Genomic DNA, 144,179 nt, shown 5'->3' with positions numbered 1-144,179 from the left:
ATTTCTGTCATATTTTTGTGCCACGGAGAAGGTTGTGTTATTTTATCGAGTGAGTAAGCAGTATACAATGTTGTTGTATCAGTTGAACAGGGTGGGTTTAATGAGTCTGATTGTCTTTGTTGTCTTCCTTTTTATATTTTTGCATATAATGAATAGTGAGACAATAGTTTGTTTCTGGCATTTGCATGTTTGATATGCAGGGTTATTTGCATTTCCATTAATTTCCATCTGTAAATAAAATAAGTTCAACGTAAGTTTTAAAATTCAAGTTGATTATGAGTTTGCTACCAGAAACTGGTTAAATGAATAAAGACAAATGAGCTGACAATAAAATCTTTAACATGGCATTGATTAAGTCCATTTTTTAATATTCAAAAACAGCTATTGGAAACAATAGGTTTATTAGAGTGCCCCCTTTAGGATTGTTCAGGAGACATTGACACAAAAAGTACAAATCTCACCTTTTGCGAACATACATAGCAAAATCTGTCCAATTTTTTCCAAATCATCCATTCCCCTTGCCCATTGATTATGTACTGATAATTCAACTTTAAGCTTTATTCCTTTATTTTCTACTTAATACAAAGGTGTCATTGTACTAAAATCATTGAAAAGTTTAACTTTTACCTTTGCCCTTTCTTTGTACCTTACACTTATTATTCTGTAGCGAGTTACTTGTACCTAAGATGGCACCTTGTGTAGTGACATTATACACTTTTCACTTGCTCCGTACTTCTGAACTTGAGTACACGTGACAACAAAATCAAAATCAAATCAAAAGAAATCTTTGACTTTCAAATTTGACACATTTTGGCAGCAGAAACATTACTGTAGCACAATGTCACACAAACAACTTGATTAATGTTGCAAATTCAAGTCCGTTAATAGCAATATCTTGGTAATGAGTAAAATGTTCCTGTTATTCAGATATTCCAATTAAAGAGGCTTTATAGGCTGTATGGGGAATGAATGGGTATCCAAGCAAAAGTCTTATTTCAGTAGATGACCTTGTCAAAAGGCAAATAAAGTACTCTACATATCAAGAGGAACAAGAGGCTTATAGGAATACAATCGTCACAAAAGTCCTTTCAGATTTAAAGAAGGGTGGATTTGAATAGCACTATTAAAATATACAACCATAAAGTGATAGACTACACAAAATATTCTGTAGTCAGGGCCTTGCAGTCTAAAACTATAGGATGTGATTGCAGAAAACAGATTTGGTGAGGCATTTTCGTGTTCTTTACTAGAAAAAAATACAATCAATCAACAGCTGCTAATGTAGGGAACAGAACACTTTGTGCAGCTATTTTAATGTAAGGAAATTTTAAAACACTCCCCTGCAACTCAGGAAAATGGAGGTCACAGGAATGCTCAAGAATGCCATAGATAAAAGCTTCCAAGACAGCAAAGCCTTAGATTGATTAATCTATTAAGTGGTTCATCTTACCCTTATATGTGTTTCTAATATTTGGCTTGGGGACAGTTTCTAAGAGAAAGATAGATGCTTCACAAATTTAACAGTCTACGTACTGACATGATATTTATTGATTGGCATCAGTGCTAATATAAAACACATGGTGGATCATAGACTCCTGAGGCCTTTAGAAAAACATTTATAGTAGTTTTTCTACTAATGATAACTGATTTAATTTCACTTGATAGACAAAAGATGAATAAGTCAAAAAATACAAAATATATTACATAAATCAGTCAAGTTTAGTAAATGGATCTATTTATTTTTCAGGTGTATTTTCTACATGAATCGACATATTTAAATATTAATGTTTTGCAGTAAAAAAAACTTATATATATCTGAAGTAAACACATATGTATCTTTCAGGCTGAGCCATGCATTGATAATTTGAGGGGGTTAGTTACTTTTCGTTGTAAGTTAGACAACGATATAAATACTGGATACTCACAAAAACAGATACTCCACAGGCCACTGCAGATTGACATAATCTATAACATTAAAGCAGATCTGACATATAAGGGTTTCAGCATTGTTTCCCAGTTTTACATTAACCAGAAATGCAGCTATAGGCCTAGCTTCAATACTGGGAAATGTCAGGCTTGTATCATTTATTTCTAGTTACAACATATTGCAATGGAAAACCTTTCTTTTAAATTGCCATGGTGCATAAAAAGAATCAAATAAAAACATACAGATTCCAATGCAAACATTTAAACCTATGTCTTCAGAATTTGATGGTCCTTCACCAATTTCTCACGTGCAAAATGAATGCCTAGACATTTAATACAATGTTTGAGATATATGCACACATTTCTCACTAGAAATGTGTTGCCTGTCTCATTGATAAGGGCAAAAAGAGATATGAAAGCACAGTTCCACTTACTCCTTCTTTTTCTTCTATCAACTTGTAGATTGGAATTCATGGGAGCCCAAGAATTTAAAAATCTAAAACTTCAAAAATCAAAGGATCTTCACAGTCCAATTTATATGTATATAGTAGCAAACAATAAAACTTTTAAGCTAATGGAAGAATATTTCCTCAAAAATTGTTGCAAGAGAATCCATCCATAAATTCCATAAGGTGTTAGCGCTGAATGTACCTTTAAACCACACTTCTTGTGACAGGCTTAGAATCTGTAACACACTTAATTTATGGATGGGTCTAAGAAGAGCTGCTCATGGAAAGATAATTAGCAATGCCACAACGTCATAAAACTGAGTTGACATCACACAATCTTTTTTAGGTGGAGCTCTGACAGCCAGGAACTCTTCAAAATAAAGACAATACATCAAGTTGAATTAGTTAAGACCACATCCAATATAATTTTCTAACCACTTTACCAATTATTAGGTGCGAGTGTATTTGTAAAGGGATAAAAGTTGCTCCATTTCATAGCAAGTTTGATATGCAATTCTGAAAATTGATAACAGCAACATCCATTGCATTCCCACTTCTCCACATTGTGCCCATTCTGCTCTTCAAAGTCGATTCAAAAACTGAACATCTGTTTACTGATCTTTCAGGAGGCTTCAAGGGGTGGTGATCAGGGCCAATAGTGCACCACTGCCAGAAGGGATGTAGGAGGCAAGATCTTGGGAGTGGGGTGGGGTGGAGTGAGGCAGAGGCATTTGCTATTAAGGACAATGATAGGGTGGGTGGAGGGGACAAGTCAAGGTAAATGGGAAGATTATGCAGAATAGCAGTGGAGGAAGCAAGTGAGTGGATGTGACCTCCATAGAGGAGCATTGATGAGCAAGGTGGACATTATCATAGTGTCATACCAGCACTCACGTAGCAGGGAGGAGACTATGCCAGCTTGGTTCAAGATTGGCACCCAGGCTAAAACAAGCTCCAAAATCTGGAGGAAGGCACAGTATTGTAAGAATTATGTCAGGGTACTTGTCATCTTCCTCTCTTCAAAACCTCACACTCACTCTATCTCTGTTACTGTAAACAGCTCCCAACAAGAATGTTATACCATTCTCACTATAGCACTATCTCACTGCTAGCCACTACGACAAGCTCTTTTTTAAAAATTTCCCAATGTATTTTATTAATAAAAGAATCTTTACATATATACATAGTCACAAATGCAGTTCAGTTCTCTATAGTAGGAGAAAGTGAGGACTTCAGATGCTGGCGATCAGAGCTGAAAAATGTGTTGCTGGAAAAACGCAGCAGGTCAGGCAGCATCCAAGGAGCAGGAGAATCGACGTTTTTGGCATATAGGAATCCTGAAGAAGGGCTTATGCCTGAAACGCCAATTCTCCTGCTCCTTGGATGCTGCCTGACCTGCTGCGCTTTTCCAGCAACACATTTTTCAGCTAGTTCTCTATAGGAGACCATCAAACATTGGAGTTTGACCCTATCCAAACAAACCAAGCTTACTTGAATGAAAGTGTATTTACCTGCATTTAAGGCACAAGAAGGGTCCAATAACCTAATGGACTCCATTTAACTTCAGCAGGAAGACCACAGGCAGTGCAGCTGCACCACGCATGTGCAGCTGTCCCTCAGCACGTAATCCTGGACCTTGGATTGTGCCAGTCTGCAATACTCGGTAGAAGTTAGTTCCATATTAGACATAAGACATAGGACATAGGAGCAGAAATTAGGCAATTGAGCCCATTAAGTCTGCTCTGCCATTTAATCTTGGCTGATGCATTTCACAACCCCATTGTCCCGCTTGCTTCTGTTATCCTTAATCCCCTTGATACTCAAGAACCCATCTAACTCAGCCTTAAATACACTTAATAACCTGGGCTCCACAGCCTTCTGAGGCAGTGAATTCTATAGATTCACCACTCTCTGGCTGAAGTAGTTTCCCCTTCTCTCTGTTCTAAAAGGTCTTCCCTTTACTCTATGGCTATGCCCTCAGGTCCAAGTCTCTCCTACCAATGGAAACGTCATTCCAACATCTACTCTGTCCAGGCTATATAGTATTCAGTATGTTTCAATTAGATCCCTCCTCATCCTTCTAAGCTCCATCAAATATAAACCCAGAGGCTCTCCAATGTTCTTCATTTTTAAGCTTTTCATTCCTGGGACCATTCTTGTGAACCTCCTCTGAACACACGCCAGGGCCAGTACATCCTTCCTGAGATATGGGGCTCAAAACTGCACATTCTGCAGACCAAAGAGCATCTTTCACCGAGTTGATGGTCCTCCAGGAGCAGTTCATGTTTGTCTTGGTTTGCGTCTCCTTCCTTTGTGTCTGTGTTGAATCTCACAGCAAAATAACAGTAATCTGAGCCAGGTATATCTGGGTGAGGGGGCAAGGCAGGGATGCTGTGAGCATTCAGGTAGGCTCGTAGTGAATGAGCATTATGATATCAAGCAAATGACCCCAAGTTACAGCCTGATCCTATCCATAAGCTGGGTGTGTGTTCCTGAAAGCTCAGTGCCTTTGCTGCCACATTACAATGATAGGAGTCAGTGGAGTCCAAGGTGCAGCATTAAAATGTAGAAACGTACTGTAAGTGGATTGGAAATGTGCCATCAGTGTGTTTAGAGCATGGTACATGTTATATGGCAATGTCCAACACGAAGCCCGTGTGCCCAATGCCCTTATAACATGCTCTGAGACATTGGTACCCGGTTTCCAACATTGAGATTGTTCAAAGCAAACAATGAACTGAATCTACTCGGAGCTAGCTCTGATATTCCTGTTGAGTTTTCTCAATGCCATGATGGGTGTTGACCTGTTAGCTAGGCATCACACCATAGCCATGTCACTCAGAGTCCTGTGAGATTCTGCAACGCATTTCCAAGTCCTTCATGCTAGTTTTAACTGGAATGTCTCAACAATGCAGGGAGTTCAGAAAATGCAATCATGCGATGTACCTCGGCCACTTTATGAGTCCAGCAGAATTGTCAATTTTTAAAAGTATCAGAATTTAAATATGAATATATTGAGGAGGATGCAGTTTTCTTTGGAATCTTTGACTCTGGCCATGACAATATCCTGATCAGATGGGTAAAAATGTATTATATTCATAGGTCTCTTGAATCTGTCACCACTAATGAAACAGAACAGAACAGCCCTGAAATTCCACTGGTCATGAGGAGGGACCAGTACAACAGCCAGGGCCAGCAGACCAACCTTCAAAGGTGTTATATCCAGGCAACCAGGGACCAAAGCAGAAAAGAGCGATGATCCAAATCAAATTTATCAGGTGTGCTGTCTTCAATCGACTGATAGGCACACCAGAAGGTGCTTTAGGAATGCCCCAGGAGGTGTATACTACACATAACACTTATTGCATGAGGACTCAGCAACCATAAGGACTTGGAGATAATGCTGTGACAGTTACCTCGACAGTCATTGTGTTCTGAAACATCAGTGACAGTGGTTCATTACAGGACTCCAATGGAGAGGTCTGTTGGATAGCCCAGCCTGTAACTCAAAAGTACGTCTGGGAGTTCACAGATACTCTCACCGTAACTGAGGCTCCTTCTGGAGCCAAAGTGTCCTGCTGAGGGTGTTCTATGAATGGTGCAAGGGTCTACACATGAGAGAGCCAGAAGAACCCAATGGAATCGGCCAACTGTCTTTATCAACAGGGAAGGTTTTCCGGGGCATTCAAGTAGTGGAATGATTGGACAACGAAAGCAGAAATGTCACTTCCACCAGTTTTCCACTCCACAAGACAATGCTGTGGAATGATGCCGACAAAGTGGTAATGTCATTGGATTAATAATCCAGAGTCCCACTCTGGGGGCGTGGGTTCAAATCCCACTTTGGCAGTTGGTGGAATTTGAATTCAACCATTAAAATGTGGAATGTAATGTAATGTGGAATGTAATAATGTTGGTTTAAAAATCATGATCATAATTCAATCATCTGGTTCACTAATGTTCTTTCGGGAACACGACATGCTATCTATCCATCCGATGGACACATACCTCCAGGCCCACAGTAATGTGATTGATCCTCAACAGCCCCTGAAATGCTCTTGGAAGTCACTTAGTATAAAGGTAATTAGGACTGGGCAACAAATGTTAGCCCAGCCAGTGACACCCATATGCCATGAAAGAAAGAAAGGGAAGACCAGCAGTGATATTACTCTCCATATAATATGCCCTTTATACCTGATTTTTAACATAAATTATTAATATTCCAGTGTGACCCTAAATTTCCAGAAGTTATTCTTGCAATGTACTATAGGGCAAATTAGATAGGGAAACATAAGGCACGTCTATTGCCTGGATGTGGTAGAAATGAGTAGCTATTGAGCTTCAAGACTCCTAAGAGTTAAAACACTATTCATTGCAGCTTTGAACAAGGTTCATGGTCAATTTCATCTGTTGCTTTGAGCTTCGATATCCTTGAACTGACTTATGGGATTGCCGGACCATTGGGGTATTTTGCCTCCTTCTCCCACACAATGAAAACAGTTTCAGCAGAGGAGTGGGGTTCTCAGGAGTATACTTCTGTCAGTCATTACAATGAAGGACAGGATGGAGACAATTGAGCCCTTATCTGAGGAAACTTCACCTCAGAAAATAGTGCTGGCCCTCAAAAAACTTACCCTCAAGTAACAAAGGTGCAATTGTAGTGTATTAGGGAAATGAATAAATATAATGATGCAAATCTGACATCAACAATCACATCAAACCAAGATTGAAGCTATGTGCTCGAGAACTGTAACCAGGATTGTGCATATTAGGAAGTAAGTGAAGAGTTTACTCCACTTATGGAGACTGAGGTATAGTCACTCCTAGGTAAGCAATGATCAACAATGGTCAACAGTTATAAGAACAGTTTCTTACTTGCTATTATCAGACTTATGCATGGACCTCTCACATATTAGAGTTGATCTGTCTCTGTACTTTCTCAATAGCTGTAATTCTATATTCTGCATTCTGTTCTCTTACCCTGAGGTACTTATGTAAGGTATGATTTGTCTGGATAACATGTAAAACAATACTTTACACTGTATCTTGGTACATGTGACAATTATAAATTGAATCAAATCAAAATGATATAGATGCAGCAGACACATAATAGGAAAAATTGAGTTGGATAGAACAGTCTCAAAACTGTGGTAATACACTCTCCTAAGCAAAGAACTGACAAGGAAGCTATACAACTAACCATATGACAATCTGAAAATTGTGTCTGTGACTATACAAGTTCACAAAAATAATGGGCTAAAACAGATAAACCATAGCAGAAGGGTAATGTGAACTATCAGTTTACTTCACAGACAAGGATGATGATAAGTTAGCTTTTGTTTCAGATATGAATCAAATTAAATTCAAATCATGAATTGTAATAAGCATCATAATCATTAAGCTAAATAGAAGCATTACAATTCACATACAACCTTGTAATAACATGTGTCTCCAAACTAGATATTAAGTTTACAGATCAACTGATACTTTACGCTGGTTCTCAGTCCCTCGATAATATTGTATTGCTATTTTTAGTCTTGGCCCTGCATACTCATGTTTTGCCTTAATATTTGTTCAGTTATAATTCACTATGATAAATGTTAGGTCAAAAAGTCTTTACTTGTAATAAAATAGCACCTAATGGTCAAGGACAGGGTGCATTACTTCAGAATTAATGTAAAGTTTTGTCTTAGGTTCCATTAAGGATAGTGTTTTACCAGTCCAGGCTGTATATCTCCTCAGAGGCTGAGAGTTCCAAGTGACCATAATAACACAGACTAACAAAATTAATGAGTTAGTGAGATTTTTGCTTCTTGAAAGAATTATTATATTTTATCCAAATAATGCAGATCATATGTTTTTGTCATTTGCAATAGTTTGAACAATCTAGCTACTTTTGCTGATACATGCATATATGTCACTTAGCAATACCTACCTGTTGTCTAATTATGTTTAAATGATTTGTTGGCACTTTTATCAAGTTGCAATAAGTTTGCTCCTAAATTATTTTTTCTATACATTCCAATGTAATATTCTCAAGGAAGTGTGGGGGAGAAAACACATTACATTACCATTACTTATGTAGTTATTATTTATCTCCTTTAACCTGACTAATTCCTCCTCAAGACCTGAAGTACAGGCTCTGTCTCAATGTAGCTAATGTGCTCTAAATAATAATGTTTGATGTTAGCAAGAACATAGACTACATAGAGTACAAAATTAGACTATTATCTAAAGTCTGTAAATTAGTGAAGTTTGAACCAAATAATTATTTAAAGTGTACTAAAAGTAATCCTAATGACTGTGACAACTTGTATTCTAAACTTGAGAATAAAGTTAAATCTGGCTCCTTGCTGCCTTCCATGATTTACAACCTTATAGCAGTAAAATTGTTTTACAGCAGGGTCTGTACAGACTGACTCCTCTCCTACACATTATTTGGAATCTGCATCATATCATTCCTCATGTCGATAGCTCTGTTCATAAACATTTCTTTCTTTTTGTAAAATAAGCATAGAAAATTTTTCACAAGATACTAAAACAATCTTTTTAATATCTGCTGAGGTGTTGTTATCACTGTTCTTTAAGTACTGCAAGCTTTCAAAATGAAAATTCCATTTATTCTGCTCTGTTGAACATTCAAACAACGTAAAATGTTAAGCAGCTTGAAGTGTTATTATATATAATAACTGCCTTCTGCAATAAAAAGCGTTTAACAGTGACTATTTTATAACTGAATATTCATTATGCACATGGAATGTATGCTATGTCATATTTTTAATGTAAAATAAAATGTTCAATAATTTATCATTGCAGGTATTCATAGTAATTGTAGTCATTCATCATTGCAATATTGTACAAACAAACATGATGATAAAAATGATTCATGCAAGAGGTCAATCATAGGGCTTTAAACATGTATCAGTTTGAGTCCTATACCTGCTTCGATCAACACTGAGTTGGTATACCCAAGATAAATTGTCACCTACACATTGTCATAAGTTAAAGCATCTGAACACTGAGTTACACTTGGCAGTGTCACAGTGGCAGGTAATTTCCAAAGTTGACAGCCAACAGCATAATTGACTCTGAATTAAGTTCTAAGGTAACATTTAGAAGATTGAAAATTGAAGGCAATTCAGAAATTACATCATAAAACTTTGCATGCAAACTTTTAAAGTATTGGTCTGAAGTTCCTTTTTTTTAATGAAGAACAATTGTTGTTAGCTGTTCAGTTAAGATAATGGATAAAATAATTTAATCTAAAAGTACTAAAGGGCAGATTTTAGCTCAAGGTTTGAACTGGAGAGGCAACACGTGTACCATCATGAGAAACGGGACCAAATAATTTTAACATCTCGGCCTGGGGTAGGAATTCAAACATCCATGTAGACCATTCAGCCCCTCAAGCCTGTTCTACCATTCAATTGGATTGTGACTGAGTTACATTTAAAGTCAGAAACAAAAAAAGAAATTGCTGGAAAAGAGTGGCAGGTCTGGCAGCATTGCGGAGAGAAATCAGAGTCAACTTTTTGGATTAGTGGTGCTGGAAGAGCACAGCAGTTCAGGCAGCATCCGAGGAGCAGTAAAATCGACGTTTCGGGCAAAAGCCCTTCATCTTTTTGGGTCCAATTGCCCTTTCTCAGAACTCAGGTATTTTGAAGAAGGGTCGCTGGACCTGAAATGTTAATTCTGATTTCTCTCCACAGATGCTGCCAGACATGTTGAGCTTTTCTAGCAATTTCTGTTTGTGTTTCTGATTTCAAACATCCACAGTTCTTTTGGATTTTACATTTAAATCCCCCTATTGCTCGAGGTTGATCAAATCAAATCCAGTTTTGACATTCTCAACTGACCTTGCCTCGATAGTATTTTATGGTGAGAGAATTTTAGATTACAGTTATCCTATATGTGAAATGCTTTTCCTAATGCTACTAGCTGAAAAATGTGTTGCTGGTAAAGCGCAGCAGATCAGGCAGCATCCAAGGAGCAGGGGAATCGACGTTTCGGGCATGAGCCCTTCTTCAGCATGCTGCCTGACCTGCTGCGCTTTTCCAGCGACACCTTTTCAGCTCTGATCTCCAGCATCTGCAGTCCTCACTTTCTCCTAATGCTACTAGCCCAACTGCCCAAACAGCCTTGAAGTAGACTGTTAAACTGCCTTTCAATTGTGTCAGGAATTTGCATCTACTCATCTGCTACAAGCAATTTCTGAGGCAAATTTCATGGTTCGATTAAAGGAGGGTGCAAGAGTCACATTTTTAAAAGGAGATTGTTTCACCAGCTTTACTTTCTTTAAAGAGCTTTAAATGATAACCTGGTTCCTGTGATGTATCTGAATGCGTGTTTTCCTTTCGCATAACTAAAAGTTTTAGTGGATGAAATCAGGGCACAGAGGAAAACAATCCTCCCTGCATGGACAGGTTTATCCTTAAGACCACTATCATGCTGAGCTACAAAAGTATCACGTTTTTCACAATACAATTTCAAGAGCACAATGTACACATTCCTTTTTAATTTGAAATGAACACATGTCTTGCTTTCCTCTCTTAACATAGCACATTAACTCTAACCTCTTCTTATATTACAGCATTTACACTACCATTAACTCTTGTCAACACTCCTTCCTCACTTTGCCTTACCGGCTTTATGTTTATCACCTCCATTTTCATTCCATCTTATAACTTCACCTCACAATCCATCCACTGCGTGCACAAGATTCACTCTCTGTTTACCTTTTCAACAGGAGGACACCTTAGAGATCAGTAGCCCAGGAAGAGAAATGAACTCTGAGTGAGGAAAGGCATTGTCTACTTTTATCATTCTCCTCAGCAAACATGCACCAAGCTTTATAACCTCAAGTTCTCAAAACTGTCTCCTGCAAATGAATAGCATCCTTCTACTATCTTATCTAATGTTCATTTTCTTATTCTTCTGGGTCCTTTGCAGCAGCAAAAGGCAACTGCACAAAATGGCATCTCAGAGGAGGTTGATTCTCCTGTACATGCTCAGTCGTGAAGACAACCTCAAGATACCAGCACACATATATATTGAGTGTGGTGAATATTTTTGGTACAAAGTTACATTGCACTTTGCTCAAAAACCACATGGACTCATGTCAAACTCTGAGCTCAAAAACTGCATGAATTTATGTAAAACTCTGTTATTTCACTTTTTAGATTGGAATCAATCTAAACATCAGATCATCGACAGAGAACACAGGGGGCTAACACCTTCAACACATTGTCTAGCTATCACCATTGTTAACAGCTAACCCGAGAATGCAACTTTAAAAAAAAGGGTTTTGTGATTTACACATGAAAGAAGTGAAACTATCACTGTATTCTAACAGATGAAAGGCTTAACAGACAATCACACTGTATAATTTCAGTTACATCACACTGTAAATTTTTGCTATAAATTCTGTGTTACGATCGAGCCCTCCACAATCACCTGATGAAGGAGCGTCGCTCCGAAAGCGAGTGTGCTTCCAATTAAACCTGTTGGACTATAACCTGGTGTTGTGTGATTTTTAACTTTGTACACCCCAGTCCAACACCGGCATCTCCGAATCATTCCAGACATTGGCACTCTACTTGTGTTTCTTAATGATTGTGTGGAGTGACACATGGTGCAATACACAGAACGGTGAGAAGCTAGAGATGCTTGTATAAAGGACAAGGTTCAAAGAAGATTAAATTGAATTGAATTTATTATCACGTGTACCAAGGCACAGTGAAAAGCTTTGTCTTGCAAGCAATACAAGCAGATCACATAGCAGCATAGATAAGTTAATAATAGGTCACAGCTACTAGGTCTATCAAGGAAGGTAGACATGATGACCTCAAGGACCCAGTCTTGAAAACAGGACTCCCAACATCAGATAGATTGGTGCACAAGGTATTGATACATCTGACAAGAATTCTCATGACTGTGGCTGTAAGGTGTGGAGGATTCCATTTCTCGTTGCCGTCATGTAATTTTGCATTGTGCTGTCAGTGTGATCACATCACAGGAAGCTACAGTCAGTCCTTCACAACAAGGATCAATACTTCTGGGCTGGCTGGAAGCTCACCTATTTGCAGCACAGGCTCTGAGTTACAGGTTAGAGAAGCAGGTGTCTACATTTAAGAAATTTTGATGTACCAAATAGATTGGAGCTTTCAAAAAGTAGCTCACATCCTGCGTTCTGCTGTACCAAGAGGCCACTGGAAATGAGAAGCCCTTGTTCCCTGGAGTTGACAGTGACATAACCCCAAGTCCTCTTCTGCACCCTCCTTAAAGAAAAGCTCTGTGAGTTGGTTATATGGATAGAAAGGAATAAAAGTCAATTACATGTTTTAATTTGGGCTGCAGTGTGGTTCTACAGCAACCTCTAAGTCTCTACAGTCAGATTCTGATAGGCATCAAATTTGCATGAACGGTTTGAATATTCTTTAATGCCAGGCAAAGAAAGTGATGAAAAAAATATCAAGAATAGTTAAACAGATGCTCTGTGTAAGTTCTCAGGGTAGTGGAATAAGCATATTAGTTGAATCATTAGCTGATCCCTCATTATCTCTTGCTGTGCTGTATTGAGGTGAAACATCTTTGGCTTCCTCACCTTTCCCCTCGTAACCTTCATTTGATGTGAGTTATTACTATTGCTGTACAGCCTCCATATACAGTTGTCTGCATGACAAAGTTATGCAGCGTGCAGCACATTACTATAACATAATTGATGAGGGATATAATATAAGGAGCCTCAGGTCCATGCAGACCTACTTCAAAGTTGCATTTAATAATGATTTCCATGGTCTGGTAATTTTATCATATATTACAACACAAAATTAGTGAAAGTAAAGTTCAGCTTTCAAGAAAGTCTCCAGAAGCCATAAGCTGTGATGTATTTTGGATTCTGTAAACAGAGCTTCTCAGTGCATGTGCACACACAAATGCAAAGTTAATGAATGATTACATTTTCAGAACAACTTCAGAATAGTCATCAGTAAATGGGCAATGTAAATGGTGAGTACCTCTAATAGTTAACGAGAAGGCTTTGAAAATATTGATATATGTACATATACCTTGTTAATAACTTTGAATTCACTTACTATTTACCATGTCATTTTCCTTTAATCTATATCAAATATCAATGGTGTACAAACAGATTAAGATGTGAAATATGATTTAATGCTGACTATAGGTATAGCTATTTATGACAAAACCTTGTTAGTCCTTGTTTTCTCTCTCTCTCTCGCTTTCTCTCTCTCTCCCCCTCTCTCTCTCTCTCTCTCTTTCTCTCTAGGTTCAAATCCTGCTATGGTAGATGTCGGAGTTTGAATTTTTTTAAAAATCCGGCGGTAAGAGTCTAATGATTACCTTGACTGTCTTAAAAACCCTTCTGGTTCACTAATGTATTTTAGGGAAGAAAGCTATCACCCTTACCTGGTCTGGCCCACATGTGACTCCAGACCCACAGCAACATGGTTGACTCTTAAACTGCCCTCTGGGTAATAAGGGATGAGCAATAAATGCTGGTCTAGCCAGCGATGTCCTTATCCCATGACTGAATAAAAAAGAAAAAGCTAGGGGCAAGCAATAACTGTTGGCTCAGCCAGTAACACCCATATGAACCATACTATGAGTAAAAAAAAAGAAGTTAAGCAACGAGGCTGCATCAGACAAGGTACCATATAATTATGGTAATAGTTGGTTATGTGATAATGCTGAGAATGGGGAGAAATTAATCTTGCTGTTACATATAAGTTCATTGTCTTCCTGTTCATTGCTTTTAACATATTAAATAAACAATCTCAAATGTATTTATAAATTTGAGTTGTTCTTCTAAGTTTTGCATCATTTGCAAATCTTGACATTGTGTTCTGTTCACCCAAATCAAGGTCATTAAAATAGATTTTAAAATATCAGAATCAATCTTAGAGGAACCTGACTATATAAATGTAAAAGCAAAGTACTGTAAATGTTTGAAATCTAAAATATAAACGGAAGGTGTTGGAGAAACTCAGCAGGTCTAACAGTATCTGTGGAAATGTTTAGAGTACAGTATGAGTTCCACTGTATACCCACTCCTACCTGGAAAACAACTGTTCATCAGTACTTGTTGACTCACATCAGTCAGCAAACTTCATATTTACACTGTCACTGTCCCTTCTATTCTATGAAGCCTCAAATTTCCTGGTAAGTGACAGGTTATGAAACTACCTTTCGAGATCCATGTACACCACATCAATCTCAGATTTCCATCAACCCTCTGTTACCCCAACAAAAATATCAAACATACTATTTAGACATGATTTGCCATTAATAAATCCTTGCTACCTTAATTAATCCATATGTTCCCAACTCACTGTGAATGTTGTTCTTGATTATCAACTCAAAACACTTTCCTATGACTAAGGTGAGACTGACTGGTCTGTAGGTGCTGACTTTATCCTTATATCCTTCACTTGATCAAGGCTGTGACACTCATTCTTCAGCCACTGGCAATGGGCCTTTATCAAAAGAGGAGTAAAAGATTATTGTTTAGATTAGACTGGTGCTGGAAAAGCACAGCAGGTCAGGCAGCATCCGAGGAGCAGGAAAATTGATGTTTCGGGCAAAAGCCCTTCATCGGGAAAGGAGGCAGGGAGCCTCCATCTCCACTCTGGAGGCTCCCTGCCTCCATTCCTGATGACGGGTGTTTGCCCAAAACATCGATTTTCCTGCTCCTCGGATGCTGCCTGCCCTGCTGTGCTTTTCCAGCACCACTCTAATCTAAACTCTGGCTTCCAGCATCTGCAGTCCTCACTTTTGCCTAGTTGATTAAAGGATTATGGCCAGTTCCTCAGTATTTTTTTCTTTGTTCTCTCAGAGGACATGGGCATCGCAGTCAAGGCCAGCAGTTGTTGCAATTTCCACTCTTAGTTTACGCCCCTCTGTTGCTGGTGACTCTTCTATTATGATTTTGGCAACATGTTATTTCTTGGTAACAACAGATACAAAATATTCACTTAGTACTTCAGTCCTGCCCTTTGCCTCCTGTGCAAATCCCCTTTTGAATCCCAAATCCACCCTACTTAACCTTTGAACTTCTTTAGTTGCATTACAGTGCGACAGGCCTTCCTCCAAAATCGCATATTTACTCTAACTTGCTTCTTGTCCTTCTCCAGAGTTAAACTGAATCTTATAATACTATGATCACTAAATGTTCTATGACTGATGCATGATCCCATGAACTACTTCGTTTGCCAGAACTTGAGAATAAATAAACTCTGAAAATGTGTTGCTGGAAAAGCGCAGCAGGTCAGGCAGCATCCAGGGAACAGGAGAATCGACGTTTCGGGCATAAGCCCTTCTTCAGGAAGAAGGGCTTATGCCCGAAACGTCGAATCTCCTGTTCCCTGGATGCTGCCTGACCTGCTGCGCTTTTCCAGCAACACATTTTCAGCTCTGATCTCCAGCATCTGCAGACCTCACTTTCTCCCTGAATAAATAAACTCCCCAAGTATAACTGCTTTATAATACTTGCACTTCTCTATAATTTCCTTGTAGATTTGTTTTCCCATATCTTTCCTACTAGCTGGTGGCCATAGACAATATCTGTTGGTGTATCTCATGCTTCTGAGCAGTATCAAAGTAGATGCTAACATTGACCCATCTGGGACATCCTCTCCCTCCAGTGCTATAATGTTCTCCTGAGTCAATACTGTTGTTTCTCTATCTTTCCTAAACATCTTCTCCCAGGATATTTAGTACCCATTCTTTGCCCTTTAGAGAGGCAAGTCTCTTTTATTTCCACAACATCATACTGTCTCAGGATCTGCAGCTTGATACCTTATTTACTGTACTTCATATGTACACAGTAAACATAATTTCAGCTTAATTGCATTCCAACTTAGTCTGACTTAAACTAATACCTGATTATTTCTTATTCCAGTTTCTCCCAGTTCTTTACACAACTTGTTTTCCATCTCTAATCTTATCTCCTGGCCCTCATCCCTTTGCAAAGTTTAAAACTTTTGCAACTGTATCTGCCAAATCTACCTTCGCTAAAATCACTAGCAAGCCAATATGCAATGATTTTAATCCAAGCTCTGTTCAATCACAAACTATTCATTTGTACAGTAACTATTTCCTTCCAATCCAGTCCAAACATTCCACAAATCTAAAGAACTCTCCAGCTGCACTTGCATCTGCTTTATCCTCCTATTTCTGTATTCACTAGCACGTGGCTGGGAGTGATAGGGTGATCTCTTTGAAATTCTGCCTGCTATTTTCTTTCCGAGCTCTCCAAAAACTGCATGTAGGACCTCACTCCTCTTCCTACCATTTTGTTGGTCCCTATATCAATCATGACCAATGGTTATTCATCCTCACTCCTCAGAATGTGACACAGCCACTCTGTGACATCCTTTATCTTGGCATAAGGGAGATCAAATACATTCTTGGATCCATGTCTGCACCCACAGAAAAGTCTGTCTGCTTCTCTGACAATAGATTCTTCATCACTGTTGTTTTCCCAATCTATCTCCTGCCCCCCTGTACAGCCAAGTAGACATAATGTCACGGCTATAGACTTGGACCTAGGCTGTGCTCCCAGAACCATCATTCTCACCATATTTAGAACTAGTGGCGGAATCTTCCCAGCCCCTGATTGGTGTGGGTCATGGCGAGAAATTTGAGAAAACTCTAGTGAGCAGCTTCTCACCATCAAGAACAGTATGTCCCATTTTCCAGTCAAGTATTGAATGGCGAGATGAGATTCTCAGGAGTGACCAACGAGAGGCCTATTAGTATTCATTATCACCCCCCATTATGGTCTAATCTTAAATCATCAATATTAAGTTTTCCATTCAGTGGATAGAAGCTTGAAGTCAACAATTCCCAGCATGAAAGTGAGTGTGGTAGCCAAGTGATTCCAGCTCACAACTTACTCCTTCAGACCTTCATCTCTGTGGGCGGCACGGTGGCACAATGGTTAGCACTGCTGCTTCACAGCGCCAGAGACTCGGGTTCAATTCCCACCTCAGGCAACTGTCTGTGTGGAGTTTGCACATTCTCCCGTGTCTGCGTTGGTTTCCTCTGGGTGCTCCGGTTTCCTCCCACAGTCCAAAAATGTGCAGGTTAGGTGAATTGGCCATGCTAAATTGCCCATAGTGTTAGGTGAAGGGGTAAATGTAGGGGAATGGGTCTGAGTAGGTTGCTCTTTGGAGGGTCGGGGTGGACTTGTTGGGCCAAAAGGCCTGTTTCCATACTGTAATTAATCTAATCTAATGTTGGCCACTAAGAACCAACATAGGACTGATTAGGGCTAGTCAACTTGGGATGGTTTTGTGCTTGGGAAATCATGTCTCACAAACTTGATTGAGTTTTTTGAGGAAGTAACAAAAAGGATTGATGAGGGCAGAGCAGTAGATGTGATCTATATGGACTTCAGTAAGGCGTTCGACAAGGTTCCCCATGGGAGACTGATTAGATCTCACAGAATACAGGGAGAACTAGCCATTTGGATACAGAACTGGCTCAAAGGTAGAAGACAGAGAGTGGTGGTGGAGGGTTGTTTTTCAGACTGGAGGCCAGTGACCAGTGGAGTGCCACAAGGATCGGTGCTGGGTTCTCTATTTTTTTGTCATTTACATAAATGATTTGGATGCGAGCATAAGAGGTATAGTTAGTAAGTTTGCAGATGACACCAAAATTGGAGGTGTAGCGGACAGCGAAGAGAGTTACCTCAGATTACAGCAGGATCTGGACCAGATGGACCAATGGGCTGAGAAGTGGCAGATGGAGTTTAATTCAGATAAATGTGAGGTGCTGCACTTTGGGAAAGCAAATCTTAGCAGGACTTATACACTTAATGGTAAGGTCCTAGGGAGTGTTGCTGAACAAAGAGACCTTGGAGTGCAGGTTCATAGCTCCTTGAAAGTGGATTCGCAGGTAGATAGGATAGTGAAGAAGGCGTTTGGTATGCTTTCCTTTATTGGTCAGAGTATTGAGTACAGGAGTTGGGAGGTCATGTTGCGGCTGTACAGGACATTGGTTAGGCCACTGTTGGAATATTGCGTGCAATTCTGGTCTCCTTCCTATCGGAAAAATGCTGTGAAACTTGAAAGGGTTCAGATATGATATACAAGGATGTTGCCAGGGTTGGAGGATTTGAGCTATAGGGAGAGGCTGAATAGGCTGGGGCTGTTTTCCGTGGAGTGTCGGAGGCTGAGGGGTGACCTTATAGAGGTTTAGAAAATTATGAGGGGCATGGATAGGGTAAATAGGCAAAGTCTTTTCCCTGGGGTCGGGGAGTCCAGAACTAGGCATAGGTTTAGGGTGAGAGGGGAAAGATATAAAAGAGACATAAGGGGCAACTATTTCATGCAGAGGGTGGTACGTGTATGGAATGAGCTGCCAGAGGAAGTGGTGGAGGCTGGTAATTGCAACGTTTAAGAGGCATTTGGATGGGTATATGAACAGGAAGGGTTTGGAGGGATATGGGCCGGGTGCTGGCATGTGGGACTAGATTGGGTTGGGATATCTGGTCGGCATGGAGGGCTTGTTTCCAGGGTGTAAATCTCTATGACTCTATGAATCTATCTCAGTCACACTCCATGGGCAGTGACCACACGCATCTCATGTTCATATCCATTGGCATCCAACACGTATCCGACTCACGAAAACCTCCAATCCACCATGTACTGTTCTACACTTCAATGGTACAATTTGCTCTGTGCCAACCTTCTTATTGTAATTCTGCTGCAAGGACACATTGCATATTGCATTAGGCACCTATCTCAGAGACTAGAGCAGAGTGCAACTTACGGATATTCATTTTCCCTCATAGACATGTTGCTGTATGGCACCATACTACATCAGTCTCATACCTGCCACATTTAACAGCATACCCAACAAATACACTGCGTGTACAGTCCATGTCTCAATCTAAGGACAGTAGTCCTCAGTAAAGCCAAGGGAGATACTCTTCAGGCTAGGGTCCCAACACAGTAAGTCAAGATCATTGTCCAATAACAGGCTTGGATTTGGGAACAACCAATCGGTACTAAATATCGACATCTCACCTTTCTGTCTTATTGTGGGCTCTTTAGTCTTAGAGTAAGTCAGATGGAGAGGGAAAATGAGATGAAAATTTCTGGCAGAGCTATTTGTGCATGTGGGAGTAGGTAAGGCTCAGGTTCAGGGAAAACATACAAACATACGAATTAGGAGCATGAGTAGGTCTTCTGACTCATCTAAAGTCAGGAAGATCGTGGCTGATCTGATTATGACCTTAATTCCACATTCTTGCCTGATAACATTTGACTTCTTCGTTAACCAAGAATTTATCTACTTCTGCCATAAAACAAGTTCAAGGAATCTGTCTTCAGCGATCTTTAGGATAGAGTTCCAAAGACTCACAAACCTTTTAGTGAAATAATCTCACCTCAGCTCAACCATGTATTTTTAAGACTATGTTTCCCCTGGTTTTAATCCCTCCCATAACAGAAAGCATCATTTTGGCAACCAACCGGTCAAATAACCTAGGTCTTATGTGTCTCAAGAAGACCACCTCCTATTCCTCTATATTGCATTGGATACATGCTCAACCTGGAGAAAGTGAGGACTGCAGATGCTGGAGATCAGAGTTGAAGTGTGGTGCTGAAAAAGCACAGCAGATCAGGCAGCACTCAAGGAGCAGGAGAATTGATGTTTCGAACATTAGACCTTCATCAGGAATGCTCAACCTGTCCAGCCTCAACTCGTAAGATAACCACTCCATCTGAGCATCAGTCCTCTAAGCTGTTTCTAATTTATTTATATATTTTCTTAAGTAAGATCAAAACTGTTCAGAACTAGAAGCAGCAAAGAAAAGGTGGTGTTTATGGTGATTGAGGATGAGGAGGAGTTACTGAGTGATTAGGTGGAGAGGGAGCCCAGGGACAGACCAAAGGACAGGTAGATGAAAGTTCTGAAGCAGGGTCACTGCACTCAAAAGGTTAATTCTGTTTTCTCCCCACAGATGCTGTCAGACTTGCTGAGTTCCTCTAGCAATTTTTGCTTTTGTTTGAAACAGACAAAGGGATTGTTGATAATGAACCTGGGAAGAAGAGAAGCTAGATAGCTGATGACAGGGACATGAAGTAGTTGAAATGGGGTTGGCTGTTCTGAAAGCAACCCATTTCATAACAGGGCTAGGATTGAGGAGATAGGTAACAGACAAGGAACGGGATGTTTATGCTCTGAAATTGCTAAACTCAATATTCAACAGCTCTGAGTTATCTTAGAGGAACGGAACAATCCTACAAAAATCTGGGAAGTGCTAGTAAGTCAGCAACGTATGAGAGTTAGTTTAGGCAAAAGTCACATTACTCAATAAATCATTTTGTCATGGCATAACAAGGGAAATGAATGTGAGTTTTCAGAGACTGACTTATCAAAGTAGATAATGGAGCTGGTGATTACGTCAACACCTATTGAAGCATTCCAAAAATACCTCTTGTTAAAAAAGAAAGGTCACAGCAGATTGCAGAAAATATGAAACATTCTAGCTGGACAAAAATCTTTGCTGCAGCAGACAGCATAGATACCGCACCCAGGAGACAAAAAGCCAGCAAGCAATGTGCAAGGTGTGGTCAATTGCACCCACCACAAAGCCATCTTGCATTCCAAGGTCAATGCAAAGTTGTATGCTTGCATGTCATTCCCAAGTGGACTGGTTCACCTACACATGAAAGCTGGTCAGATGCATAACCAACCAGAAACTGGCACAGCAGAATGGCAAGAGCAGTAAAAAATGTGCCGGAGACCTGTGTAAGTGTAAGCCCATTCACAAAGTTCATAACAATGCAGAACTGAGTCAAGATCCAGAGCAAAACAACTTACAACCTAAGGATGAATAGGTTTTCCATATTGTGAATGTAATTGCCTGGATGAAGTCAACCAACTGAATCTTTGCCGGATTAATCAAAGAAAACTGGCAAACATAAACTCCAAATTAAAGGAGCTTGTGTAAGTATCCTATCAGTTTGAATTCAGAAAGACATAGAAATATAGGAACAGAATAGGTCATTTGACCCTTGAGTCAGCTCTCTCATTCAATTTGATCATGGTGAATCATCAAGCTTAATACCCTAATCCCGGACTCCCCCCATATCCTTTGAACCCTTTAGCTGCAACGGTTGTATCTACTTCCTTCTTGAAAACAATGATGTTTTTGCCTCAACCATTTTCTGTTTCCTGTACTCACGTCCTCTCGCTATCAAGGTCAACATACAGTTTACCTTCTTTACTGTCTGCTGTACCTGCACGCTTACTTTCAGCAACTGGTGCCTGATGACAACCAGGTCTGTTTGGACATTCCCTACTCTCAATTTATGGTCATTCAAATAATAATCCGCCTTCCTATTATTGCTACCAAAGTGTATAACTTCACATGCATCCACATTATACTGCATCTCCCATGCATTTGCCCATTCATTCAGCCTGTCCAAATCACAATGGAACATCTCTGCATCCTCTTCACAACTCACCATTCCAACCAGCTTTGTGTCATCTTCAAATTTTGAGATGTTGCATTTTATTCCATCATTTAAATAATTAATATATTTTGTGAATATCTAGTGTCCTAGTACCAATCCCTGTGGCAGTGCACTTCTCACTGCCTGCCATTCAGAAAAAGATTAATTTATTCTTCCTCTTTGTTTCCTGTCTGCAAACCAATTTTCTATCCATCTCAATAAATTATCCCCAAACCCATGTACTTTAACTTTACACCTTAAACTCTTATGTGGGACTTTGTTGAAAGCCGTCTGAGAGTCCAAATAGATGACATTGACTGGGTCCTCTTGATCAACTCCACTAGACATGTCCTCAAAGGATTCCAGTAGGTTTGTCAAATGTGATTTCTCTTTTGTAAATCCATGCTGACAGTGTCTGACTCTGGCACTGTTTTCTAAGTGCTCAGCTATAAATCCTTGCTAATGGACTCTAGCAACTTCCCCACTATGATGCCAGACTCATTGTCTATAATTCCCTGTGTTCTCTCTACCTACCTTTTTAATTAGTCAGGTTACATTATCTAACCTCTAATGTGTGGGAACTGTTCCAAAGTCTACAGCATATTGGAAGGTGACTACCAATGCATCCATTATTTCAAAAGCCACTTCCTCAAGTACTCTGGGATGTAGATTATCAGGCCCTGTCGATTTATCAGCCTTCAATCCCATCAATTTCTCCAATACCATTTCTCTATTAATATGAATTTAGTCTGTCAGCCATTCCCTTTGTTGCCCACTATCAATTTCCCAGTTTCTGGCAGTCATATAGTTTTCATTGATCTTTTTGTCTTTACATACCATGAAACATAATGCCACCAGTTCCTATGCTCCCCACAAACTTACGCTCATACTCTATTTTCTCCTTCATAATCAATCCTTTGGTCCTCAGTTGGTGACTTCTAAACCGATCCCAATCCTCAAGTGGAGTAATTTTCTTTGCCAATTTATATGCTTCTTTTTGCATCTAATACCATTCTAATGTCTCTCGTGAGCCATGGTTTGGGCATTGTTCTCTTTGCACTCTTGCGCCAGACAGAAATAAGTAAAATTTTTAGTTCACCTATTTGCTCTTTGTATGTTTGCCAGTGCCTATCCACTGTGATTCCTTTCAATAATATTTCCCAAACTATTACAGTCAACTTACACTTCATACCATTGTAGATTTTCTTATTAAGATTCGGGGCTGTAGTCTCAGAACCAACTACCTCACCCTCCACCTTAATGAAGAATTCTATCATATTATGGTTCCTCATTACAAAGGAATCTCTCACAACCACGTTATCGATTATTCCTAAAAAAAAACGCTCGGATGCTAGAAATCTGAAACTAAAACAAAAATTGCTGGATAAACTTAGCTGATCAGGCAGCATCTTTGGAGAGAAAGCAGAGTCAATATTTTAGACCTAGTGCCAGTTCTTCAAAGCTGATTGTATTTGGGAAAAGGTGATATTTTTGCTGAAGACAGGAGGTAGGCGTTGGGAGAGGACATCATGAGAGTAAACAATAGATGGAGATGAAGCCTAGAAAGAGAGAAAAAAACAACACTTGGGCAGACAAAGGAATGAACAGTAGTGAGCCAGAAAGGAAAATAAAGTTGCTAATGGGGACCAGAGTAGATGAAAATGGGTTATGACAATTTGATGGGTGTGTCGGAATGGGGAAAGTACATGGAAGAAGGTGGTCAGGCCCTAAAACTATTGAGGTTGATATTGAGTCCTGAAGACTGCAGGGTCCTCAAGCGGAAATGAGATGTTGTTCTTCCAGCTTACACTGAGCAAACTTACCAATTATTCCTTTCTCATTGCATAATATCCAGTCTAACATGGCTTGTTCTCTAGTTGATAACTCAATACATTGATCTAGAAAACTATCTCGTATAGACTCTAGTAATTCTTCCTCTACAGTATTACAACTCATTTCATTTACCTGATCTATACACAGATTAAAATCATCCATAGTTACAGATGTTCCTTTACTGAATACATCTCTGATTTAAAGCACTACTGAATGCTGTTTGGTTGTTTATATATCACCCCCCCCCCCCCCCCCCCCCCCACCTCCCCCAACCACCCCATAATGTTTTTTGGCCCTTCATGTTTCTCAATTCTATCCACATGGACTGAACATTATCTGAAAATCATTGGAATTCAATGTTTCAAACAATTGTTACAAACCCTCCCCACACCCTACCCAATCTCAGCCCTTCCAGCTCCCCAAACACCATCCATGCACCCTGATCAAGCCAGATTTCACTCTGGGGTGCGACATTTCCAGTAATGACATGGGCCTATTCAGCCTCTCCCTATAGCTCAAATCCTCCAATCCTGACAATATCCTTGTAAATCTTCTCTGAACCTTTACAAGTTTAACAATATTTTTCCTATAGCAGGAAACCCAGAATTGAACTCAGTATTCCAAAAGTAGCCTAACCAATGTCCTGGACATACTTCTATTCCCCATGTTCCCTATGCTCCCCCTTGCCCACCCCCTGCCAGCCACAGCTGCTAAGGGTCTATACTGCTCTCTTGTTTTCTCATCCATTGGTTATTCAGGACTTATCCAAATATCTGCATGCACCTCTTGATCTAAATCACCATTCAAAACTAAAACCTGACTCCCATTTCAAGCTTTATTACCCCTTTCACTCTTCGCTGGCATTCATTCCACTGATGTAGAATTAACCAGACCTGGTGCACTCAGTACAGCAATACAGATACTTCCCATTTCTCTCTGCAACTACATGTCTATTGGTAGATGGTAACCCCTACCCCTTAATATTATCAAGCGCCGCACAACGTTACCACTGCTGGCACAACTTCTCAACTTGTGATGGAGATTCAGGCTACTGTGGTACATGGTGCACTTTATTCTTCTCGCTTATTAAAAGGCACTCCTTCGTCATGTGAACTCCTTTGCCGTATGATGCATACATTGTTGACTAACACCTGTTTAGCAAAGATTATCTTCAGGCTGTTTAATACAACAGGCGCATTGTTTGCAAAATCCAGGCATGCAATGAAACCCTGAGAAATATGTTCCACCAGAGATGGCAACCCAAACTAAAGTTAAGCATTTATATATCAGGCCATCTCAGGAGAGCCTAACAGTTTCAACAGTGCGAGATTGATAGCACTGATTTTGAATTGTTTTGTGAACTGCACAAAGTGCTAAAAATCTAAAAAGCCTCATATCTACAACAATTGCAACCACATAACAGACCAACAACCAACATGAAGCAATCAGATGTAAGAGGAAATACGAACAAAAGCCAAACAGGACTTTTGGAAGGTCTTTATTTTTATTTATGCATGTAAGATCGTTACCATTCATTAAGATCTTATATGGACACTACATTGTCCATATAAGCACTGATTCTAAATGAACAATCATTTTGCAAGAATGATGACTGATTTACATAGTGACAAGTGGTCAAGGGCAAATCCAGAATTCAATGCAAACTGTCAGCTTTCGGTTTACAACAATAGTACTTAATCGATTTTTCACTCTACCTTCGCTCCATTTTTTTTTGAAAAGCAATTAAGAAGGACAAACATTTAGTGGAATTAAACTTATGACAGATATTCATGATGTTTGCTGAACAGAGACTATAATAAAGTGGCTCTGAAAAATTGATTTCTTACTTCAATGTGCCTGTTTATGCATGCCTCACGTTAGGACTGTGTACAGGCCAAAGTTCATTTTTTACCATCAATGCAGTATGGTAAACACCTCTATACTTGTGCCCTTTGCTCCTCAACAAATCACTCACCGTTGCACAATTTATGACCAGAATGTTTCAGCTGAAAAACTTCTACAGACGTGTCCATGATATTTGTTCCTGGATTTATTTACAAGATAATCTAATGATATCTACTCGTTTGTCCTTAACATTCTCAGAGTGAAGGAAATTAAGTGGATGAAAGAAGAGTTCCAGAATATACATTTGGAAACATTGGCAAGTGTTTAGTGTCCTTGATGCAGGTCCCAATGGGGGAACCCAAAATTATCCAAATCTCCACTAATGGCTGGAACAGCTGGAATGGTTACACTTATGCAGTCAAAAAACCTTAATCATTGCAATACAGAAAATACTTATATGAATGCATTTTGATTCAATATTAATTTCTAATGAAATGAAGTATTAATCAGTCTAGGGTAATGTGGTGATGATTTCTTCAATGAGCAATGACTAGAAAAGGTGTATGCATGTACAATGGATGATTGTACACAGAAGAAATCTGTTATTTTCCAGCCTGAAATTTGTGCTTCATATTTTTCAGGGAGATGAATCTTATATCAGCAGGTTAGGCAAACACTCACCCCTCTTGTTCTGAAGGCCTTTTGTTCCTATCAAAAAGCATACAATGTGATTATGTCTTTTTTTTGGGAAATACCACATCACTTAAGTATCAATGCATTGCATTCATGTAGGAATGTCTTGATAAGTATCTTCCCAAAGTGTATTTTATTCTTTGAAAAATAACTTTGAAGAACAAAATGTGTAGTCAGATATATAATCAGTTCTAATTGTATTGCATACTAAGTAATGCATTTCATAGCAATTAGTCAAAGCAGCTGTTCAAAAGCATTTTACATTCATGAGATTTCTTTGAGGTTTTGGACAGACCTGAATGTGGCAGTAATGTGAAACTGTATCTTGTCTGTGTTCATTAATAACTCCCTTAAAAAGTAAAATCAAACACAGGCTCTAACAAGAGAGAAATCAGAGAGAGAGGATCAGCATGGGTCTTTGGGTCTAGCAGCTTCTACAACTGCCTGAGAAAAACTGAGCTGGGAGCACTGGCCACTTTCTTTTCATTGTGCAAGTGTTTTTTTTTAACTGTAAAGTATTTTGCCTGAGGCAGTATCTGTTAGCTATAATCAAATTGGTCCTAAAACCCTTCAAACATAGACTTTTCAAAGTCTGTGGGTTTACAACCTCTCTGATAAAAAATACCCAAGGACATCATAACCTGGGTAAAGGAGCAGCATCGTCACACAATGCATTGCTCACTGGAGACACCTCACCAGCTCTCCTGCTTCTGTAGGCCCACAAGCTGGTTTCATCCACTTTGTCACATTTGGTTCCTCCCTCTTTGCCACAATGCAGGAAAATTTGACCCACAAGGAAATCTTCAAGGCTTTTTGGAAGTTTATTGAGTAAGAAGATCACGAAGGAAAGAGAATAAAGAGGCAACGTGTACATGGAACCTGTTGACACAGGTGAGATCTGAACTGAATACTTCTCATCTGGAGAAAGGCATTGTAGCTTGGGATTTCAGTTGGGATGGTGAGGTTCTAAAACAAGGAGAAGATATTCAATTCTTTAGTGGGCTTAAAGGTGCATAAATCCTCATGGCCTGATGAGGTTGTCCCAGGTTGCTGTGGAGACAAGGAAAGAGATTGCTGGGCCTGTCAGAGATATTTAATCCATTGCTGGCCATAGGGGAAATGCCAGATAACTGCAGGATAGCGAATGTGGTTCCTTTATTCAAGACAGGCAGCAAGGATAAGCCAGATAATTATGGACCAGTTAGTCTGATGTCAGTGGTAGAGAAATTATTGAAAACATTTCTGAGGGACAGACTTAATTAACATGGAAAGGCAGGGATTGATCAGGGATTGTCAGTGCAGATTTGTTAAAGGGCAATGCTGTCTGACTAATTTAAATGTGTTTTTTTGAAAAGGTGACTAAAAACATCAATGAGGATAGTGCAGTTGATGTCTTTGACAGGGTACCATACTGAAGGCTGGTCCAAAACATAAGAGCCATGGCATCCAAGGCAAGTTGGCAAACTGGATCCAAAATTGGCTTACACTTAGGAGCAAAGGGTGATGGTGGATGGATAATTTTGTGATTGGAAGTCTGTGGTTGCTTGTGTTCCACATGGATCAGTGCTGGGACCCTTGCTGTTTGTTATGTACATTAACAACTTGAATGTGAATGTGTATGATATAATTAGTAAGTTTGAAGATGACACGAAAATTGGTAGTGCTATTGATAGTGAGGAGGATAGTCTTTGGCTCCAGTCTGATACTGATGAGTTGATAAATTTGGCAGAGCAATATTAGATGTAAATTAATCCTGATAGCACGAGCTGATGCATTTTGGGAGGTTGAGTCAGGGAAGGCTAAGCACAATGAATGGTCGGTCCCTAGGGAGCACTGAGGAATCTTGATGTACAAGACCATAGGTCCCTGAAGGTGTCAGCAACAGTAGACCCGGACGGTGAAGAAGGTATGCAGGATGTCTGCCTTCATTAGCCAGGGCATAGTATATAGCAACAAGGAAATCTTTTCACAACTTCATAAAGCATTGGTTAAGCGCCAGATTGAATACAGTGTGTGGTTCTGATTGCCACGCTATCAGCAAGACATAATTGCACTGGAGACAGTGCAAAGGAGTTTCACAGGATTTTGCTTCAGATGAAAAGTCTCAGTTATGAGGAGAGACTGGACAGGCTGGATTGTTTCTTTTGGAGCCAAGGGAGGCAGGGATGGGGAGCAGGGTTGGGGGGGGGGGTGGGGGGGGGGGGGGGGTGGTGGGGGCGGTTGCAGATCTGATTGAGATATACAAAAATTATGAGACATAGAAAGAATAGATCTTGAAAAGCTTTTCCCCAGGGCAGATGAGTCGAAGACCAAAGGGTATAAGTTTAAGGTAAGGTGAAGTTACAGCACTTCAGGTGCAGATCCATGTTCCTTTTAAATGAGTTGAGAGCTATCACTTCAATCATTAAACTGGGCAGTGAATTCCAGACACCTACCACTCTCTGGGTGGAAAAGCTTTTCTTATGTGCCCTTTAATCTTTTGAACAATCTCTTTAAATCTGTGTCACTATTAATTGAACTTTTCAATAGCAAAACAGACTTATGCCGTCCACTCTAACCATGTCCTTCATTATTTTGTACACCTCAATTAATCCACCCCTTAGTTTCCTCTGTTCTAAGGAAAACAACTCTACCCTGTCTAATATTTTCTCATAGCTGCAATTTTCAAGCCTCTGTATTTTCTCTCGAGGAACTGTGCTCTTTCTGTAAAATGGTGGCCAGAATTATACACAAAAATCCAGGTGTGGATGGATCAATGTCCTATATAATTCCAGCATTACATCCATGCTTTTGTAGTTGCTACCTCACTCAAAAAAGGAAAACATCCACCTGCCATCTTTTTCACCTTACCTATCTGTTCTCTGCCAGCTTCAGGGACTTGTACATGCATTCCAGGGTCTCTCACTTCCACTATTCCTCTCAATATCCTCCTCATTTATTGGGTTTCTTTCTTTCTTTAACCTCTCCAGAAGTATTACTTCAACTTTAATGGATTGAATTCCATTTGCTACTGTTCCACCCATTTCAATCAAGCCAATGATATCTTCCTGTTGTCAACAGCCATCCTTTTCACTACAAATACCCAGCCAACTTGTGTGTTATCTACAAATTTCCCACATTTCAGTCCAAATCATTAATATACAGTACACTGCAAACAGAACGGGGGGAGGGGAACCCAACAAAGAGCCCTGTGGAATGCAACTAAAAACCACTTTCCATTTGCAAAAGCCTCTGTTGATCATTAGAAAGTGATCCAACTCAACACAGTCCTAGCATCCCATTGACTTTTTTAACAGTCAACCGTGTGGGACTTTGTCAAAAACTTTAAAGAAATCCATGTGGACAAAATCAACTTACTAACCTCATGAATCTTCCTGGTTACTTTCTCAAAAGCTTCAATTAAGTTGGTAAGGCACTATTCTGGTCACATAAGGCATGCTGACTATCGCTTATGAAACCATGCCTCTCCAAGTAAGATTAATCCTATCTCTCAATATTGATTCCAGCGCTTTGTCTACAATCAAGATCACATCGACTGACCTTTCTTATTTGGTCTATTCCTTGCACCTTTTTCTTTTGATTAATGATACAATGTTCGCAGACCTCCAATCCTTTGATGCATCTCCTGTGTCGAGTGAGGATTGAAAATGATCCTCATAGCATCCAATATTTCTTCCCTGGTTTCATTTAACAGCCTGGGATACAAATCATCCAGCCATGGTGATTTAACCATCTTCAAAATAGTCAGTCCCTCCAGTACTTCCCTTCCTTTTTATCCAATATTTCACACTCGTCATCTTTAACCAGAACGTCTGCAACATCACTCCTCTCCTTTATACTCATTAAAAACCTGTCCACAGTTTCTACATCCATGCACAAGTTGCAATGTACACTCCTGACAGGCCCTACCCTTCCCTTAGTCATCCTTTTAGTCTTAATATACCGATTGTAAAAATCCTTAGGATTTTCCTCGATTTTACTGCGATGAATGGCCAGGGACATCTTTAATTCACACCTGAGTTCTCTTTCAGTAATTTGCTACAAATGACAGTGAGGCCTGCAAATGTGGGATTGAATCATTCTCCACTACATTCTTTGTGGATCATTAACTGCTGCTTCTCCCTTTTAAAGATTCTGTGGCAGGAATGGAGGTTGCTGCCCTGGACTCACTAAAAAATAGACAATTGCTGTCTTCTTTTATGTGGTCTTGAGATGTCAAGGGCTCAAGGACTCCGTATATGATTATCGCCAAGTCAGATCTATGAGCATATAATCTATGGGGAATGTCAGAATAATAACATGATTTTATATCCATCACAAAGAAACTTCATTGTTTGCTCCTAAACAGCATGGTTTTCTCAAAACCTGATAAGGAGTTCTGCAATATGTACCCTTATTTAAATGTATCATATACAACCAAGTTTGATGATACATTGTTTGACCGAGAGGGTAGTTGGAGAGATGAGGGGGAAGAATATGAGGGGGGAGAATTGTGTCCAGGAGCCAACATGGTAGTACCCCATTTTCTGAAATTAATGTGGCGAGGATGGAGGCAAGATGGTGCTGAAGAATAGCAACATTTGCTCCAGCAGTGGTAGTGCAGTGAAGGGGACTTGTGCCTGGCCACCTAACCCATGTCCCATGGCCGGGCACTTAACAAGGACTGTAAAGTTGAACACTTTTCTTTATTTTTCTTTCTTTATATGCTATGTTTTGGTTTACGTTTTCTGTGTTTTAAGATGGCGTCAGAGAGTGGCAACACTATACAACCCTTTTTTGCTGTATTTTGTAAAAAACACATATGACAGTAATTAAATCAATTCAATGCCTTTTTACACTTACAGTTTAGTGTATGAATGTGGCAGCTGTGAAGCATGAGCTTCTGATGTTTGCTATCAAAAATGGTTGTGAAATTAAAAGCTCAGGTGATGTTTTTAAGTACACTTGTCTGATTACATTTGTTTAGCTGACATTACAATGAAACAATTGTCATGAATAATGTAACCGTCATTATTGCTTGAGACCATAATTTATAAAGTACATTCTTTGGACATTGAATGACTTGCCAATAAAAATGAAGCCAAATGGGTGGCAATACTTAATCAGTGGAGTCATGATTATTGCGGTTGTCCCGTAACAAATCAAATTCCAAAGAATTTACTCCACGCCTGAAGAAAGAAAACCTTATGCACTGTCACTTTGGTCACAATGTCAGCTATTTTGTGCCATAATTGAGCAGTTGATTTCTGATCCAACTTGACAAGATTCTAACATTGTGTTCTTGAGGGTAATTTGCCCGCTCTGCTTGGTACACAATATAAATCTCACCATCCTTCTATTCTTTTATGTCTCTGTGGTACCAATCATTTTTCAGTTTCCCCATGATACAATTGAGCATTTTAATGCAACCACTAAGTCCCAATGTTACCTTCAGAGTCCATGGCTTTGTTAATCATCATGCTCTTGTTGGTCCTACACATTCCCACATAGAGGCTAAAGTTACTAACCTGAGGAAAGCCCCAATCTTCAACAGCTCCCGATTCTGTCCTATACTCTAACAGATCCCACACTTTTAATTTGAATTGCTCTTTTCACTGTAGTTATTGCCTCAGCAACATAATGCAACGTAGCCCATCCCCAGTTGCCCTCTTTACTGACTCTTATGGACCATTGTTGAGAACATTCCTGAGACTGACTTGGCAGGACAGCACCAACTGAGCATGCCACACCCTCCCAGCACTGGATCTACTGGACTGATGATGACTGGGTACCAAGACACCGGAAGGACCAATCACCCTACTGTGGCCAATTCTCTGGGCCTGCATTGGCCAAGGCCTTGAGTGGGTGTGACCACACCCTCTAACTGACTAATATCTTTTCCTGACCCCCACCTAAGAACAGCTCCCCTTTGACTTTCAGACCAAATGACCACTTACTTGAAGCACATGCAATATGTTTGCCATGTAAGCTACTGCCACATGCTGCAGATTGATGTTGATGTGACACAATGCCACACATTGATATGCCCACTTCCTTGACTGTTCAGTGCTCTCCAATGAGACAATCTTCCTACATCTCTCTCTGCATAAAAAATCACGGAGACTGAATAATGAAATCACTGTGCACTGAAAGCAATGCAAGACACTGAACCTGACAGACTCTAAGCAAATGCAAAGTGAATGAGTGCGAAGACAGCAAGGCAAAAGCCAGAAATGTATCCCATTTAAACACATGAGATGTCCGTGTCCCACACACAAAGCAACCTAGCAAAAGTATGCAATTGTAGGTATCCATGGACTCCAGAGTAAAGTATTGAAGGGCTGAGGTGATGTGAAAGTTGAGCAAAGAGCAGGCATGATTATGTGTAGAGGTTGGTGGTTTGCAAATGAGTCAAAAAGTGCGGTGCTGGAAAAGCACAGCCGGTAAGACAGCATCCGAGAAGCAGGAGAATTCGAGCATAAGGAAGAGCTTATGCTTGTAACGTTGACTCTCCTGCTTCTCAGACGCTGCCTGACTGGCTGTGCTTTTCCAGCACCACACCTTTTGACTCTAATCTTCAGCATGTGCAGTCCTCATTTTCTCTTGGTGGTTTGCTAATGTCAACTTGCGTGGACGAAGGCTTGAGGAGGATGGCAGCCATGAAGCATGCATTGACGTTGTTGTGAATAACTAGCTGGATAATGTCAGGGACATGCCATTGGTGAGTTTATAGCCAGCAGGCACCCAGTCTGATCTAGGCTATTTAATGAGATGTAAATGCATAGAAATAAAGTAGTCACCAGTCAATAGCAAGATTCTGAAGTTGTCATTTAACTCTTATGGGAAAAATAAGGAAACGTTGTCCCGATATCCAGATTCTGAGTTTTTTATTCTTGACATTTGTTCCTAACGTTATCACCACTGCCTATATCACAGTAAGAAGGGTAAACTCTCACCCATAACTTTCAAATGCTAAACCTAATACCAAAGAGGTTGGACTAGTATCAGTTATCATTGTGACTTGTTTGAATTTGTGCAAGATACTTTCAAATTCAAACAAAAAAACTCTTCTTTATGAGATAAAGATACACATATATAAAAGTAAAAGGATGTAGTGAGACTTAACCATTAATAGTATACAATTGTACTTCACTGGATTAGTAGTGCTGGAAGAGCACAGCAGTTCAGGCAGCATCCAAGGAGCAGCAAAATCGACGTTTCGGGCAAAAGCCCTTCATCAGGAATAAAGGCAGAGAGCCTGAAGCTCTGGAGAGATATGTGAGGAGGGTGCGGTTGGGGGTGGGGAGAAAGTAGCATAGAGTACAATAGGTGAGTGGGGGAGGGGATGAAGGTGATAGGTCAGGGAGGAGAGGGTGGAGTGGATAGGTGGAAAAGGAGATAGGCAGGTAGGACAAGTCCGGACAAGTCATGGGGACAGTGCTGAGCTGGAAGTTTGGAACTAGGGTGAGGTGGGGGAAGGGGAAATGACGAAACTGTTGAAGTCCACATTGATGCCCTGGGGTTGAAGTGTTCCGAGGCGGAAGATGAGGCGTTCTTCCTCCAGGCGTCTGGTGGTGAGGGAGCGGTGGTGAAGGAGGCCCAGGACCTCCATGTCCTCGGCAGAGTGGGAGGGGGAGTTGAAATGTTGGGCCACAGGACAGTGTGGTTGATTGGTGAGGTGTCCCGGAGATGTTCCCTAAAGCGCTCTGCTAGGAGGTGCCCAGTCTCCCCAATGTAGAGGAGACCGCATCGGGAGCAACGGATACAATAAATGATATTAGTGGATGTGCAGGTAAAACTTTGATGGATGTGGAAGGCTCCTTTAGGGCCTTGGATTGAGGTGAGGGAGGAGGTGTGGGTGCAGGTTTTACAGTTCCTGCAGTGGCAGAGGAAGGTGCCAGGATGGGAGGGTGGGTTGTAGGGAGGCGTGGACCTGACCAGGTAGTCACGGAGGGAACGGTCTTTGCGGAAGGCGGAAAGAGGTGGGGAGGGAAATATATCCCTGGTGGTGGGGTCTGTTTGGAGGTGGCGGAAATATCAGTGGATGATTTGGTTTATGCGAAGGTTGATAGGGTGGAAGGTGAGCACCAGGGGCGTTCTGTCCTTGTTACGGTTGGAGGGGTGGGGTCTGAGGGCGGAGGTGCGGGATGTGGACGAGATGTGTTGGAGGGCATCTTTAACCACGTGGGAAGGAAAATTGCGGTCTCTAAAGAAGGAGGACATCTGGTGTGTTCTGTGGTGGAACTGGTCCTCCTGGGAGCAGATATGGCCGAGGCAGAGGAATTGGGAATACGGGATGGCATTTTTGCAAAAGGTAGGGTGGGAAGAGGCGTAATCCAGGTAGCTGTGGGAATCGGTGGGTTTGTAAAAAATGTCAGTGTCAAGTCAGTCATCGTTAATGGAGATGGAGAGGTCCAGGAAGGGGAGGGAGGTGCCAGAGATGGTCCAGGTAAATTTAAGGTCAGGGTGGAATGTGTTGGTAAAGTTGATGAATTGCTCAACCCCCTCGCGGGAACATGAGGTGGCGCCAATGCAGTCATCAATGTAGCGGAGGAAGAGGTGGCGAGTGGTGTCGGTGTAATTACGGAAGATCAACTGCTCTACGTAGCCGACAAAGAGACAGGCATGTCTGGGGCCCATACCTTCATCCCCTCCCCCACTCACCTATTGTAGTCTATGCTACTTTCTCCCCACCCCCACCCCCCTCTAGCTTATCTCTCCACGCTTCAGGCTCTCTGCCTTTATTCCTGATGAAGGGCTTTTGCCCGAAACGTCGATTTCGCTGCTCCTTGGATGCTGCCTGAACTGCTGTGCTCTTCCAGCACCACTAATCCAGAATCTGGTTTCCAGCATCTGCAGTCATTGTTTTTACCTAATTGTACTTCATTGTCTATTCTAAATTTGGATTTCACTGAAAATTGTAACTGGTAAAACAGTGGTGAAGTATAAAGTAAAGCACCAATGATATTTTCGAAAAAGGACACCTTTTAATCTGTCTTCAAGAAACAAATAACAATACAAGCAATGACATACACCTTTAAAAATGCATGGACTGGTCTAAACACCAGTTTGTCACTTTTTATACACTTTGCATCATCAGAGCCAAAAAATCCTCAGACAATTGTTTCAGAAAAATATTTACATTTCATCACATAGGTAGTAAAGTTTGCATTTCATTTCGTCTTGCATATATTTAGCCTATAGCCAGGCAATATTTTTGTGTTTTTTTTTTACAAAACTTACAAAATGTAATGCAATAACGAATTTACCTGAGAGGAAATTTGTTCTTAACATAATGTTTCTTTTCCCAAACTACCAAAAGGCTATACGGATGATTCTTAAAACATAGAAAATGAATAAAGTATCTTGTTACAGATACGGACTTAGCTATCATCTTTAAATTACGCAAGTACCATTAACTTAGAAGGTTTACATTCATTGCTAGAAGAAGGTTGTTTAATTTTGAACCATTTTGATTTAATACTGATTGCTGCAATGCTATTTGCATTTTGTTTTGTACAATGAAGTTGTTAAATGTGGAAGAATACATCCGCTTGTTACCCTGTCTCTAAAACATTGACCAGTATAAAGCCAATGACTGCAATGGGAACTTTCAGAATTTGTATTTTCTTAACTAATGGCCGTTGTCAGTGTGTCATTTCAAACATAATTTGATTCCTTCAGAATATTTGTAGGAACAAACTCAACCAGTAATGTGGGAGGCTCATTTCCATTTCTCATGTCGGTGAAGATTAAGTAATGTCAGACTACACTTGACTATAGTGTTGAACATGCCTCAGCTGTTTCTTTGGATGCGTTTCAGCAACTGGATCATATGCATTCTGAAAGTACTCATTACAGCTTTTTGTTAAATAAAACTAAACAAATCCAAAATAAACAGGCAGCTTTACTGACTGCTGGAGGATGTGCCTTTCCTTGGAGATACGGGAGAAATTATGTTCAGGGATGTGCTGTTATCTGACTCCATGGAGCTGTTCATCATCAGTCCACATTGGCTGCTGGAAAGGTTGGTAGTCCTGCAAAGTTGGAGTCAGAAGACAGAAATGAGTAAGAGAAATTCTGGCAAATTGCCTCTTCAATCAAATCTTGTAAAAGCTAGAAATATTTTATTCACTTTGCCATTTTTACTGCTCGTGATTATTTTTTTCTGCTTTAACTGGCAAAACATCTGAACATTTGAGGAGAGGATAATTTTAAAATGTATACACACACAAGGGAGGGTTTTCATTGCCATCAGAACCATACTGCCCTACCAATCCTATCCTATGAATCATAAAACTTAGATATAGATCTTAGATTTACTCCTGCAAAGCCTGACTTTTATTGTATAAACTTAATTACACTGCTTTCTGGGCTGTTTCTTTCTCTTTGGTCTGACATTGCTGAAAACAGACTAGCCAATAAAGATTAGTGAAAGCACTAGATTACACCAAAGTTCCATGGTCTGCCATCATGTGATAAATAATCAGACAAGCATCTTTGGTTTCAAATAGAAGTACAAAATCATTTATTGAGGGACAGGGCTTATAATGTTCAATTAAAGCTTTATTTATTTTTAATGACTAATGTGTGTGAGTATGCTGAAAGTATGTTGTGTCATTTAATTAGCATTAAATGTAAACAGTAAAATTATCAGAAACATTTTTTTCAGTTCTTCTCAGGTGAAAAGAAAGGGGTGGCATGGTGGCTCAGTGGTTAGCATTGCTGCCTCACAGCACCAGGGTCCCAGGTTCAATTCCACCTTTAGGTGACTGTCTGTGTGGAGTTTGCACATTCTCCCTGTGTCTGGTTTCCTCTGGGTACTCCAGTTTCCTCCCACAATCCAGAGTTTTGCAGGTCAGGTGAATTGGCTATGCCAAATTGCCCATAGTATTCGGTGCATTTGTCAGAGGGAAATGGGTCTGGGTAGGTTACTCTTCAGAGGCTAAAGGGCCTGTTTTCACACTGTAGGGAATCTAATCAAATCACCTCAGTAGCAGTAAGCTTTCATACAAGTCACAAATTTAGCTGAATGTGAAATTAATTAAAAAGGAGAAAGTCTTAACCTTTCTCAAGCTTTTAGTGAAGGAAAATCATGCAAGTTTTCAGCAGAGAAATAATCTAAACTTTGCCCTTGCTAAACAGCATGAATAAAGGAAACAGAAATTGTTTTGTTCTAATAGAGTTAGATCTTTTTTTTTAAAGTTTGTTCATGGGATGTGGACATCACTGGCTGGCATCCTTAATTGTCCAAAGGGCAGTTCAGGGTCAACTGCATTGCTGTGGATCTGGAGTCACATGTAGGCAGACCAAGTACGGATGGCAAATTTCATTCCAGAAAGCATATTAGTAAACCAGATGGGTAGTGGTAATGACAAATGATAGTGGTTACATGGTCATCATTAGGCTAGTTTATTATTCCAGATTTATATTGGGTTAGATTCAGATTTCACCATCTACCATGATGGAATCAAACTCATGGCCCCACCCTGTTTCTTTTGGATCACTAGCCCGATTACCATTACAACATAACCTCCCCTTAACGTGATTTATTTCTGTATATTTCTACAGCTCAATCATTTCTCAAAGTTTTCAGAGCTTCCTGGTCATGTTATAAAACCACACAGTTGACTTCTTATCCTTGCTACTATAAAGAAACAGAAGAACAAAAGATCACAAGGTAAATATGAGTGATGGAGCCATTCATCAAGGAACCTTGAATAATCTATTGTCTGCTAATCCCAACATCCAACTGTCTCTTAAATTATTCCAAGACTCACCTTCCAGCCCTCTTTGACTTATCAGTAAAAAAGAACATAATATATCTTGTGTTTTTGGGTCAGGATAGTGAACAGTTTTAGCATAACTTCGGTCAATTTATACTCAACCAATTTAGCAACGTATTCTATTCTACTGATTTTCTGGTTGCTACTGATATTGACTGGACATATAATAAATGAAGTAAGTTGCCAGGATGAACTGAAATAAGATCGGATGTGGCTTGTAGGGGGAGCAAAAAACAAAGATTTATTGGGCTGTAAATTCTATGAAATACTTAAAATCATTTCTGTCAAAATCACTTCTCCAAATTTACCTGGCATTTTGACACCATTTATGCCCCCATGCTATTTTTGTTTCCATGTACTGTAACTTCCAATACAGAGGAACCTTGATTCTCCAAAGGCCACGAGCGGGGAGTATTTCATTCAGTTAATCGAATGCCAGATAATCGAGGTTCCTCTGTAAATGTTACAGCTGTTGCTCACTTGATTGAAAAGTTCACTTGGCTAGACAGCTAGAGTATGGAGCAGAATAAAGTCAACATTGTGGATTGAATCTCTAAATTGGCTGTGATAGTTCACTTTGCCCCATGGTTGTGGAGTTCTTACCTTCAACCTAAATACAGCCAATTGTCTTTTTGTAATGAAGCAAGATGCTTGTGGTCATCTGGGGACAATGGCTCCTTACTTACCCATTAAATCTAACCTGAAACTTTTCTGCCCATTTACAGACTTATATCCTTCCCATTTTCAAGGCATTTGACTGCCTTATCAGTTTACCATGTTCTCCAAATTAGACCGGTTTGCAGGGGCTATTTGAGTCAAACGGATTGATATAAATTTGAAATGGTGTCCCAACAGAAATTTTAAAAGCAACCCCAAAGATATTTTGCATAACACTTTCAAAATGCCTCCTATGCATCGAGAAAAAAGAATCACAATTATTTTATTTTCCATGCCTTATTAGGACCACTGAAATTCATAGAAATAGAAAAGGTAATTTGCTTAATAAACTTGCCCCTGAAGCTGCAACTGTGGTCTGACCAGGGGGTGAGCCACTTTTCACTCTGGGTATCTCCTCTTGATTAGATGCAGAAGACGATGATGAAGTTGGAGTCATTGTGACTGTATTGCTTGTGCCTGCAAAATATTTTGTCAGCCATTCAATCATTTGGTTGACAATGTTACAATATATGTATTTTAAAGTTCCTTTCAATCAGTAATCTCAGACTCACTTGAAGTACTCTTGGACTTGTTTAAATTCTTCGGTTTTCTTTTCCTAGTCTGGATTCCTTCTTTCTTCATTGCCAGAGGCCGTGGTACCTATTGATTTAAATGAAAACATATTTTTAAACTCAAGTGATTACGAAGTAACAATTAACCATTTAAAACTGAAAGGTAGTTGTTGTAGCAGATTGTAAGATGTACAATACCTGAACGAACATATAACATCAAAATCACTAAATTTCATTATTATAAAATATTAAATACTTTCCTGACTCAAAATTATAACATGAATGTCCAATAGGAGCCAAATAAGCCAATATAAATTGTTTTTGGTTCACTTGATGATTATTAATATGTTGCAGACACAGTTAACAATTTAAAAACAAATTTTGTCTTCAACAAATGAAACAATTATTATATACTTTTTGTGTCTATTGGTGAACAACAAAACTTTCTGAAGAAAGTTAGTAACATCTTTTCCAAGGTAAAGAATTTGTGGTAACTACGTTAAAACATTCCCAGTGGAAGCAAGAAGGTGACATACCCCATGGAGTTTCATGTAAAGTCCACAGGCATTGCAAACTGGCTCTCCTTCTGCATTCCGGCGCCATAAAGTGGTGGTGGTTGTATGACAGTTGGCACAAGCCAGACCAATACGTCTGGATGAAGACTGTAAGAAAACGATACAGAAATACAGTAATTGACTATAAAATGCAAAACTTTGAAATATTTTCAGTATGTCCAATGCAGAAGTTGGGTTAATAACCAAATTGATGCAATCTATTCTAAAGGTTGCTCAATTTGCAACACTACCTTAATGGACATCCACCCCAAAAGTTTAGGGTGAGAGGGGAAAGATATAAAAGAGACCTAAGGGGCAACTTTTTCACGCAGAGGGTGAATGGAATGAGCTGCCAGAGGAAGCGGTGGAGGCTGTTACAACTGCAACATTTAAGAGACATTTGGATGGGTATATGAATAGGAAGGGTTTGGAGGGATATGGGCCAGATGTTGGCAGGTGGTACAGGTTGGACCGAAGGGTCTGTTTCCATGCTGTACATCTCTACGACTCTATGACACTACATGTAGAAATACTTTGTAAGTGTTTTATTCCACTAGTGAACTTACCTATGAACCATAGTCAAACTACACAATTGCTCTCCATTAGCATTAAATGCTTCATAATTTAGAACTATTAGGATTATTATTAGTTTTTAAAATTTAAATTTCACATCAGTACAGGCACTTTTACCATATGTTCCAGATGAAAAGCAATTGCTGTTGCTGGTCGATGATTAATCTGAGCCATATTATGAAAGAATGGTGTCAGATGTTTGTCCAAACTTTGTTGCAGCATTGCACTTATGCATCAGGCATTATCCACAACAGTAAAGTACACAGAAAATATATAAAGGCAAGAAATGTTGCACCTTGGATTATCAAAGATTATATTCAACCTGGTTTTACTCTACATCCATTTATGAATTTTATTGTTGTCTTCTGGAGGATTGTACTGTTTTGGCATTGCAACAGCATATGTGACTGGTCCAAGATCAGTCTTTGGCCACAGATCTGAACAGGCAATCTCACCTCATCTTCACATTTGACTTCAGTTTAACTTAACCAAGTATTTATACAGACAACAGTTTGAGTAGCTACTAAATGGCTAAACAGAACACATTTTTGTTTTAATGGTCCAAAATATTGCTGGAAAAATGGTTGCTCATTGATGATATATGGTATTATTAGTGCGTAAAAGCACGACAACTTTCAGTAAAATAAAGCTAAGCCACAAGTTCTAATTCATTACAAATTGTCAGATAATTTGCACTCTCTCCATTAAACTTGCCATATGAAAAAAATTACCAGCTCACCATAAGCCACTGGACATCATGAAATTGTTTGTTTGTTTGTACATTTGTTGATACCATATCCTTATTAGAAAGTTGATTGCCATGGATCCCCATCTCTAGTCTGTTTTGTTCTGCCCATATTGATTCCATAAAAGTGGAACATAATTTGTCCATGAGATCCATCATCCATTTTTCTCCACTTCTTCCCTCTCCTATATTTTCTTGCTATTTTGCTTCCCGACCCCTGGTAGCTGTTTCTGTCCACCACCAATTCTAATGATGCGACCAAAGTAATGTTTTGTTCTTCCTTTGATGTTATACGTTAATTTCCTCTTGCCATTTCCAGCACCTGCTTATTAATCTAACTCTGTAGGATATACAGGACATTTGCTTATGTGTCTACATGTGAAAGGCATTGAGCTTATTTATAGCTTTTGTTTGTTATATATCTCTAAGGCACAAAATGTCACACCTCTGCATTCTTCTCCTAAGATTCAGGTTCAGTTTCTTTGATGTTAAACAGGTACTTCATTCTGACAAAAGTGGCCTTTGCTACCTCAAACCTCATTCAAATCTCAGTCACATCTGTGAATTAAGGATGTGAACCTTTTCACTCGAGGACTTGTCCATTTACTAAAGAATTCACTCCTGGGAATACGTCTCTACTTATTATCATTGTCTTGGCCTTCTTCATGTTCATTCTTAATGTATGTTCCTCACTCCTTGCTTTCAGTTTATTTACAATTTTCTGTTGTGTCTCATCAAGACTGTGCAACCAATGTGGTGTCATTTGCATGTCTCCAATTGTTGACATTCAATCCCAACACACGATGGAGTAGCCCAGTACTGTAAAACTCCTACATCTCTGAAGATAGCTTCAGGGTACATGCTGAACAACTTGAGGAATATAACACATCAATGACACTTTTTTCATTGGGAAGTTGGTTTTATAACTAGGAATGAATGTCACTGCAAGCCTGTGGGCATGGTAATTCATTTCACAGAACCCTTTTTATGATATGGTTTGTGGGCCTGCTTTGTCACTTCATCTTGGAGGCCCAGAAATGGAATAATAAAATTGTATTACTTACAAAGATGGTTCCTAGTTCTTTTGAAGCATATGTAATTTTATTTCTTTATCTTTCTTTTCCTTTCTGTCTCTTTTTCCTTCCCCTCCTTACTTCTTTTATCTTATCTGTTTGCTTTATTCAACAGGAATTGACCCCATTTCATTTGGGGTTATGCAGAGTTTATTTCTCTATCCTTAAATTGCATTGTCTAAAGAGATAAATCATTGACACAACGTTCAGGAGATCCCAAATGCTGTTGGTGGTGCCATGCCCTTATCAATTTGCATTTCCAAGAATTTGCTACTATGCAAAATAATACCATTGGAAGAATACGCTATCAAAAAAAGGCATCACTGTTCACACTGTGAGATGTTGCTCCAATTGGGCTATCAACTTATATAATGAAAAACAAAGTCATGTTGCAGAACAGGGAAACCGAGGAGTTCAGGTACACAATTCTTTTTAAGTTTGCATCACATGTTGACAGGGTGGTTAAGAAGGCATTTAGTGCTCTTGCTTTCATTGCTCAGACCTTTGAATATAGGAATTAGGACCTCATGCTGAGGCCGTATAGAACATTGAGGAAACCTCTTCTGAAATACTATATAGGAAGGATATTATTAAACTGGAGTGAGTTCAGAAAAGAGTTACCAAGATGTTGCTGGGAATGGAGGATTTGAGTTATATGGAGGGGTTAGATAGGCTGGGATGTTTTTCAGTGGAGCATATGCGATTGAGGGGTGACCTTATAGAGTTTTATAAAATCATGAGGGGCATAGGTAAGGCAGATGGCAGATGTCTTTTCCACAGGGGTGTGAGATTTCAAGAGTAACGAGTATATTTCTAAGGAGAGAGGAGAAAGATTTTAAAAAGATGTGAGGGGCAACATTTTAACACATAGAATGAACTTCCAGAGAAAGTAGTGGAAGTGAATATAGTAACATTTAAAAGATATTTGGATATGTACATGAATAAGAAAGGTTGGGAGAGATATGGGCCAAGCGCAAGCAGGTTGGACTAGTTTAGTTTGGTTTTATAATCAAATTGGACAGGTTGGACCGAAGCGTCTGTTTCCATGCTGTATGACTCGATGAGACTAGTAACACCTAATAACATTCAGAAACCTCACAAAGTCATGTCAATTTGGAGATTATCTAATTTCATGAGAGATTCTATTAAAAGTACTTAAATAGACTAAGATCTCACTAACAGTAAGTTTTCCTGTTAAAACTTTACAGCTGAGTTGTTAACACAAGATGACTTCAGTGTTTTCCCAATGTGATGGTGGTTTGAATTCAGCCATAGAGAGATGCCTTTATGTCACCACAATAAAAGAAGCATAGTCTACTTTCAATCTGACTCCAAGATCTTTTATGGAAGAGACAATGAGGCCACCTCTATCAGCCAGCCTCACACCTCCTCTTATTAGACTGCTGAACAGACGTCTCTACTTTCAATCTAATGTTGACCTTGCTGTTGTGCTCACTCTCCAGTCAAAAAATGTGAAGGTGGAAAAGTACAACAGGTCAGGCAGCATCCAAGGAGCAGGAGAATCGATGTTTTGGGCATAAGCCCTTCATCGGGAACGTTGGAGAAGGGAAAGGGGGCTGAGAGATAAATAGGAGGGGGTGGTGCTGGGGGGGAGAGGGGGGAAGGTAGTTGTGAAGGCGATAGGTGAGTACAGATGGGGGGGTGAAGGTGATAGGTTGGAGCGCAAGGTGGAGCTGATAGGTGGGAAGGAAGATTGAACACGTAGAACAGTTCAAGATGGCGGTGCCAATTTGGAAGGTTAGATCTGGGATGAGGCTTGGGGGAGGGGTAGATAAAGGAAACTGGTGAAATCGATGTTGATGCTGTGTGGTTCGAGAGTCCAAAGCTGGAATGTGAGGGGTTTTTCTTCCAGGTGTTGGGTGGCCTGGATTTGGCGGAGGCCCAGGACTTGCATGAGTAGGAAGGGTAGTTTGCAGTAGATTTGTTGGTGCGTGTGTCCCAGAGAACATCTATAGGATACACACACCAAACAACCCCCTTGTCCTATGACCGATCACTTGAACTCGCCTCCTCCACTGCCAAATCCTAGCCACCTGACGCCTGGAGGAACAACACCTCACCTTCAGCCTTGGGACCCTCCAACCACACAGAATCAATGTTGAGTTCACCAGGTTCCTCATCTGCCCATTTCCCCTCACCTACTCCCAGATTCAACCCTGCAACTTGGCACTGACCTTTTGATCTGTCCTACCTGTCTAGCTTCCTTCCCAACTATCTGCTCCACCCTGCGCTGCAACCTATCACCAACAACCCCCACCTGCATCTACCTATCCCCTTCCCAGTTACCTTCCACCCACCCCCATTTATCTCTCAGATCCCTTCCCCCTCTCCCACATTCCTGATTAAGGGCCTATGCCTGAAATGTTGATTCTCCTGCTGCTTGGATACAGTCTGACCTGCTGTGCTTTTCCAGCACCACACTTTTCAACTCTGATTGCTCGCATCTGCAGTCCTCACTTTCTCCTTTGTGCTCACTCAGTCTAAGCACCCAATGATTTGTACGTCCTTTTTTGTTATGATCTGACTGTACTGCTTGTAAAATAAATTTTTCACTGTTCTTTAGGTACATGGGACAACAATAAATCAAATCAACATGTAAGGCTTAGCTCAGGTTGGTCACATTTTTCCTGCAGTAAGATTATTTTGTGCATCTATTCTGGAAGCATGTGTGCATATAAACTAACTCCATTTAATGTTCACATCAATTTGAGATCTGACCAAACAATTAAATTTTGCAAGATGAGCATAGCGGTAAACAGATATGCTGGTGAGAGATCATTTCCCCCGAACAGTATAATGATACACTAATTTAGTTGTCTCTGACTGCTCTGAGTGGTACTGTAATGTAGAATTGCAGCTCATTCTGGTAGAAAGATATTTACATCATAAATAAATAAACGTAAAGTATGTGGTGCAAAGCAGATAACAAGATGACATGAAAGTAAAGAATATGCAGGTATAAAACAAACAAAAACGAAACTGCTGGAGAAACTCTTAAGTCTGGCTGCATCTGTGGAGAGAGAAACAGGTATAATGATTCGGGTCCAGTGACCTTTCTTCAGACCATTCAGACAAAGGTTCTCTGGAGTCTGAATGATATGGAGGTGCCAGTGTGGGAGTGAGGTGGACAAGGTCAGATGTCAGATGACACCAGGTTATAACTCAACAAGATTTTTTGAAATCACAAGCTTTCAGAACCCTGCTCCTTCATCAGGTGAAGTGACAAAGGAGCAATGCTTCTAAATTTTGTGATTTCAAATAAACCTGTTGGACTATAACCTGGTGTTGTCTGTCTTCTGACCTTGGATTCAGAAGTTTAACTCTGTTTCTCTCTCCACATATGTTGGCAGACCTGCTGAGTTTCTCCAGTAACTTCTGCTTCTGTTTGTTTCAGACCTCCAGCATTCACAGTTCTGTATTTTCTAATATCAGATTATCGGACATAAAGGAGCAAAAGCATTCCATTGTAGATTAATCTTGCTTTGCATTATTGCAGCTGTTAGGAAGAACAACATTTCAAAAACATACATTTGGGCAACTTAAGATATTTTCAATAGATGCGGTTTTATACCTTTCACTTAGTTAATTCTTGCTATTAAAAAAAACTGCTAGGAATATAACTACCCCAGCCGGTGCTTGTCTGGTTATGAAAAGTAAGTACCTACAAACAATGAAAAGCTCGACTATTTTTTGTCAATTTGAATATTATCCAATGCTGCGAGAGACTCATACTACAGGTTAGTACCCAAATGGAGCAAGATTTCACTCAAGTAACCTAGGAAGCTGGAATATTCCGTGCATTTTCAATTCGAAATGGATCCCAGGTATCTTCTATTTCGAATTGCCATTTGGACACTGGTGGATTATTAACCCGAGGATTTTAAGTGTCAGGTTTCATTCACATACACACCCCAATCCCATTTCCAATTGCGTCACATCAGGAACGTATTCAAACTGGAAAACTCACGTTCAATCTGGATACGGTTCAAAGTTTATTTATGAATAATTGGGTGGGTCGACATTTAATTATATGTTCAACATTTTAAATCGTCTTACTTTATCAGTTCTCGCCGCGTTGCCCCTTAGATCCAGACTTGATATATCTTGCTATAAATCAAAAACAAAATGCCATCGTGTAATATATCGGCGCTAAATGTTCCCTGCAGTCTCAAAACAAATCCTAAACTCGTCCGCTACCACTACCCATTCAGAAAATAAAATGGAAAATCGAGTGTCTGATCTTTTATTTTATCCTGGCAGAGGCTCCCAGTCCCTTGCCGACACAGATACAATTTCAATCCTGCCGTGTCTCATTAAATGTAGAGATAGGACAAGTGCTCTCCCAGAATTGAAAGACTCCCAAAACTGTTTTGTTACACATTTATAAAGGGGACTCTCAGTCGGCCGACTGGGGGAGACTGGGTGGGGGAAGAATCAGTGATTAAAAGAAAACTAATTAACACCATTTTAACAAAGTCTCGGTTTGGCGGGCCACACATGAATAATCGTTTCTGTTTTGGTCACATTGGAGCAGACACATTTTACACCAACATCAGAAAAGCCTTCACCAACTGGCTTGGAAATTCCCATTGTGCGAATCACATGTTTTTGGTCTTGGGTTCTTCCACTATCAGAGAAACTATTTCCATTTTCATGTAAAAATAAAGATGATTAGGTTCAGGCCGGTTGGCCCTGGGGATTAAGAGAAACGGAGAAAGGGAGAATTTTATTTGGCCCCGTGTATTTTGGAATGAGAACTCAGTAGAGCCCGAACGTCACAACTTAGTTCTTAACAGTGACAGGCCCGTTGAGTATTTGAGGCCATTATTGTTTGGTTTTTTTCCCATTAATTTTAGCTTCTTTGTATTTATCAGCTTCCCTGTTGGGAATAAACCATTATCGTTAAACATTCCTTCCCTGTTGCGTCTTTCTGTGAATGTCAGGGATTTAAGAAAATCTCGGGGGGAACAGACGAATAATAAAAAAACATGGAGTGGATGAATACATTTCGGTGCATGATTGCCGAACCAGATTGTATATGAATAACGTTGTAGCTACAAATGCTGAGATACTGTTTGTTGGAGGTGAGACCTTACCTGATAAATACATGTCAAGGTTAAGTTCTGTTTATGGTGTTGAGTAATAAGAGTGTTAATAGTAAAAGCTATACTTCACAATCGCAAAGGATCTTTTAAATAATCGGGTGATTGGACAAATAGCCCATCTAAATGTTTACAAATCCCAAAGGCAAAAATGCAATTTTCCCTCCCTTCGTATTACACTTTGATCCGTGTTCTTGGGACGTTTGCTGCCTTATCGAGCCAGGCTATCTGACTTTCTTATCAGTAGTACCTTCTGTATCTGGATTACACTGGCAAGAGTTACATAGGTCGCTTACCATTCTCTTCTGAGGTTTGATAAGAGGTCGGCTGAGTCCGTTCATCTTATGGTACAAACCGCAGGCGTTGCATAAGTAGTGCCCAGTGCCATCGCGTCGCCACAGGGGAGTGGACATGGAGCCACAATTCACACACTCTCGGGCCTCGGAAAGCTCTTCCAACAGCTCTGTCATCCACATCCCCACAAACAGAAATAAGGCCAAGTTATTGATGGAATTAGGGACACTGAAACATTGCACCAACCATCGAAAATATAACCTTGCGCTCTATTTCCATTGTTTATTAAACGTGTCTACGTTTTGTACAAGTTTGACATTTTTAAGATAAATACCATCAAAGAGCATGAACTTCTGAGGTTTACATTTGCTCTAATTTAAAGGGAAAATAAAAGGGATTCGCAAACTTCTCGAATGTTTTCAAAGTATTCAATCAAATGTCCTCAATTTCCCCAGAAGTGAAGAATTTCAGCATTTTATTTTATTTTTAAAATAAATAAATGCTAATTATGTTTCCGGATAAATGTAATGTTATTTTGCAAACACTTAATAAGGGAGAACACATTCGTCTGAAATTCCTCTCTCCACTGTGCTGACTAGAATTCGAATTTGATTTTATTGTCACGTGTACTCAAGTACAGGAGGACAGTGAAAAAGTGTACAGTGTCCCCATTCCCAGCGCCATCTTAGGTACAAAGCTATCTGAGTACAAAATCTTAGGTACAAAGTAGAAAAGTAAAGAATGTTAAAAGTTAAACATCTTCGTATAAAGTAGAAAATAAGGTTAAAAGTCAAACATCACAGTCCTTATTAGAATTATGTTGAAAAATAAAGAAATAAAGACTTCAACGGTCTTAGGTACTTAGCCACGCTGAGCTCCCACTCTCTCAGGCGATATTGCCTTAAAATAAACTGATTTTTTTTCTGCAGTAAAATAGCCGAGAGGAAATTCAGAAGTACCATTGTAAGTAGGACAGTCTAATTGCAGGAAGTTTTATATCTTAGATTTCTCCGATGAATACACATGCTTGCTGGAAAAGACATTTTTAAAAGCTGGGATTTGCTACTCGCCTGAGGTTATACCACATTTAGTGCCTGGTCCAAGCAGTTTTATTGTTGACTGTATAACCCAACTCTCTCTCTCTCAACTTCTGACCTGGTCAGCTAGCACCGCAATTCGGCTATTTGTTTTTGCCACGGTGCACACTCAAAATAAAAAGTTCGACTTTTTAACGATTTGGATGTGCCGGTGTTTGATTGGGGGGGGGGGGTACTTCTTCTTTTAACTTCTTAACGAAATAGTGTTACTGCAGGCTACTGGGCTTCTCTCAAATCCTGAGCATTTTGAACATGCGAGGGCGGCATGGTGTCTCAGTATTAGTACTGACAGCGCACGGACCCGGGTTCGATTCTAGCCTCGGGCGATTGTCTGTGCGGTGTTTGCACATTCTCCAAGTGTCTGCCTGGGTTTCTCTCCATCATACAATGACGTGCAGGTTGGCCATACTAAAGCCCCATAGTGTTCAGGATGTGTAAGCTAGGTGAATTAGTAAGGAGTAATTACAGGATAACGGTGTAGAGGAATGGGTCTGGGTGGGTTAAACTTCGAAGGTGGTGTAGACTTGTTGGACCGAAGGGACTGTTTCCACACTGTCAGGATGTTAATTCTAAAAACAATGCTCTACATGATTGACCCATTCCGCTGTTTATTGTCCTCTGCTTATCTGAATCATTTAAAATGAATGGGATAATTTCTTCCTATTTACTAGATACTCATAATTCGTTATCAATGTTTTTTTTCGGTATGACTTCATGACTTCGGTATCAGCCCAAATCTGACCAAAAACTTCCTTTAGACCGATCAGTAAAAGCAAGGCTGTGAACCATCTGATACTGTATATCATAAAGTGAGACATGTCGGTAAACTGGTGAAACATTTAACGTTGGCTATGCATCCAGACCCAATTAAGGTAGTTGGGAGGATAGTATATCTAGATTGAAGAAGGCCTCTCGTTCTATAAATCTGAGATTATCCTCGTCCCTGTTGATTTTATTTTCTTTTATGAAAGTTCGCTAATTAAATATATCACAACAGACTAGTATCGGTAGAAACATACTTTTAGCGGTACAGAATAAATGGGCCGAAGGGCCGTTTCTGTACTGTATGATTCTGTGAAGGGAACATGTCACCTATTCTTGTTTTTAACTTTTCGTCTCTTGCTAATTGGAGGTTATTTTCTTTGGTAGTTTTTTTTCTTGAAACTTAAAAATAAATAAAACATCTTCCAAAAGTACATATTTGCAGAGATAATAAGGAACGAAAAGGAAGCTTAAGGTCTATAAAATACCGACAGACTGCTTGAAGAGCAAAACATTGCAGCAGAAGTTGGAGAGTACATTAGAGAGACTACATCAGACTAGACACGACGGAATTACAGCAGTACAAATCTGATAGCTGAAGTTTTGTTCAATAGCCCAGCATTGCTTGCACCTGAAGTTGGAAGTTTTATTAATTTTTTTAAATTATCTGAAGTGACAGAGATGATCACATTTCAGGATCTAATTTTCACTTTTCTCGCCCTTGCACGTACAGGGAACACTATTGATTCTGGCCCAAGGTTCCCTCCGAACCGAGAACCTATATTTCCCTTGCACTGATGCTGGCCAGCCTGACCTTGACACAAAATTTTCTCTTACTTACGGCCAATGTAATAGATTTGGCATTCTTGAGGTGATCAGCAATGTAGAAAACAAGGCAAGAACGTAGCCCTATTGTGCGCAATGAAAATTGCAAGAGTTGTTCAAATGCAAGAGCACGTGCTTTTCTCAGTCCTCATAGCAGTGCACGACCCACAACTTCAGGCTGTAAATCAATAGCGCTATAATGCCATCAAGCAAGACGGCTGGACTTTCTTGCAATTGTCCTCGTTAATAATGATGATGAATGCACCAGGGAATCCTCGTGGGATCCATAAACGAAGTCATTCTTTAGTGAGTTACCTAATAACACAGTACTTATTAAAGCCACTTGCTAATTTCCAACGAAACATTTAGATAGAGCTCTTTTCTTTTTTTAGATTCCTCTCTCGAAATTGACCAATCGAAACATTGTGAGGAGTCGAGCTTTGGAACGCAAATGCTGCAAAATTGTTCAGAAAATGTGCATGTAACCGACAAGTCTACACAACAAATAACTGTTTGATGGTATAATCTCCCAGACTGATTACTAAAACAACAAACATGAGCCCAACAGCCCAGAGAGAATGGCCTTCTTTCTCTCTGTATTTCACAGCAATTGCTACATCATCGCTATCTGCAAATAAGTTGCGATGTTTCCACAACAGAACAGTTTACTTTGCGAGTTGTTTAGAAGTTAATTGATTTAGCACCATTGTTCCCACATGTACCTTGTGATTGTAACTGACTGAAGAGAGTAACAACGCCCTGATGAGCTGGCAAATACGAATTGACACTGACACAATTATCCTTGCCCTCACACTTTTGTAAAAAGTGGAGTTTTATTGCAATCAAAACCGACAAAAGGTAGAGTCTTGCGGGCTCTGGAATTCTGTAACAACCAGATAAACGCAGCAAATGCTGAATAAATCAGGCGGATAAATTAAATCCTAACGAAGAAACATTAACAATTAATTATTAGCTCAGCATTCAAAATATTGCCCATTAAATCGTTAGCCCTTTGTGCTGTTTTGAACATCAGTTAGACCGTTCAACGGAATTTATATCTGGGAGGCGAAACATGATTCAGTGCATGTAGCACACAATCTGCACCACATTTTGTAAACTGGGGGAAAAAAAAACTGGTTGTAGTTTCACCGATTTAACTGGCTCTGCCATCATTCCAGGAAAACGTGGGAAGAGTTTCCGATTTTTGCGAAAGGAAATATACCAAAATGTTGATGAACCCAATGGTTCTATCGCTGCACTGTCGCCCGCGTCCCCAAGGGGGGGAGAAATAACATTTATTTATCAAATTATTTATCAAAAGGTGTCAGAATGAATTAATGTACAATTTAAATAAACTAGGCCACAGCTCATGCCTCCATTTCTTGAAATCACACCAAATATCACGCATAGTTTCAGAGAATGTGTGTTGCTCTGACTGAAAAGCACGATTGACTACAACATTGTTCGTCCATATAAGTCCTTTTGATTGGCAATCTGGCTTAGTAAAAACACTACCTCTGAAAAATTCTGTTTCGTAGAAACGGCGTCTTGTGAGGTAAAAAAAAAATCCCTGGCCTACTGCGGGATGCTGCAACCATTATTTAGTCAACTTCAGCATAGATCTGCGTTAGTTTAGCTGCTTTCATCAGGGCCTGTCATATTCCTCTGGAATGTAAATTAGATCTCTCCAAATGAAGGGTTGTTTCAATCGCAAGTGTGAACTTTAAAGTTAGTGGCAACTGCTGAAAGTAAAACGTCAACTTGTTTTTGTATGGTTCAAACATTTCTAGTTGCCAACTGTTCCAAAGAGTAAAAGTTGATATTTATTTAGTTTCCTTTGATTCAGCTCAGTGGGAAGTGAGTCTTAAATAAATCTTTGATCTAAGTAAAATTAGAGTTCTCTTGCCCATAACGTACTGACCAAAAGATTCAACAACGTTAGTGGAAAGGGGGCACTAACCCATTGATTTTGCAATGAAGGCAATATGCAGAGGCTTGAAAAAGCATTGCAAAATGTCCATTGCGGAATATCCAAATAATGAAATCTATTTGATTTTCCAAAGCTCTAGATTCTTACAAATGTCTAAACCTATCACTTCTGAGTTAATATTTAGTCATTGCGACTGATGTTAGATTTGATTCGGATTTTTAACGATGTTAGATTTGCCTTTGTTCCAAACCATTGTGTCATTGTCTTCTAAAAGTTATTTTATCCTTCAAGATCAGGTCAGACAAGATAAGCATGACTAATGTCATTAATAGAAGCGTTTTGAAGAAAGTAAACTTTACTCTAATTAGTGGTTTGACCCAAGAAGCAGTTGTGCAGCCAATTTTCCGCTAATTGAGGCTAACAAGGCAATTTTGTGGCCCGCCGCATGCCATCCTTAACCCTAAACCATCCCTTTGGCCGAGGAGATCCAGAACTCAGTGGCAAGACAATGCAATTGAGCATTCACAATTACACAAAGTGATTACATAATGTAATTCTGCCGTTTATTGTTATGAAAGAATTAAAGTTGATCACTGATTAAGGCATTTAAGTCGTCATTGGACAAACATATGGACGTACATGGAATAGTGTAGGTTAGATGGGCTTCAGATTGGTATGACAGGTCGGCGCAACATCGAGGGCGGAAGGGCCTGTACTGCGCTGTAATGTTCTATGTTCTATGATTTCCCCTCCAAAACCTTACTGAGCGCAAAGCATTCTGGATTGTAGGCTGACATTATTGCTGAGTTTTAAAAGTGCAAACCAAAACATTATAAGAAAGTTAGACCTTTTATAAGGCAACACAATTCAACTCTGCAATGTGTTTTGGTCTGGCAGAGAATTACTTAATGACGACATTCTCTCATATAGTTCCGTTAAATAGAACAAAAGCTATGGGGGAAAAATGGGAACAGAGGATTGAGTTGCATGATCTGCCATGATCCTATGGAATGGAGGAACAGGCTAGGAAGGCTGAATGGTCTTTTTTATATATATTTAATTTTCACCCTAAACTCTCAGTGTCTCAAATTCTTACGGATGATTTTGGTATTTAAACATTTCCCAATGGCCTGTTGTTTATAGGGCTATTACTATTCATGGAGAAAGTGAGGACTGCAGATGCTGGAGATCAGAGCTGAAAATGTGTTGCTGGAAAAGCGCAGCAGGTCAGGCAGCATCCAAGGATTCCTGAAGAAGGGCTTATGCCCGAAACGTCGATTCTCCTGTTCCTTGGATGCTGCCTGACCTGCTGCGCTTTTCCAGCAACACATTTTCAGCTCTATTACTATTCGTGTTCAGGTAACATGTAATACTCATGTTCCTGATGAAGGGCTCTCGTCGGAATCATCGATTCTTCTGCTTCTACGATGCTGCCTGATCTGCTGTGCTTTTCCAGCATCACACTCTCGACTATGTTCAGGTAAAAACCTATCAACAAATTATATTCAGAAGGAAAGGGTTGCACAGACTCCAGGAGCTTGTAACATTGGATCTTGTTTTACTAAAGAACGAAAGAAATGTTCAATGAAGGGTTCAGGAAAAGGAAATTGCTGTTTTTGGTAAGTGATCATCGGTGAAAAAAAAACACGCGATCCCTTTGGATTCGCTTTACTTTTGGTTGTAAGAAATTATTAATTGAATTCGATTACTACGTAGAGATTAAAGTTTTAGAGGGGAAAAGGTAAAAAAAAAGATGAAGACAATGTTGAGGAGAATTTTATCTGGCCAAAGTCAAAGTTCTCATGTTTTATCTGTTTGCTACTATATATGGCAGAGGGGCGGAATTTTTATTCGTTTAAGAGAATGTCGTAGTGTGTTATTAATTTCAAATTACAGGTTTAGAAACTTTCCAGATAATTTCAATTTGCTTTAAGATTATTCAGATTTGACGTCGTTTAAGTACTTACTTACTTACTTATAACATGATTTGGTCTGCCTGCCTTGAGAATTCATTTTCCTGTTCAAATCAATAGTTTCCCTTTATCAAAAGCAGTTCGAAGGTACCAGAATGTAATTGAAACATTACACCGCCTTTCACAAGAACACACGACGCTACCAACCAATTTATAATTATCGGGCAAATTAAACCTGGGGAATCCCGTGGTCAAACTTGTTTTCATTGCTAAATCCCACATGGTCGTACAAATAAACATAAAGCCTTTAAAATTTCAAAAACTTAACAGAACTGCAAGCTTTTAAATTATTTTGTTACTATTTTGTGCAGCCCAATTATGCTTGGGGTTGGTTTAGCTTATGGTTGGGTTGTAAAACGGTGTAGTGCTAACAGCGTAAGTTCGATTCTCATTGTCACTGATTCTTGCCTATGAAGGGCTCTCCTCTTGTCTGAGGAATGGCAGCCCTCAGGTTAAATCGCCACCAGTCGTCTCTCTCTGAGTAAGGAGAGAGCAGCCTTACGGTTTGGTAAGACTATGGCGACTCACAAACAGCAAACGTTTCCGACACAATCTGCTGCATCCAGATAGGCATCGATTAGGGCCATCACACCCTGCACATTTTCACAATGCAGCAGTTTAATTCAGCCTTTACTCCAGAATATGACGAGGTCTGAAGTCTCAATGAATAGGAACGACAGTACTCCTATTTATTTTTGCATGAGAAATCTGTACTCTAAGAGCTCGCCAACCAAAACATGTCTACATGGTGTGACATGGCTTCATTACTTATGGAGGTTATCCACCAAAATCTAGTTTGAACAGCAAAAATCGTACTTTGCAAATATACTGGGGGAGTCCCAGAAAGCATAGGTTTAAGGTGAGAGGGGAAAGGCTTAAAAAGGACCTTCACGCAGAGGATGGTGCGTGTATGGAATGAGCTGCCAGAGGAAGTGGTGGAGGCTGGTACAATTACAACATATGAAAAGCATCTGGATGGGTCTGTGAATAGGAAGGGTTTAGAAGGATGTAGGCCAAGTGATGTCAAATGGGACTAAATTAATTTGGGATATCTGATCAGTATTGACGAGTAGGACAGAAGGGCCTGTTGCCGTGCTGTACATCTCTATGACTCGAATGTGAGATATTGTAAATTTATTAAGAAGATTAATCCACACAACGTGACCAGATGTGGTGTATCAGAGTAGCAGGAATTGTCAGTGTACCGTATTGCTGACTAGCATGTTTAGCCATTTCAGATTACAACACAAGTCTCAATTGCAGTAGTTTCTGTCGATTACCAATGATATATTTCAACTGTGTTGGATGTCTGTGGATATGTCTCTATCTCTCTTTCTATCCAATGCCCTGAGAATTCACTGCCAAAATATTTAATTTCGATATTGTCTTCGAATATTGTTGAATATCACCAAAGTTTGTAACCATTTGTAACGGATCAGTACAGATGTTGGTTTATCCTGTTATATGCTGCTATGGTAATTGTCACTGCAAGAATACTGGGTAGGCGAACTGATCCTACATCCTACAAACTCCCATTTTGTTCTGATTATGTCCATTACAAATTGATTCCTCTTGATTTTGGCTTCTGCTTTCATTACACTGTTTACTGATGGATCAATGATATACGTTGCCCAAGACTATTGGTTAATTTACAGTCACAGATTGAAGAACGCCTCCTTGGTAGATAAGGTTCAGAAATTTCAGAGAAATCCGAAAATACATCAGGAGATTTAATATTCACAATAGTGGCTCCTCGATTTTAACACACCAAATTATAACATTTGTTAGATTTTTGAAGACAAAGGCCAAGGACACAATTTCAGGTCATAGACCGGACCAGAGTGAGTTAACGTGTTCATGAGCCCCAACACTGATGTTTTCAAACACTACAAGGGTTGACTTACCTCCGTTGGGTCCTCGGACGGGTAGAGCTGTCGGTCTGCCTTGCAAGCTGTGCAGCATTGAGTTTTCAAAAGATCCCGCTGCTGTCCAAGCTGAAGTCAACTGTGGCCCAACGTAAGAAGTGTAAGGGCTGGGGTAAGATCCATTAAGAGGCCTGGCCAAAGGGCTAGGGTACTGATCTCTGCCATTCATATTCAGACTGTTACTGTAGCCGGAATCCCGAGCAGCTCCGTTGGAAATGGGAGGGCTCGGGGAGAAGGAGAATCGGCTGGAAACCATATGGTGAGGACTGCTGGAGCTATAGGTTGAGCTGTCTGTGGCAGGCTGAGTCCAGACCGAGTGGTTAGTAACGGGATGACTCTGTTGACTTGAGCCGCTGCCCTGGAGATAGGGGATGCTTTGGATCATGGAGCTAACCCTGGTGGTAGGAACGTAGACTGGAGAATTCGTACTGGAGTGCATGAAATTGTTAGGAACATCGTGAGGGTACGCACTGGGACCCTGGGCAGCTGCCACAGGCAAACCTTGGTACATTTCAATCGACGGAGGTGTCACAAATTCCCTCTTTATTCCTCTGGGCAGGAACAGTTTGCCTGTTTGATCCAGATCCGTTATAAAAGGTACAAGCTCTTCCGAGCTCTGTCCAAAGTAGGTGTCCACTGATCTCTCCTGTACAAGCTGGCGCCTGTCAGTGTCCAGACTGTTGCCCGAAGATGCCTCGAGTCTCAGGCTGTCTTCTGATCCCGAGCGTCCGTCTCCTTCGCGCTGAGAGCGACCGGCAAATTTTAGGTAAGGCTGGTCCGCCACTGCCGAGGTTAGCTGTTTTGCCACGTTTGACCACTCGGGTTCATTGAGGTCCATCCAGGTTCTGAGCAATCTAAACGCCACAAAAGGGGTCCTGTGGAGCAACCCGAAAGAAATAACACAGTAAAAGTGAATAACAATAGGGGGCAGAAAAACACACTCACAGCAAGACAGCAATTCTCCAGTTAGTTGTTAATTCAATTAAGTCGAGCCCGCTATTATCATGCTGTCGCCCACCAGACAAAACGAACAATAGGATCAGACATTTAAACATCTTTTTTAAAAACAAACATTCCAGCAATTTGGCATGTCTGTTTTTTTTCCCTTCCCCCCAGCACAATTTGACTTGATAAAATGATTCAGAATAACTGAGCTACTGATTTCCATAACGGATTGACAGGATTTGCTAGGGCCTGGGAGATGCTTTGTGCACCTATGATGGGATATAAATATTCCAAAAGTACTTTAGAGCATTGCTCAATAGCGTTCATTTCCTCTCAAAAGTTTAAAGTGATTAAAGCCGCGGACCAAGATACAGACAGGGATTTTAATTCATCAGTTTAAAGAGAACACTGATCTTAAATTAAAAAATTAAATGAGCTAAAAGGGCAGAATGGGAAAGAGCAAATATCCAGTGTAACATCAGAAATAAAACTATTACTTTGGTCATCACACATGGTTGAATTTGGACGCGTATGAAGTGTCCTGAAGCTGGTGGCATGCAATTGCTGATTATGAAATCACCCTGAAGCTAAAGTAGCGCCTTTCAACAGAGATCAAGTAAAGCAGTACAGCTGTTCAGCTCTGACTGTATCGACTCCGATACGACATGGTTCACTGCATTTATTCATCCGGTATCTAATATAACTACTTTGGGGGCTGACTAACAAAACAGAAGTGCGGCGTGGTCGAGAAAAAACAAAGTGGTTGCGTTTCAGGCGGAAAAAAATCAGCCCCCAGCCCCCAAAACAAGTTTTTAATAGGAGGTTAATCGGCTTCGAGATTAAACAGAAAGAGCAAACTTACCATGCAACAACCAGACTTGGCTACTCAACGTTGTACCTTTCACCCACCTGGTTTACTTGCCCCGAATTTCACCCTACACCGATCTAAATCATCCCAAATCCTGCCTTTAAAGTTTAGGTTATAAAGAGCAATCGCGTTCCCTCCTAAACAGGTCCAGAATGGAAGCGAGTGTCGGAACATGCTGAGACCTGTTTCCGCCGCTTCCCCCGACACAGCTTTCTCTCGTTATAGAAATGTATAAAACGAGATGAACGTCGCTACTGCATTGAAGCCAGTAAGACCTCCTTATAATACCCCCTTCATAACCAGGGACCTGGAACGAACTGCTCCGAGACTTATCGGCAGCTTGCAAACTGGAAAGCCATTAGCTCTCTCCATAGCAGCGAAAAGGGCTGAGGTTTCGAGAGATAAGTTCATCAGGAATTACAGAAACCACACATCGATAGAGGTAGGCCCAAAACGAACAGTAAGTAATATGTCTTAGTTACGCCAGACTAGTGTAAGATAACTCCGAGATAAGAACTATAACAGATAAGAACTAAACGCACGATAAATAACCACAAAAAGATCCGCGTACTATCACAGCCGTCATTCTACACTTGAACCAGACCTCTCAGCATCTAGAAGAGTGTGGACAGAAAAGTGCCGACCTAATGGTGGTTTGCCATCAGTTAGGTGTTTGGAGAAGTCCAGTGTGCCTTAAGACCAGTGTGTCTAGGTGCTGGGTGGTAGAGTGCGTGGTTCTGCTCTCTGCTGGGCTATTTGAGAGGAGGCAGCGCCTTGAACACAATTCACTGGAAAACTGGAGATGCTGATTGGATTCACACAGTGCTGACTAAACACAGACTCTGCAGCGCCTCCACCGCGGTGTCAGCTCTTAACATACACCATGACCCCTGCAGAACTGACCCACAGACAGACTTGGTGGTGTTCTGCGCGATTCGTTTATATCTCCAATCCCCTTAGATAGGTAGGGACGGGAAGACTGAAGAAATCAGAGACAGAGTGGCAACTAGAAAGAGATAAAAGCAAGAGAGAGAGAGAGAGAGAATGTGAAAATGATCGAGTGGAGGAATGGGAGTTGGAGAATCTTTGAACTCCACTCTTAAACACTCCAGCCCAACACCAGATTGCCTTCTGGGGGAAAAAAAATGTTAACGACAGGAAACTCGAATGCACATTGTAATTAACTGTTTTCCAACAATACAACACGAGTTTTTTTGCGGCAAAACCAATGATGCCAGGATTGGGTAATACTCAATGGACGTTGTACAATGCTGTCGATTTGACCAACTTTTAAGATCCAAACAATTTGACACTAATACCTGTAAAGGGGGTATTATGCAACATTATGCTGACACGACCCTTGCCGTTAGTTTGCTCTGTTGCTCTGCCTGTATTATCTTGCAAACGATGAAGCGGCCCCACCGCAGGGAGAGAGAGAGAGAGATGTTGCACGGTTAAAATAACTGGGTTGCCCTGAGGTCAGGTGCGCAGTTCAGCTTTCTTTCATCAATCTTGGCCCAAGCCGACAAAAACTGGCCTGGGCAGCCTTTCACAGAGGACACGGGCTGGACTCTGTACTAGAACATTCCGAGTTAAATAAAAGCTTTCTTTTTTTTTAACAAAAATCATAACTTCAGCGAAAGTGGTTGCTTGGAAAAACTCGGAAGTTAAGGCAGGATTTAAATGAACGAGTCATTTATTTGATTTTTATAATCAATTGTGCGGACGCAGTGTCCGCCGTGTTTAAAAAAATCCAATTCTTTTTAAAAAAAAACAATTTGGGAAGTGTCTGTTGGAGTCACTGACAGACGTAACCCTAACCATGCTTTCTGAATGCCTGCTACAAGTCGGCAAGATTGGGCGATACTGAACTAGCGACCTAAACCGTAAAATAGTTTGTTGTTTAAGAGTTGAAAGTGTCTTTACCCCCCATCCGAAGGAACCCCAGCTTCTCACAAAAAAAGCAACAATGCAGCTATGCCCGCACAAAACCCGATCGATACTGTCGTTACACTTAGAGAAATATCGATATTCACGCGCCCTCGGATCAGTGGGAATGTGGGCATTTAACTCCTAGTCAGAGATGGTTTGTATTGAGATTGCAATTGGGCGATAGTCGTTTTTCCAAGACATGGTTTTGATTCCATTATCAGCTTTGAAAATCCCTCACGTCCAGTCCTGCGAGAGAGTGACAAATCTCTCTGTATCGCAGTATAAGGATTTTTTCTCTCTCTTTAATTAATATTCTGTCCTCTCTGGAAGCCGTTCCAAAAGGTTAGTTAAACCATCTGGGAGTCAGCGGCCTGACACTTTCACTGCCTGACCAGGGATCCTTCTTTGAAACTTAAAAGTAAGTGATAATTTACCGCCGGAGTTCATTACCAGAGAAAAAAGACTGTAAATCGAACAAAATGCGAATTAAAACAAACAAATTCGTTCAATTGGTGAAATCGCTTTGATTGAAATTGTGGGATGATCTTGCGTCTCGTTGGTGAAAGAAGGATCAAATTGTGGTGTGTGTGATTTATAAATAGAGGAGTCATCAACATTGACCGCCTTTTAAATGTTTTTACAAGTAGTATTTAAATTACCTTTTACAACACTCAAAGATAAAGGTGATTAGAAAACTGGTCTAGAATCTCGTTGTTAGGAGTTTTACCATAAATGTACTTTATATCTCTGATAGAAATAGTTACATGAGTCAAGAACATCTAAAGCCCATCATATATATGTCTACATGTGTATAAATAAGACTCACACAGTGGTGTGGAGCCGGTAACGCGAGCAGACAGTTGTTAAACAGTGCACTTGACCGGACTGTATTTGTGTATTCATCCAGGGAAACGGTAAGTAATTTAATAGTTTTTATTCACAGCGATTACCCCTCAGACATGGCAAACGTCATGCATGAGTTCAACTTCGTTAATGCAGACACGATATATCCTGTAGCTTCTAACCTTCCTGAAGAGGAGGGAATTTTCATAAAGCTTTTCCAACACCTTGTTTAGTAAATGAGCCCAAGTGTATTTCTCTAAATCGGAATTGCATTGTTAATAGCAAAGCTGATGAAATCTACTAGATTTACTGCGATACACTGTAACTGATATCATACAAAGAACAATTGATGGGATTACTTTGAAAAATGAGAATTGAACTTTTTTGCCGACGGTGTATATATACGCTGGCTCACTTTAATTCAGATTGATTCGTGTTGACGAGGCTTAAAACGGGCCGCCCAGCTGTGAAAGGTGGCCGGTTATTTTTTTTTCCGAGCAGAGTAGAAAACTGAGAATTTCATTCTATGTTCAGTGTCTGGCTCGTTACAGCAATCGAGAAGGGGCTGCTGGCTCACCGAGCTCTACAGATTGTTGTGCTGCCGCGGTCAACAGAAAGAGTGATGAGGTGACTGGGCTAAACAGAACAAGCTGTGTGTGTTCTCTCTCCTCTGATAGCAGTGTTAAAGAATGGCACACAGGAATGACCGCTGGACGCCGTACTGTCTCCCCATTCGAGAGCTCTCTCACGTTTTAACAGTGAAGAAAGCAAAACAACATCAAAACATTCGCATCCCCTAATTGCTTGGAGTTGGGTCTTAACATAGTTTAATCCACCTAGTACGTCAAAGTCAGGGCGTTGTTTGTGTGTGTGCAAAATATGCTTCATCCGACATCCCATTAAATCATGTTGGTAACAAATTATTAACAAATAGGTTAAAGGTGTTCATGTGCTTTCAAATGAAAGATGCTCTAGTTCTAATATGATGATATCACTGTCAATAAAGGTGACTTCTTTGTGCATTGTTTATTCACCAGGAGGCTCTTATAATTAAAGTTCCAACAGTTCGCCATTTCGCAACGCTGGCATTACAATTTAGCAACATCAGTAGCAGCTTTAATTTTTTTCTGGCTGCTTAACTATATGACAAATTAGTTTTAAATCCAGCGGCGTATAATTCATTTTCCTTACATAAATTCTCAAACTTCTGTAACGCAGCCAACATTGAAAAATAAATGACCATTTCGGTTCGGTTCTGTAAACCAAGCGTGGTCAAATTATTACATGCGGTCAGCTGCAGATTCCTACTGTACCGAGTCAAGCTGCCCGCAGTCACATTCTCTGTGTTTACAGTGATCCAGTTTTTTTAAAAAAAAATCTGTCCTTGTGATCGAAACCCTATGAAGTACAGTGTATATATCCAAAGTTCATGAATGTGTATGAGGAAGTTGAAATGAGTTTGCTCACCGCTTCACTGATTCATTATGAAAATGCGTGGATGATATCGAATGTTCCTATTATGAATTTCAAGCTTCTTTTTAATTCTAGTTTCTCACGTTTAATCGGACGTTCAGTGGAAAGATGCTGGATATCGCCTTAAGAGAATGCATAATTTGATTAACCATACAAAAACCCCTCGAAAATAGAATCAGCCCTGATTGCGAACGAATCGGAGGCGTTGTGTTTTACCCTTATAAATAAGTTGTAGTCAAGACCACCGAGTGAATGGATTAAGGCTGCAATCACAGTATATAAACTTCCAAATAGGAAAATAGCTCTATCGAGCACCGCAATTGTGTAGAAATATCGGATCCAATAAGTACACTATTAAGTACATACAACTTCTATCAATACGATTCAGAAAAGAAATGAAGGGCTTTTCTTCCACATTTGTATAAAACAAACTCTCGGTTCCTTTCCTATATATGAGATTCCAAAGTACTGAAGGCATAGACAATCCATTGATGGTTTTCAGTGAATATTGATCTGTGTATTGATATGTTTGGCACTGAATATAAAATAAACGCGTGCAGGCCGCACCACCTTTTGCATGATTTGTCTGACTAACTATCCATTTTGCTATGGTTCACCTTCTGGTACGCAACATCACTTTCTTTCATCAGAAATACAACTGAACAATAAAGACTTAGCGCTAGGGCTCTCAGACTTATGGTGTAGGAACATAAAAACAGGGGAAGGCAATGCCACTTACCGATCCAACACCGGCACCTCCGCATCCTGATTAATGGCAACATTTATTGTTCAGTTTCCGCATTTTTGAGCATTATCACATAACGTGAGCAGTATTAAGCATTGGAACTGAGCAGAATGCAGCCTTTGTGTTAATTCCATTCGGTATTTCCCCTAATTGGAATGATCATTCCTATCAGCATTTTAACATTTAAGATGACAATTCTTTATTCACATTCAACTTATTAGCTAGCGTTCAATATCCCAACTTTACGATTGGAGCTGAGGAATTTGAAGTCAGCATCTCGATTATTTTAAATAATCAGCTAATTCTTCAAACTTCAATTTCTTTGTTTCAAATGCACGGGTTGGTACTTTGAAAAATATATTATGGAAATGATTGCGGCGTGTCCTTCCTAACGGTTAAAATAACCACATTATTAAACAATTGCAGATTTGACTTAATACAATTCTACAATTACAGGTGTAACGTAGAAACAGTGAGATAATATGTCGCCATCACTCAGGTGTTGAGAAAGTAGCTTTAACGAGGTGAAGTTTCAAACAATATGTAATTGATAAACATTTTCAGTGTATTGCAGTTAATGAGACCAAATATTACAGTTATTGACTCTTGCTCATTCTAAATGTGATATGCAATTCTAACTTGTGAATTCTTCATTTTACACCTTTTAGTATAGAACTATTATTCTATACATACACTTTTGAAAAATCTGTTGACAAGTGAATTGGGAATAATATATGATCGCACTCTCACCCTATTTTGCAAATGAAACAAAGCAACGTTCGAGTTTACATGTTAAGGTTTTAGTGAAGCGTGAAGTCCAGAGGCTAATTGATGCCTAGCTCCAATTTCTGCTTTTAACCTTCCCAAGCAGATGTCAAATCCTTAAATTCATAAGTTATGAGGCTGCCAGTTAAAAGACGTAAAAATGAATTAAACCTTCGTGACTATTAGTGGTTCAGCGCTAAATTCACAGGTAAGATATCTGACCATGATGCCTCAATACGTTCTGTTGACAAGAACACGACTGAGAAATTACATTTTATAGTTCGCTATTATCTATATATACATGTACTGTATTCGTTTTGTAATCTTGCAAACATTCGTTACAACAGAGCACGAATCGCCAGTGAAAGATTTAGGAATGTTAGTAACAAAGGCTAAACATATAGCCACCAATGCAGAAAGGGCGAAGTTGATACCAATGTGAATCGAAAATTTGTGAAGGATCTATGATCTCAGCTAAAATTCCTGCGACCGCAGGCGTATCATTTTAAAACAAAACATTTTTAAATTCTCTGTGTGCACATTTATTAAAGTCGATTCGTCTGATACTTCAATACGAAAATATGATTCAAATATTTAGGATTTTGGAGGAATAAGAGAAATAAATATTCCGGCTTGTTATTTATCTAATACATTGTTTCATGGTAATCAATCATATGATTTTTTTTAAAGGATGGATTGTTGTATTTCGATAAACCTAATGAACGAACTGGCAGGTGCAAATTGAATACATTTGGGCTCTGTCTTTGTACCAATTGCCACAAATCCAAGTGGCATGATGCTAATTTAGTAAAACTGAAACATTTGGCTAGAAAGCTTAATGCATTTCTTACTGCTCGAATACATGTTCGTAATCTATTGACAGACTTCCTTCATTGCTTCATTGGCTGCTCCCCAAACACGAGTCAGTCTCCTCTTCCCTTGTTACATTTCAGTAGACCCAGAGCTTTGATTTAACATTCCCTTCGTGTGGGGAAGTGTTATCGCGCCTTTTAGATTTTTAAAACACATCCTTCATTTTTTGATGCCTTTGCAGCTTTTGTCTAAATCCAAATATATGCAAGTAAGCGGGACACCGTATCTTCCCATGGTTTAAGGAAGGTAAACATGGAGAAGGAACAAAGATAGAATTGGCGCTAGCACTGTCATAGGTCATCTTATCTTTCCATTATTCCCTCTCCAGATATAAACCAAGCAGCCAGTGTTTTCTTCTGCCATGCAAAATAATCCGTCCAACCGAGCATCCTTTTGATCCTTTGTCTTAATTTTTTTGGTTAAGTACATTCCTATCTGACTTACAGAAAGTCAGTCTTTCTGTACGACAATCAGAATGTGTTCTGCTCTTTTTCGTTTGGTCCTTGCGCAGAATATTAGATTAAAAAAAAGTAGTCTCAGTGTAACTGATAGTTGTGACCTTTGACTTGTGTCGTTGTTCTACAGGATGACCAAATTCTGGGTGGAAGGAAAATTCCAATTTGATAACATTTCCTATGTTTCATTGTCAGAAGGTTGTCTGATGTTGCTTGTTTTAGAAAAGGATTATGTGGAGTCCAGTGCATAATCCAAATATTGTTTACAGTCTAGAGCTATAGTTGTAAACTATTGACCCAAGAGTTATAGATACACCAGAGAATGCACATAGCCACTGACTAGAGATAGAATTCATGCTGAACATTGGCTACTTCTGAAGTTAATGGCAAGATAGCTGTATTTTTAGCAGTTTGTTGAGAATTAATAACACCAAAACTACAGTTAATAGTTGTAATATATAATTATCTTTTATTTTAAATGGTATTTGTTTCTATTTATTGCCACAAGCAATAGAGGTTTAATATTAATAGCCAACTTGTACATTGCAATTTACCAATGCTACTGACTGCTAACCAGAATTGTCAGTTAACAGGCAATTTGAACACTGCCTTTTATCTTATTGCTAATCAACATTGAGGATTTCTATTAATAAAGAGATTAAACTTGAATTATTTGTAAAAGCCTCATAAAATTTTACTGGAAAATTATGTTTAGATCAGCCTTATTTCACAATCTGGATTTTCTCAATCTTCAAATAAATAAATAATTAAATGGTACAATATTCTGTCATTGCTTGTTTTCCAACTAATCAGTAATTCCTTATCTATATACACAAAATCATAAATTCAACCTATGTGAGATACAAAAAATGGTAAATGTTACTGTCTGTAATACACCAGCTCATTCTTTATTAAAATGAAGCTATTTCAGTTTCCATGCAAACATGGAAACATAGAAAATAGCAGTATGGGTAGGTTAAGCATATGACATTACCTTGGAACAAAGTTAACAAACATGCCATCCCATTGAATTTTTCCAAATATTATGAGAGTAGATGAAGAAAATGGCATTTTTCTTGTTTTAATTTTACACAGGTTTCAATAAAATGCACAGAGTGCAGCCTGAATTTTTACATCACTTTTGTTATCAGAAAGCTCTTATGTACATTGAAAATGTACCAAGTATTTAGACTGCAGTGAGTGGAGGTTTATAAAGATATCTTTCCAAAACATACCATTTCCTGACTAGAGAATGTTGTGAAACCGGTAATATAAAGTAATATTATTAAGATCCTATGACATCCTAAGTTTCTGATATGTTATGGTAATTTTATTACCTTGTAGTCACAGTACAATATGCAACTAGAAGTCAGGTTCACTCAAAGTTGCCTACTTTATTTTTAAACATGAATTTTGATGTCAGATAGCTATAGCCAATTCAGAAACAAACAAATAATGGGTATAGTTTATGGATGTATTGATAGTCATAGTGTCATACAATATGGAAAAAAAACCCTTCAGTCCAACTCATCCATACTGACAAGGTTTCCTAAACTGAATTGGTCCCATTTGCTTGCATTTGACCCATATCCCTCTAAACATTTCCTATTCAAGTACCTGTCTAAATATCTTTTAAATGTTGTGAAATAGTTGGCATTCAGGTACCTTTTAAATCTTTCCCCTCTTACGTTAAACTAATGCCCTCTAGTTTTGGACTCCCCTACTCTGGGGGAACAACTTTGGCTATTCAGTTTATCTATGCTTCTCATCATTTTATAAACTTCTGTAAGGTCACCCTTCAGCCTCCTATGCTCCAGTAATAACAATCCCAGCCTATCCAGCCTCTCCTTATAACTTAAACGCTCCAGTCTCGGTAGCATTCTTAAAAATATCTTCTGCACCCTTTCCAGTTTAATAACATCCTTCTTATAGCAGGGCAACCAGAATTATATGCAATACTCCAAAAGCGGCCTCAACAATGTCTTGTACAGCCACAACACGTCATCTAAATTCCTATATTCAATACTTTGATCAATGAAGGCAATGAAGGCACCCCTTTTACATGTAATGCCACTTTCAAGTGACTTTGTTTCTGAACCCCTAGGTCTCTGTTCAACAGCACCCCCCAGGGCCCTATCATTAATCCTGTAAGTCCTGTCCTGGTTTTTCTTACCAAAATGTAACACCTTGTATTTATCTAAATTAAACTCGATCTGCCACTCCTCGACTCATTGGCCCAGCTGATCAAGATTGCATTCTATTTATTGGTAGTAGCGAGTTTTGGGAAGATTTGTAGCTCAGGTTGAGATTTTGGATGTAGGTTTGCTCGGATGTAGACCCCCATCTACCACCCCTGAGAAAAGGAACAGGAAGTGACTTCACCACAGGAAATAACAAGAAATGACATCACCAACCCAAAGAAACCCAAATATATAAATAGAAAGCAGGAAGTTTCAGCATTGCTTCGCCTGAGGCCCACTGAAGATGTTACCTAGTTGGGGAACAAAATGTCTAGAAATGAACCTTCCAGCTCAGCGAGCAAACCTACATCCAAAATTCATTGGTAGTTTTTGGAAAATATATTTGGATGCCTTTTATCTCTGTCACTAATTCTTGTAAAATTGGACTGCCCAACATGCTATTGTGTCTGTTCATTATCCAGTAACTGATGAATAAATTTGCTAGCCAGTATGTTCAATAAAGCTCTAGTGAAATTTTCCTTCTCATCTGAAGTTCACAAACATCGTGTTTAAGTGTATGATATAACTAATCTGCTAATAAACAATGGCAAAAGTCCCCAGTTCAATTCCTAGGTTTAGTTACCTAGTCACTGGGCAAGTAAAGGTGCAGTTTGTAACACACAGAGCATTGAGATGCCTATGATAATGCAGTGAGATGTTGAGATTGTAACAAATAGGAAGAATAAAAGCGAAAAATATAGCAGACATCAATGTCAAACTAGTAGCTGCTTCACAACAATGTCAACAGTGAAAATTGGCAGTGGATTAATAGTTAGGCCAGAGCAATAAATGCAAATAACTATGTTCTATTTGATGCTTGAGTTTCAAATATTTGGTATATTTTGCTTGGATCAGGAAACATTTACAATGGAATTGGTTATTCAGTTGATTTTTATTTTTGCTCAAATGAGTTACATGTTTTCTGGGGTAAGTACCTGCCCATTCAAACTTTTTGAGGTGCCTGCTGTAGTCACTTATATAGCTGTATAGAAAGAGGAGTGAACGTGATCTTTGTGCAATAGGTTGCAACTTTCCAATTTGGCTTAAATTTCTTACATTCCTGAGGGTCAAAATACAAAAGTGTAAGACCTCTACATGTTACATTGCATTAATCTATTGAGAACCAAAAGCCAAATTTTGATTTCTTCAAATGTTTAGTGTTGGCTAAGGGGATTTTTAACGTTTTGGGTTTCACATCAATATATGACAGAATGTGAAGTGTGTATTCTGCTCTGTATTTGCAACAGTGTCAATTGAAATTATTAATGAACTTTTAAGTTGCAGTACCATGCAAGTGTCATAACTAGCTCTATATACTTCTTTCAAATATCTATATCATTGTGGTTAGTGAAACTAAATAATTAATTTGAGTTGTGATCACGTGTGGCCCAGTTTTTATTTTTAGAGGAATTTTTACGCGAATCAAGTTAAGAGAAATTAGTGCAGAAGATTATTTTCCATTGCAGCAATAAAGCACTTTTCAGCTCATATAAATGCATCCCAAAACTATATTGTAATTGCAGCTTCCAAAGTACATCTCACTGCAGCCATGTGAGTTTTTCCATTTCCACCCAGTTAGTGTTTCTGAGAGAGGCTGTGAATTTATTGACAAATTGCAAGAGGTTTCTTAGTGTGGGTTCATGTTCCTTAGGAACTGATTGCCAAATTCATTTCCTAAACGTTCCTGACAGGCATGAGAGCCAGACACTTTCTTCCCATTAGCTTGGATTATATTTAAACTAGGCACCTGAGAAAGAAGGACCAATGTCAAAGTGCACCATATAAAACATCTTTCAAAAGCATTTCAGATTAATTCAAGAGTTACTTTGTTCCATAAGAAATAATTTGTCTTCCTATTATTTACAGCAGAATTTCAGATTATAGTAGCATAAATGAAAAATAATTGAGACATGTAAGTGCTGTCATCTGCCACTTTTATGTCATGGAAAATCATGTCTCTAACTTGATTGAGTGTTTTGAAGAAGTAATGAAGAGGATTGATCAGGGCAGAGCGGCAGACGTGATCTATATGGACTTCAATAAGGCATTCGACAGGGTTCCTCATGGTAGACTGGTTAGCAACGTAAAATCACATGGAATACAGGAAGAACTAGACATTTGGATATAGAAGGTTTAAATGTAGAAGACAGTGGAGTGTTATTTTTCATATTGGAGGGCCTGTGACCAATGGTGTGTCATAAGGATTGGTGCTGGGACCCCTACTTTTTGTCATTTATGTAAATAATCTGGATGTGAACATGTGGGTATGGTTAATAAGTTTGCAGCTGACACCAAAATTGGAGGTGTAGTGGACAGTGAAGAAGGGTACCTCAGAGTACAACAGGATTTTGATCAGATGGGTCAATGGGCCGAGGAGTGGCAGGTGGAGTTTAATTTAGACAAGTGTGAGGTGCTGCATTTTGGAAAGGCAAATCAGGACGGGACTTATGCACTTGATGGTAATGTCCTGGCGAGTGTTGCTGAACAAAACGACCTTGGAATTACAGGTACAAATTTCCTTGAAAGTGGAATCACAGATAGTTAGGTTACTCAAGAAGACATTTGGTATGCTAGCCTTTCTTGGTCAGCGTATTGAGTATAGGAGTTGGGAGGTCATATTGCAATTGTACAGGACATTGATTAGGCCACTTTTGGAATATTGTGTGCAATTCTGGGCTCCCTGCTACAGGAATGATGCTGTGAAACTTGAAAGGGTTCAGAAAAGAATTACAAGGATGTTGCCAGGGCTGGATGGTTTAGCTATAGGGGGAAGCAGAATAGGCTAGGGCTATTTTCCTTGGTGTTTCAGAGGCTGAGGGGTGAACCTGTAGAGGTTAATAAAATCATGAGGGGAATGGATAAGAAAATCGGCAAGGTTTTTTTCCCCGGGCTGGGTGAGACCTAAACTGAAGGGTATAGGTTTAAGGTGAGAGGGGAAAGATTTAAAAGGGACCTAAGGGGCAACATTTTCATGCAGAGGGTGGTGCGTGTATGGAACGAGCTGCCAGAGGAAGTGGTGGAGGTTGGTACAATTATAACATTTAAAAGACATCTGGATGGGTATATGAATAGGAAGGGCTTAGAGGGAAATGGGCCAAATGCTGGCAAATGGGACTAGATTAATTTAGGATATCTCGTCAGCATGGACGAGTTGGACGGAAGGGTCTGTTTAGATTAGAGTGGTGCTGGAAAAGCACAGCACTTCAGGCAGCATCCAAGGAGCATGGTGTACATCTCTATGACTCCATGACCCTATGTCAATGCTAAGTGATGTTGTTTGTGAACCTCTGCGAAAGTAACAGTGTAACTTGAGATACAGGTCAACAACCTGGATCACAGTGAAACCAGGAGGCACGATACTGACATAACTCTAATAAGTAGACTTAAAAAACTTTGACTGCACAGTGGATGTAACAAAATTCCAGCCTGGTATGACATTATTTTTGATCGGGTCTCATATGAAGGAAAAGCAAATTCGATCTATTCAGATGTCTCAGTGGTAATTCACTGAAATGATAAACAAGTATTTCATGTCCAAATGTTGCCATTTTCACAACATCATAAATTATGTTCACTGTGTCTCACTGTACAAGACTGCTCACAAGTTTGTTCAGCTTTTCAACTCAGCAATGATCTTTCAATGCTCTACCTGCTCTACCACCTAAAATCATTTCCATAAAAAGTTACAATTCTGCCCCATCTTAGCTTATGTACAATTAAACTCTTCGCTGTGTCTTTATTATTCATGAAATCACCTTGCGTTTTGGTATAAGTCCAGCATCAATTAAAACTATGCTGCCCATAGCCTAGCTTGCCTTAGGTCTTCGTCACCTGTCACCCCTTCCTCACCAGCTTAAACTGATTTGAATCTTGCAACCCTTGGGCAGAATCAGACGAGAAGCATGGCAAGGCCGATATCGCTCCATCCATTATGTTTTTCACAAACAATGTGGCAAGAGAAGTCTTTCGATAGGCAGCAACAAGCTGCCAACTGCAGAGGATGGCATTTATTGTTTGTTAAATGCCTTGTTAACAGCTCAACTCATCTCAAAAATGCTCAGCTTTCTACCTTACCAAATTCGCCAAACAAACTAGATGTCAAGAAATCCTGGTATGGAAACTCGGTCAGCTACCTGGCAGACTCACTGCTTGCTTTGAAAGATCTTCGCGTTGCAGTTGATCAAACTGCAGCATGGCCACATTCCACGGAAGCCAAATGCAAGCATCCTTCATCCGTAGGTATTGGGATCTGGCATTTGTCAAACCAATATGGAAATCATGAAACCTCTCTAATACACTGGCAGGGCACTGTGGAAGCTCAGATTTGCAGTGCAGGACACAACAGCAACTAACTTTGGAAGTTTGCAGAAGGTTCACTTTACACGCATGGACAGGGACCCAGCTTCAGGATTGGATCTACTGTTCTCTTACTCTCTTAGCACTGCTCACTTCCAGCCTAGCTGGTTACTCATCCCAATGCTTCTTAAATATGGTGAGAGTACCAGTCTCCATAACCCTTTTGGGTAGCACGTTCCATCTTTTGACCACCCTCTGGGTGAAAACATTTTTTCTCAGATCTCCTCTAAATCATTTACTCGTCATCTTAAATTTATGCCCTGTGGTCTTAGACATCTCTGCTACGGGGAAAAGATTCTCATGATCTACACTGTCTATGTTTTTCATAATTTCTGTATACCTCAATCAGATCTCACCTCCCCCCCGCCCGCCGTAGCCAGTGAGGTATTAAACAGATCAAATAGGTCCTCCTCTTTCTCTGGTGATCCTCTTACTCTTAATACAATAATTAAAAAGGCTTAGCTTTTTCCCTAATCCTATCCGCTAAAGGTTTTTCACAGCCTCTTTTTGTCCTCCTAATTTCTTTTTGAAGCAATCCGCTACACTCTCTGTACATTGGAAGGGACATCTCTGTTTATAAAGCACTGTGCCAGATATGTGCTTATTTCTTTTTCTTTTTCAAACTCATGATACCCCTTGACAGTGAGATGTTTAAATGCTGTTGATGAACCTACCAAAATACATTTGAAAGAACAGTAACAGATTGCTGTAAGTGTTATGAAAGCAATGAATAGGGTTAGTCACTGCTGTTTCTGATCAATGAGTTTAATTTAGTCAGCAAGGGTGATCTGCCAAAATCCATTACCCCGTGCAAGAGTCTCTACCTGAGTGCAAACTATACAGGTAAAGTTTAGACCCAGTCATGAGTTTGTTCACTCCAAGTAAGAACATAAGTTCAGAGAGCTCCAGGTGTTACAATTGCTGCAAATTGCATTTAGATGGTACCATTAATCTGCTGAAGCTGAAAATTGGCTGTCTTTTGATTGGCCAGCAGCTCGATGGACAAGCCCTCTGTCCCCTAGGTTTTCGATCCTGGGAAAGTCCCTGTTAGCTGCCCGGTCAAGTGTCATGCAACTTTAAATATGGTGTGCCTTGCCAAAAGGAGGCAACGCAGCATTCTCACTGACTTTTCAACTGACACACAAGATCGTGTCTCCCCTATTAAACACCAGCCTAGAAACTGGAATGGCTAAAAACCTGGTCAAAAATGTTTGAGTGAAAGAGATTGAAATCAAATGGGCATCAGAGGAAGTGTTCCAAAGGAATTGTTCAAGGCAGCGTAAAGCTCTGCTACAAATGGTGCAGCAAGTGGAAGGGACAGATGAATGGAAGGTGCAGTATTATGTGGATGAGTGCCAATTGTCTGCTTTGGTGGGAAAATAAAATGAAAAAGTATTATTTAATTGGTGATAGTTTGTAAAATGTTAATGCACAAAGACACATGGATGTCGTTCGATACTGGTCATTGAAAGAAGCATGCAGGTGCAGCTATCAATTAATATTGGTCTTCACTGCAAGAGTGTTTACGTACAGGAGCTGCAGCTGTGTAGGCTTTTGGTGAGACCACATCTGGAAAATTGCGTGTAGTTTTAGTCTTATTACCTAAGAAAAGATACATTTGTTATAGACTGCTGCAAGAGGTCACCAGATTGTTTCTGAGATTGCATGAGGAGAGATTGGTAAGAGCAGAGATTGGATCAACTAAGCTCACATTCACTGGAGTTTGGAAGTATAAAAGGAAATCTCATGAAAGGGCCTTCTGACAGGGCCAGACAGGAGAAGCAGTGATGGTATTTACCCTGGCATGGAGGTCCAGAACAGGGGGTTAGGGTGCTAGGATGTGTGGTCGGCTACTTAAGACTGAAATGAGGAGGATGGTGAACCTAAGAAGGCTGTTGAGGCCAAATAATTATATATATTTAAGCAAGAAATAGATAGGTTTCTGGAGACTAGACACATCAAGGGATTTGGGGAAAGAGTGTAGGTATGGCATTGATGTAAAGGATCAGACATGATCATATTGAATTCTGGTGGGGGCTCATTGGCAGAATAACCTATTCCTGCTCCAATTTTTATTCTTTTTATGTTTCAATGACCTTACTTAAATTCCTACATGAAAATAATACAATTGAGAATAAATTCTTAAAAATTCTGTCTCTGCAAGATTATGGCAAAGTCATAAGCATGTTTCAAAATGAGTGTTCATAATTTTGCTGGAGGCACTACAGAAAAAGATAAAGCAATTTCAACAACTTTTTGGGGGTACAAGATTATCCGACATATTGGTCTACGAAGTGTAACTCTTTAATGTCTTTATTTGATCATGCATGTGTCCTCGCCTGAGGTTGCTGTAGCATTTGCACAAAAGTATTGCCAAGTACAAAGTCTCTCTGCTATTTTGATGGCAACTTTGAGGCTATTCATTTCTCTCCTTTGAATTTTTGCCATGAGTTAGGAATAGAAACACGCACTGACTGACAATATGCTAAATCATTACACCATGAAGGCTGTCATCATCTACATGTTAATTGTATACTAATTGGGTATTTGATCGTACTCAGTAAGGTGGGTTTTAACTGGGGATTCACTTGTGTTCATGGACAGAAACCATGGTTACTGAATTGCATGTGCAAAGTGTAATTTGCAATTCTGCAAGTGGAAAGCTTGTAAGCATATAAATACTGGATTCCAGCTCCATCTTTCACCGCCTAGCTATCTGTTGTAACACATGTAAAGTTTATCATGAGTTGTCTGTTGGACTTCATTAATGGGCTATTTATCACAAACATTATGACAAATAAGATAGAATAGAAAGAAAGATCTCAAACTTACGTCATTTGAGGTCACATTGTCGGACCAGCTTAAAGCATTTTGCAACTATCCATTGTGAAAATAATGTGGAAAATTATTTCATGTCTTTTGTTTTCTACATGTTAAAATTCATACTGTAATGAGTTCAAATTATTCTCAGAATTTTTTAAACCTTTAAAATTTAGTGTTTCCTATCAGTTTACTAGTTATCAAAGATATTTAGAGTTCATAGCAGGAGTTATCTGTAATTCCATACCATCTTAAAATTATTTTCATATGGATTTGGTTACCTTTGTGATTCTTACATTTTATTATTTGGTTGTCATTTCAATTGCTGCAAGTTACTATTAACTTGAATATCAAAAATTTGCAAAAGTATATTTTTCTCATTGGCCACTGAATGAAAACCTTTCAGTTAAGGTTCAGCTTTTGTGCAAAGCTGTGTCTGTTTGGTTGATCCATAAAGATGGCACAAAGAAACATATTTCTGCATATCTCTTGGTTTTAAAGAGATACAACAAATAAAATAATTTCATCATAAAGTTGAATTTAAAGGATGCTAAATAACTCAGTCGTGTGTGTTTGTCAGGCACACTGTTCCATGCAGTGTCCACTCCAAATAAAATGATGCTAAATAACTCAGTTGTGTGTGTTTGTCAGGCACACTGTTCTAAGCAGTATCCACTCATTAAGAAGGCCTCAAACAGGTTATTGAGCAGTTCATTTCTGCAGTGTTTGAAGGTTCCAGTTTAAAACATGGCTGACACTTGAACTCAGAGTCATTTTTGCTGAATTCCAGCCCTTAGATTGGATAGTGTGGAGAAAAGCTGACAATTTCTATGTAATTGCCAAATTCTTAAGCAATCATGAAATATAACCTGTTTCTTTTTTTTCTGAACTATTCCATGAATTGAACCTCAACACTCCCCTCTGATTCGCCACACAAATATGATGTTCAAACAAAAGAGTGAAAAAGGGTGACTTCCTTAATTTTAATTAAAGCTTATGCTTTTCTAGAACTCTTCTAGCATTTAGCAAGGTACTGTTTGCAAAATTAAATACCGAGGGGAGTTCTGAGTGCTTAGCCAGAAATACATCTCCTTGCTCATGAGATCTATGGTAAACATGATAAAAGTTACTCTATATTGTCACCTATCATATGTCTTAGTTGTGTGATGATTGAAAACCCTCTAAATGTTGCTCATTATTTCACAATGTTTTTCCCTTATCATAATATATGAGGAGATAGGAACAAAGAAGTAATTGTAGGGGATACTCAGCAAGTCTAGCAGCATCTACGCGAAGAAAGCAGAGTTAATGTTTTGAGTTCATCATCAGAGAAGTGGTCTGTTCGGATCCAAATAGCATCAGTTTCTGCATTATCTGCTTTAAGACTGAAATAAAATATATCTTGCTCCTACTAATACTAAACATAAATAGTATAAAGGGCAGGAGGAATTGGATACAAAACCTTAACACTGACAGATTGGTAAAATTAGGATCTGGATCAATTGAAGAATGTTTCACAAAGTTATATTCTGATAAGGGCTGAGTTCTTAAAGGGTCTTAAAGCATTGAATAGAAATGCTGCACTTCTTTCAGAGTTACTCCATTTCTTTCAGGAACTCTGTACAAAGTCATTGGAATTACAGGTTATAGAGAAATTCAGCTGGAACAAAAGTATGTGCAAGATGTACTCAAATAAAATGCCATGCATCATTTGTGGTGGCCGTGGGATGAGAGGTTTCTACATTTTAGATTATGTTCAATGCCCAATATGTGTTGTATAGACTTAAATGTGTCAAATAAAATATTTCAAGGGGCTCTGATATTGAAATGCATAGTTTACTTCCATTTTTGGTTAATTCCTTTGTTGCTAAAGCAATGCCTCCATTGGTTAGTTTGAATTGAAATTACTCATTACAGTCTGACTGCCAGGATTTAAGAGAATGTGGACACTGTATTAAATATTGGATAATTTTTAACAGACAATGAGGACATTTCTCCTGGATCTGGCGCCTGTTTTGGGTTTTTATTTCCCTGTGGACAGACCATAGGCATAATTAAATCAGCTCTTCCTTGAAAGTTTCCAACCTAAACAAAGTGTCATATTTAGGGACTTATGGATTTATGGATATCTACATATCTCTAATCCTGGAGATTTTATGGTTCTAGTACGAAAATCCTTAAATAAAATTATAATGGAAGACCCAACTTAAATAAAACATCATATTGTTAAAAGCATCCAGTACGTTCCTGATTATAAAATGAATCTTTTTTTGTTTACGTTGGGTTGATTGGGAAATAATCATTTCAATGCATTTTCCAAGATCTGCAAATAAAACAAATCAAACTTACCATCGAAGTAAGATATCACAAAAATCAGACTTCGACAATAATCATTGAAATTGGTTATAATTTTGTTCCATATCTTAGATAGCTAATGCATTGCAAGTTATCCAGTCTGTACCTGAGTAGAATAATTATTTGAGAAAGATAAATGTTTTGTTACCATGGTAATTTAGGAGCAAGTGAGAAAATAATTGAGTTAAACTTGGTGTAAAAAAGCAACCAATTTATAGTGCAAATAAATTTCAAGGTAGTGTAGCAATGTTCTCCCATAAAAAGTTGGGCAAAATTACATGCCTCACCACCAATAACATCAATTTTTTTCCCACTGCCTACACCAGAATTACGACTGGTATCTCTTTCATCAGCACCTGACAGTAATAAGTAAAGACAGGACCATGTTCTCAGCCTACTTGCCTTCTGTCTGTCTGTTTCCTGGGGACTACCAGATATGGCGTGCAAGTTTGCCAGGGTTAGTATTAGGAACGACAGGACAAACAATAAATGGAAGCAAGTTATTTGGTAGCAACATCCTCTTCCTTCACTGAGGTTAAGGAATACTTTTGAAGATTCATTGTAGTTTTCTTGGATCTTACATACCTTGAATTTCACTCCCACCTCTTCTGCTGCTACATTTGTAGATCCAAAACAGCACCAACAGTTCCTGTCAGCTGCAGGCACATTGCCACCTGCTAATGGAATTTTTGAGGGAGTCGGTATAAATGTCTCAAACTGGATGTTGGGTCAAAGTCATGACAAGGTCAAGACAGCAGGCCAAAATCCAATACCAACCCATTACACTCAGGGTAAAGCCAGGTCAACCCTGTCCTGAGGATCTGTGCTCATTTGGAAGAAAAAGTCATTCGTAAAGATCTCTGCAAAACATTGGTCATTTCAACACAACCCCCTACTCAACGAGAAACCGATGGGATTGGCTTGCCTGTCTGTTATACACATCACCAGATTGAAGTGAATGGACACTGAAACTGAGAGGGCTCTATAATGGGCAATCAATCCAATCCTGCCAGTTCCTCACTGAGTGGATTAGGTTACAATTATGTCTTCTTGTCTGAGCGCATCTTTTATTTCTCACCCTCAGCTCTGAAAGGGTGGCAAAATGTTAGCTTACGGAGTTTCTAATCATTAACATCGAGTTTACATAGGAAAGAGAGCAGTGACTTCATCCATCAACATTAGCTATCCTCAACGGAGACATAAATTTCTGACTTAAGTGGGCAATCAGCAACGCTATAACTGAAATAGCTATCCCTCTGACCACAATTAGAGAGGTACAATACATCTCCTGCTCTCTCATTTTACTCCTGGCCCAGAGATAGCAGGTGAAAGCAGGCACCTCTGAAAAAAAAACCTGGTAAAGAAGAAATGCAAATAAAAAACATTTGTGAGAACTGAAACATTTGTTTATGTTTTAAAAGTATATCGCTTTTTAAGTTCTCCATTCTGACAGTAGTTTCCTTTACCTTTTCCAGAAGCTTTGCATAAACATTCTCTAGCTTGGGAACCATCTAAGAACGCAATGTGACACTTCCCTTGCCATAATGGATTTGTTTATCTTTGTCAGGAGCCGCAAATCCCTGTGCTTCATGGAGGAACAGTTTGTGTGCACACAAACACTGAATGTAAGTTAAGCGAAATTATCACTAACAACCCGACCAGCACTAGGATTACAACCAATAAAGTCCTGTTGAAGTAAACACACTTAACCGAACATAAAATGGCATTGTGAAAACAATCAAAAATATCTGTACTGGGATTATTAATAATTCTACCCTCACTTCCTTGAAATAATATAAGATAGTATAAGATAGAAAGATTATTTTTTTTGTGGTCCTGTGTAACTTTCCATCAGATATATACATGTATCATTAACATCCCATGAACAATCCAAAAGTGAAAAAGTCATGCAATGATGGCATTTATTTTGAGACAATTTGAATATAAAAACAGGGATGTACATCTGAGGCTCTATAAGGCTGTAGTCAGGCCAATTTTGGAGTATTGTGCACAGTTTTGGGCCCCATATCTCAGGAAGCAAGTTCATGAGAATGGTCCCAGGAATGAAATGTGAGGAACGTTTGAGGACTCTGGGTCTATACACGTTGGAGTTTAGGAGGATGAGGGGAGATCTAAATGAAACTTACAGAATACTGAATGGCCTAGACAGAGTGGATATTAGGAAGATGTTTCCATTGGTAGGAAAGACTAGAATCTGAGGGCACAGCCTTAGAATAAAGGGTCTTTCAAATTCATTGGCTGCTGTTAAAACAGCTTGGAAGACCCTATACTGACAACAAGCAAAACTGATGTCATTTACAAAATACTGTGCAAGAACTGTAACAAACATTACATTGGACAAACTAGCCACTAGGGTGCATGAATATCAACTAGCCACAAAACAACATGACCCTCTCTCACTAGTATCCTTACATACAGATAAGGAAGGACACCACTTCGACTGGGAAATCACATCCCTCCTAGGACAAGCCAAACATAGACACAAGCAAAAATTCCTAGAAGCAACCAGAACTCTATCAATAAACACATCGAGTTAGACCCCATCTTCCACCCTCTGAGAAAAAGAACAGGAAATGACATCACCAACCCAAAGAAACCCAAACATATAAATAGAAAGCAGGAATCATCAGTCGTGCTTCGCTCAGAGGCCCACTGAAAATGTTACCTAGTAGGGTAACAAAACATCTGGAAATGAACCTTCCAGCTCAGCGAGCAAACCTACATCCAGTATATTTGAGACTGAGACAGATAGGTTCTTGATTGTCAAGGGGATCAAAGGTTACGGGGAGAAAGTAGGAGATTGGGGTTGAGAAGCTTATCAGCCTTGATTGAATGGCACGGCAGACTTGATGGGCTGAATGGCCTAAATTCTGCTTCTATGTCTTAAGGCCTTATAGTCTATCTTTACAGTGTGTATTGAGAGATACTTGTTCTAGTTGTTCAGTTTTCAAATTCTGGGCTCTGGAATACGATTAAGCAGCCAATAAATCAAACTATAGCCATTGTCCCTCACAGGCATTGTGGAAGGATAAGATAAAATACGAGTTGCAAGTCATAAATGAATCAGTAATCTTACGAGAAAACCTCGTCTAATTGTTTACTGATTTCCAGAAATATTCTGGATGCAGTATCACATTAATTCAAGCTGCGTAAGCAGGATCTTACAGGGGTCTGAGTGATGTGGGCTATAGCAAGCTTTGTGGCGATCAGACAAGTGATTTTAGCCATATCCTGATGTTGGGAGCAACTCTCACCACCTTTTATGCTTTTCACAGGCAGCATGGAGAGATTCTCACCAGGCAGTGGTGAAGTGCTAATTGGTGGTCATTATTGGTTGTTCATTCCTTATTAACAACCCGACTCAATGCATAAACATGCAGCCTCCCATCTTACCAAGCAAGATCGACATCGAGAAAGCTTGACAAGGAAACCAGTGCAAGTCCCTGGTGGATTCGCAGCTGGCTCTAAATAACCTCCATGTTTGAAACCAGGCAAAAACATGTCAGGTTACTCTCCTTTGGCACTGGTCACACAGATCCACATCCACAGAGGTTGCCATTTGACATGTGACGGCTGCAAAAGCCCTTATGGCACATTTCCAATCCACTTACAGGATGCTCCTGCACATCAGTGCTGCATTCCCAGGCTGCAACAGCAACTAATGTTGTAATGCTTCAGCAAGGACACTGTGTACTCAGGAACATGCACCAAGCCCATGGATTGGATCAGGTTGCATCTCAGGGCTATTTAGTCTTTCTCCTAGAGCTCACTCACTCTGAAAAAAACATTCAATGCGGCAGAGCTTAGTGGTAAGGCAGAGGATTGAGAAAGTATTAAAAAATCAACAAAAGATAATAATAAAATAATAATGAGAGAGAAAATAATCTTGGAGGTTAATCTCACCAGTAATGCTATGATAGAGAGCAAGAGCTTCTTTAAAAATATAAAAAGTAAGTGGGAAGCTAAACTAGAGATAACTCCCTTAGAGAATGAGTCTGGGGAAATAATAATGGGGATTAACAAACAACAAAGGTTTTGAATAAATACTTTGCATTGTTCTTCACGGTCAAAGACACTGATAGCATCATAAAATTTTCAAATGGAGGTGAGTAAATACATATAAAACTAACATCAGATAAAAAAAATTCGAGGGAAACTAAAGGAACTAAAGACTGATAAGTCCCCTGGACCTAAAGGGATACATTCTAGAATATTAAAGGAAGTGGCTTCAGAGATAGTGCATGCACTGGTATATTTGGAAGCACAAGCTTTCGGAGCGCTGCTCCTTCGTCAAGTAGCTAGTGGGGCAGGATCATAGGACACTAAATTTATAGTAAAAGATCAAAGTGTCACACAATTGATGCAAAGTATTGAACAAACCGAGATTGCTGTCAAGTCCTAAATCACTTAGAATGGGCATGCAGATTTCCATTGATTAATGTGTAAATTTCAAAACTTCTTTCAAGTCCCAGTCTCAAAATAATTTAAGGTTTTATTAAAAAAAAGGTGACATCTCCGCTCAGACAATGAATGCAATGTATAAGGTTAGAGTCTGTCTGTATTCCAACCTTGAGTCAGACTGATTCTAATTCCAAAGTAGCAATTTACAAAATGTCACATGGACTGACTGCCTACAGCTTGTGTGCTTTTTGAACAAAATAGAATGTATCTGCAAATACAAATCTGCAATAGCAAATTCATCCCATAGACTTGTGTGTGTGTGTGTGTGCGTGCGCACGCACATGCATGCGTGTGTGTGTGTGTACATGTGAGAGTGTGCATATGTGTGTATGCACGTGTGCTCGGTAAAGTGTGTTTGAGTGTGACGGAGTATATGCTGTGAGAGAGTATGCGCGTGAATGTGAGTGTGTGTGTGTATGTGTATGTGTGTCTGAGAGCATGTGAATGAGAGAGGGTCTGTGAGAGTGTGATTGCATGTAAAAGTGTGTGTATATGGGTGTATATGTGTGCTTGTGTGTGAGTGTGTGTATATGTGTGTGTATAACGTAGTGGGGTCACCTGTAGTGTGACATGAACCCAAGATCCTGGTTAAGGCCAACCTCATGGGTACCGAACTTGGCTATCAGCCTCTGCTAGGCCACTTTGCGTTGTTGCCTATCCCAAAGTCCGCCTTGGAGGATGGTCACCCGAAGATCCAAGACTGAATGTCCCCGACCCTGAAGAGTTCCCTGACTGGGAGGGAACATCCCTGTCTGGCGATTGGTGCGTGGTGTCCATTCATCCATTGTCAGAGCATCTGCTTGGTCTCGTCAATATACTAGGCCAGTTAGCTGAAGGAAATAAATGCTAGAGTTTATAAAGGATGTAATAGCAGAGCATTTCGAACTATGTAATTTGATTAAGTAGAGTCAGCATTGCTTCATGGAGGAGAAATAATTTATTAGAATTTTTTAAGGACGTAACAAGCAGGATAGACAATGGGTAAGGAGTGGATATAATGTACTTGGATTTCAGAGGGCTTTTGATAAGGCATTAACCATTCTGCTTAATAAGATAAAAACTCATGGTTTTGTAGGTACCTTATTAGTATGGATAAAGAATTGGCTAACTACTGGAAGACAGGGTTGGGTTAAGGGGGTAAAAACAATGACTGCAAATGCTGGAAACCAGATTCTGGATTAGAGTGGTGCTGGAAAAGCACAGTAGTTCAGGCAGCATCTGAGGAGCAGGAAAATCGACGTTTTGGGCAAAAGTTCTATTCCTAATGAAGGGCTTTTGCCCGAAACATCGATTTTCCTGCTCCTCGGATGCTGCCTGAACTGTTGGGTTAAGGGGGGGGCATTTTTAGGATGGCTAAATCAGAGATCTGATGTGGTCACAATTAATTACAATATTTTTTAATGACTTAGATGAGGAAACTGAATGTGCGATAATCAAGATTGTGGATGACACAAAAACAGGTGGGAAGGCAGGTGGTGAGGATAACAGAAAGAGTCCGCAGAGGAATACAGACATGTAAAATGGGTGGGCAAAATCTTAGCAGGTGAGATACAAAGTGCGGAAATGTGAGATAATACATTTAGGAAGAATAGTGGAGCTGAATTTTTTTTAAATTGAGAAAGAGTGCAGAAAATTACAGAACAGAGGGATTTGGGAATCCTCATCCTTAATCACAAAAAACTAGTATCCAAGTTCAGTGGCTAATAGGGAAGGCAAATGGGATGGGGTCTAAAATTAGTAAGGTTTTTCTGGAACTTTACAAGGGCCTAGTCAGATCACAGCTGGAGTACTGTGACCAATTTTGGCACCCTTACCTAAGATATACTGCATTGGAAGGAGTCCATATCATGATGTTTAGCACAGATACAAAGCCAAGAAGCTTGCCATAGTTGTCAGCAAGCCTCAGTCAAGTCAAAGACTGGGACAACACTACTATCATAGGGCAAGCTAGACTGAGAACAGCCAGGGAATTCCTAGAGGCATGGCATTCATCCACAAACTCCATCAACAAACACATCGACCTGGACCCAATATACCAACCACTACAGCGGACAGCTGAAACTGACAACCGGAAGCGGCAGGGACAGACCACTATAAACACCGGAGGAAACATCATAGAAGCGCTTCGCAGGAGGCTCCCAAGCACTGATGATGTCGCCTAGCCAGGGGACGAAACGTTTGCAACAAAAACTTCCAGCTCGGCGAACAAAACCACAGCAACGAGCACCCGAGCTACAAATCTTCACACAAATTTTGAACACTCAAAGGGGATAACTGGAATTCTGTTACAAGTCCAGGCCCTACTCAAGACAGTCAGAGTCCAGGGTCCTCTCCTCATATGGGGTGAGCAACTGAATTACTGGCAGCACACAATCCTTTTTGGCTCTTTCTGCCCTATTGTGGGCTGTTTCCTAATGGGATGAAAGAGAGCAGGTATTCAGTGAGATGGAAGTGAATGGTGCAACTCTTAATGTTGGTGCAGGTGGACAAGTGAGTAGGCAGCTCTGAGGTTTACTGTTGTCAGGATTGGGATGGGTGGGAGCAAGTGGGGAAGAATGGTAGAACATGAGAGTTGGTGGGAGGTGAGTACAATATCAGATACAATGAGTGCGAGGTATTGGACAGCAGATATTCAACTGTACGCTGTCAGAGTGGAAAAGGACATTGACTTTCTTCCCACGATGTTGCGCATTCCTTCAGATGCCAAGACTGCTCAAAGCCTTGGGCCAATCTCAGACCATTCACCTCCATTGCTGGTCATGGCTGAGGTGGAAGTCCCATGTCGACAATCCCCTGCCCAGCAGGACTCTCTTCTGCCATTCAGGGGCATATGTCAGGAACTGTGCTGGGCAACTCTGGGTGCACAATGGACTTTTGAAAGATGGCACAGGCACAAGGGAGAGAAATAAATTCCAGATATCTGCCCAAGTGGCAAGTTGTCGGGGAAGATGGTAGGCCAGGGTGGAAATCAGACATCAGCGATGCCACACAGAAACGTGGTCTGTATTTAATGAGGTAGTTTCAGTAAATACAGTCAATTTTTCTGTGATGCAATGGGCAACCCTGTGTTATAGAAAAAAAATCAGGCTTTAGGAATAGTGCTTGAAGCGTTGGCGATGTAATAGCATTACAGCCAAGATGCATTTTAAAAGTTCATGCTGTGGAAACAGCGTCCCTAATTCGTCAATCGTGTTACAGCAAATATACGTTGACAGAATGTACATTATAGCAGAACAACCTGTACAGCAACAGATCTCATTTGGCTTCACATTCATAAACCCTCCAAAAAGCTCACCACAGCATAAGGTTCAACCCCAAGTGTATACTTAACAAGTGCTAACTTTTAAATGGTAAATGACCTTGAAGTTAATAGAGAATTGTATTATTATATGGTGAGTCTACATCAGAGGATTTACAACATAGATGTCCCCAGAACATTTTGGCACAAATAACCTGAGGCATTAATCATGACTCTCCATAACCTTAAAGACTTTTGTACCATATGCATCAAACAATAGGTTTTAACTTCAGGCATTCACCACTACACCTCTAGATGTGTCACAATGATTGCTGCTGTATTTTCTAATCAGTTGTCCAACAAATGAAAGAGGATATCACAGGGGCCCTGATGGAAATTTTTAATTCTTCTCTGACAGCAGAGGAGGTACCAGAGGACAGCTAATTTAGCTCCACTTTTCAGGAAGGCTGGTAGAGAAGGACCAGGGAATGACAGAGCAGTGAGTCTCACATCAGTATTAGGGAAATGTTTGCAGAAAATTTTGAAGGAGAAAATTAATCTCCATTTAGAAAGGCACAGTTTGATTGGGGTAGTCAGCATGGCTGTGTCAAAGGGAGGTTGGGCCCAATAAATCTGGGTGAACTTTTCAAGGAGGAGATCGAGTGTGTAAATAAGGGCAGTGACATTGACATTGTTAAAAATCACACAACACCAGGTTATAATCCAACAGGTTTATTTGGAAGCACTAGTATTCAGAGCTAGTGCTTCCAAATAAATCTGTTGGGCTATAACCTGGTGTTGTGTGATTTGTAACTTTGTCCACCCCAGTCCCACACCGGCTCCTCCACATCATGGCTATTGACTTTGTTTACATTCATTTCAGTAAGTTCTTCAATAAGCTCCCATATGGGAGACTGATAAAGACAGTAAAAGCACATAGGATACAGAGTAACTTTACAAGTTGGAACCAAAACTGGTTTAGTGGCAGGAGATAGAGGGCAGGGGGTAGAATGCTGCTTGTGTGACTGAAGTCCAGTGTTCAGAGATGTACCATGGGGATCAGTGCCGGGTCCCTTATTGTTTGTCTCTATATAAATGATGTGGATGAGAGTGTGCGAAGCAGAGGTGGGGGGAGGGATAGGGTGTGGGGATGATAAGTAAGTTTGCTGATGACATGAAGATTGACCGGGTGGTTAACAATGAGGAGGAAGGTCTTAGATTACAGGAGAATATAGATGGATTGGACAGATGGTTAGATCACTGGTAGATTGAATTTAACTCTGATAAGTGAGAGGTGATGCATTTTGGAAGAATTAACAAGGGAATACCCAATGAATGATATGACACAAGGAAACTCCGAAGAATAGAATAATCTTGGAATGCTTGTCCACAGATCCCTGAAGGTGGCAGAACAGCTGAATGTGTTAGTTAAGAAAACATATGGGACACTTGCCTTTATCAGTCAAGACATAGATTGTAAGAGCAGAGAGGTTACTTTGGAACCGTACATGACTTTGGTTCGGCAGCAGCTGGAGCACTGTGTACAGTTTCCAGTCTTTGCATTACCTGAAGAATGTGTTTGCATGGAGGGATTGCAGAGGGGATTCACCAGGATGCTGCTTGGGACGGAGCATCTTAGCTACGAAAAGAGGCGAGATAAGCTCTTTTGTTGTCTTTGGAAAGAGAGAAGATTGTGGGGCGGGACCTGAAAGAGTTGTATAAGATTATGAAGGGCATGGAATATGTGGGTAGAAAGCAGCTGTTCCCTTAGTTGAAGGTTAATAACAAGGGAGCATAATTTTAAAATGAAAGGCAGGAGCTTTAGAACTTGAGTGAAATGCATTGCCCAGGAGACCACTTGAGGCATGTAAACTCACAACCTTTAAGATGTACTTGGATGAGCTTGAATGTATTTGAAGTGTCATAACATTGAAAGCCTCATTCTGGAAATTGGGGCTAGTGTAGGTGATACAGACTTGATGGGCTGAAGGGCCCTTTCTCTATTGCATGATTCTATGAAATGTTGGTGGAAGTCTACCATGGAAGAGTATAGCTATCTCAATTATCGTCAGTATGATCATCGCAGTTCATTCCTGCCCAGTTGCTATTAAAAGTGAGACAGAAGCATTTAAGATTTAAAGAGATAATTGACAGTGAAGAAACTAAGTCATGGGTTATCTTTGCATTTGCAAATGGTCCCAACATATTGGCAGTCAATTCCAATCAGTGTTAAGAACTGAAAGAGCCAAAAAAGAGTCCATATATGTCACCAAGCAGAAATTACATTAGCAAAACTATTTGAGAAGTAATCTATAGAGCACACAAAAACAAGAAAGCTAATTCACTGAATATAGAATATTATAAGTATTGCAACCAGTATCAGGACAGTAAGATCCCGTTATAAGAACGTGATTATGACTGGATAATCTATTTTACTTTCTGACATTAACTGGGGGACAAATACTGACCTGGATACAGGGATCTTGTACATCTATCTGAGCAGCTGCTTAACAGACCAATGTCCACATATTGAATTAGGAAGCAGAAGACATTTAGACATTTTCAAGCTTCTTATTTTCAATCTATTATTTAGCAGACACACACACCAGTGTCCACTTTTCTTTTCTGGATCTGCCCCTTTTCCAAAGCCAACTGTGAAAAATCCAGCTTTTCAGTGTAAAGTCCAATCAGTACACCAGCACTCAATCAACTCGAGAGCTGCTGTGTTGGACCTGCACCTCAAAATACTCACAGACTACTGTTGTATTGTACAAAACTCATAAATTATCTGATTTTCTGACACAAGTTGACAGAAAGCTTGAATTAGGTTCCAGTATTTAACAACGATAGCTATCTGCATCTAACCACACACACACACACACACACCCTTCAAACATATCAAGGAAAGTTTATCTTATTTAAAGGCAAGTGTAAGGTGTTGTGTTCCAGACGTAATTCGATTGGTTATATTATTTGGCTTTAAGGAAAACACACTTAATTTCATCAGATTCTTAAAATACAAGCAAAATGAAGATGAATTTGAATAATTTAACTCTATTTCAAAACTTTACAAAATAATAGATGGTTCAACTACTAACCAGAAACCACTTCAATGTGGTAACATACCATAAACATACGCATGGCAAAAGCAAACATAGTAAAATAGACTATCTCATATGCAACATTTCTCCAGTCCAGGAGGAAAGAACATCAAGAGAAAATTCTGGCAGGTAGAAAGAGCTTCAACATTTTGCTGTAGCAGGGAGAAATGCAGCTTCAAAACCCCAACAACTACTGAAAGCTAAACTAAAAAACCTAGGTTCTGTGGGAGCCTGACTCCACCTATTCAGGCTGCTTCTATTGTTCCAACTTTAAATAACAACCTAAGGCCTCACAAGCTGTTTAATTTATTGGCTTAGAACAGACCGCTTGGTACCTCTGTCACATCCTCTCTTCATAAGAAAATGCATGGACAAAATACACCTCTTAAAGTCATGGTATCATCATAACACACACAGGGGGGAAAAAAAGCTGTTATGGGTAAAAGGAAACTGGGGAAGCAGTTCAATGTGCTCTGTACACAAAATCTCCTGAGCAAGTTCTTGTGCTGATCAGAAAGCTGCTTCTTGATCTTCCTGCTCTGGATACCGGAGGCACAGGGTGACTGGTTTAGATTTACAAAAGTCTCTGACTTAAGAATTAAAAGTCACAGCTTACAGCAACTAATGAAGGAAAAACAGATTGGTTTTCTTCAAACTTAAAGTGGGTTTTACTCCATAGAATAGACACAGCTGGTGGAGATCTCATGGTTTCTCTCTATCTCAAGCTGCTCACATTGTTGTTGGAAGGCAGAGAAACTTTGTCATTGAGAACTGGTCACTAGTCCACATAGCAATCAGCTAATTATTGTCAGCTGAAACTCCATTTGTGCACACTCTTGACTCCAGCCCATTTGCACCTTCTCCTACAATTGCCAGAATCAGTAGCTGTGTAGACATTAATTAAATAAGTTTTTGTTTTAAAAAACTGTAGTAATCTTTCAACAATCCCCAACTTTAAAACACTCCTTGTTCCACGTTGGTCTTGTCGTGGTTGGAAGGAGGGCCAAGCCAATCTCATTGACCATGAAATCCTTGATTGGGACTGTCAGCCAAGGCTCCCTGATTGGTCTAGGTTAACAACCCCAATCAGAGGACTCATGATCAATGAGATCCACCCAGTCCTCCTACTCTCTGCAAGTCGACAATTGAAAATATAGAAAAACATAAAGGCAGGTCACTTACAGATATCTGATGACCAACACCAACCCACTCAAGCAGAGAGATTTTTTCATCTCCAACATTTGTTTTAAACTGCCTACATCCATTCTAAGCTTTTTCTCACTTTATTCCACAAAGACCAAATACCAATGTAACATTCTTTTTGTTCTTTTCAATCTCTCCAAGATTTTAGATAAATGGAACGCCATATCAATAGCATCATAGAGTCATAGAGATGAAACAGACCCTTCAGTCCAACCTGACCAGATATTCCAACCCAATCTAGTCCCACCTGCCAGCACCCAGCCCATATCCCTCCAAACCCTTTCTATTCATATACTCATCCAGATGCCTTTTAAATGTTGCAATTGTACCAGCCTCCATCATTTCCTCTGGCAGCTCATTCCATGCACGTAACACGCTCTGCATAAAAAGATGGCCCCTCAGGTCTCTTTTATATCTTTCCCCTCTCACCCTAAACCTTTGCCCTCTAGTTCTGGACTCCCCCACCCCAGAGAAGAGACTTTGCCTATTTATCTTATCCATGCCCCTCATGATTTTATAAACCCCTATCAGCCTCACAACCAACGGCATTTATTGCAGATTTAATCCTCAGTAATATGTAAACTCTCCTTAAACTCCTACATCCCTCAGGAAGAACATATCACTCTACTAAAGGCCATTTTTGCTTTTTTCAATCTGCAGATCCAGAATATAGCACTGTCTTATTCCTCTACAAAACATTGCTCCAGGCTAACTGAATACTTATGGCTTATATTTTTAAGTTTAATTAAGAGACATATCCCAATATAACATATAATCAAGAAAGAACCCACTCTACTCACTACTGCAGACTTACTGTAAGGCCACACTTAAAATATCCACTTCTCTGTTTCTGTGCTGTGATCTCTCCCAAACAGATTCCTCCAAGATTTATTGTGAATTTCACTGCTTGTTAATTTTCCCAGACGCACTCCGATGTCCAACGATACAGGAACTCAAACAGCAAAGGCAGTAACTGTGCAGGTTCACTGCTGTGTCAGTTAGCAGTGTGGGTTTCTTTCTTAGATTAGATTATTTACAGTGTGGAAACAGGCCCTTCGGCCCAACAAGTCCACACCGACCCGCCGAAATGCAACCCACCCAGACCCACTCCCCAACATTTACCCCTTCACCTAACACTATGGGCAGTTTAGCATGGCCAATTCACCTAACCTGCATATTTTTGGACTGTGGGAGGAAACCGGTGCACCCGGAGGAAACCCACACAGACATGGGGAGAATGTGCAAACTCCGCACAGTCACTCGCCTGAGGTGGGAATTGAACCTGGGTCTCTGGCGCTGTGAAGCAGCAGTGCTAACCACTGTGCCACTGTGCCACCGTGCCTCTCTCTCTCTCCCCTCTCTCCTGCACTGACATCACCATGTGCTGCCGTTGTCTTTCCTCTCCCTTTTAAAACTGCTGTTGTTTTGACTTTTTTTTTCTCCAAAGTTCCAAAACAATTGCAACAGCATATAAAACAGTAATTGCTGCTCCTGGAATTCAAGGAGATCACCTTCAATACTTGAAATATCTCAAAAAAGGATCAACATGTTACAGCCAGAAGTTTCTCCTGTCTTCCATTAACAAGAGCCAGAGTTTAACTGGCAAATGTGCTCTTTACTGCTTTCATCTTCTTTGCCTCCCATGCCAAGGAGCAACTTTTCTGATATTTTCCCACAAGGAATTTCGCACATCTGCCTACACTGGAAAGTCCATCACTAGGATTTGTAAGCAGGCATCACTAAAAATGATTAATGTTATATTTTGGGATCACCTAAAGCAGATATATTCTACTTTTTAAAAAATTTATTTGGTCTCAATATTGTCTCCTCCTTGGAATTTTAGTGGTCTGACTAAATTCCACACAATGAATCTTCTATCTGGCCTAGTCTGTCGGTCTAAGCACCCTGCGAGATTCCTCATCTGTTCCATCTCATCCGAGGTAACAGCTTCATTGTTCTGCTCAGATCTGGTACAACTAATTGCAATAGGGATTGACATTTTCAAGTAAAACTCCTGGTGTACAATTACATTTGACTTACCCTGAATAACTTCCAAACTCACACATTTGGAAGTTCTAGCAACAATACTGCAAATTTGGAATTCCTTCCTAATGCAATCAATAATTTCTCCTTTGAAGCCAATGCTGTCCCTGCACCATCAACCCCCCCCATACTCACCTCCCACCACCCCTCCCATAACACCTAAAAATGCGATCATTACATGCATCATAAAAATAGCTAGGAATTTTCTGTTATAATGTCAATAGACTACTGTCAGGTTCACTTTCTGTTACAAACACTTTAACATTATTAGAGTTATCCTCATTGAAAAATACCACACCCATGGAGCTTCTTTTAACTCATAAATGCACTTCAGCAATTTTCATAGTTTTCACCTTCCATTCCTGGTCCTTCCTTTGAAGCCTGTAAGAATATTTCCCTCTCAAACTGGTTATCCTGAAGGAATGCAACATTGATACCCTTTACATTCCTTACATCTGTGGAGTCTTACTCCAAGGAACGTCTGTTAAAATGGCTAAGCAGTTTTTCAAACTTACCTTCCAAGCCATAGGAGAGACTTCTTAATCTCTTTTCAAAAACATTCCTCAGCTCCTCCAGCTACCAACCTAGCTTTGTCCTTACAGGCCCCATCAAGTTGGAGTTTATCCATATCTTTCCATGTGACAAAGAGTTTGACCCCTATCTTCAATTTTCAAATATACTCTGAATTCTTTCCAGTTTTGTAATTTCTAGTTTAGCCTCTTTCTTCACTCTATCTTTCATTTAGATGTGGACACAAATAAATATCTATTATGGGATTTCTACTGTTATCTATTGTCTCAGAAGACTCTCCATTACTTATGCTGCACAATCGCCTTGGGATCTTGTGAGGAGATGGTCAGTCTGTCAGGGGATGGTCAGAATTTGAATTAGGTCTTGGATTGTGCTTTCCAGTGAGAATGAGTCTGCCTGTTATAGAGACATCCTCATCCTATTCAGCCTCTGAGTTATAGAGTCAAAGAGATGTACAGCATGGAAACAGACCCTTCAGTCCAACCTGTCCATGCCGACCAGATATCCCAACCCAATCTAGTCCCACCTGCCAGCACCCGGCCCATATCTCTCCAAACCCTTCCTATTCATATACCCATCCAAATGCCTTTTAAATTTGCAATTCTACCAGCCTCCACCACTTCCTCTGGCAGCCCATTCCATACCTGTACCACCCTCTTTGTGAAAAAGTTGCCCCTTACGTCTTTTTTATATCTTTCCCCTCTCACCCTAAACCTATTCCCTCTAGTTCTAGACACCCTGACCCCAGGGAAAAGACTTTGCCTATTTATCTTATCCATGCCCTTCATAATTTTGTAAACCTCTATAAGGTCAGCCCTCAGCCTCCGATGCCCCAGGGAAAACATCCCCAGCCTGTTCAGCCTCTCCTTATAGCTCAAATCCTCCAACCTTGGCCACATCCATGTAAATCTTTTCTGAATCCTTTCAACTTTCACAACATCTTTCCAAAAGGAATGAGACCAGAATTGCAACCAATATTCCAACAGTGGCCTAACCAATGTCTTGTACAGCTGCAAAATGACCTCCCAACTGCTGTACCCAATACTCTGACCAATAAAGGAATGCATACCAAACGCCTTCTTCACTATCCTATCTACCTGCGACTCCAAAGTCTCTTTGTTCAGCAACACTCCCCAGGACCTTACCATTAAGTGCATAAGTTCTGCTAAGATTTGCTTTCCCAAAATGCAGCACCTCACATTTATCTGAATTAAACTCCATCTGCCACTTCTCAGCCCTTGGCCCATCTGGTCATGCTCCTGTTGTAATCTGAGGTAACCCTCTTCGCTGTCCACTACACCTCCAATTTTGGTGTCATCTGCAAACTTACTAACTGCACCTCTTATGCTTGCATCCAAATCATTTATGTAAATGACAAAAAGTAGAGGGCCCAGCACCGATCCTTGTGGCACTCCACTGGTCACAGGCCTCCAGTCTGAAAAACAACCCTCCACCACCACCCTCTGTCTTCTACCTGTGAGCCAGTTCTGTCTCCAAATGGCTAGTTCTCCCGGTATTCCATGAGATCTAACCTTGATAATCAGTCTCCCATGGGGAACCTTATCAAACGCCTTACTGAAGTGCACATAGATCACATCTACCACTCTGCCCTCATCAATCCCCTTTGTTACCTCTTCAAAAAACTCAATCTAGTTTGTGAGACATGATTTCCCACACAAAAAACCATGTTGACTATCCCTAATTAGTCCTTGCCTTTCCAAATACATGTACATCCTGTCCCTCAGGATTGCTTCCAACAACTTGCCACCACCAACGTCAGGATCACCAGTCTATAATTCCCTGGCTTGTCCTTACCACCCTTCGTAAACAGTGGCACCATGTTAGCCAACCTCCACTCTTCCGGCACCTCACCTGTGACTATTGATGATACAAATATCTCAGCAAGAGGCCCAGCAATCACTTCTCTAGCTTCCCACAGAGTTCTCGGGTACACCTGATCAGTTCCTGGGGATTTAACCACCTTTATGTGTTTCAAGACATCCAGCACTTCCTCCTCTGTAATCTGGACATTTTGCAAGATGTCACCATCTATTTCCCTACAGTCTATATCTTCCATATCCTTTTCCACAGTAAATACTGATGCAAAATACTCATTTAGTATCTCCCCCATTTTCTGCGGCTCCACACAAAGGCCGCTTTGCTGATCTTTGAGGGGCCCTATTCTCTCCCTAGTTACCCTTTTGTTCTTAATATATTTGTAAAAACCCTTTGGATTCTCCTTAATTCTATTTGCCAAAGCTATCTGTTGATGCTACAACATGAAGATTTGAAAGTTCCCTGCCCCAACACCCCATGAGCAGCTCATAAAAGCTGCGCAAAGAGAAAACTAAGTTGTAAATATTATTGCTTTCATCTGTGCGAACTGTAAAGGTGACAATTACCTTCAGAAAATCAATTAAGAAACCATCTATGCCTATGGAACAATGCATTGTGAAAACCACTTAAGTAACCTGGCAAGTTATTCTCTTTTATTTCTCACTTAACTGTTTATCAGTCTGTCTTTTGTGTGAATGATACGGAAAACAAAGATTTTTGAGTATAAAGTCCAATTAGATTACTTTATTGTTTCATTTTACTCTGCTAAAGCTACTATGTTGGCAATAAATTTCTAAGTCTATTGTTTAAAATACAAACTGATGTCTGGAACTAAGTACTCGCAGATGCTGAGTTGGGTTATTTAAAGTCTGGTTAGGAACCACTGTGGTCAATTTTGAGGGTCTTTGAAGGTTTAATTTTACGGTGTTACAAATGCAAAGATAGAAAGGCTGATTTGGTTCACTAATCTGTTTCCATATCATAATAGTGCCTATGGAAGAATTTGGGATTCCACTTTATGTTAGCTGTTAGTTTTTTCTCATTATCACTCTTTGCTACTCTTTTTGCCTTTTCACCTCGCTGCTGAACCTTATGTATTCAGCTTGGTTTGCAACTATATTTTCTAACTCCCATGTGTCTCCTTAACCAATACTTTTACCATTTTCTTTTCCATTCCTATCTTAATTGCACACCATGTTATATGGAATAATTAACATCTACTCCTGCCCATCCTTAAGCCATGTCTCTGTTACAGCTGCAACAATTTAATTCTACAATCTATGAAAACAACCGTAAAATATTTATTGAATCAAGGAATATACCTCAAATGCAGTATCAAGGCAATTGTTAATACACTATTGTGTAAATAAACATGGTAACAGCTCTCAAGGAAAGCTACTTCCTTATGTCACACAACAAAGTGAGGAGGAAAGGGATAACCTTAATGCACAAGAATCACACTGGGAGAAATGCTCCTAAGGGAAAATCCTCTTTCTCTGTAAGGCATTCGACAAGGTTCCCCATGGTAGACTGGTTAACAAGGTTACATCACATGGAATACAAGGAGAACTAGCCATTTGGATACATAACTGGCTCGAAGGTAGGAGACAGAGGGTGGTGGTGGAGAGTTGTTGGAGGCCTGTTACCAGTGGAGTGCCACAAGGATCGGTATTGGGTCCATCGCTTTTTATCATTTATACAAATGATTTGGATGTGAATATAGGAACAATGGTTAGTAAACTTACAGATGACACCAAAATTGGAGGTGCAATGTACAATGAAGAAGGTTAACTCAGAGTACAACAGGACCTGGTCAGATGGGCCAATGGGCCAAGGAGTGGCAGATGGAGTTTAATTTAGATAAATGCGAGGTGCTGGATTTTGGTAGAGCAAATCAGAGCAGGACAAATAAATTTAATGCTAAGGTCTGGGAGTGATACCAAACAAGAGACCTTGGGGTACAGATTCATAGTTCCTTGAAAGTGGATCACAAGTAGACAGGATAGTGAAGAAAGCATTTGGTACACTGGCCTTTATTGCTCAGTGCATTGAGTATAGGAGTTGGGAAATCATGTTGCAGCTGTACAGGACATTGGTTGGGCCACTTTTGGAATACTGCATTCAATTCTGGACTCCCTGCTATAGAAATGGTGTTGTGAGACTTGAAAGGATTCAGAAATGATATACAAGGATGTTGCCAGGGTTGGAGGGTTTGATATATAGGGAAAGGTTGAATAGTCTGGGACTATTTTCCCTGGAGCATCAGAGGCTGAAGGGGTTATCTGATAGAAATTTATAAAATCATGAGGGGCATTGTTAGCGTCATGGATAGTTAAGATCTTTTCCCCAGGTAGGGGAGTCCAAAACTAGAGCACATAGGTATAAGGTGAGAGGGAAAGATTTAAAAGGAACCTGAAGGGTAACGTTTTCAGATCGAGGGTGGTGTGTGTATGGAATGAGCTGCCAGAGGAAGTGGTGGAGACTGGTAACAATTACAAAATTTAAAAGGCATCTGAATGGGTATATGAATAGGAAGGGTTTAGAGGGTTATGGGCCAAATGCTGGCAAATGGGACTAGATTATTTTAGGATATCTATGCAGCATGGACAAGTTGGGCTGAAACATTTGTTTCTATGTTGTACATCTCTATGACACTATGACACAGCCAACTAAAATTCCAGGTCATTGTGTCACTGCCCCCAGCTAAAATCAAAATGTTATCCCTAAATATTTAGGATCAGGGTCACCCAAACAAAATGGGTGCAAGTTTTGACTCTCCTCATAAAAGAGAGCAGGGAAGTGATTTCTGGAGCAAACCAACTTCACCACTTGCTCATAATGAGCTGGAGGTCAGCGCTAAAATATAGGAATTGTCCATTCTCTATCTTAATGTTCAGATTGCGAGAGAGCTGATCACTATCTACACCCCAAATTAGGATTCCTCCCACAATCCATTACTTTAGAATTTCCCTCACTTCATGGAAGAGGCGTTCAGAGGAAATGATTTAAATTGTCCCCACTGTTCACAGCTGGACAACCTTCTGCTCAACTTCGGGTAAACTGCCAGAACAATCTGTGAGTAATGTAAGAACCATGTCCTCACAGGTAACTGGAAAACAAAGCATCCCTAGTGAAGAGTTTAGCCTTCTGCTTAAACATGCATAAAACACTTCCAAGAATCAATTCTTGTCTTTGTCTAAAAGTGTAAAGTGGTTGATAGCCATTTGCTAAACCGTTTTTTAGCTCTCTTAATTCATATAATGGAAATTGAAATCACAATTCACCATAATCAGTTTTACCTATCTCACAAAATCAAGATCTTGCACTGTCTATTCACTAGTCACTATCTGACTCACCTTTGATAACCTGTCAGCCCATCCTCGTACTTAGATCTAGAGCCAGCATTTGAGGATTAAACCTAAAACAGATATAAACTCAACAATCTGTTGTCAATTGAACCAGAAATAGCACTTGAGAAGGATTAGATTAACCACCATGAGCAGAGTACAAATCAGGAAGAAGGCTATAGCACACTCTGCAGCGATAGGTACAGAACATAATATCACATTGGTTAGGAAAGCAGAGGGGAGCTAAACTATTAACTTATTAAAATCAACAAAGAGCTTGCTTCTTATAACCTCATTTACATCGTTCAGAGTCTCAGACCACCCCACAGGAAACATCACAGACTCCTATCATAGTTCCACATTCAGACTTCAGCCAGGCAGAAGCCAGACACTGGGCTGTTCAATCTTAGCCAAGGAGATCCAAATGCTGATAGGAAGTCGCCAGTTTATGAAAGTGCCAGGACCCAATGACTGCCCTGCAAAGACTTTGCGGCTCTGCTCCCAAGGCTGGCACCTGTTCAACTAAAACTCTCTCACACCTTGAGGAGATGAGCACACTCTCAGTCACCTGCAAAACCACCAAACCCACTGACAAGTAGACAGATTTCTTGCAACAACAATTAGACAGACGGAAGACAAATACAGTTTGACACATCATGACAGTTTCCTCCATCCCTGAGTAAAACTAAACTGCACTCAGCTAAACCTGAATAACTCGAACATAAGTCAAATTTTCTATGCTGGACTTTACCTCATCAATATATTCCCATCCTTTTGACTGTCAGTGTATCCAAGTCAAAAGAAATATAGAAAGCCTAAAAGTCATTTTGCCATGTGATCTTAGCTATCAGAAACAGAGAAAGAATAGAAAATTATCCTCAAATTCATCAGTAGGTGGTTATCTGCAATAAAATGTAGGTTCAAGGTAACATAATGAATGCACCTCACCCCATACAAATTCCATTCTCCTGGTGGAGACCCACTGCTGGCAGTGTACACCACTGGACACGTGATGATAACTATTGTCACTTTCCCCTATATCATTCAACACTCCTGAGCATCAGCCTAGAAGACCCCAAGTTACATGGCTGTTCACTCTATTCATAAAGAGTGAAATCCCACACCCTTACAACATCCAGCTTAGTCATATTACTGCTTGCTGTTAGCTGATGCATCATCTCATTAACACAGAGCAGTACCTTCCCTGTATCAAACATATGGATGAATCATCTATGTTAGTCAAAAAGGAGAACGATAGCACACAACACAGAACTCAGAAAGTAGCAAGCTCCTTCAACATAATCCTAGAAATACATAACCTGTGAAATGGGGATAATGAACCTCCAATCCCCACCACACCAGAACCCACAAGAGCAATGTGCACTATGATACAGTCCAAGGACCTTCCTTATTCAGTTATGCCTTAGGGATTGTCATGAAACCATTTTGACCACTCATACTTATGCTGTATCCAATGTGCACAAAACATGACAATTACCTGGGTGCATCAATGTGTACCTCTGTCAATAGCATGTACTAAACTGAACAGTTACTTTATAAAGCATATTTATTTTCCATTAAGGGAAAATGAAACGAGTAAAAGAATTTCATTCTTATATACCAACATATATAATAGATATATCACGCAGCATGATTAATTAATCAAAAGCAAAATATTGCAGACTTTGGAATCACAAAATAGAAACTGAAATACAGGAATGAACAGATCATGGAGCATCACTGGTGAGTGAAACAGAATTAGCATTTCAGATTGATGACCTTTCAACAGAACTGGAAAATGTTAGAGGTGGCAAGTGCAGAACCAAGGATCAGGGAGCAGAGGAAGAAAAGGATATCTGGGAAAAGATAAGAGAAACTAATGCTACAATTTTTCTCATGCATTGTGTTATACAGTGATCACTAATCTGTACTTTAAGCTAAATGCATTAATACATTTTTTTAAACTAGTTATTGCTCGTGGATGATAAGTTCATTAAACTGAAATCTGAGTCTCATTATTAGCACCTTTAATCTAATGAATGCTGATGACTAAACATGAAAACCTATCACGTTTAAATGGAGATGAGATTATATATTTAAAATTGGGGCATTATAATGTTAATGCATTTTATAATCAGGGGCACTGAGTAATTATTCTACTGTACTTCTTTTTTTCTTGCATTTGCAAAATGTTTGTGTCTTATCTTGTGAAACATCCTATCATGTAGAATTTGCAAGGTTTACAAAGAACATTGCTCTTTTAATAATGGGCTCATTATGTTCATATGGCCATTCTCAGCCTTGAGATATTGAAACACAAGCATAGATTTTTTGCTCAACTATGCAAGGAATTGAAGACTATTTTGATACAAAACACTCCAAGACTACAACTGCAAAAGCAACATAATAACTGCATTTTGTAACAGAGGATATTTTGCTTTCATGAGATAATATGTCAAGGTCTAAATTCTTAAAAAAAAGCTAGGTTGGAAGTACTGCCAAATAGGGCAACGTTGTCCTTCTGGGAGAAGCACTTAAATATCTTCTGTTTAAATTCTCTTTTTTTTCAAATTACAACAAAATCAAGAACTATGTCACTCTCCAATTCTATCAATATATTCTAATAATTAGATACAAATTTGAGTCACTTCTATTATTACTTAAAATCCTTTGAAGAGATAATGTTTTGCCTATTTTTTCCATTTCTGGAAAAGATTAGATTAGATTTCCTACAGTATGGAAACAGGCCCTTCAGCCCAACCCAACCCTCTGAAGAGTAACCCACCCAGACCCATTTCCCTCTGACTAATGCACCTAACACTGTGGGCAATTTAGCATGGCCAATTCACCTGGCCTGCACATCTTTGGATTGTGGGAGGAAACCCACACAGAAATGGGAAGAATGTGTAAACTCCACGCATACAGTCACCCAAGGCTGGAATCAAACTGCGGACCCTGGTACTGTCAGGCAGCAGTGCTAACCACTGAGCCACTGTGCCACCCCACATATAATGTCGATTTTACAGGCAGCAATAATTGTGAAGAAGTCTTCTTTCAAAACTGAAAGGAAATGAATTCAAATATTTTGTTTAAATTTGTAATTAAGAGAAACTGGTTCATAATTTATTAATTTAATCTTCATAAATTAGCTACATAAATTGCTTCTTAAACATTTATCTCATGGCCTTCTAGCTTCTGAATCTTTAATAATTCATATACATTTAATTCTACTGCTAAAAACAGAGCTTGATCTGACTTTAAAGTTATATATTTCAAAGCAAATTCCTCTGAACACAAACTTCTTCTGAATTGTATGCATTCACATTGTTATTCAATTCATTATTTTTCCACCTTCTGCCTCGCTGTTAATCTCATGTTTGGAAGGTTTACGAGTCACAAGTATCCCAAGTGGTAAATATAACCGAGAATACAACGTTGCAAAGTATTACAGCAATAAATATTATGTCTTTCCAGTCAAACATTGAATTTAAACGAATTTCACTGCTTGAAATGAAAGAAGAGCACTTTTGAGACTTGTTTATCATTTGTTCCCCTGATATAGGGCACCGTCAGAAAGTTAAGCCTTTTTTTATTTTTTAGTTTTGTTTTTTTTTCTTTTTCTCTTTTTTTTCTTTTCTTGCAGGTGGGGTCCAACCAGCAGCAGAGGTAGGCTCACGTGCAGGTGGGTCCCAGGCAGTAACCACAGTGCAGGTGCAGGTGGGGCCTAGATGCAGGTGGGGCCCAGGCAACAACAGCAGTCCCAAGTGCAGGTGGGGCCCAGTCAGCAGCAGTGGCAAGGGGGCCCCAGGCAACAGCAGTAGAAGCGGTCCTGGGTGTGGGTGGGGCCCAGATAGCAGTGGTCAGAGCAGTTAAGCCTTTATTGCTAAATCTTAGTTGCCCTGGAGAAGGTGAGGCATTTTCTTGAAACGATTTGGTCATTGTGGTGAAAATATTTCCACAGAACTCTTAGGTAATAACTTACTGGATTTTGACTCAATGATATTGGAGGATCAGTGATACAGGGCAAAATTTTCTTATCTCTTAATATTCTGTAGAGTCTTGAACAGTCCCCATCAGATTAGAAGGTAGCAAACGTAACCAGACTACTTTATAAAGGAGGGTGGGAGAGAACAGGGAGTAACAGACCAGCTAGTCCAACAATAGGAGAAGGTAAAATGCTCGAGTTTTTTTTATAAAGGATGCAATGACATGAAATGAAGAAAACACCAATGTGATTAGACTACATCAGTGTAGATTTATGAAAAATAAATCAAGTTTGACAAACATACTGGAGTTTGTTGACGATGAAATTGGATATCAGAGAATCAGATGATGTGATATATCTGGATTTTCAGAAAGATTTCGATACAGTCCCACAAGCTATTAGTTCGCACAATTAAACCACATGGGAGTGGGAGTAACATGCCGCATGGATTGAAAATTGATTGGCAGACAGGAAACAGAGATTAGGAATAAATTGGGGTGGAAAGCAGTAATTACTGGGGTACCACAGGGATCAGTGCTTGTACCCCAGCTATTCACATTATTACAATATGATGGTAACCCCATGTATCTGATGTCCTCATCTCTCTAAGTGGTAGAGGCTGTGATCTGGAAATTGTCCAAGTGGTTAAAAACCTGTTTAATTATATTCATGATATTTGATGCAATCCAGTACGTAGAAAGTGAATGATGTCGAGGGGATCCCCACTAAAAATGATGTCGCCACTTGTGCTACATTTAGTCGCTTAATCATGGTATCTCCTTAACACCAATGCAAGTTTTCAGAATTGAGTAACACCGTAGGCAAACCACCACTATCGAGTTATATAAATAAAAGCTGCTTATATTTGTATTTAAACAGAGGCGCTTTCCAACAGCTAAGCATCAGTAAATATTTTAACATTATTGATAAGCTGCCCGATCAATTGATGACTAACTTTGAAATGTTGAAAAAGGTTGAATTTTCTTTCAGTTTGCTTTATACCTGGTTGCAATTATACTGGAGCAGTAACATTAAAACACTGGGAGACTTTCTCACGCCACTGTTATTGAAACAAATACTTTGAAAACTGTAGTTCTGTTCCAACTAATTTATAGAGTTTGTGCTTACGTTTGCACCAATTTAAAACAAAATCTACTTTGAATTGGTCATTATATCACTTAATATAACTACAACCTCTTTTGAAATGTTAATTAAAGCAAAGGTGAATTGTAAATAGAAAGGTTTCCTGAAGTTCATCTATATTTCACTTGCAAGCAAATGTCCTTCATCCGGTTGATGTTTCAGATTGTTTTTAGATTTATCCTTTAGAAACGAAGGATTTCGAAGGACAGCTGGTAAAATTTGAATTAATTAAAGTCTGGGATAAAGAGCAGGCCAAATGGAGTTCATGTAACTACTATTGATATTGTAACAACCCATCTAGTTCACTACTGTCCTTTAGAGAAGGAAATTTACCACCTTTAACTGGTCTGGTGTATTTTGACTCAAGACCATAGCAAGGTGGTTGACTCTTAACTGTCCTCTGGCAATTAGGGATGGGAAATCAATGCCCACATCCCATGAACAAATACAAAATGCAAAATGTTTGACCTTATAGAGGTTTACAAAATCATGAGGGGCGCGCAGACAGTAAATAGACAAAATAGTTTCCCTGGGGTGGGGGAGTCCAGAACAAGACAGCATACGTTTAAGGCGAGAGGGGAAAGATTTAAAAGAGACCTAAGGGGCAACATTTTCATGCAGATGGTGTTGTGTGTATGGAATGAGGTGCCAGAGGAAGTGGTGGAGTCTGGTACAATTATCATATTTAAAAAGCATCTGGATGGGTTTATGAATATGAAGGGTTTAGAGGAATATGGGCCAAGTGCTGGCAAGTGGGACTAGATTAGTTTAGGATATCTAGTCAGCATGGACGAGTTGGATCATAGGGTCTGTTTCCATGCTGTGCATCTCTATGACTCCAAGACAGCATTCTTTGGAAACTCTCTGGGTCAGATGCAGTTGAAAATCTGTTAAAAAAAATTCAAAGAGTGCTATAAATGTGGTAAGCAATCTTGATTGTTCATCCAATGACATTTAGAAGAATCCACTATTTGTGGTGAGTTTCATGGAAGTTCTGCTATTGGATTGTTTGACTTGATTCTCTTAAAATGTAGATGGAAGATGGATTTCTGTCTTATTCAGGTGTTTAAAATCATCACAAATTCAATTAATACCATTAAGCCTGGGTATAGCAACCACTCATTAGACCATTGGTTCTGTGACTAGGAAGATAATGCCCATTCTTGTCATTTCTGCGAGTTGGCTTTCAACTGAGAAGCAGCAACAATCAGAGGGACCTTGGTGTGTGTGTCCATGGTGTACATGGCATATCAGCCAATCCTATGTTCCACCAATCCTTTGAGGTAGTGGGACAGGTAGACAAAGTGGTTAAGAAAGGCATATGGAATGCCTGCCTTCCTTAGCGGAGACATCAAGCCAGGACTGGAGAATTGTAGCTACGAGAAGAGATTGGTGAGGTTAGGGTTGTTTTCCTTGGAATACAGAAGGCTGAGGGGCAACATGATTGAGGGACACAACATTGTGAGGAGTGGAGATAGAGTAATCAGGAGGAATCTTTTTCCCATGGCAGAGGGTTCAAAAACCAGGGGTCATATTCAAGCAATGGGGACATGGGGAAAAGTTATTTTAGGCAGAGGATGATGGGTGTCTGGGTTTCGCTGCTTGAGTTGCTGGTAGAGGAAGAGACCATAACCTCTTTTAAAAAGTACTCTAAGATGGAGGACCATGAGTCATGTGAAGGAAAATGGGATTAGAAAGGGCACCTGGGTGTGTTTGGATTGGCATGGATAGCATGGGTTGAATATTCCCCCCCCCGTGGTGTATCATTTCTATGGTTCTGTCATGTGATGTCTGTTTGCCCACTTTCTGGACTCAGATTTGCAACTGCTCCCACAGATATCACAATGTAGCCTGTAGCTCTGCCTTAGAGCTGCAGATTTCTTCTCTTGTGATATTCTTATCAGATTTGAAGTGATGTCAGTCACTCTTTGAAGTATTCTTCAGTGTCAGGCATTGCAAAAATGCTTTCTTCTCTAGGGTTTATCAGATCACCAGATCTGTACAGAAGATCTTCACAGCACAGCTCACTGATGCAGGTACTCCCACAATGCTGTCAGGAAAGGAATTCAAGGATTTTGACCCAGTGACACTGAAAGAAAAAAGATATATTTTCAAGTTAAGATGGTGAGTGACTTGGAAGACAGGTTGGATGAGGTGGTGTTCCCATATATCAGCCACCATTTTCTTTCTAAATGGTAGTGGTCATGGATTTGGAAGATGCATTCTGAGGGACCTCAGAGCAGTGCACCTTGTGGATAATACACTGCTGCTATAGTGGATGTTTGTGGATGCGATTCCAGTCAAGCGGGCAGCTGTTTCCTCACCAATGTCAAACTTCTTGAATGTTGTTGCAGTTGCACTAATCCAGGCAAGTGGAGAATATTCCATCACAACCCTGAATTGTGTCTTGCAGTTAGTGGTTAGACTTTGAGGAGTTGAGTGGTGAGTTACTCACTGCAGGATTCCTGGTCTCTGCCCTGCACTTTTTGCCAGAGTATTTGTATGGTTAGCCCTGTTCAGTTTCTGCTTAATGATAACCTCCAGGATGTTGATAGTAGGGATTCAGTGATGGTAATGGCATTGGTTGTCAAGAGGTGATGGTTAGGTGATGGTTAGATTCACTCTTGTCAAAGATGATAATTTTATGGCATTTATGTGACATAACTATTACTTGCCACTTGTTAGCCAAATCTGGATATTGTCCAGGTCTTGCTGCATGTGGGCATAAACTGCTTCAGAATCTGAAGCAGACAAGCAGGAGGCTGGCAGAACACAGCAAGCTAGGCAGCATCAGGTGGTGGAGAAATCAATGTTTTGGGTATAAATCTTCTTTCTGAAGCAGCATGAGTGGTGCTGAACATTGTGCAATCATTGGTGAATATCTCCCCTTCTGAATTTATAATAGAGTGCAGGTCATTGATGAAGGAGCTGAAGATGGTTGGGCCTAGGACACTAGCCCGAGGAATTCCTGCCAGATACTCAGGAGTAGGAGTGACTGACTTCTAACAACCGCAACCTAGGTATAACTCCAAACAATGGAGAGTTGTCCCCCAGTTCCCATTAAATCTAGTTTTTCTCAGGCTCCTTTATACCAGACTCTGTCAAATGTAGCCTTAATGTCAAGGGCAGTTCAAATAATCAGAACCTCAAAGCTGCTCACCATCCTGAGTGTGCTGACATACAGGTGGTCCGTATATGTTCTTCCAGAACCCATATGGTCTGGTATGTAGGAGGATAACTACCTTCTAATCAAACTAAAAGAGTGTCTTGTAGCAAATAATAAAAAGCTTGCTGCTAACTTAGAATTACTAACATGTTACCAGGTGTGGGAAACATTATTACAGAAATTGGTGGGATGTCCTAGGCCTTACATCTGATTCCTTCAAGATTCTCAGTTAGTTTTCACACCAATCCTCATGAGCTTATCATAGTTGGTGTTGGTATTAACCCTTCCAGACCCATATATGCCAGTATTATTTGCCTACATGTGTGATATATGGTGAGGACCAGAGCTCGATGACTATAGGGTATCCCAGGTTCTGTTTCGGCGGTGCTTGAAAGGATGCCACAGGCACTGAACATTGATTCTCATATCCGGGAGATATTGCTGACAGAGGGGAATGGCAACATCACCTGTGGGTTTCCTTAGAGCTGACACTGAAAGTAATAACCTAAACTCCAACTGTCAACCATTTCACATATGGTACTTTTCTGCTTCCACATTTGGGGATTGCAACAATCAGCAAAAGTGTATGATTTGAAGCTACCCATCCCTTATGGATATTTACTGTATGTCCATCATAGAAATATTGAATCATTCAGTATAGAAGAGGCCCTTTGGCCCATCAAGTCTGCATTGACAAAAACACTCTAAATCAACATCAGTCACACTTTCTAACACTTGACCCATAGCCTTGAATGTTCTGACATTTCAAGGGCTCATTCGAGTATATTTTACAGCTCTTCCCCTCCATCCCTAACATTTCTATTTCTTAGCAGTCCCTTAGGATTGAGGATGACCTCTTTCCAATCTGTGTTGTTGTCCTGAGTTGGAGTCCTGATTAAATATTCCAATACTGGATCTGCAAGCCTACCATAGGTGGGCAGGTGATGTTTAAAGTGGGTGGGTGATGTTTTTGGATTTCCATGCTCTATCTGCTTTTTGGATTTGGCCTCCACTTAGACCTATTCGAGATGATTGAAATGGTTGGTGCATTCACAGATGTTTCTTCGTCAGTTTGGGCAGCTTTGGGTTGGAAATTCTGTTCTGAACCAAACAAAACCCCCCTCAAAATATATTAAGAAGATAGCCTAGACACTAATGTTTTCTTATTTTAAAGGTAAGTGTTAGGCGTTGCATTCTGGATGCACTTCGATTGGTCAAATTACGCAGCTTTAAGAAAAAACACACTTTATTTTATTCCGCTGTTAAAATACAGGCAAAATAAAAATGAAAGAAAAGAATTGGCTTAACTTTAACCCAATTGAAATGCTGAACAAAACATCGTATATATTAACTATTACTAATTAACTGCTCCAATATAGTAACATCCCATAAACACACCTCTCACATGCAATTCTGGTATAAGGAAGATAACCCTTGCTTTTAGCTGTAACCGAGAGAGGAATAAGAGTTTCCACATCCAGCTTCAAGACCTCAGCAACTGTAGAAAGCTAAAACTGAAAATCTCAGATCTGTGGGAGTTTGGCCCCACCCATTCAGGCTGCTTCTATTGTTCCAACTTTCAAAAAAAAAACCAAGGCCTCGCAAGCAGTTGAGCAGATCAGTTGTCACCTTCATCTCAACTTTTCTTCATGATAAAAGGGATAAAATAAATCTTTTAAAACTATAGCATTGTCCCAATTCCCATGAGGATATCCAGGGAAAATAAAATGATACTGATGACATATGCTGTAACATTGGCAATAAAATGATCAGGTACGCTTTATGCATTGGCTATCCATGAGCAAACTTGATGGGAGCTTTTCTCTACCTACATTGATCACAATCAATTCATTACTAGACAATGACTCATACTCCCACGGGGTTAGGGCAATTCAGGATCACCTGTTTGATTACAAACAGGCAATCTCAGCGACGTTAACTATTGCAAGTGTACATTAATTAATGATTGGAAGGCTGGTACTAATGGTGCACATAGCAGCATTTATAATCTGTAACCCATCAAAACATGTTTTTGTCGGATTTTTCTAAAATCACTGATGTTATTTTTCAGATGACATGATCTGAACTCTGAACAGTATTTACACACAGGACACGTGTCAGACTTGCAATTGCTTTTGTTATATTAACAAATAAATAATTAACATGACATTCTTTTGTCTGCTGTTTTAGTAGATGCTTTAACCCATGTCTCATAAGTAGGTTAATTGTATAACATAGGGGAGAGATGTCTGCCACAGGAGAATATTAAGATTTCATCTGTGAATGCATCAACAGAAATTTTTAGTCAAATTGCAGTTATGTGGTTTCTTGGGTTCACAACTTTACAAAATGTTTATGAATTAATTCAGTTTTCAAAAGTAAAAGTGGAATGATTGGCTGCAGAAATATTGTAAAATAGTAATAAACAATCGTGTTCTCTGTGCTCACTTGAATAAGACAATAAGGAGAAGTAGGCCGTTCAGCCCATCGAGTCTGTTCCACCACTCAATGCGATCATGGCTGATCTCATAATCCACAACCTCACTTTTCTGCCTCTTCCCCATAACTTTTGATTCCCTTACTGATTAAAAATCTATCACAGCCTTGAATGCACTTAATGTCCCACCCTCAATAGCCCTCTGTGGTAAAGAAATCCACTGATTTACTGCCCTCTGAGAGAAGAAATTCCTCTTCATCGCTTTCTGAAATGTGTGACCCCTTTTGCTGAGACTATCCCCTCTGGTCATAGATTTGCCCACAAAATGAAACATCTACCCAATAAAGTCCCCCAAAGAATCATATATGACCCCTCTCATTCTTTTATATTCCAACATGTACAGGCCTAATCTACTCAAGACAGTCTCTCCATACCTGGTAACAGTCGAGCAAATCTTCTCTGGACTGCCTCCAAGGCTAGTATATTTTTTCCTTAGATAAGGAGCCCAATACTGTAAACAGTATTACAGTTTAATATGGTTACACCTCCACAGCTTGCTATTACCCAATGCAGAACATGAGAAAAGATTATCTATGTGATAAAGGAAATAACTGTTATTGAAGCTAGTATTGTTGATTTTATTGGATTGTTTTATCAATTACTAAATAATGGAAGGATTTGAAGTAATAACTTCTGTTGTTGCCTCAATTTTACAAGTACTTGTTGCTTTCTATAATCATTTCAAATTGCAAATATATACAAGAAATATTTGGCAACTCCGAAAGGAGTTTTACTAATTTCAAGGCTTCCATAAATACAGTTACTCCCAGACCTGGGTGCATTAGTAACTATTCCCCTTGAAATATGTTCTGACTGGGAGAATGAACAAAATGAACACGGAATAGGACAAGTTGCAGAGAGAAGGAGAAGGGATCCAAGCAGGTGTTCATATCCCCTAAAGAGATGTAACTTACTGCTCCCAGCTACAGCAAGAATAGAGAACAGGAGGGCATTTAGGTAGGTGAGGTCTTAACATGTCCAGACCCTGGCATATTTTTTACTACTGCCAGAATTAAAGTTCAGGACAGGAAAGCCATGGTTGATATTCCTGCTCAGCTACCAATCCAGAAAAGGCATAACATGCAAACATTTTTGCTGGCTGGATATGCTTGTAAGAAGTCCTAAGGTATTCAGTAGATTAGGTATCAAGATTCACAGTTGCTTGTTCATGCTACACAACCTCGTCATGATGAGCAGCCACTGCTCTCTGTGGTTGGTCTTTCTGTGAAGGACACATCAATTGTTAACTATCCCTCACCTTATTTTCCTCTGTCACAAAATGTCTAGTGTCTGCTGAGCCACAATGTAAAACTGAAAGCTAATACAAACTAAATGTTCCAAATTAAATTCATGAATGAAATGCTTCCATATTGCATCTTAATGTTGCAACTAATTATGTTTGCACATTCCCACAGTGCGGCACAGTGGCTCAGTAGTTAGCACTGCTGCCTTCCAGCTCCAGGGACTGAGTTCAATGCCAGCCTCAGGTGACTGTCTGGGTGGAGTTTGTCTGTGTGAGTTTCGCCAGGTGCTCTGATTTCCTCCCACAGCTCAAAACTGTGCAAGCTAGGTGGATTGGCCATGCTAAATTGCCCATAATGTCCAAGGATATGTAAATTAGGTGGATTAGCCATGGGATATACATGGATATAGTGGGATGCGCTTTGGAGAGTGGGGTGTGGACTTGTTGGGATGAACGGCCTGTTTCCATAATGTTAGTGATTCTACGAAAATATGTCATTTTTCAATGTAGTGTTGCTACCCCACTGGCTGGAGCACAAGTGGTGGAAAGCTGATGATTTGCATCACTCTGTGCCCTTCAGAAGATTGGAGTCCAAGTTGTGTAGGTACACTCATAGTGGTGTTCATTAGGAGTTCTAGGATTTTAACCCAGTAACAGTAAGGGAATGGCAATATAGTTCCAAGTGAGGATGGTGAGGATGGTGGTTTTCCCATCCATCAGCTGCCTCTATCCTCTAGGAGATAGGGTCACGGTTTTGAAAGCTGCCATTGACAATGCACCTTCCCTTAAGACGTGCTGTACAATGCAAACATTTCAGCCTAGCTTGAACTGGTGCTGATCACTCGCAACATGACCCCTCCTGTTCATGCATCCATTCAATCCACTGCAGGACTCAGCGCTGACTGAAGGCAGAAGTCATTGAATTGAGCAGGTAGCACACAAAGTTGATGCAGACTGAATTACAATCAATGAGCAAAGTTTGACGTTATGTTCCATTCACACGTTTCCAGAAGTTATTAAGTGTGTTCAAGCAGGTCAAAGCATAAAAGTATGAAGTTTATGCATGCTATTGTCAAGAGGGTTATTAACTTGCAATGTTGAAGGTTGTAGATAATTAAGCTGTAAAGGTAGCTAGAAAAGTAACCTTTGTAGTTTGAACAATTTCATAAATAAGCCTTTGTTTATAATTGATAAGATACTACATTTAAATAGTTCTGAGAGTCAAATAATATTTAATGCAGAAATATATTTTTAAATTGTAATAACTTTAAAAGATGTATTCAGTGAATGTTTAGTTTTCAGGGACAGCTCTTGTTAGGTACTATAAAGTTAATGTTGAGCATTTTTAAATTGTTGGGTTGAGAAAATTTTATGCTAAAGAGCACTCAACAAGTAATTGTGTCGATGTATTTACCTAATCAGTAAGAATACTGTGTAATTAATGAATGACAAAGACACATGTGATCTCCACAAGAAGCATAAAGATTGTGATCAGTTGCCCAACATTCCTGTGACAAAGTACATACACAACAGTTTAAAATAAATAACTAATGTCATTATATATCTAACATATACTTTACAGAAAAGTTTATTACTATCTTAGAAAGTGATGACACTAACATTCAAGCCTGGCATCTTTCCTACATTACTGTATCACCAATAGTAACAGTCCATCAGCAAGCAGTCTTCAGTTGTGTGGGCTGAGTACCCTCAAGATGTGTCATTCATAGAAATACCTCCAATGCGAAAGCAGGCCATTCAGCCCATTAAGTCCACTTTGATCCTCCAAAGACCCACCTCCCCTAACCCTATTCCTGCAACCCTGGATTTCCAATGGCTAATTCACCTAACCTACACATCCCTGAACTCTATGGGCAATTTCCCATGGCCAATCTACCTAACCTGCACATCCTTGGACTGTGGGAGGAAACCAGAACACCCAGAGGAGATCCACGCAGACATGGGGAAAATGTCTAAACTCCACACAGACAGTCACCCAAGAGTGGAGTCAAACTTGGGTCCCTCGCGTTGTGAGGCAGCAGTGCTAATCACTGAGCCACAGCGCCACCCATTACAGCAAGTTACATTTTTATAAACTCAAAACGTCTTGTCTTAATTGTTTCAGTTGCTTTAGTGTCAATGAATTTTCCTTCTCTTTCAACTTCAAACTTTAAGGAATCCAAAGCTGGCGTGAATGTATCATGAATACCACAAGGAAAATTTCAACAAGGAATACTGCAGGCCAGATTTTTAGTGGTGTAAAACTGGCAGATTTAAGGACAGTTCAGACAGTAAATCCAAAATCTCTGATAAAAATATAACAAGTGATAAAATATTCTATTGTTACACATTCACATTTACAGGTGAGGAAGGTTACTCACATAATCTTAGTTGATCTGTCCAGGGAAAGGCTAAATTGCAACCTCACCCATTGTAGCATTCCTTTCCTCTACAGATGACTCCAATCTACCAATTTGTCATCCATTGTCAATTCATTGAAGTAAATCCTGACTCTGTGAAAATGTAAAATGCAACATAATGAATTGGTAATCATTTTTATAATCTCATTATTTTTATATCAATTGAGTTAGATGCTATATTGTCTATTATCAATTGTACACGAGCACCCAAAGAGAATGGCATGGATTTTTACCATCTCACCAACCTGGAGATTTAATTCCAGTGTCCACTGATCAACTCTCCAAAGTTAAATTCTTAATTATTTATATGAGCCACAAACAGCAAGGGCCCAACACTGATCACTGCAAAACTCCACCAGACACGGGCTTCTGGTCAGAAAATCACCCCTCAGCCATCAGCCTTTGCTTCCTCATCTACCCAGACATGACTTCCATTCAGAAAAACCATATTGGTGATTCTTGATTAATCCCTGTCCCTGAACAGTACTTCCAAAGTAGGACATTATATAAAGCAGGAAACAATGAAGTCTTGTGAGAAGGGCACAATGGTAATTATGGGTGAATTGAACTAGCACATTGATTGGATTAATCAGCTTGGCAAGGGTAGCTTTGAAGAGTGTATGAGGGATTGTTCCTTAGAGCAACATGTCATGGAGCTAACCAGAGAACTGACTGTTTTAGATTTGGTATTATGTAACAAGGATTGATAAATGGTTTTGTAGTTAAAGATCCTCTTGGAAGGAGTGACCAAAACATGCAAGAGTTTCAAATTCAGATTGACAGAGTAAAGACAGCCATTTACAAGAATTTTAGTGTTGGGCAAAGGTATATATACAGGACTGAAGACCATTCAGAACCTCCTCTGTGTCTATCCTAATTTCTTTAATTATATCACATGAGAACATAGAACAGTACAACACAGTTAAGGCCCTTCAGACTGTAATGTTGTGCCGACTTTTTATCCTACTCTAAGATCAAACTAACCTACATACCCTACATTTTATTATCATCCGTGCACCAATTCAAGAGTCACTTCATTGTCCCTAATGTCTCTGACTCTATTACCACCACTGGCAGAGCATTCCATGCACCCACGACTCTCTGTGTAAAGAACCAACCTCTGACATCTCCCCTAAACCTTCCTCCAATTACATTACAATTATGCCCCCACGTGATAGCCATTTCCACCCCGTGAAAAAGTCTCTGGCTATCCCTGTACCTATGCCTCTCATCAATCTTGTACACCTCTATCAATTCACCTCTCATCCTTCTTCGCTCCAATGAAGAAAAATCTAGCTCCCTCAAACTTCCTTCATCTGACCAGCCCTCCAGTCCACACAGCATTCTGGTAAATCTCCTCTGCATCCTCTCAAAGGCTTCCACATCCTTCTTATTATGAGGTGACCAGAACTGAACACAGTATTCCAAGTGTGGTCTAACCCGGGCTCTTTAGAACTGCAGCATAACCTTATGGCTCTTAAACTCAATCCCTCTGCTAATGAATGCCAACACACCATACTCCTTTTTAAAAACCCGATCAACTTGGGTGGCAACTTTGAGAGATTTATGGACGTGGACCTCAAGATCCCTCTGTTCCTCCACACTGCCAAGAACCCCGCCTTTAACTGTGTAATCTACATTCAAATTTAACCTCCCAAAATGGATCACTTCACACTTTTCCAGGTTGAGATCCATCTGCCACTTCTCAGGCCAACTCTGCATCCTGTCAATGTCCCTTTGCAACCTACAACAGCCCTCCACACTATCCACCACTCCACCGACCTTTGTATCATTGGCAAATGTGTTAATCCACCCTCCCACTTCCTCATCCAAGTCAATTATTAAAATCACAATGAGCAGCAGACCCAGAACACATCCTTGCGGAACACCACTGGTCACTGAGCTCCAGGCTGAATACTTCCATCAGCTACCACCCTCTGTCTTCTATGGGCCAGCCAATTCTGTATCCTGACAGCTAAATTTCCCTGTATCCCATGCCTCCTTACTTTCTGAATGAGCCTACCATGGGGAACCTTATCAAACGTCTTGTATACCACATCCACTGTCCTACCTTCATCAATATATTTTGTCACATCCTCAAAGAATTCAACAAGGCTTGTGAGACATGGCCTGCCCCTCCCAAAGCCATTCTGACTATCTCTAATCAAGCTATGCTTTTCCAATTAATCATAAATCCCTGTGTCTCAGAATCCTCTCCAATAATTTGCCCACCACCAATGTAAGACTGACTGGTCTGTAATTCCCAGGGTTGTCCCTATTCCCTTTCTTGAATAACATTTGCCACTCTCCAATCATGTGGTACTACTCCAGTGGACAGTGAGGATGAGAAGATTATTGCCAAAGGTGCAGCAATCTCTTCCCTCATTTCCCGTAGTAACCTTGGGTATATCCCGTCTGGCCCAGGGGTCTTATCTATCCTCATGTTTTTCAAAATTTCCAGCACATCCTCCTTCTTAACATCAACTTGTTCAAGTGTATCAGCCTGTTTCATGCTGTCTTCACAAATGACAAGGTCCCTTTCACTAGTGAATACTGAAGCAAAGTATTCATTAAGGACCTCCCCTACCTCCTCTGACTCCAGTCATAAGTTCCCTCCACTATCTCTGATTGGCCCTACCCTCACTCTGGCTATCCCCTTGTCCCTCACATAAGTGTAGAAAGCCTTGGGGTTTTCCTTAATCCTACCCACCAAGGCTTTTTCATGCCCCCTTCTAGTTCTTTTAAATCTATTCTTCAGTTCCTTCTTGGCTACCTTATAACCATCTACAGCCCTGTCTGATCCTTGCTTCCTCAACCTTAAATAAGCTTCCTTCTTCCTCTTGACTAGATGTTCCACATCTCTTCTCATCCATGGTTCCCTTACCATACCATCCCTTCCTTGCCTCAGTGGGACAAACTTATCTAGCATTCAAAGCAAGTGCTCCTTAAATAATCTCCACATTTCTGTCCGTGAGAATATCTGTTCCCAATTTATGCTCCACAGTTCCTGCCTAAGAGCATTGTAATTCCCCCTCCCCCAATTAAATATTTCCCATATCGTCTGCTCCTATCCCTCTCCATGACTATAGTAAAGGTCAGGGAGTTGTGATCACTATCACCGAAATACTCTTCCACTGAGAGATCTGATACCTGACGTGGTTCGTTGCCAAGCATAAATTTAATATAGCCTCCCCTCTAGTCAGCCTATCTACATATTGAGTCAGGAACCCTTCCTGGACACACCTGACAAAGTCTGCTCCATCCAAGATATTTGCACCGAGAAAATTCCAATCAATATTATATATTAATTATATCCTTCTTGCTGATTTGTATACCCATATCATCTCCCTCCCACTAGTGAACACTGACACAAAGTATTTATTTAGACCCTACCTACATCCGTCAGATCCATGCACTGTGGTCTTTAATGGGCCCTACTCTTTCCCGATTATCATTTAACACTTAATGTGCTTGCAAAATAATTTAGGATTTCCGTTTGTTTTACCATCCATTCTCCCTCCATGCCCAATTTTTGTTCTCCTAATTTTCTTTCCAAGTTCCTCCTTGAACATTCTGTTCCCCGAGGACTTCTGTTATTTTGAACCCTGGATATCTGCCATTACCCTCCCATTTTCTGTTTGTCCAATCTCATGTATCTCTCAATATCCACATTTGGTCTCTATCATAACCCTGATCTCATCTCTTTTTCTAATTTCTCTTTGATGTCCCCTCATACTCGCGCCAAGTTCATCTTATTCATGAGATCTACTTCTGACTTTCTCAACCCTATTCTCACAAAACAGTTTTCCACCCAACCTCCCCTTTTGGCTCCCAGGTTAGTTTATCTTGCTAACCATTACATCTCTTCAAATCTGCTAACATCAGCCCGCTCCATAAGGTTGCACAGATATTGCTCTTAAGAAAACGACATGCTATGTGACTGCAGCAAAGGAAAACTTTTCCTTTTCATTGTTTTAGGCCTACCTGTATTCTTTGACATGATGAACCACAGACCTCCCTCTAGCATCTCTGTACCATTAACTAGCTGGGTGAGACTTCTTTCATCTTGTTCCATTCTTAACTATCTAATTCTACACACAATACATTGGTAGGGTGATTAAGAAGGCAGATATCATACTCACCTTTATTAGTTGAGGTATGGAATTCAATATCTGGGAGCTTGTGATAGATCTACCTAGGACATTGATACTATGTGCAGTTCTGTCTACCACACTATAGGAAGGACATAAGAACTCTGCTGAGGGTGCAGAGGAGATGCACCAGGATGTTGCTCAGGCTGGAGAGCTTCAGCTGTTTTTTCCTTGGAGCAGAGAAGGTTCAGAAGAACCCTGACTGAGATCTGCAAAATTATGAAGGACATAGATAGGGTTGATAGGAAGACACTTCCCTTTCAAAGAGGTGTGAGTAATCAAAGGGCAAAGAATTAAGGTGAAGGGGAGAATAAAGAGGAGATTTAAGGAGAATATTTTTGTCCTAGAGTGTGGTGGATATCTGGTACTCACTGCCTGAAATGATGGTGGAGCCAGGAACCACTACAACATTTAATAAGTATTGAATGAACATTTGAAGCACCATAGTATTCAAGGCTGTGAGCCCAGTGCAGGGAGATATGATTAAAACAGATGCTTGATAATTGACATGGACACAATGGGCCAAATTGTTTTAGTACTATCAGCAGCAACAGTTCTCTTCTTAGTCCACATTATTCCCTCTGATATTCCCCAAGGATCTTTCATTGGAATCTTTTGATTTTTCATCGATATTCAAAGCCTGGATCCCTAAGCAACATGAAAATCTTCTGTAATCTGACTCCCTTTGCAGAAAGTCATGAGTAATTCATATGAACCGCTATCCCCACAGTGTATTGGCTGATGGAGCAGTTGTACTTTTGAAGCAATTTGGTAACACTGTAGTGACTTTACAAATTATTATCTACAACATTAGCTCTGAAGAAGGTAAATAATGTAGCAGCAGGAGCAGAATTACTTGGAGCTGGTGTATCCATTCACCATTGCTGTTCCCTCCAATTCAATGTGCTCGTCCATATAAAAGCAGGAGTATGGTGGCCTGGATTTCCTGGGACCTCATGGTCGAGTACTTGCTGTCTTGGGTCAAGTGGGAACTTTGTTGCACATTGAACTTGTAAATATCATTCAGAAAGCATTTGATGGTGCTCATGACCTGGGAGGAGATACCAGGTCCTATCAGTGTTATAACTGCTTCACCATTTGGTACATGTAACCAAATAATTTTCCTTGCTCAACCTCCCTCACTCCTTTCCACTGTTTACTGCTTGCTGTGCATCGTTTACTCACAGCTTTCCTGGCCCCATTCTCGGGTACTCTTTTCATCTGCTCAGGCATATTCAGACATGATTTCAGATATCGAAATAATTACATTTGAAAGCAGGGCAGCAAGTTGCACTAAAAATATGTTTAAAATTAAGCCATTGCATCCAAAAAGTGACTGCTCTGATAAATGGCATTTGAAAATGCTGGCACAGAAAGTGCAGGAAGTGGGTGCCTCCTTGTTTGTGGCAGAAGGACACCCACCAGAAATAAAAGACGGACTTGGCAGTGGTTAGCAGGTGCCATCAATGCTGTCCACATGGCCCAGAGATCTTGGATCTTGATCAGAAAGAAGATGCATTTCTGAAGAAAACTGTTAAGGCAAGACAGAAGAATATGTTTCCATGTTAAGTAGCTGCCTGAAGATACAATTTAGAAGCAAGTATTTTCCTATAACTTCTGTAAGGACAGAAAAGAGCTGACATTTCGAGTCTAACTGACCCTTTGTCAGTTTGCTTTTTTCCTATAACTTGTAACTCATTTACTGCTCCCCCCTTCAAAGTTTATGATGTTCGGTCCTACTAAGTAGAAACAGCCTGCTACAGCTTACCATGTATGATTGTACTGTGGTGTGACACGAGCAGCAATTCTGACTGAAATTCCTCTGTCACACTGAAATTGTGAAGAGCTTTTATCCTTGTGTAATAGTTGAGCTACATAATGCACACTGACTCCTAGTCAAGCTGACTGAGTGACATCTAGCATTTGTAATATCTCAAAACCATTCCCTTGTTTGCAGAACGGTACCACTCCAACAGTGGGAAATGACACACACTGGATTTGCTGGAAGTAAGTCCTTTAAGAGTTTTGAGCAAAAATAGATTCAGTTTCAAACTTGCATTGTTCCATACTTTACACCAAACTGGAGGACTGCATAGGACCACTTAATACCTATTTGGAAAGATGTATGGGACTGAGTGGACAATGCAATCTGGTGCTCTTAGGTTATGAGAATGGATTGAAACTAGTTTGGGGTCTCAGCCCCTTGCTTGACTGTTATGTAGCAATCCTGGGAGATATTCCCAGGGAATGCCTGTTAAGATGCAGCCTCCAGGTCCGCTGCCTATTTACAATGATCAGTAGGTCCTTGAGGCAAGCAAGTGGGACTAGTTCAGTTTGGAAATGTGGTTGGCACATACAAGTTGGACTGAAGGGTCTGCTGCCATGTTGTATAACTCTATGACTCTATCTAATCAAAGGCCCTCCAACCTTGGATATCAGCAGTCCCGACAGCAGATTTAAACACTGCTATTACAGGGTTGAGTTTGCAAGGGCAAATGTTGAAGTGCCTTTTGTGGAGGTACTTACTCCTCAGAAATGAGCAGTAGTCACAGCTGCCAGGGAGAGGATGGGCAGAGGCTGAAGCTTTGGTTGGTGGAGGTCACTGCAGAAGATCCTGCAAGCTCCCATAATGCCAGCTTCCAGCAGGCAGCCTCCAGGTATTTGCCAAGTGGGCAGAATCTTGGGAGGGGAGGGGGTAATGGAAGCTCTCAACCATCCACTGAAGGGCCAATGGGAGCCTTGCATCATCTCTTTCTGACAACGCCCCCAATTTACATGTTGGTGACAGGCTTCCCCTGGGGTGGGGGTGGGGGGGAAGGATCTCTGGGGATGGGAAAGTCCCAGATGAGGGAACTAAATGTAATATCACCAAGTTTGCCCACAAGGCAAGACTGGGTGGTTGATGAGAATGCAGCGATGCTTCAACTTGAACAAGTTGAGCAAGTGGGCAAACGGCAGATGATGCATAATGTGGATGAATGTGAGGTTATTCACTTTCGTAGCAAAATCAGGAAAATAAATAATTATCTGAATGGTGAATGATTGGAAAAGAGGAAAATGCATCAAGACTTGAGTGTCTTTATACAAGTAAGCATGTAGGTGCAGCAAACGATGAAGCAGGCAAATTGTATGTTGACCTTCATAGCAAGAGGATTTAAGTACAGGAACTGGGTTGCCTTGCTGTAATTGTACAGGGCCTTTGTGAGACCACACCTGGAGTATTGTGTACTGGTTTGGTCTCCTAGACTGAGGAAGGACTTTCTAATTACCGAGTGCAACAGAAACATACCATACTGATTCCTGGGATGGCAGGGCTGTTGCAAAGACAGACTGGATCAGTTAGGGCTAGATTCACGGACTTGAAAAGAATGAGGGGGATATCGGAGAAGCCTATCAAATTCTAACAGATCAAAATGGGTCAATGCAAGAAGGATGTTTCTATTGACAAGGGAATCCAGAACCAGAGGTCACTGCCTAAAGATACAGTGTTGGCCATTTAGGACTGCAATGAGATGAAATTTCTTCAACCAGAGAATGGTGGGCCTCTAAAATTCTCTGCCACTCAGAGAGCGATAGAGGCCAAAATATTAAATGTTTTCAAGAAGGAGTTCGATATAGTCCTTAGGCATATAGAGCTCAAAGAGTATTGAGAGAAAGTGGGAGCAGGGAGCTGAACTGGATGATCAGCCATAATCATTTTGAATGGGGGAGCAGGTTTGAAGGACCAAATAGCTACTCCTGCTTCTACTTTCTATTGGTCAGACAAAGCAGGTAGGAAGAGCTACAAAAGCATGACTGTGAACAAGAACCTTTCAAGGATTAACAAAAACACCAGAAAATAACTTATACATTTTAATTACAAAAGAAAGTGGAATTATACAGACTCATAGAGATATACAGCATGGAAACAGACTCTTAGGTCCAACCCGTCCATGCTGACCAGGTATCCTAAATTAATCTAGTCCCATTTTTCAGTATTTGGCCCATATCCCTCTAAACCCTTCCTATTCATGTACCTATCCAGATGGGTTTTAAATGTTGTTATGGTACCAGCCTCCACCACTTCCTCTGGCAGCTCATTCCTTACACGCATCACCCTCTATGTGAAAAAGTTGTCCCTTAAGTCCCTTATAAATCTTTCCCCTCTCACCTTAAAACTATGCCCTCTAGTTTTGGACTGGTGCACACCCACACATTGAAATTCACATGGTGCACATTCAGACACCGAAAGACAGTCACATGGTGCACACCCACACACGAAACAATGTTACTGTGTGGGTAAGCTCCCCATGACCATGTTTCCGTGTCTGGATGCGCTCCATGTGACTGTGTTTCAGTGTGTGGGTGTGGTCCGTGTACATAGACCAGTGAGTCTAACATCAGTGGTGGGTAAATTGTTGGAAGGAATTCTGAGATATAAGATTTACATTCATTTGGAGAGGCAGGGACTGTTGAGGGATAACCAGCATGGTTTTGTGTGATCTCACAAATTTGATTGAGCTTTTTGAGGACATAACCAAAAAGACTGATTGGGCACAATGGTGGACAAAGCAGTATGAGCCCCTTACAAGTTAGTAACAATTATATTATCAATGAAAATAACATAATGGTTGATGTATTGAAGGACCACTTTGATAGGCATTTCCAGTCGAGAGAAAGGTTAGCATTGCCAGACTTCCGAATAAAATATTCATGAATCAGATCCACAGCTCAGCAAAATTAACATTGATAAGGTAGCAGTAATAGTGAATATAATGCCTATAAATAGTGACAAATCCCCAGGTCAGGTAGGTTCAATTACAGGTATTTTAAAAATTGTGAGAACATTGCATATATTCTAACTATAAATTTCCAATTTTATCTCAACTCAGAAACCATTCTATTAGATTGGAAAATTGCAGATTTCACTCCACTATTTATGAAAGGTGACAGACTGAAATGAGGAAATTATTACAGTTTATAATTAAGGGTAGGGTGACCAAACACCAATTTTCAGCTGATCCTATATGGATTTGTAAAGACTAACAAACCTGCCAAACCTGATTGAATTTTTAAAATAGGTGGCTAACAAAGTGTGCAAAAAATGTCTATAGATTTTGTTTATTAGGCCTACCAGAAGGTATCTGTTGAAGTCCTTCATAACAGATTGTTAGCTGACATTGAAACCCATTACATTGAAGGTAAAGTCCTGACTGGGTGAGAAAATTGGCTGTCGCACCAATCCCAGATCCCTCATAGTGTTACATTATGTTAGAAACCCAATGACAAGTAGCTACTGCTCAATAGTTGACTTTTAAAAATGGGCTGAAAGTGTAAAGTATAGCAAGTGTTGCTTTACTGACCAACAAAATCAAGCCCATTGTATGTTGCTCAGTATATCATTCTAGATCTTAGTTTTTTTGGGCACTCATGCTCAACCCAAATGTATGCAACATTTTATAAAATAAAGGTTGACAATAGAGATAAACAGCAATGTTTGCTTTGGAATTAATGAATAAATGATCATAAATTCTGCTCCATAACATCCACCACACACTGACATTTTAAATATTATCTCCATTGTAGCTGATTCCAGTTAATCCCCAAAATGATACAGCTGAAAACCCACTGGAATTTAGTTGAAACATTTTCTAAATGGCAAAATAAACATGGCTTTCTTGTCTATTTGACTAGCAAATAGTCTGGTATATCATTTTCTAAAGCAGCCGTCCAATTGACTTCACCAGAGCGTTTTAGGGCTGAAATACTCCTGTTGTCAGTTACGTAATGCTGCATTAAATTTCACTATGTATTTAACCGAATTCTACAATGTAGAATTGGTTTGTTCATTCCAGTTGAAATTTTGCTACAAATGTAAACTGTTTAGCCTTGTGCTAAACAAGAATGCATTATATTTTCAATGGTGTCTACAATTATTTTGTGTTTTCCAGTGTGCAATCGTAATTTGATGGTACAGGAATATTTTGTTCCTTTGTCGATGACTTCATCATTTAATTAGTGAGAATGCGTGGTGTTATTTGGATACTTGGCAAATAAACTGAAATTGGAACAACTTAAGAACACTTTGAGTTAGACATTGAGTCCTTCACCTATCCTTGCCACTTGGACCAATAACTAACACCACTAAAGAAATATGATGCACATGCCTTTTGGAAACAGAGAGAAGTAAGTACTTACTGTGTGCTTTTTAAATAAAATTTGCAAAAACACTTTATCTGAGCTCATTATTGATGATTAGATTAATGTGGAACTGTTTATATTGCTATCTCTATTAAAAACACTTTTCTCATGTTCCACTGGCTTCATGACATTGTTGATTCACAGAAGTAGCTCTGCTAATAAAATGCTATCAGGCTTCCAGGCTGAGAGAATGCTAACATCTTGTTACAAACGTTTTTCAAAATGTCCTGAACAGATGAAGTCTGCACATTAGGTGCATGTGTAATGATCGTTAGACTGAGCTAGTATATTTAAAGAGGCTACTGGAGAAAATATTTCAAACCTTTGAAGTCTCAGACAGATGTCAGTATACCATAGAGAAGATAATAAAATGGTTTATTGCTTAATGCGGGATCATTTAAAATATGAAAATACACCAACGAGCTTGATCTTCTGCAGGTGCAAGAAGGGTATAATGACTGTTATTTCTAACAGTTATTAATCAGATTTGTGCTTTTGGAAGGAGCTTGAAGTAAATTAAAAAATACTACTAAAACAACAGAAGCAAATCTGTTCATAAAGCTATCCTGATGCAATGAGCCCTAACAGTACTGGAGGCAGATCTGTAACCTATCTTACTTCAGTGAGTTGGGCATTCTTGCTTTAAGCACTCTTAAGGTCAACATGCATTTTCTGGAAAGTGTCTGGATCACATTAAAGGAGATGGTTGTCAGGAAAGAATGTTAGAAAGGTGCAAGTGTTAGAGTTACGTGGGAACTGCTGTTGATATTTTCACTTTCACAAGTTGATGCCTCTGTTGAGCCAATAATTCTGAGACCAATTAAGACACTGATTCTTTTAACACGCCCCATGTGCAGCCTCTGTTGAGTACTGAAACATGTTTCTTAATAAGTGCATGTTTTTAGGGGATGCCTGTTTGGCTGGAACATTTTGATTCAGTGCCAGAGAGGAAAAAGTACATTCTTGACTTCATTGCCATTTTTCATCAGTCAGGCTGATGCTGTTCAGTGAGTTGTTGTTGGATATCCCCACAAGGAGTGCTGTCCAATACATTAGCTACTAGTAAAACATAGACAATTAAATATTCAGATATGGCCAAACGAAACTTTCAATCATTAAATTGGAAAAGAACAACATCATATGATAGTAATATTTATGGTTGCATGCTATATGCATGCTGACTTCAAAATTTTTGCCTGTTTATTGATAAAATGGTTAGATTAAAAGCAGGGTTTGCATGTGCTTTTGGATCACTGTGTGCTTTATTTCCTTGGTTACTGAAAGGTTGTGGACACATCTTTAACATGATATACATTTCTAATGGACAACACTGTTCAGTGAATGGCTCAAGTAGCATCAGCTGTGGCCAAGAGTGAGACAGCCTATCATATCTTTCAGTGTTTTCCTCACAGGAAGTACCTATAAGATCTAAAAATGGGTTAAAATCTCTGTCTATCTAAATAAGGTAAAAACACATCAAACATTGGTTGCTTGGTTTCCACTTTGTATATGAGTACTCGCATGTTTCCATTAAATTAGCATCATAAGTGCAAGACCAGTTCAAAATGGCAGTGCATTAACAGGGCTGTGTATGGGCACTTGCCCAGGGCCCATCCCTCCCATTTGCTTTCCTTCTTTGTTTTACTTTTGCTTCTGCTCTTTTCTTTTGCTTTATTTTCCTTTGATTTTGGTCTGTCTTTTCTTTTTCACTGTGGCTGGTTGGTCGGCAGCACCGGCTCAACAGCGAGAGCAGGCCGCGTGCGGAGGGGGGGGGAGTTTAACTTCTCACAGCATTCCAAAGTGGCCACAGCGAGTGCGTTCTCCCGCCATTTGGGACATGTGGCAGCAGCAGCGAGGTTATTCTCCTAACATTCTGCACCGACAGCAGCATACTCTTCAAGATGGCAGCGCCAGCAAGGTGACATCTGCAGCCGAAGCGGGATTCATGGCCTAGTGGCGGCCTGGCCTGGAAATGGAGACAGGGATTCTTCAGTGAATTGGGCCCAGTGACAAAGAGATGTAGGGTGACTCGTATCTTGGTGTGTCAAGTGCTGGTGGCCGTGGGGCAGTGAAGGTCTCCCTTGAGGCTAGGTGCCAGCAGGGACTGAATCGGAAAGATTGATTTAGTCATAGAGCCATAGAGATGTACAGCACGGAAACAGAGCCTTATGTCCAACTCATCCATGCCAACCAGATATCCCAACCCAATCTAGTCCCACCTGCCAGCACCCGGCCCATATCCCTCCAAACCCTTCCTATTCATATACCCATCCAAATGCCTTTTAAATGTTCCAATTGTACCAGCCTCCACCACTTCCTCTGGCAGCTCATTCCATACATGTACCACTGTCTGTGTGAAAAAGTTGCCCCTCAGGGCTCTTTTATATCTTCCCCTCTCACCCTAAACCTATGCCCTCTAGTTCTGGACTCCCCCACCCAGGGAAGAGATTTTGTCTATTTACCCTATCCATGCTCCTCATGATTTTATAAACCTCTATAAGGTCGCCCCTCAGCCTCCGACACTCCAGGGAAAACAGCTCCAGACTATTCAGCCTCTCCCCATAGCTCAAATCCTCCAACCTTGGCAACATCCTTGTAAATCTGTTCTGAACCCTTTCAAGTTTATGTCTGAACTTTTTGCTTCTCTATATTTCTCATTTATTCCTATGACCTATAATGCTGGACTATTTATTTCTAAATTGTTTTTCTTTCCTAACAATTTGAACTGAAGTATGTGTACCTCTGTAACTTTGTACCTAAGAGATGGTGCTGTAATGCGACAACTGTAAACTTTTCATTGCACTTATTTGACAATAAAGCTGATTCAATTCAATTAGCATTGAAGTAAAGGCATACTTTGGTGAAATTTACATTTTCGCTTTTTTTTAATCCAACTTTTTTTTTGTTCACATTATTCCTTTAAAGTATTGTCACAGAGCCTTTCAGAGTCTTAAGCATCAATTCAACATTGATAGGTAATGATTAGATTAGATTCCCTACAGTGTGAAAACAGGCCCTTCGGGCCAACCAGTCCAACGAGTAACCCACTCAGACCCATTTCCATCTGACTAATGCACCTAGTGAACCTCTATTGCAAGACTAATGCACCTAACACTATAGGCAACTTAGCATGGCCAATTCACCTGACCCACACATCTTTGGACTGTGGGAGGAAACCCACATAGACACGGGGAGAATGTGCAAACTCCACATAGACAGTTGCCTGAGCCCGGAATCGAACCTGGGACCTTGGTGCTGTGAGGCAGCAGTGCTAACCGCTGAGCCACTGTGCTGCCCAATACTATAAAATCATGAAACTGAAAGACAAATCTGAAGGAAAGAACGGTTAGATTAAGAAAGAAAAATAAATGAGAAAGAGAGAGGAAGAAGAAAAAAAGAATTTCTTAAATTGGGATAAATGGGACTTCATCTGGTTAGCAAGATATAACTAGTGGGGTGTCATAGGGTCCTCAGGCTCCAACTATTTACAATCTGTAATAATGACTTGAATATGGGGATGGAAAATACTGAAACCAAATTTACTGATTACACTAACATAGTTGGGAAAGTTAGTTGAAATGACAAAATAAGAAATTTACAAATGGATATGGGCAGGTAGATGAATGGGCTGAAAATGTGTTGCTGGAAAAGCGCAGCAGGTCAGGCAGCATCCAAGGAACCTCCCCCCTTACTTCCCTCCAAGGCCCCAAGGGACACTTTCATATCCGCCACAAATTCACCTGCACCTCCACACACATCATCTATTGCATCCGCTGCACCCGATGTGGCCTCCTCTATATTGGGGAGACAGGCCGCCTACTTGCGGAACGTTTCAGAGAACACCTCTGGGACACCCAACCCAACCACCCTGTAGCCCAACACTTTAACTCCCCCTCCCACTCCACCAAGGACATGCAGGTCCTTGGACTCCTCCATCGTCAGACCATGGCAACACGACGGTTGGAGGAAGAGCGCCTCATCTTCTGCCTGGGAACCCTCCAACCACAAGGGATGAACTCAAACTTCTCCAGTTTCCTCATTTCCCCTCCCCCCACCTTGTCTCAGTCAAATCCCTCGAACTCAGCACCGCCTTCCTAACCTGCAATCATCTTCCTGACCTCTCCGCCCCCACCCCACTACGGCCTATCACCCTCACCTTGACCTCCCTCCACCTATCGCATTTCCAAAGCCCCTCCCACAAGTCCCTCCTCCCTACCTTTTATCTTAGCCGGCTGGACACACTTTCCTCATTCCTGAAACGTCGATTCTCCTAAAAAAAGTTCCTTGGATGCTGCCTGACCTGCTGCGCTTTTCCAGCAACACATTTTCAGCTCTGATCTCCAGCATCTGCAGCCCTCACTTTTTCTCAGGTAGATGAATGGACCAAAATATGGCAGACGAAATTTGACACAAATAACCATGAGGTTATCCAGTTTGGTCAGAGGAATAGAAAGGCAACTTATCATGTAAATGGAGAGAAACTTCAGAATACTTCAGTGCAGAAGAATTTGGGTGTCCTCATACATAAATGCAGAAAACTAGATACAGCAGGTAATAAGGAAGAAATATAGAATTTTGGCATTTATTAATAGAATCGAATACTAAAGTAGGGAAGTGTTGCTTCAACTGTTCAAGGCATTACTGAGACCGCCACAAAATCAGAAATTGCTGGAAAAATGCAACGGGTCTGGCAGCACCTGTGCAGAGAAAGCAAAGGTAATGTTTCGTTGCAGAACAGATGATCTGTGCTGAGAGATTGAGCACAGAGTTTAGGCTGTTACTGTCTGGATTTTAGAAAAATGAGAGGAGATTTAAGTGAGCTGTATGATGCTAAAAGGATTTGACAAAATAGTCATAGAAAGGATATTTCCTTACGTGGGACAATTTCGAGTGAAGAGTTCACAGTTTTGCATAAGGAGTAGCAGATTGAAAACAGAGATGAGGAGAAATTACTTTTCTCAAAGGGTCATAAATCTGTGGAATTGACTATTCCAGTGTGTGGTAGATACTGGGACATTGAGCAAATTTAGACAGGAGATTTTTAACTAGTAGTGGGTTGAAGGATTATGGAGAGCGGACATGAAAGTGGGGGTTGAGGCTAAAATGCGATCAGCTATAATTGTAACAAATGTCAGAGCAGGCTCAAGGGGCTGAATATTGCCTACTCCTGCTTCTAGTCCTTACGTTCTTAAATGCTTTAAAATCTCCAAAAATACATAAAATTAGAATAAGTGTGATTCCACATTTTTAAAAGTAAACCTCTATTGCAAGAACGAATGTTTTCTCAAGAATTGAATCCTATCAAGCAAGAACAAATTAACTTACACCTGTACAGAGAAACCCTAACATCTTTTGGTGTGTTCAATTGGTCTTTTGTGGGTAGGTACTGCAAGTTAAGTCCATTGCAACTTTGTAAACCTTAAAACATTATGATCAAGAACTACGTACGATTCTTACATCATTGCCTGGATCATGAGCTGTATTTTCTCAGAATCATGGCAAAGGTAAAAGTGCATTGGTATCGTACATATCTCTTACTTTGACTAAAACAGAGTAAAGAGAAGCAATTATTGAAATCAAAGCCTTAGGTTTACCTGAGCTTATGAAAACATTTATAGACTCTGTCCACGGACTTCAGTTCACAATCAAGACTGACCACAAACATTTGACTGAATTATTAAATGCTAAGGAATTAGCAAAGATGCTGCCAAAAGTACAGAGATTTTACATTTGCAGTTGAAGAGACTAGATGCTACAGCTGAATATGTGCAAGGGAACAGGCAACCTATAGTGAACACTATGATGTATATTCCTGCCATAAGGGAACATAAATTCTCATAGAATCATAGTATCCCTATAGTGTGGAAGCAGGCCATTCAGCCCATCAAGTCCACACTGACCTCCAAAAAATATCCCGACCAGACCAATCCCATTTCCCTCTCCCTGTAACCCTGCATTTCCAATAGTTAATCCACCTCGCGCATCCCTGGATGCTATGGGCAATTTAACATGGCTAATCCACCTAAGCTGCACATCTTTGGACTATGGGATGAACTTGGAGCACCCAGAGGTTTCCTACCTTTCAATTCTGTTTGAGATGTGGAAACCTTCACCTCATAATAATCAAGCATCTACCAGCAACAATACAATGTTTAAATAGGATTGAAAATACAGAAACATCAAAGAACATGCTTAAAATCATGAATACTATGTCAAAGGATGGCCAACATATTTTCTGCACAATCCTACTCTGAAGCAATATTTTGAACAAAGAAGACATCTCAGTGTAGTGGAGAACTGTTGATCCATATTGAGAAATTGGTCATAGCTAGAGTTCTCAGACTCAACACAGCATGGTCACCTCTGTTTAGTGAAAGCCAGTAGTGGAGGTGATTTTTAATTGCATTATTTCTGTTGTTCATCAGCAAGAGCAAAGAAAACCATGCCGATAACTTTCATTTTCATCCCGAGTAAGTGATGAGGACAAGTACCATTCCAATAAAAATGTTTTAATCATTGCCAAACCACTAGAACTCCAGCTGAGGAGCAAGGATGGATTTGTGATCAAAATTGTCAAGGCCAAGCTCTTGAGAAAATATGAAATCTTCAAGTTGACTAGTTGAGAATTTGTGTCCTGTTCACACTGGTCTCTGATCTTCTGAAGTGATCCCACATTGTTTTGGGTCTCAATTAATTGGAAGTCACAGTTCAAAGTTTGCAAGCAAGAGTGAGTGTTATGAACAACTAAGGCCATTGTTTTTTCACTACTGAGCACAAATCCAAGACATTTTTATTCAGATCTTGTGTGATCTTGGTTTTTCAGTCAGTAATCAACTTTGCAATATGGGCTCCCTGACAATGAGATGGAGGAGGACTTGAGGAGGACTTTACCATTTTCCTGACCTGTTTCCTGTGTAACCTGTGCAATGTTTAACCAGAATAAACATAGGTTCATACTCTGCATACACCAGAAGACTTTGATTCAGCATAATCCCGAAGTTACTCAACACAACTGGCTGATGTGATTCCAATTTTTGCAATAAGTTTCATGCAACATCCTCATTGTTAACTCAAGAGGAAAAATAATGAAGCTGCAAAATGGGCCCTCCAGTAAAGTTGTTTAGAAGTTACCCAATGGTTGATCAGGTATCTTTTAGGGATATTTTTGATTTGGTTTAATATTGTCACATGTACCTAGGTACAGTGAAAAGTTTTGTTTTGCCTGCAGTACAGGCAGATCATACCATACAAAGTGCAGAGTGAGGAATACAATGTTACAGCTGCTGAGAAGGTGCACAAAGAGTGAGATCAACATTTAAATTTAAAATTTGAGCGGTCCATTCAGAAGCCTGATAACAGTGGGGAAGAAGCTTTCTTGAAATTTGTTGGTATGTGTGATTAAACTTTTGTATTTATGTCCAACCTCTTCTGTGGTGTAGTATTTTGTGAATGCATGGAATGCGTTGCCAGCTGTGGTGGTGGAAGCAGAGTCATTGGGGACAATTAAGCGACTGCTGGACATGTACATGGATAGCAGTGAGTTGAGGGGTGCATGGATTATGTTACTATATTTTACATGAGGATTAAATCTCAGCACAACTTCGTGGGCCAATAGGCATGTTCTGTGCTGTACTTTTCTATGTTCTATATTCTGGAGTCACAGAGTCATAGAGATGTACAGCATGGAAACAAACCCTTCAGTCCAACCCGTCCATGCCGGCCAGATATCCTAACCCAATCTAGTCCCACCTGCCAGCACCCGGCCCATATCCCTCCAAACCCTTCCTATTCATATACCCATCCAAATGCCTTTTAAATGTTCCAATTGTACCAGCCTCCACCACTTCCTCTGGCAGCTCATTCCATACACGTATCACCCTCTGTGTGAAAAAGTTGCCCCTTAGGTCTCTTATATCTTTTCCCTCTCACCTTAAACCTATGACCTCTAGCTTTGGACTCCCCCACCCCAGGGAAAAGACTTTGTCTATTTATCCTATCCATGCCCCTCATAATTTTTTAAACCTCTATAAGGTCACCCCTCAGCCTCCGACACTCCAGGGAACACAGCCCCAGCCTGTTTAGCCTCTCCTTATAGCTCAAATCCTCCAGCCCTGGCAACATCCTTGTAAATCTTTTCTGAACCCTTTCAAGTTTCACAACATCTTTCCAATAGGAAGGAGACCAGAATTGCAGGCAATATTCCAACAGTAGCCTAACCAATGTCCTGTACAGTCGCAACATGACCTCCCAATTCCTGTACTCAATATTCTGACCAAATGCCTTCTTCACTATCCTATCTACCTGCGACTCCACTTTCAAGGAGCTATGAACCTGCACTCCAAGGTCTCTTTGTTCAGCAACACTCCCCAGGACCTTACCATTAAGTGTATAAGTTCTGCTAAGATTTGCTTTCCCAAAGTGCAGCATCTCACATTTATCTGAATTAAACTCCATCTGCCACTTCTCAGCCCATTGGCCCATCTGACCAAGATCCTGTTGTGATCTGAGATAACGTTCTTCGGTGTCCACCACACCTCCAACTTTGGTGTCATCTGTAAACTTACTAACTGTACCTCTTATGCTCGCATCCAAATCATTTATATAAATGACAAAAGGTTGAGGATCCAGCACTGATCCTTGTGGCACTCCACTGGTCACAGGCCTCCAGTCTGAAAAACAACCCTCCACCACCACCCTCTGTCTTCTACCTTTGAGCCAGTTCTGTCTCCAAATGGCTAGTTCTCCCTGTATTCCGTGAGTTCTAACCTTGCTAATCAGTCTCCCATGAGGAACTTTGTTGAACACCTTACTGAAGTCCATATAGATCACATCTACTGCTCTGCACTCATCAATCCCCTTTGTTACTTCCTCAAAAAACTCAATCAAGTTTGTGAGACATGATTTCCTACGCACAAAGCCATGTTGACTATCCCTAATCAGTCCTTGCCTTTCCAAATACATGTACATCCTGTACCTCAGGATTCCCTCCAACAACTTGCCCATCACTGATGTCAGGCTCACTGGTCTATAGTTCCCTGGCTTGTCCTTATCACCTTTCTTAAACAGTGGCACCACATTTGCCTACCTCCAGTCTTCCGGCACCTCACCTGTGACTATCGATGATACAAATATCTCAGTAAGAGGCCCAGCAATCACTTCTCTAGCTTCACACTAGAGAAGTTCTAGTTTCAAGGTACACCTGATCAGGTCCTAGGGATTTATCCACCTTTATGTGTTTCAAGACATCCAGCACTTCCTCCTCTGTATTATGGACATTTTTCAAGGTATCACCATCTTTTTCCCTACAGTCTATATCTTCCATATCCTTTTCCACAGTAAATACTGCTGCAAAATAATCATTTAGTATCTCCCCCATTTCCTGCGGCTCCACACAAAGGCCGCCTTGCTGATCTTTGAGGGGCCCTACTCTCTCTCTAGTTACCCTTTTGTCCTTAATGTATTTGTGAAATACCTTTGCATTCTCCTTAATTCTGTTTGCCAAAGCTATCTCATGTCCTCTTTTTGCTCTCCTGATTTCCCTCTTAAGTATAGTCCTACTACTCTCCTAAGGATTCACTCAATCTATCCTGCCTATACCTGACATATGCTTCCTTCCTTTTCTTAACCAAACCCAAGGTCTGATAGTAAATTCTTGGATTTGTTAGAAAGTATTGCAACACCCTGATGTTTGGGGGAATGACAGGTTTTGAGGGGTAGTGGAGGATAGCCAAATAGGTGGAATGTCCACACAAAGGCAGCAACAAGTATGGGGCTTCTGGTCTGTAGCATGACAAGGAGATAAAACAGGGGCAGCAGAAAAGACAAGCCTTGTACAGTGCCTTCTGCCGAGTCAGAACTGGACTCCCTCATGCTCCTTGATAACGTTAGGATACTGCTTGTGTTGCCAGTAGGTGCAGTCAGTATTTCAACTCATCTGGTAACACAGTACACAGTTCTGAATAAGAGTCCTATTGGACTTGAGACATTAACTCTTTCTTTCTCCACAGATGTTGCCAGACCTTCTGAGATTTTCCAACAATTTCTGTTTTTATTTCAGTTCATCTCATAGTTTGTAGGGTTGGCACTGAAAAAAAATGTTGTTGGATTTTGTTCCAAGTATCAAACAGGTTCACTAATGGCTTCAGGAACAGAACATTTCCATTTCAACAATAACGACAGCTTCCATTTATTGTCACACCTTTACTTTAGTAAATATCTCATGCTATCTATGCTAGACTAGTCCTTACAATAGCCAGTTCTATGCGTGATTCCAGCTCACAATACATGATTTAATATTCATGCCCTTGGAAGCAGTTTAACAAGCCATTTAGATATGCAAATAATACAGTTCAACACCATCCTCAGGAGAACAGTAATAGATTAAGATGGTCATTAGCATCATTAGATCGTGTGGATGGGTATATGAATAGGAAGGGCTTAGAGGGATATGGACCAAGTGCTGGCAAATGACACTAGATGAGGTTAGGATCTCTGGGTGGCATGGACGAGTTGGACCGAATGGTCTGTTTCTGTGTTGTTTCTCTCTATGACTCTATGACTCTATGTGCAATGAGTGTTACACAGCAACATCACTTACATTCCAAAATAAAAGTGAGATAACCAAATTTCCTGTTATTGTTTAAATCAATGAATATGAAATTGCACTGAAGATACAGTACATTTACTTCCTTAGGAGTGGTGTAGGCTTTTGCACTATTGAGTTAAATGAACTGCTTAACTATATGGCCACAATTCTCTTGCCCTTTGTGACCAGCTTGTGGGGAAATAGGGTGGAGGTTGAATCAGTTTCCCTGTGTTTTTTTAAATTCTCTGGCCCACCACAATATGTGTTTTTAATACTTTTCAACACACAGCCACATCACATTTCAGTTAAAGCATTGTACCATTCAAAAGCAACGAGCCAATTGTTGGATAACAAATAACTGCGGGTGCTGGAAATCTAAAACAAAAACAGAAATTGCTGGAGAATACTCAGTCGGTCTGGCAGCATCTGAGTGAAAGAAAGCAGGATTAACATTTCAAGTCCAGTGATCCTTCTTCAGAATTGCATGGCATGGTAGCTCAGTAGTTAGCACTGCTGCCTCACACCACCAAGGACCTGGGTTTGAATCCAGCCTAGGGCGACTGTCTGCGTGGGTTTCCTCCCATAGTCCAAAAGATATGCAGGTTTGGTGAATTTGCTGTGCTCGGGTAGGGGGAATGGCTCTGGGTGGGTTACTCTTCAAAGGGTCAGTGTGGACTTGCTGGGCTGAAGGGCCTGTTTCCAGACTAAGGGATTCTAAAGAATTGTTGCAGAAGGTTCACTGGAGTTGAAGCTGAGTTTCTCTAATAATTTCTGGTTTTGAGTCAATTTCTTACTAACCGCAACTGAAATAGTAAAATATGACATCAAACACATATACAAGCACAGTAATGAGGTTTAAAAAGGGGAGGGTGCCTAGCACAATAAGAAATTAAGGATTATGCAGTTTGAAAAGCTTTTTGTGATCTTGATTTGCTTTGGTTAACCCTAAAACCATGGCTGTTGAGTTAATTTCTTGCATTTCAGCATTAGCAAAAGTTGTAGAAACCTTGAGTTCTAATTGAAAGGATGTTTCTCTGAAGACTGGTGCTTGTTTTCAAGATGTTCAGTAGGAAACTGGGAAAGAGGGAGTTTTTCAGCTCCTTACAAAGTCACTTTGTTTTCGTCTCTCTCTACTGATTCGTCAAGCTGTTATTTAAATATGGTTCACTTGTGTAGTCCCAAGTCTGGCTTCTTAAGCTGAAGAGATGCAAACAATTCTTTGTCCAATGTAAGGAACCTCTCATTATAGTGTAAATTAAATCATGATATGCAAGTTTTTGATTCCTGACTCAGTTGACTGATTTTGATGTTTTTAGATTAATGTTAACTTCACTTTAGATAATATTATTTATACCACATTGGTTTCCTGTACTTGTTTCAATTTATGTTCAGATGATTGCTGTAGCCATTTTAGGTCATTCTTCTTCCTTTTTAAAAGCATTTTAGTCCATGAGGGTCTAAGTATTAAAAACAGATGATGGAAGTTGCAAATTGATGGTCCATATTTTATCACAATCATGACATCTGTCAAAATAGCTTCAGGTTTAAGTTTCTTTTTGGCAGATATAAAATGACAAAATGTTACATGATTTTGCATAAATATTTTACAATTTTATCTCAATCTCTATTAAATATGTATTCATCATTAAAATGCTGTAGCTAATAAGCTTTCGATTTCATGACCAATCTTGCTTGTAAAATTGGCGATCACTCAAGCAGAACATTTATCTTCAGTTATCATTCCAGCTCACATTTTATTTTCTTCTGTTTATAAATAATGTGCTTCAAATACATGCCTTGAATCATAATGTTCTGATGTTTGAATTTAGTTCAGTTGAAGAAACAACTATATATAAACAAATTGGCTCTAAGACTCAAAAATCTAACCATAAATTGCCATTAAAGCACAAAGAAAATTTTGCATTTTAAAATATGAGCCTTTAAACCGTTTACTATTAAAAGTTCCTTTGATATAATTTCCATAGGCTAAATTATTCTTTGTAGACTTTTCTGTATCATCATACTCTTCAAAGTTTTCAGCTTTCAAAATGTTCAATTTGATCAGTGATCAATGTGACAAGAATGAGAGAAGAACCAAAAGATAATTGAAATGTTTAGGGGGGCTTTTGAAAGCATTGAACGAAATAATATGGGGAGATCATTCTGTCAGAGAATTACAGGCCATGGGTACAATGGCTGAAGGATGAAACTATTATAAAGGTGGGCGAATCAGTAATCTGGAATCAAAGGAGTGGAGGGTTTTCGAAGAGACATACAGGAATTTACTCAAATGTTGTGAAGTAAGGCAGTGGGAAAGCTGGAAACAAGGACAAAAATCTCAGAGGGGCTAACCAAGTACAGGATGATGACATTATGCAGGAGATGACACAAACTTTCATATTGAGAAAGGTGGAAGCCAGGAAGCTTGTGAGGAGTGCACTTGTGAAATTAATACTTAAAATAATAAAGATAATAATTAATGTTTCACAAATTAGGGAGAGGCAGGGACATAAGTAAATTTTAAAAACTATAAAACTATAAATTGTAACCAGGGCTAGACAGACTAGATGCAGTGAGGATGTTTCCCTGGTTGAGGAGTCGAAAGCCAAGGGGTCACAGTCTCATGATACAGGCAAGACCATTTAGAGGAGATGGGGAAACTATTTTTCACTCACTGTGGAAGCCAGGTTGCCAAGTATATTCAATAAAGAGATTGGTACATTTTGGGATATTAAAGGCATCAAGGGGAATGAAGAGAAAGAGGGAAAATAATGAGGAGCATCAATGATTATATTGAATGCAGGCTCAAAGGGTCAACTGGCCTACTCATGCTGCTAGTTTCTGAGAAAACAGCATTTATGAATATAAGTGGTCTTCAAGTGAAGTAAAATGCTCAACAGAGACAGAGGATGGCACATTTTTAACAATCATAGTAAGCCTGAGATATTGATGAAACCAAATCAAATGGCAGTGGCTTATTATTATTAATGGCTTGTTTCCTTTTTAAGTTCCGAACTGGGTATCTTCTGATCTCAGATCTGAATTTCATCACAAGAATTTTGTCCCTTGAGCCCAAGCTTTGTGAGTCTTCCAGTCTCCCTTAAAGCCTTGAAAACTCAATCTCATCAGTTGGAGCACAAGTTCAAATCCACATTCTGCATGGCAAATAATAGTCATTTTCTCTACTTTCGGTACAGAAATAGCTGCCTCTCTCTCTCCTGCTCGTTGTCCCTCAGGTAACTATAGACTCCCCCAAGTCAATTGTCTGTCTGTGATATGTCCATTGATTTGTAAGAAAACCTGTAGCCTAAAGTTCAAATGAATTCCTCTACCCCTTTCTCATGGCAACATAAAATACATTAAGCTTGCATGTAGGTGTAAATGCAAATTATCCAGTTTTGACACAAACTCCATTCATCTTAAAAGTAAGTAAATAATTTATAGTCTAACTGTTTACAACCAAATCTTTTCTAGGATTTGTGAAACTTAAACTCTACTCATGGCAAAATTTAGAGACTGCTGTTGGCCAACATCTTCCTATAGCAGTAAGGCTTTTCACTGTAGGCCTGGGAATGTGTAACACTTCCACTCATTGGCAGGACACTAGCCATTTGCAAGTGCCAGTGTTGGACTGGGGTGGACAAAGTTAAAAATCACACAACACCAGGATTTAGTCCAACAGGCTTATTTGGAAGTACAAACTTTCAGAGCGCTGCTCCTTCACTAGCTCCTTGACGAGCTACCTGATGAAGGAACAGCTCTCCGAAAGCTTGTACTTACAAATAAACCATTTGTGACGATGCAGCCAATAGGTTCATTGTCATGGAATGCAGCAAATCAGTAGGGGAGGGAAACATGCAAAAATTTGCCATTTCTTCACTGGGACAAATGTTGAGGCATCAGATTTAAAGAATCGCAGAACAGGCATTTATTCCCTACAAGCCAAGAGCATCATTCTCAATATCTGAGGAGATTTGGGAACTGCAATTGGTGCCATTCTCTTTCCATCTGCACCCGGGTCCCTTGAACTTCAAGTTTTCACTTTGTACCCAACCTCAGTCCCTTTAACAGCATCGATCATCCTTGCCTTGTCATCCGTGACCTTCAACTCATCAATCCCCCATCACCTTTGGCCAGCTCCCATTGATCCTCCAGTTTCCTCCAGCACAGTGTAACAGCCTCCCATTACTCTCAACATTCATTCATCATGCTTGACCTTCCCATCAACCTTCAGGACTTTACCATTAACCTTCCCTGTATAACCTTTGATCTCCCTCCAATTATGCTTGACAAAATTAGTCTTCCTCACAAAGTCCAGCTTCCTTTCTCTGTCTCCAAAGGGATTTCATGGGGCTCCCAAATACTTCCTCCCTCAGTCAACTATGTCCCAATGCCCTTTAATTAGCATCACTTAATCCCAATGGTCAGTTTTGAATCTGAAGGCACCGTGTTTCTTGTTTGTTGATTATTTAATTGAAATTTCTGGTGGAGGTTGCTGTTTAATAAGCATGAGATGTTTTTCAAGGGATGTTAATCCACTGCCAAGTTAATATCATAGCTTTATGACACCATTGTGAAGTTAGATTTTGGCTTCTAGCTTTTCTCCATCCACCCTGACTCCCACTCCTTGTAACTGCGCAGGGATTCATACGAACCTTTGAAGTGTAAATATCTTGCAGCTTATTCTCATTAAAAAGTGGTTTGCCTATTGATTTCTAACAAGCTATACAGCCTTACTGCCAGACAGATAGCAGATCAGGTTGCATGATTTAATTTACTCTAAATTTTATTTAAAACTGCAATCCCCAAAACATTATACTCTTAGAAATCTCATAATTGTAAAATAGGCAGGTATTTATTGGACGCAACTAGTCAAAGGCTTGTACAAATAAATTGCCGTGAATAGATGTGGGTCAGAATATTTTCATTGTTCCATCTGGCTGATTGAGGTCCCACTTTTTTGGCTTTCTGCCAAATGTACTGGTCCCTGTCTAGTCAACCAACTTTAATTTGAAACCTTGGAACATTCTGTTTCCTAATGAAGAGAGTGGGAGGAGAGACCTTGTGAATTGCACAGTTGTACCTTTCTTGTACAATAATATGTAACTTGAAAATAAAAAAAATGCTAGCTCTGTGGCCAGAATGAGGCAAAATTGAATAAGATAAGTAGCTATCAATCCAGCTTGATATAAAACGACTCTAATGTCATGGCCACAATAATTGATCCTTCTCCAATTACTGCTATAAATCTGCCATGTTCCGCTGCTTTACGAAGGAGCTACAATTTGTTCCGGGCTGTCAAAATAGCTGATGTGGAAACAGTGATATTTGTGGACTGTAAATTGTTGAGGGCAAACATGGCTGAATTTTGCAATGTTTTGTCTTTGCATGAAGTTACAGAGCGAAACACCCACATGGACTGTGACTTGATTGCAGTGCAACAATATCTGGTTTGCAAATGACATTTAGTAATACATCTCTAAAAACAAGACCTCAGACTTAGTGAGGAACATTTAAAGAATACTCATGTTTAAAAATCTTTATTATTGCAAACATATTCATGCCACACCTCGGAAATTAGTTGAATGCCCTGTGTACTTTACTCCAGGGAAAATCCTTGTTTATTTGTTATGTTATTATTCATTAGTACTTAAAGGGATGAATCTTAAGATTTTTTGGGTAGTGTCAATTACACCAAGTTTCACTGAGGGTTTCTGCCTTTGAGGTCTAGCAAGTTTTCTCATGCTATTGTCCCAAACCTGCCGCACTAATAACCTACTCTGCCTCTTTGGTGCCTCTCATGACGATGGGAGTCTAATTTTATCACTCACTATACCCAGAAGAACATGCCATTGCCCAGGTAACCCAGAATGCACTAGAATCCCTGTGCCCACACCATCTTTAAATGGCTGTTGTGCACCCTGGGAAGCACGATCAGTGCAGTGTTAGCCTGCATGGTTCATGACATTCCTGCCCCAGACATGGCAGATAAGGTGAATTCGGCATGCCTCCCAACAACACCTTATCCATAGGCAGTTGGTGGACAGGCTGGTGAAGAGGTGGGATGTCCTCTACTCCCAGAACAAGCAGAGGAGATCATATCATCACACCCTACCAGTCTGGTCAGAGGTTACCACCTGAGTCATTGTGGTCTCAGTCAACTGGAGGAATGCCCAGGTGTGAAGGAAGAAGAGCAATGAACTCCACTTGGCCACCACCTACTCACTGCTCGTCACCAGCCCTGTAAGGCTCATGCTCTAACCCTCTCACTATTACATGTAACATCATCCCTCACTCACTATCATTCAACCACCTACGTCCCCCATGTCTTCTTAACTCTACATGTTATCTGCACTGTCTACTCACTCTTAAAACACTTCACCACTTTTCCCCAGTAACATCATTACTAATAGCTTTGACATTGTAATCATCTCTCTCAATCCTGCCCAGAAGAAAGCAGCCCACAAGAGAGCAAAAGGAGTCAGGCGGGTGGTGCACGGCGTGACATTGACCTCCTCACATGGTGTGAAAAGAGGATCCTCTCCCTAATCACTCTAAAAGCAGCAGCCCATCAAGACATCCTGAGGAGCAGCTTCAAAGTGCAGAAACATCCAGTAAATAGATTGAGAGGTGCCATGAGGATCTTTAGAAGTTGACAGGCATGGGATGCCAACACTAGAGGATGGCTTGGGGATGGGTAGTTAATGAGGGTAATGACAAGCAATAATCCCCCTTAATAGGCATCTCACTGCTGACTGGTGAGAATCTCATCTTGATGACTGAAACTTTATTAGAAAATGTCACGAGTTGCTCCCAAATTTGAGAAAGGCCTCACCGGACATCTTGATGTTTCCCTGGATTTTTGAGAAGCCCATGTCATAAGAGTCCACTTGAAGTCCTGCTTTAAACCAGTTTTTCTTCCTGACAATGGGACCATGAAGGTCACAACAAGAGTGTCTGCCACCTTCCTGCTCCTTGTCCTGATGATTTCCTGGTGATTTCTTGCCCTCTCAGACCCCAGCAATGACTTGTGCTGTGTCCACATTACATCTAGAAGGGACCATGGGTCCTTTTTTTCACCAATGTTCTGCGCCTATTCATCATTGACAACTTGACATATTAATTTTATGAATAGGTACATATCCAAAATTGTTAGTTATCTTTTTACTACACTGTGAAAATGTTTTTTATAACTCTTTCTATATGCTTTTAGATGACTTAAGATCTTTCCAAATGTTGGAGATCACTGGCTTCTCAGAGCCCAACCTTACTTTCATTGTGCAGGACATCTCCGTTAATGATACGATTTATGGGGAAGACACACCATTGGATACAATATTCACGGGGTCCCAATTGTAACAGCAACATTGCAATGCAGTGGTCAGATCAACATTCCAGTATTTTTACCAGTGATAGCCCATTAAGAGGCTATACCATTAAAAGTAGACTGGCAGGAGGCTGGAAGAACACAGCAAGCCAGGCAGCATCAGGGGGTGGAGAAGTCGACATTTCAGGTAAAACCCTTCTTCAGGACAGGGTACAACCAAAACGTCGACTTCTCCACCTCCTGATGCTGCCTGGCCTGCTGTGTTTTTCCAGCCTCTTGCTAGTTACTGAAGGAATGAGCCAGCTGGATGGTCTGCCAGTGAGGGAAATGAAGACTGAGGCAAAAAGGGAGAGACATTAACAACAGGCACAGAACAATGACATCAGTTTGGCACTGTCATCAGCTCCTCTGTGGTGTGAATGTCAAATCACATCACAGCTTTGACCTCTACTTCCGCCGCCTTAATTGGAAGACTTGCCATGATAACTAAAAGAATGAATGGCTTGCTTTTATATGAATTACCCTTAAACATCTTCAGGACGTGTTGTGGAGGAAAAAATGCAACCAGATTATGCACAGCGAGCTCCCGAAATGGAGCCAGCTTTTGCATCCTGATGGGTAGACAGCACCTCACTTTGACAATTCATCTGAGACACAGCAATTCCAACAGTGCATCGCTCCCTGAAGATAAAAAGATGACACATGCAGTAGCTGAGAAATTGACATTGGATGATGCAGTACAGCAATAGGCCCACACCTACTGACTAATCATTGCTGACAACCATGATGACAAAAAAGACATCCTGCAAGTCTTTAAGGGATGGCTGATTGGGCAAGGCATAAGAAAGCCAAGCAAGGCAGGCAGGGATGATGTGAGCATCTCGGCAGGTGCAAAGCAAGTGTGCAATGAGAGATTGTGTAAACAGCCTGTTCCAATCCATGAGCTGGATGCCTGTACACAAAATATCCTTGCAGGAGCCTTTCAATGAAAGGTGGGGGGGTGAGGGAAACGCATACTTGACCTCATCCACACCAATCTGTTGGCTACAGATAAATCTGTCCATGCCACTATCAGTAAGACTGATCACTGCAGCACTTGTGGAGGCAAAGTCCAATATTAATGGTGAGAATGTGTGGCACAATCAGTCTACTCTCAAACATCTGTCAAGAGATAAGATGTGCTATCAAGCAGCACCTGCTCAGCAATAACCTGCTCAGTGCCACCCAGTTTAGGTTCCACCAGGGCCACTCTGTTCCTGACTTCGTTACAGCCTTGGTTCAAACATGGACATAAGAGCTGAATTCCAGAGGTGAAGTGAGAGTGACAGCCCTTGACATCAAGGCTGTATTCAACCAATTGATACCAAGGAGCCCTAACCAAAGTGGAATTAATCACAATCAGGGGAAAACTCTCCAATTGTTCGAGTCATACCTGGCACTTTATTTTCTACTTAAAATGAATAAAGTCTGCAATGTTTAACTTTTAACCTTACTTTGAATGTTTTCCACTATATCATAATTACTGCAATGTTTAACTTTTAACTTTGTTCTTTCTTTCTACCTTGTAAGATTCTGTACATACTTATACTTAAGATAACACCTTGTGTGGTGACATTACAGGTTCTTTCTGGTATAACCCATGTTTCGTCAACATGAATTCACTGTAACACTATTGACGAATTGAAGACGTTGTTTCTAAAAGGCAAACTTTTAAAACGTGTATTGGTTGTAATGTGATTACATTGCCAACACTTCAAGTGCTGTTTCTAAAGCATGATGTTTCTATAACATGGGGTCGCACAAGAATGCACCTATCACATTATACAAGCACTGGCTGTATGCACTTTTCACTGTACTCCAGTACTTGTATATTTGAGAATAAGTAATAATAAAATCAAAATCACATCAGAAGATGGTTATGGTTGTTGGAGGTGACTCATCTCAGCTCTAGGACATCTCTGCAGGAATTCGTCAGGATAGCGTTCTTGGCCAAGCATCTTCAGCTACGTCATCAACGACCTTCACTCCATCATAAGGTCAGAAGTATGAATGTTTGCTGATCATTGCACAATGCTCAACAACATTTGCGACTATTTAGAATCTAAAGCAATTCATATCCAAATGCAGCAAGACATGGACAATATCCAGATTTGGCTGATGAGTGCCGAGTAATATTTGTGCCACACGAATGTCAAGCAATGACCATCGGCCACCTCCATCAATTGAATGATCACTCCTTGACATTCAATGGCCTTACCATCACTAAAACCCCACATTCAACATCCTGGGGGTTACCCATTGATAAGAAACTGAATTAGATTAGGAGTATAAGTACTGCAGCAACAAGAATTGGTTGGAGGCCATGAAATCTACAGCAAAAATTTCCAAAAGCCCATCCAACATTGACAAGGCACAAGTCAGGAGTTTGATCAAATACACTGCGGGTACCCCAATGATGGCAGCTCCAACAATATTCAAGAAACCTATAAGAAGCTTAAGATGCAATGCAGAAATTCGTACATGATCATTACATAGCATTTTCCAAAATTATGACCACTACCATCTATCAAGGATAAGGACTGCAGATACATGGGAAAACTACCACCAGTAAGTTCTCATACAAATCGTTCACCACCATGACATAGAAATATAAGAATTGGATTTATTGCTGTCACATGTACCTAGGTACAGCGAAAAGTTTTGTTTTGCTTGCAGTACAGGCAAATCATAACATACAGGGACAAATAAATCGTAGGGTGTTTAGACAGAGCGAGGTATAAAAGGTCATGGCTGCATAGGAGGTGCACAAAAGCAAGATCAACATTAGATTTGAAATTTGAGAAGTCCATTCAGCAGTCTAATAACAGCAGGGAAGGAGCTGTTCTTGAATCTGTTGGTACGTGTTCAAACTTCTGCATCCTCTGCCCGACAGAAGAGGTTGGAAGAGAGTCTGACGAGGGTGGGGTGTGGTCTTTAATGATGTTGGCTGCCTTTCCTCAGCAAGTATAGATGGAGTCAATGGATGGGTGGTTAGCTTGTGTGATAGTCTGGGCTGTGTTTACGACTTTCTGTAGTTTCATACGGTCTTGGGCAGAGCGGTAAACATATGAAGATAGTTGGTGAGGGTCCTTATGAACATGCTGAATTTCCTAAGCCTCTTGTAGAAGAAGGGCTGTTGTGCCTTCTTGACCGTCTCATCTACATGGAAGGACCAGGACGGGTTGTTAATGATTGTCACTCTGAGGAACTTGACACTCTCAACCCTCTCCACTTCAGCTCCATTGAACTAGATAGGGCCATGTCCTCCTCCTTTCTACTAAAGTCAATGGTCAGTTCTTTAGTTTTGCTGACATTGAGGGAGAGATTGTTGTCTTTGCACCGTGTCATTAGGCACTCTATCTCCTTCCTGTATTCTGGCTCGTCATTGTTTGATATCCGGCCTACAACGGTGGTAATATTGGTGAACTTGTAGATAGCATTCGTAGGTGTACAAGGAGCACAGTATTGGGCTGAGGATGCATTTTTGTGGGAATCCGGTGTTGAGGAGGAAGTGCAGTTGTCTACCTTCACTGATTGTGTTGGGTGGGTCAGAAAACTGAGGATCCAGTTGCAGAGGGCAGAGCTGAAACCAAGGTCTTAGAGTTTGGAGATTAGTTTGGTCAGGATTATAGTGTTGAAGGTGGAGCTGTAGTTGATAAGTAGAAGCCTGATGTGTGTATCCTTACTGTTCAGATGTTCCAGGGATGAGTGTAGGGCTCAGGAAATGGCGACTGTTGTAGACCTGTTGTGCCAATTGGCAAATTGCAAGGGACCAAGGCAAACTGGGTGGCCAGTGATGTGAGCCATGACCAACCTCTCAAAGTATTTCATTATCATGGAGATTATAGCCACCGGCAGTAGTCATTGAGGCATGCTGCGTATATTTTATTTGGTACTGGGATGATGGTGGTTTTCTTGAAGCAGTTCAGGACTTCAGATTATATATATTGTAAATATATTCCCATTCCTTCAGTGTCTTTGGATGAACATCATAAAATTCCTTCCCTAATGGTATTGCAGGTCTACTTACAGCACATGGACTGCAGCGGTTCAAGAAAGCAGCTCGCCACCACTTCCTCAAGGATAACTAGGGATGGGCAATAAATGCTGGCCCAGCCAGCGACATCCACAGCCCACAAGTGAACAAAGGAAAAGCATCCAGGATAAAGCAGCCTACTTGGTCAACACCTCATTCACAAGATAAATTTCTTCACTCTTTGATAGATGCTCTCTAGGAGAATTAAGGACACGAGGATTGACTGGGAAATTGAAGTTAAGGTTGAGGATCAGCCGTGGTCTTATTAAATGGCAGAGCAGGCTTGTGGAGCTTTATAGCCCATCCTTGCAACAGTACCATTATCATCACCTTAGATTAATTTATCCAACAGCCCAGGAACTTAACACCTTCTGACCTGTGTGGTTGTGTTCCACTCTGTCACTAGTGCGTGAACCATCAAAGGGGTTCTACTATCCACATAGAATTGGGACTGACATTAAGTGTGTAAGCTTTTCATTGGTTAACTAACCACCGCATAACACGCTTCTTCAGCAACTGAAGTTGACATGATTGCAACAGATTAACTTTTGACATGACTTTTATTGAGCAGACATCAGCACCACTCCAAGGGTTAACCAGCAGATGGATTACAGAGGTCACTTCACTGTAGTAAAGATTCACAACTGATTACACCTCAGAAGTGACAGAATTATAAAGTTCTGCAACAGGCTAAAGAATCTCAATTGCTATTTGACTTATTGCTCCATTTTATAGATGGCAATTCTGTTCTTGTTTGTCATTATAATTTGAAACAATTAACTTATTATTAATTACTTCTAAATGCATCATAATTCTGATTTTCTGGTTCATGTTATGTTAAATTTCTTCCTGTAA

At 40.1% G+C, this 144,179-nt stretch overlaps 1 protein-coding gene and 1 long non-coding RNA gene across 8 annotated transcripts; one reads left to right on the top strand and one right to left on the bottom strand.

Moving 5' to 3' along the window:
- Positions 1–35,176: 35,176 nt before the first annotated feature.
- gata6 (GATA binding protein 6) lies at positions 35,177–60,319 on the bottom strand. 7 transcript variants are annotated; one of them, XM_087986024.1, is made up of 8 exons: positions 60,297–60,319; positions 56,081–56,976; positions 47,592–47,758; positions 46,250–46,300; positions 39,764–39,889; positions 39,228–39,315; positions 39,011–39,132; positions 35,177–36,249 (listed from the first exon to the last, which is right to left on the bottom strand). In XM_087986024.1, exons 2-8 carry the CDS (start codon positions 56,937–56,939, stop codon positions 36,187–36,189), a joined length of 1,476 nt encoding a protein of 491 aa, XP_087842150.1. In that variant the 5' UTR covers positions 56,940–56,976; positions 60,297–60,319; the 3' UTR covers positions 35,177–36,186. The 7 variants fall into 7 exon arrangements, with proteins under 7 accessions (XP_087842150.1, XP_043544959.1, XP_043544961.1 ...); XM_043689024.2 differs by lacking the exon at positions 60,297–60,319 and adding an exon at positions 58,457–58,738; XM_043689026.2 differs by lacking the exon at positions 60,297–60,319 and adding an exon at positions 58,519–58,733.
- A 153-nt stretch (positions 60,320–60,472) lies between these two features.
- LOC148150089 (uncharacterized) lies at positions 60,473–139,401 on the top strand. Its single transcript, XR_015756911.1, has 4 exons — positions 60,473–60,760; positions 78,247–78,396; positions 121,088–121,322; positions 139,136–139,401. It is a non-coding gene; the product is annotated as an uncharacterized LOC148150089 (long non-coding RNA).
- The last annotated feature ends 4,778 nt before the right edge of the window (positions 139,402–144,179 follow it).

The sequence above is a fragment of the Chiloscyllium plagiosum genome, unplaced genomic scaffold (genome assembly GCF_037043375.1).
Source record: "Chiloscyllium plagiosum isolate Xiang-an unplaced genomic scaffold, Cpla_swu_hap1 HiC_scaffold_4, whole genome shotgun sequence".
Lineage (NCBI taxonomy): Eukaryota > Metazoa > Chordata > Chondrichthyes > Orectolobiformes > Hemiscylliidae > Chiloscyllium > Chiloscyllium plagiosum.
Note: the sequence above shows the minus strand (reverse complement) of the source record. Positions and strands in the feature narration are given on the sequence as shown.

Bases quoted from the DNA above. Each gene is read 5' to 3' on its own strand.
- gata6 (XM_043689024.2), bottom strand. From the start codon at position 58,500: ATGACGGCTGTGATAGTACGCGGATCTTTTTGTGGTTATTTATC. The intron at 56,977-58,456 runs GTGCGTTTAGTT...GTTGCTCCACAG, and splicing joins TCTTTTTGTGGTTATTTATC to GACCCCTTTTGTGGCGTTTA. The intron at 47,759-56,080 runs GTAAGTCAACCC...TGTGGATGACAG, and splicing joins CGTCCGAGGACCCAACGGAG to AGCTGTTGGAAGAGCTTTCC.